The sequence below is a fragment of the Myodes glareolus genome, chromosome 24 (assembly GCF_982192425.1).
Source record: "Myodes glareolus chromosome 24, mMyoGla1.1, whole genome shotgun sequence".
Lineage (NCBI taxonomy): Eukaryota > Metazoa > Chordata > Mammalia > Rodentia > Cricetidae > Myodes > Myodes glareolus.
This window is the reverse complement of record NC_142049.1, coordinates 32130808-32274523: the sequence shown is the minus strand read 5'-3', so window position 1 is coordinate 32274523 and position 143716 is coordinate 32130808. Positions and strand designations below refer to the sequence as shown.

The following is a 143716-nucleotide window of genomic DNA, read 5'->3' as shown; positions in this document are numbered from 1 at the left end:
ACAGAAGACCTGTTTCCTCTCCCGGCTTACAACTGTTCCACTGTGGATTATAGAAGGGAGCACTGTTAAGATTCCGCACTCCTCCCTGTGGGCTCCTGGCAGGATTCCTCTTATTGTTTAATCAGGTGTATAAAAAATGTAGGGTATGGGGGTCGATTTGCCTTGGCAAGCTGGTTCTCCCACCTGCCTGCTGCATTACTGGAGACTCAATTTTCTTCTAACGCTTCAAGGTTCCCAAGTATTGTATTTTATATATGTATATATGCGGCGCGCATCCTGACCAGCAGGAATGAACGCCACTAAAAACGAGAATTCCTTCCCTGGTCACGTCTTTATTCGGAGCATTCCGTTGAGGAAAATTGGGGGAAGGGAAGATAGAGCAGGGACGAGAGAAAGCTTAGAGAGAGCGGAAGTAGAGTCCAGAGGCAGCTGCTTTTAAACGGTGGAGAGGCTTGAACGCTGTCCTGATTGGTTAATGCCATTCTGCTGGTCTGAGCACGTGCAAGCAAGGGTGCAGGCAAGGGTGCTCAGCCCCACGCGGCCAAGCCAGGTATACCTCCAAACTGCAGGACCACCTGTGCCTCCAGGTGGCTCCCAACATCTCCCTCTTCTCTTGTTAATAAGAGCAATAAGGCAAAACTATTTTCCAATCTGGTCCCCACCTCATGATGTGTGGACAGATTGAAGAAAAGAAAAACAAGACACACCCTCCGCCAATGCATACCTTCCTCCGTGCTTTGTGGGACTATCTGGTCCCTAGAGGGTACAAAGGCTATGCATGGCTAATTGCCTATGAGCTCTTTTGAGGCTGAGAGCCAAACTTGGGGTGAGGATACACATTCCAAGGCTGCCAAGGCCAGTGTCATAAAGACCTTGTTCCTCCTCACTTGGGCTAGCAGGTAGCACACCAATCAAAGACATACAGCACTTCCACCTAGACACAGCATGCCAAGAATATCTCTGCTCCCACCCATTCCTAAGGAAGGAAAAGGCAAAATAGAGTCAGTCAGAAAATTGTTAAGAGATAAGAGGTTGCACAGGGTGTTGCTCAAGGCGATAGTGTGAAACAGTTGCTCTTGACACTGCCCAGAGGGTCATCTCTGCTGCCTCCACACGAATCATCCACAGCAGGACACTCAGCATCCACTGGGTCATCTTTCTTCTTTATTTCTCTTGTCAGTCTCGCTGGCATCCAGATGTATGTCAGCATTCCTAGAAAAACATAAACAAAACTCTCCTCCCAAATTAACATTTAAGAGTACTAAAAACTCTCAGTGTAAAAATTCAGCACAATCAGTACTGGAAGTAGGCTGGTTTTGAACTTAGAGACTTGCAGGTCTCTGCTTCAAAAAGCAAATCTTGTTTGCCTGTACCAGCAAAATTTTGAATTAAAAATTAAATGTAAAGAATGCAAGAGAAATCCTTTCTCTGGGGGAAGCTGTCACTGGTAGTCCCCCTCTATTGTCTAACACCAAAGCAGTTGTCACTGGGAATTGAACTCATGACCTTTGGAAGAGCAGGCAGTGCTCTTAACCTCTGAGCCATCTCTCCAGCCCTGCATTCAAATGAAAAAACCTCTAGGTAGCATTGTTTTATTCCACCCGTTGCCTCAGGCAAAAGGTCTGCCTTTGTTACCTAGGATACGGTAACCAGGTAGACACGCCTTTATTATGATAATTACGACCAGTTCTTTGAGGGAGAATGGGCGTAGACCATCAATCTGACTACTTCCTGCTGACAAAGGGACGATGTGAATTTTTGGGGGGATAAATGTTTTTATCTGACTGAATTTTTGGCGACAAATGTTTTTATCTGACTAAATTTTTGGCGACCGTGGCTGTGAGCGGCGGCAGCAGCAGCGGACGGTGGCGGCTGCCACAGCTCCGCCTCTGAGGCCCATTATGGCGCGCTCCGCATGGCCCCGCTCCGGGCCGTGCGTGTTTCCGCGGCGATCTGTGCACCCTGCCTCACCTCAGGCAATGAACTCGCACCGCCGGCCATGAGTCTCCGGCGAGGGGGGGCCTCTCCTGCCTGGTCTGCCCACGCGGGGGAGGGCCCGGTTAGGGCCGCGGGGGCCCCAGTCTCAGACCTTCCCAGGGGCCGGGGAGTGACGAGCACTCAGCATGTGGCCCCGCCGATGAGCTTCCTCCGCCCGCCCATGTTGCTATGGAAACGCGGTTCAGAGTTTGGCCCCTCTCCGTCTTTAGGTCTTTAGCGGCGCTGCTGCTCACCACGCAGCTTCCGCCTCTGCCTCCCGAGTGCTGGGATTAAAGGCGTGAGCCACCACCGCCGGCTACTTCCTCAATCAAAATTAAAGTTTTCTGTACGTGAGAGCCAGAGACTGAGCTCTCTTAACAAAATTAGGCGAAAATCACCTCCAAAACTGTGTGGCTCTTTAAGAACAGGAAAGGCAGTCTTCACGCATGATCAAACCCGCCTCTAACAGCGAGTACGGACGGAGGAAGCCGCGGATCTCCCAACCGTAAACCTCGCTTTTTCTCAGCTCCACCTGCACTGAACTTGGGATTTTTCTTCCCTGTTACTTCTGGTACCTTCTTTCAGATACCTTAACTTTGATTCTTTCTATTTTCTTTTCTTTTTAGGCCTATACTTTTTCCATTCTTTTTCCTCCCCTTTCTGGAGGATTTAACTGACGTCACTCACCGCTCCACGTGTTCAGAGTTCTGAAATTCACGGCTCTCTGTGTCCTGGTGTCTGATTTCGGCTTTTTCTCCCGGGCTTTCAGCACGTTGCTGGGCACTTCCTTCTCAGGGTCCCCCAGCGTAGTTGTCAGGGTCCCTCGGCGTCCCGGGGTTTCGAGCACCAGTTGCGGCGCGCATCCTGACCAGCCGGGTTTCGGCACCAGTTGCGGCGCGCATCCTGACCAGCAGGAATGAACGCCACTAAAAACGAGAATTCCTTCCCTGGTCACATCTTTATTCGGAGCATTCCGTTGAGGAAAATTGGGGGAAGGGAAGATAGAGCAGGGACGAGAGAAAGCTTAGAGAGAGCGGAAGTAGAGTCCAGAGGCAGCTGCTTTTAAACGGTGGAGAGGCTTGAACGCTGTCCTGATTGGTTAATGCCATTCTGCTGGTCTGAGCACATGCAAGCAAGGGTGCAGGCAAGGGTGCTCAGCCCCACGCGGCCAAGCCAGGTATACCTCCAAACTGCAGGACCACCTGTGCCTCCAGGTGGCTCCCAACATATATATATATATGTATATATATATATATGTATATGTATATATTACATACACATGTATTATATTTTGATCTGTGCATACAGGCCATTCTTTCTAGTCTCACACTTTCCATAGCTTTTCCATGATCTGATTGCTTCAAAAAAAAAACTAAAAATGAATGAGTGGGTGGCAAAAGGAAAAGGAGTACTTATGTGTGTAGGGACAGTCACCATCTTCTGTGCTCTTAGTTCAAGCTTTCAAAGGTGTTTTTGGCATCTGCACTGGTTAGGGGGTCTCTGAAGGAAGAGAGCTGGTAGAATGGATAGACAGGCAGCTAGACGGACAAATGGACAGGCAGATGAGATGCAGATGTAGATACAGATGAAAGATGCAACAGTGGAGTAGGTTGGGGAGGAGGTGGTGTGAGGACGGAAGCAGGAGTCACAGGAGATTTGGAGATCACCTTAAATCCAGAAAAGTGGCCACCGGTCAAAGACTGAAGGTGTCCTCTCTAAGTCTGGCAGAAGAAGGCGTCGTCTATAGCTTCCATAAGTCCTGCCAGCTCCTTTATTTTGAGACTTCCGACCTCTGTAGCTAGACAACATAACACATTCGAGTTGTTTCAAGCCTCCAGTTCCAGAAAGATCTGTCCCAACAATGGTAGGAGTCGGGACACCTCCCTTCGAATTCTCTCCAAACTCCTGCTCAGCACATTTGGATTTCTTGCTTGATGGCGTCCAGATGTTCAGCTGCTCCCTCCGCTCATCTGTCTGTTCGCCTTTTCCCCTGAACACCTGGGGCGTTGGCTTGCCTACCTTTCCCATTTTCGTCCCAGTGCTTTAATTCTGACGACGGTAACTCCCATCACTCAGCCTTCTCTGCCGCTTCCTTTCCCCAGCTTCTGCTCTGGTTGGGGGCTATGATATCTTCGCCAATGTCTCTGAGATGGTAGTTGTGACTCACTGACCGTTTCCTGCAGGAGCAGCATTTGCTTTGCTTGGCCCTTCCATCGTGCGGCTGTCATCCTGGGCTAACCTGTCCTCTCACACAAAAAAATAAAGGCAGAGGTGTACTCCCAGTGCTGGCAGCGCTCCCTGCTGCCTCCAGCGGCTTACTCAGCCGGCCACTCCTCTTCCTGGGAAGGGTGGCGTGTGTGCCCTTGTCGGTGAGTCACACTAACCAGCAGCCCTCACTAGAGGGTGCCAGGGCACCTCTTCCCACACAGGACCATGGCAAGGGCTTCTCTCTGGTGGACATTGAGTCTCCTTCTTAGTGAGACCCCTTTCTCATCTGGGGTCAGATTTCACACACTGGACACCATGCCAGCAAGAGCATTGATTCCTGGCCATTCTGGAAGCCAAGAAGCCCAGTAATCGAGGAGGCAATAGATCTCTAGAGGTGTGTGTGCCTCCTGGTAGAGAAGCCCTCTGCCTGCTGTGCCCTCACATGCTGGGAAGCAGTGGGTGCTCCTTGGCCTTTCTTTTCGAAACTAATCCCCTTGATGAGGACTCCACCCTGGAGTAATCACCTACCACAGTTTCCTATACCACTGTCTTCAGGATTAGGTTTCACTGGAGACATTCAGTCTGTGCTCAGTGGCTCTGCCCTGGTACCCTGACCTGTGAGCTCCTTTGTTGCACACCTGGTGGGGCTGGGGTTAGAGACAAGTGGAGCCTCATGCCACTGTTCTCTTTCATGTCCATACCCCTAAATGAAGCCGCTGCTCCACCAGGGTTCTCACCACGACCCAGGGCTTCCAGTCCCTCCTGGTGCTTTTCTGAGTTGTTACGACCACTCCCCCACCCTGCAACCACCACCACCTGTAGATGGAAGTTTTTGTCCTACCCAGTCCCATTAGTCCCAAAGAAACACACAGAGGCTTATAGTAATTATAAACTGTTTGTTCTAATAGTTCAGGCTTATTATTAGCTAGCTCTTACAACTTAAACTAATCCCTAATTCTTGTCTGTGTTTAGCCACGCGGTTTGGTACCTTTTATCAGTGTAGCATTCTCATCTTGCTTGCTCTGTGACTGGGTGACAACTCCGTCTGGCCTTTCCTCCTCCCAGAATTCTCTTAGTCTGGTTGCCCTGACTATATTTTCTGCCTGGCTACTGGCCAATCAGCATTTTATTAAATCAATACAAGTGACAAATCTTTACAGGGTACAAGAACCACAGCAACCACCATGACCCAACCTCCTCCTCCTCCACCACCACCACCACCAAACCGTCCCTGCAAGCATACAGGCTGCACCATCCCTGTTTAGGGTGGGACAGCTAGAGTCTCATGTTTTCTTTCTGGAAGCCTGTGAAAGTCAGGGCGCCCACCTGTGCCTGCCTCCTCCTCCACTCTGCCTGTGGTTTTGCTTTTGTTTAACTCTGTGAGCTGTGGCGACAAAGAGGGGTATCACCCTTCCCTCTGAGCGCTGGAGCTGAGGCAGCTCGCTCTCTCTCCTAAATATTCAACCTGGTAATTGCCATGCCCTAGTGACAGGTCTGCATGTGGGAAGAGGTCCCTAACCAAGGCAAGACAGCCCACAAGCTATCCTCCTTGTCTCAGCCCTGGAGCCCCGTTGGCCAGCTTCCACATGAGAAATATTGAAAGGAAAAGTATTGACTCCTAAAACCAAATTCTTAGCACAAAAGAGATTTATTTGCCCCCAGGGGGACAGATGGCAGGGACAAGGGACAAAGACAGGAGACCGAGGAAGAAAGAGAGGGGAAGGGAACTAGGGAGAAGGGAGAAAAGTGGCAGGGGAGAGTACAAGGGGTGTTTGCCCCAGGGCACAAAGGACTGCCTATGGATATAGGGAACACAGATATGGCCCATAAGAAGATGGCAGTCTATAATGTACAAGGGGAAATCCCATGTTAGAATTAGGTGCTTAATTTCAATTGGGTGTGTTAATTAGGTGAGCCAAAGTGGGCTTTTGATTGCTGGACTTCAATACTTTGACAGCTGGACCTTAATAGTCAGCCTCAGGAGAAGGAAGTGGCCAAATAAGGGGATAAACCTTGGGGGCTAGCTTCCGGGATGCAATCTAATGGTTTGAGCAAGTTAAAGGGAATAGGGAGAAGGGTATGGCCTGCCACAGCCATGCCTGCCACACTTGAGCTGGCCTGAGTCCCTTCATTGACTGTCGATTTACTAAGAGTGGCAAATTAATAATAACTTTGGCTATGGGATTAAAAAATTAGGAGCCTAGCCTTTCATGGCAGAGCCACCTCTAGTCCAAGAAACTCTAACTCAATAGTAGCTTACAGAAGCCACACATGTAAAGACACAGAAGCAAGAGCTGTCTACACACCAGGTGGTAGGTACAGAGGCTACATCCCATTGACTAGTTAGGGCCAATTTATCAGGGCTGGGTCATGTGTGGCTTCCATTCCCAACAAGGCCTCATGGTCCAAGATGACTAGTGTAGCTCCAACCGTCACATCTGGACACCAGCCAGGAGTGGAGCACAGTTTTATTACAGTTGTGGCTCCTGCTGTATCATTCCATGTTACTCTGCTCTGAGTACAAAATTTCCTTCAGGGTTAAAAAGATGCTAAAGAACTAGGGGAAGCTGGGCACAGCTGCACAAGTCTATCCTTCTGGTACTCAGGAGGTAGAGACGAGGAGGGTACAAGTTCAAGATCATAGCTTCCAACTTTTGCTACCTAAAGGGTATGAGGCCATCCTGGGCTACATGAGACCCTGTCAAACAAACAAACCAGAAGTGCTGGCTGGCTGGCTCACGGGGTAAAGGGGCTTGCCACCAAAGCTGGCCACTTAATGTCCATCTTGGAAAGGTGCATGATAAAATGAAAACAGACTCCCAAAAGTTGTCTTCTGACCTCCATATGTGTACTGGGCATGCCCCTCCCCTCGAAAAAGTTAACAAACATAATTTTAAAAAATAATGTAAGTTTCTTTTTTAGATTTTATTTTATGTGTATGAATTGTTTGCATGCATGTCTGCATACATTCAGGCATACATGTATGCATACATGTAGACACAGGTATATCTGTGTACCACGTGTGTGCCGGGTGCCCCAAAGGCCATAAGCAGAAGAGGGTGTCTTCTTCAGGAAGAAGAGCTCTTAACCCCTGAGCCATCCATCCCTCCAGCCTCTAGAAATACTGCTTTAAAGGCAGAATTGGAGGGCCATAGCAACGAGGGGACATGTGTGTCCCCAGCACCAAAGCCTCTGCCATGCCACCCAGTCTTGCCTCCAGTCTTCCCATGATCCCCCAGGATCTGGGCTGAGCTTCAGCTGGACAGAAGTGAATGAGGCCAGTGAGGACCCCCACCCACCCCCAGCCCTGCTCATGGAGGGTGCTAGGAGGCAGTGTTATTACCTTTGGTCTTTGGGGCAGTGTGAGTGTCCTGTACGGCTCGTAGCCTGGGGGAGGTGGCCCTGCTACATATGGTGGCTCTCAGGCTGGCGTAGTTCCTGACAGTTTGCATGTAAGCCATCGCTGTCTTCTGATGGGAACTGTGTATCCAGGCCACCCTAAGGCACCCCCTCCAATCTGAGGCTGGCAAGCATGACTTTCCCCAGGATAAGCTCCCCCAGGAAAGCCAGAGACCAGGAGCAACAGAAATGGGAGCTGGCAAGCCAGTGCCCATAGCTTCAGGTCAGGTTCTCTATAGAGCCTCTTAGGCCCAACAGGCAGAGGTCAGAAGTCATGTTCACACACACCACCCTCCCTCCAGGCAGACGGAATTTCCCAAAGCCCAAGCAAGCCTTGGAGTCCTCTGCCAACCCACTCCTCCACGTGGAGGCTCTGAGCGTTCTGTTGAGAGTGAGCCAGGCCATTGCTTATGGAATCAGGCAGCTGCCATTCTGATTTCTGACTCCAGCTGCCTATCAGTGAGACTGCTTCTCCCTGGAGTTACTGGGACATCATCCCCTTTGAATCATCTCCTTGTGAGGAGGCACAAACTGACCAAGTGGAAGAGTAGGCGGACCGGCCCCCGAGCAAAGCACTGAATTCTCGGGCCTTGTTGGTATGATGGGCAAATCCTCCGTCTCTGTGTCTCCATTTTTTCCCCTGTAAAACAGGCATAACACAGTCACTCCCTTAGGATGTCACTTAGAGAACCACGTCAAGAAACACCTGCCCAGCTATAGATGGAGGCTGACTGTTGTTTCCTGGCTGCGCAGACCCGAAATAATCACCCAAAAACTGTCTTAATTAAAACACTGCTCGGCCTATTAGCTCGGGCTTCTTATTAACTAACTTCTACATCTTGAATTAACCCATTTCTATTATTTTGTATTGAAAGGCCCGGATAAATCCAGACCCCACTAGCAGAAAAAATAGAGCCAAAAATCTAAGCGGGGAGAGAAGAATCAAAAATCTAGATTAGCCGGTTCAGTGACTCTGTTTCAGGAACTAGCTGAAGATAAAGTTAGATTATAATCTTGAGAATAATCTTGAGAAAGAACGAGTTACCCTCTTGTGATTATCACTGGTATTTTGGAATTTTCCAATGACGCCCTCCCTACCCCCTTTGGATTATTGGGTTATGGTTTCTTCCCTTAAATACCCCTTCTCCCAGCTACTTGGGGTCAAACTCTCTACCCCTGGGTAGGAACTCTCTACCCCTACGTGGGAAATGAGTTTCGGCCCCAGTGCACTAGTTCCTGTCCTGTCAATAAACCTCATGTGACTGCAGTAAGGACGATCTCTTGTGAGTTCCTGGGGGGTCATGTTATCCCAAGACTTGAGTGAGAGTCTCCCCGCTCTGGAGGTCTTTCAGTATTTTTCCAGGAGGCTCATGGTTATCAGCACAGAGACATCTTTCTCCTCCAGCAGTTACATGACGTCTCTCTGACTCTGCCTTCTTTCCTCCTCTATCTGCTTGGAATTCCTGCCTAGCTCTATTCTGCTAAGCCACTGGCCAAAACACATATACAGAAGGAGTTCCCACACCACCCAGCAGGGAACCTTTAATCCCATCGCTCAAGAAACAGAGGCAGGCAGTTCTCTGTGAGTTCAAGGCCAACCTGGTCTACAAAGCGAGTTCTAGGACAGCCAGGATTGTAACACAGAAATTCTGTCTCAAAAAAACCCAAAATAAAATAAAATAAATCAAGGAAGTACCAGCCTAGTCTTCTTGCAGGTAGCCCCTGCAAAGCTACCACGAGTTTTTGTTTTTGTTTTGTGTTGTGGGAGGATTTTTGAGCTGAATGCACCAAGTGGCTTGAAGGTTTGCTCACACCAGCATGAACATGCCACCCAGCAGGGGGCAGCAGACAGACCAAAAGGCCCACAATGAAAGAGCAGACTCTGCTGGTCAGAAGAGGTGAGATCCACATACCATGCAGAGTTGGGAAGGTATCTCCTTCAGAGAAGTCACCTAGTGGTGTCACTGAGCTGATGACCGTGTCACACTGCCTGGTTGGTGACGGACAGAGAATCTGGTTCATCACTCATTCTCCCAGAAAATGATGAGAATCATCTTCAGTGCCATCTACCATGGTTCTATCTGACTTGAAAGTTTAGGGGCAAGCATCCCCTAATCAGGAAACCCCAGATCCACAATGCACTAAGATCAAAGGTAGCCATGGGGGTGCACACTTGCGTGATTCCATACTCCAGAATTGGCTGAGGCAGGAGGATCCAGAGTTTCAGGCCAACTTGCCTTTATTTTTTTATATATTTTTTTTAAGATTTATTTATTAAGCATACAATGTACTGCTGGCAATGTACTGTGAGCCACCATGTGGTTGCTGGGAATTGAACTCAGGACCTCTGGAAGGGCAGCCAGTGCTCTTACCCGCTGAGCCACCTCTCCAGCCCCCCAACTTGCCTTTAAAAAAGGTAGAGGGGAAAGAGCTGGAAGATGGCTCTGTGGGTAAAATGTTCCCACACATGCATGAGGACCTGTGTTCTGATCCCTGACCTCATCTGTAATCCCAGAGCTCCAACAGAGACAGACATCCAGGGCAGACTAGCCTGGTGTGCTGTATGGGTAGCAAATAAGAAAAAGGTCCTACCTCCAACAGGGTGGAAGGCAATGCCATCTGTCCTACATACACACATGAACACACACACATACATGCACACACACCCTCCACATACATGTAGACACACACACACACACCAAGTAAGTAACTTTAAACAACAACAACAGAAACCCCAAACGATTCTAATCAGAACTGGTTTGCGTGCTGAGAAGATGTGGCAAGCAGAAAATTCTGCACCATGAAACTGCGACACACACAAAATTATCAAGAATACTATTCTACATTACTTTTAGGCCATGTGTGTTAAGGGGTACAGGCCACAGAGGTACATTTCTCCTTAGACTTGCATCTCACTATTTGCATGCAAATACACTAAAATCTGGGGGAGAGGGAGGGAGAGAGAATCACAAACACTTCTAGTTCTGGGCATTTCAGATGTTCCATGCTCTTCTCAACCCTCCCTGGTGGAAATCCAGGCATGGAAGTGAAGGTGGGGCTTCTTCCCCTCCCCTTCCCCAACTTGCACCCTGTATTCCTGAAATGCTAGGAAGGAGCCAAGCCCTCAGCCTAATGAAGGCCCAGCAGAGAGGAGGAGGATGGAATGGAAGGAGAGGATACATGCCTGGCAGGCTCTAAGGTTAGGGATGTCGGGCCCCCTCTTGGTCCTGGACTTCTTGATTTCTGGCTCCGTGATTGCCAGCATCAAGGATAACAAGCTGGGGATTTGAATCCCCCTCCTCTAGGGCAGCTCATTGAGGAGCTCCTGAATGAAGGACCTAGTTTGAGTACAAAGGCGGCTCCAGAAACTTCGCAGGGACATTCCGGGGAGGCGCTCATGGAAGAGGGTAATGCAGGTAGGTGTGAGGCCCAGGGTAGCAGGCTTTCAACCCTTACCTGTGGCCCACTTAGACACAAAGCCCCTGAGTTACAGAACCCTGCTTCCCCACGGCTAGAGCTCCTGTGACCCTCCGGAACAGCATTTTGGTACATCTACCAGTCCAGCGTGTGCCAGCTCTGACTCAGGGCACACCCACTGTCCCACCCAGCGCTGGAAGGCAGCACAGGTTCCAGCGCCCCCGGATCTCCTCTGGGAATAGAGGGAACAGGCCTGGGCCTGGAGCAGTGGGTGTCAAGGTATCACTGGGCCCCTGCGTGGGCCGGATGGCTGTGGGAATCGGAGGGGATTATGCCGTGGTTTGGCAATGCTGTAAGGCAGACGCCACGCCCACTAGAACCTTTGGAGCAGAGGGGCCCTTGTCTTTAGGCGAGTTCGGTTCTAAAGCGCCAAGTCAGGACTCTCCGTGGTTGCATCTGTTCCTGACCCTCCGGGGTGACCAGTGGCATCCTCCAAAGAAAATTCAGTGAGGACTTCTATAGTCAGGGATGCCCACTCAGGCAAGGCTGAGCTGCTGGTGCCATCTGCAAGAAAAAGCCACCTAGTGACACGACCGGCCCTTGGAGCAGATCAAAGAAAGCCATGGGGCAGCACCCCGCTGCCTGTTCTTCCAGCCCAGGACTGCCTGGGGCTGCCTGGGGAAAAGAGCTGGAGACAGTGCTCTATTGCTCCTCTTGCTTGCAGGCCACAGCATCCTTGACCTCCTGCTTAGACCCTCCAGGGCCAACAATTCTGTTCTAACATCAGTACCCAGGCTTTGCAGGCTGGGTATGTATGTATGTTTGCAGGCTCAAATACCAAAGGACTTGGAGAGGTCTGGAAGCCAAAAGGGCCTCCAAGCCCTGGAAAGCGTTCCTTCCCTGTGGGTCCCAGGAGCTAATGCATATCTACGGCAGACGGAATTGGGGTAGGGGCACCTGTGGGGTCCCTAAAACAGGCGCTGTAAGTGAATAAGAGTGAACACGGAGGGACAGACTCACAGAGCATCTCCTGGACACCCACTACTCCCTTTGAAGGCTAGGTTTGCCTATCTCTTCTTCCACGCCTTCTAATGGCCGGCATTGCAGTCTGTTTGGTCTGCCCTGTCCCCTGCACGGCACGTTCCTCGGCTTCGTGGGTTTCCCTGATGTGAAGGCAGGCCTCTGCGGACTCCGAAGTCCACGGGCAGATGGGAAAACAGAGCGTGTGCAGAGCTGCGGCAATTACACGCTCCACCCTGAGATGGGGGTGCTTTGTGGTAGGAACCTGTCCAGGCAAAGGCCTTATCCGAAAGATCAGGCAAATTACTAGGTAGCCATCAGAACGGAGTCTAGGCACAGCCGTGTGCGCAACAGACACCTTATTAGGCTAATTATGGGCTCTTGGGCCTACTGGTACCAAGTGGATGGAGACAAGCTCAAGGTCAGCCAAAAGAGCAGCACCAAGACTTTCCTCAGGAGGCTACCTTGCCACCGGTCCTCAGGATTGAGACCCACAGCAAAAAGACGGAAGAAATGGGGGGATTAGACTCTACCACTTTAGAAGTCTGTAGATGCTCTCGCCCCCGGGGGAGGGGAGGGGGAGTGGTATCTCTGGTTCTCTTCTTTCTTCCAATTCATCTGTAGCCTTCATCTTCTGATATCTTGGATGGTCAGGACCTGCTGGCCACTGGACATAGTCCATAAAAATGATGATAGGGCTGGAGAGCAGTTAAGAACATTCACGGGTCTAGATTCCCAGAACCGGTGGCTCGCAAACCCTCTGTAACTCCAGTTTCAAAGGAACAAGTGCTCCTAGTGGGCAACAGACACACGTGCGGTGTGCAGACATACAAGCAGGCAAAACACGGGCCATACTGTCATTTGAAATATTAACGTGACGGCCAAGGCGATGGTGCATGCACAAAGATCGGCCTTGTATGGAACATACATTAGCTCACTGAGAGCTGTAAACAGATACTCCTATTTCACAAACTGTGAAATAAGAGAGAACGGTGGCTCGCGGGTGTTAGGCGACTTGCTGGCAGCTGTCGGAGCTAGGAGAACAAGAGGCAGCCTTGGCCCTAAAAGGGAGGCAGGCCCAAGAACCACCCGCCCCCCACAGAAGAGCTGCGTGGGAAGTGGCTTCAGGGAAACGCTGAGAAGGTAAAATTGCAGGGCCACAGCTGATGTCTCAGGTTGTCACCAGCAGCAGAAGGGTCCGTTCCACGGGGTGTGGCCACGGACTCCAGGGCTTTTGAGATCTGGTTTCCAGGCTCAGAAGGGGCTGCACACCATCATGGGCTTGAGTATCTGTCCCTAGCGGCTCTCTGGGACTTGATGTCATGGGGACACGACCTGCCAGAATACCACAGAGCCTAGAGTGCATCTACTGTACTTGTGGGGATCAGAAAGACCCCGTGTCACTCTGCCCTCCCACGGCGGCCTGACGCCTCTACCAGAAACCCCTCCACCATGCTTACCTCTCCTCCTGCCCTGTAGTTCCTAATCTGGCTGGCACAGAGGCCTACTGCACCATCTGTCACCTGGCATACCTTCTCCCCTAGCAAGCATGTCATCCTGCCCTCCCCTAAGCCAGCACTCTCCAGGACAGGGTCACCTGGAAGACAGGACTAAGAACCCAGACTGTGACAAGGCCAAAGGCCAAAGTCGGAGCCAAACTAAAGGACCTTGTCAGAGTTCCATAAGCCTTTTTTTTTTTTTAAAGGAAGACACATATCAAGGTCCCTCCAAATGACCTAGCAGGCTCAACTGGCCTTGCCATTGCTCCTTTCTGTCTTCATAAAACAAAATGAAGAGGCATGGATTTATTTTACGGTGTTAAAAGTCAGTAGCCATCCCTGGCACCTGGGGAAATAGCCTAGCTCCTTCCTGGGTTTGTGGAATCAAAACCTGTGTTCAGCAATCCCTCCAAAGGTTGCTGATACAGTCCTTAGGGAACCCCTGCTCAGGAGGACTCCTTTTCCCTCCCCTGGGGCCTGTCCCTGCCATTGATGCCTCCTTCTCTTCCTCCCGAGCCCTGAAGCCCCAGGACTTACTGCGAAGCTCCCCAATAGCTCCTTTTGTCTGACACATACCAGTTAACCATGGCTGTCCTCTCTTTCAGTGTCTCCCTCCAGAACTGAGACCTAGGTGTGCAGGTGAACAGGCTCAGAACTCATCCTGGGCTCATAGCTAGGCTGCACTCCAGACTAGTCCCCCTGTCTCTGTTCCTTATTTTCCCGATGTAGCAGAAGCTCTGAGATGGAGCAGAAAAGGGCACTGTGCAAGCCAGGACGCTACACAGAGCTGGGGAGACTTCTACTGTATAGACTCAGATCTTCTTTCCAGACGATACTGCCTGGGAGCCCTGAGCCTCTTCCCCGCTTCACCTAACACCTGTGTGAATGGGACACCCAGGCCAGCTCCCACCAACTAAGCATGCTTCAAGATGAGCCAAGTCGCTCCAGGTGCAAAGGCTCCAAGAGCTGCCCACTCCCCTGGAAGTCCCTCATCCTCCCCACAACCTCCCCCTCTCTGTGTGTCCTGTGTCCCCCATTAGGCTTCTCCTTTGCTTCTGAAGCCCACAGACCTTGGTCCTTCCCCTCTGCGTAGTGCCAACTCTATGCCTCTCCTGGCTCTTAGTGAATTGTCCCTGGATCTCCACGGCAAAGCCTGAGGTCTGTCCTATTCTATTTTTGCCACTATAACAAAAATAACTGGAAATGGATCATTGATAAAGAATTGAGGGTTATCCAATTTTCAGTTCTTGAGTATGGGCACATGGCATTGGCATCTGGTGAAGGCTAGCTTGCTGCACCAGGACATGGTAGGGCATACTGATGAGACAGATGAGGAACTAGGTTGGTTGTCTCTTCCTCTCTCTGTAAGGGCACTCACGGGGGCCCCACCCTCATGACTTCATCTAGTCCTCATTACCTTCCAGAGAGCCCACTTCCAAACAACACCGACAGAAATTTTTCCAATAGATCTATTCTAGAGACAGTCTTTTGGAACATGCAGAGGGCTGATCCTGCACTCGCTGACAGTGCACTTTCTTTACCCACCTTCATAGTCATGGCCACAGGTCTAGGCTGTGGTTCATGAGTCACGGTCCCAGCTCTCCTCCTAATGAGTTGCAGCTGGCCAGGCACATCAGGGAGCCTGGATTTTCTCACCTGGAGACCAGTGCTTCCCACATGACCAGTGTGTTCCTGAACCCCATGGGTATGTCCCAACCATCTATGAGGGTAGCAGAAGGCTTCCACATTGGAGACATGACTGTGCACAGATGTAGGCAGCCATACTCAGCGCAACAAGAAGATAAATGCAGAACCTATCATTCCAGCACCCAGGACTCAGAGGCAGGAGGATCAGGAATAGAATTGTCACTCTCTGCTTCTTGATTGCAGATGCATTGTAACCAGCCACCTCCCGTTGTTGCACTAAGACTCTTCCCCATGATGAAGAGGCCCTGAAACTGTGAACAAAAACAGAGTATTGGGGCTAGTATTAGGACACTGAGAACCTCCCCGGAATCCACAAGGATGACCCCAGCTAAGACCCTAAGCAACAGAAGAGAGGGTGCCCGAGCAGGCCTTGCCCTGTAGTCAGGTTGATGACTATCTTAAATGCCACCATAGACTCTTCATCCAGGAACTGATGAGAACAGAGGCAGAGACCCACAGTGGAGCACTGAGCTGAGCTCCCAAAGTCCAGTTGAAGAGTGGGAGGAGTGAGAATATGAGCAAAGAGCTCAAGACCATGATGGGGACACCCACTGAGACAGTCTACCTGAGCTAATGGGAGCTCACCAACTCTAGCTGGACAGGGAAGGAAGCAGCATAGGACTAAACTTGGTGTAGGAGGGTCTTCTTTCCATGTGTTGCTTTCATTGGTTGAATAAAGGAAACTGTCTTGGCCTTTTGATAGGGAAAACTTAGATAGGCAGAGTAGACAGAACAGAATGCTGGGAGAAAGGAGGCAGAGACAGAAAGCAGCCCGCCATGAAGCTGCCAGATCAGACATGCTGAATCTTTCCCGGTAAGCCACGAGCTCGTGATAACATACAGATTATTAGAAATGGGTTGAATCAAGATGTGAGAGTTAGCCAATAAGAGGCTAGAACTAATGGGCCAGGCAGTGTTTAAATGAATACAATTTGTGTGTTGTTATTTCAGGGTATAAGCTAGCCAGGCGGCCGGGAGCCAGGTGCCGGGAAGCAACCTGCCACTCCTTTTACTACATAAACTAGTCCCTCTGAATGTGGGTGACAGTTGGATGGCTGGGGCAGACTGTGGGGCCAGTGGCAGTGGCACCAGAATTTATCCCTATTGTTGGTACTGGCCTTTTGGGAACCCATTCTCTTTGGATGGATACCTTGCTCAGCCCACATATAGTAAGGAGGGTCTTGGACATTCCCCAAAGCAATGTGCCTTACCCTGTCTGAGGAGTGGATGGGGGAGGGGGGGAGGGGGGGTGGTAGGTGGAAGAAATGGGAGGAGGGGAAGGAGTGGGAACTGGGATTGGTATGTAAAATGAAAAAAGATAGTTCTTGTTCGTTTTTAAAAAAATAAAATAATTTTTTAAAAAAAGGCAATTCAAGGAAAAAAAAAACAGATTCTTCCTTAAGTTACTTGAGGGCTTGGCCCTGAAACATAACTAGTTAAACAAACAGCCACAGAAAGCTGCTGGCTGGTAGTGAGGGAAGCGTAAAGAACTTCAGGCTTGCCTATGGGGTCAGGTCCTTCCAGGGTAGGGCAAAGGAAAAGAGCAGCCAGCAAGGCTGGAGAGTGTCCCTAGGGAGCAAGCTTCCTGTGCAGCCTATACCACAAGCTGGGAGGCTGGGTGAGGTAAGGAAGGGAAGATGGGACAAGCCTGTCCTCAGAGGGCAGAGGGTCCCTGTGTGGGGGTGCTGAGAACTGCTGTGTCAGATGGATGTCAGTCCGAGCCGTGGCAACGGTTATGGGTGACATTTTGATTCCTTCGGCTGTGCTACAAACAGACCTAAGACACAGCTAGGCCAGGTGTGGGGACACGGACCCGTAATCCCAGCAGTCGGAAAGTAGAGGCCAGCCAGAGCTATCTTCGACTCTGTTTCAAAAGGCCCAAAACAAAACAGACACAGGGAGACTGCTGTGACCAAGTGCCCATGTTAGGACAACCCCAACCAAACAGCCTGGGGTGTCCCTAGCTCAGGAGCCAGACTCTGAACCCAACTCCCAGACACCCGACTCCAACCACTTTCCTCCACTTTGATGTCTTCAAAGGGATTGGTGCACAAATCCTGAGCTGGCTGCAGGTAGCATTAAAGAGTTTGTAAATTAATATTTAATCATTAAAGTTACAACCGCAAAGGCCCAGTCTTCCTTGAGCTTTTAAACTCAACCTGCCCAGAGCTTTGTAGAGCTGTCATTTGCTAGGGGCAAGGGAGATACTTGGCTGTGTTTGGTCTATTTACATATTTGCTGATGAAATTCAAGATATTAAACTGTATTTGTGCATCTGATTTTTAGCAGCTTTGTATGCCTCCCAGTATTCTCGGTGACAAAAAGAAATAAAACAAACCTCATAAATATTAAAATACAGTGTTCCAGCTGAGTGGTGGTATCACACATCTTTAATTCCGGCCCTTCGGAGGCAGAGGCAGGTGGATCTCTGGAAGTTTGACATCAGCCTGGTCTACAGAGTAAATGAGTTCCTGAACCGCCAGAGAAACCCTGTCTTGGGGGTCAAAGAAACACAGTGACCCATGTTCTCTAAAGTTCTACTAATTTATATGAATTTCGATTTTGAGTGAAAAAAATCTTAGCTCTAATTGTTCAATCATTACTTTAAAGTTTGGTTCTAAGGCTGGCCTTTGACTCTACTGAACCAGGCTGTCTTAAGCAAGAAAGCAAGACACGCATGCCATGTTTAGCAAGATTAAATGGAGGCTCCTCTGCTCATTGCTGGAGAACCGTCCGGTGACTTTTACACTAACTTTCCAAGGATTCTCCGCTGATACTATTGAAAATCCGAGCAGCCCCACCCAGCCCCCAGTCAGAGGCTAAGACCGTCTCACGATTTCTCTGCCGTTCTCCCATGGGGCATGAGAGGGCTTACAAGTCACCCTGCTCGTCCATTGCACAAGTGTGCAACTTCATATGCTTGCAAGTTCCTTCATTCCTGGACCACTTCCCAGCCTTCCTCTTTGTCAGCAGAACCAAGAGGTGACCAAAGTCCTCTGGACGACTCCAGGGGACACCTGCCTGCAGCTGCTTCACAGTACTAGTCTGAGCCCTCGTCATTTGTCCCTGGCAGGCTATCTTGACAAGTCAACTATGACACCTGAGTCCCCGCTCACCCAGGACAGATGTGTAGCACCAGGGTCAGGATGGCAGGGACAGGATGGGAGGATGCTGACCCCAGACAGAGTCTCTGTGGGTCCTGAATACACATCTATGGGAGAAGGTTCCGTTCAAAATTCCTCCATGGGCAGCCTCCTGAAGCCAGAGTTTAGCAAAAATATAGGATCTAGTGCTTTGAGAAGTACCCTATGAACCACCTCACAATACACCCCTGCATGTTTCTCTGGAGGCCAGAATTGGTGTCTCTTTCACTTCAGCCTCTGTGACTCTTAGAGAGCAGTGGAACATTCTGCACACCCAGGCCAGTGGGGCATGGAGAAGGACACCCATGAACACTGATCACAAGTTTTGGGGTAGAAGAGCAGAGGCCTTCCTTCAAGGCTGGACACAGGAAGAACAGCCAGGAGGTGACTGATTCCTAATACAGATGCCAGGGCCCAGGATCACGGCATTCCTATTAAAACCTCTGAGAAGACAACAGCTAAAGCCGGTAAGTTCCAGAAGGTAGAGGGTTCCCCTGGACCAAGACCCTGAGACCAGAACACTGGCTCTCTAGAAGCATAACTTGGGGGACTTTCTTCTCCTCCTCTTCACTTAATTTTCTCAAATTATTTTTTCTATTATTAAGTGCAACTTGATATTAAAACTGGAGATAAAATGTACACCCTCACCCCCAGGGGAAAAATAAAGCAAAAGCACAATAAGGATCATTTTGTATCCATTAGGATGATGTCTCAGAAGAATGGACCACAGCAAGTGCGGGGAGCGTGAGGGGGCAAGACCTCACAGACATTGTTCATGGCTTGGGTACTGGCCATCTGGAAAATGTCTGGGAACTCCTCAAATGGTTAACTCCGAGCTATCACGTGACCCACTAAGTCCATGCCCACGTATGTACATAAGAAGTCAAATGTGTCTACCCAAATGTGTGCCAGGAATTTTCTCATAATTCCATTCATAACAGCCCCAGAGGAGGAATGACCCATCATTCACCAGGTATTCTGTGGATCTTGTTAAAGGTATGTCCTTTAAAACCACAAAGATGAGCACTCAGCTGTAAAGGGGGATGGGTTCTGACATGCTACAACTGGCTGAGCCCTGGAAACATCTTACGTAGGAGAAGCCAGACACTCAAGGCCATATTCTGGAATTCTGCTGCAATCCTCAGAGAGGAAAATCCAGGGAGCTAGACAGAGTGGTGACAGAAACATGTATGGCTTCTTTTTGAGCATGTTCTGTAGTGATGGTTGTGTCTAGGACATGCTGAAATGCACAGAAACACATGCATAAAATGGTTGAATTATTATGATATTCTTGTAGTTTTCTATTACTGTGATAGAAGATTCTAATCAAAAGTAATTTGGGGAGGAAAGGGTTTATTTGACTTACAGTTTCTTGTCACAGCCCATCACTGAGGAAAGCCAAGGTAAGAACTCAAGCAGGAACCTGGAGGTAGGAACTCAAGCAGAGACCCTAAAGGAAAGGAACACTGCCTGCTGGCTTGCTTTCCACTGGCTTGCTTAACTATCTCTATTAAATAGCCCAAGTCCACCTGCCTATAGCGAGCACCACCATAATGGGCTAGGCCTGCTTACATCAATTAGCAGTTAAGAAAATGGTCCTCAGACATGCCTACAGATCAATCTGATGGAGGTGATTCTTCAGGTGAGTTTCCCTCTTCCTGTGTGGCTCAATCTGTGCCAAATTAACAAAGACAATATACATTATACCACCAGTCCCTCCCCCTATCTACATCCAGGGACTTCCTTTTTACAAAAGCAAGCAGAGGACAGAGACAGACAGGCAGGCAGAGACAGAGACAGAGACAGCTGGATGGATAATTTAGCTGGGTATTGAAGTCAGGGCTTTCCACACTTGCTAGGCAAATACTTTACCTCTGTAATATATAGTCCTAGCCCAGTGTGTACGTGTGTGTGTGTGTGTGTGTGTGTGTGTGTGTGTGTGTTGCTTTGTTATTCTCCCATGGGGCAGTGGAGGCAGGGATAGAGCATCCTTTATGCATAGGTCATGCCGGTTAAATGTTCTGGGCTGTATAAGGCCCTGAAGATGGGATCTGGCCCTCCCATTTGAGACTCAATCATGTTTATCTCAAAAATGTCCTTCAAATCCCTGTGTTAGCCAAGCTAGACATTGATTCTGTGACAAGAAAGAGAGGGCAACGAAACAACCCATGATTGGCGTTGCTCTCTCAAGGACAGCTTCTGTATGCTTTCAGCACAGGTTACTAACTGTCTCAAGATATAGAGGCAGCGGTAGTAAAAGCAGCCAATGGGTGCTCATCCATGGAGAAGCCAGGAAGGCCCTTCTTTCTAGAAGTGTCTCAATAATAACTCCAATGTGGAAGTTTTGACAGGGCTTCCTTAGTTGATTTCTCGGGGATTTGTACGTGGGTAGCTATTTATCTCATGCTTTGTATCTGCTATATATTCTCATTCGAAACAGAAGTGTGGTTATGAGAGATGGTTTCACGTGCCTTGTATTTTCCGTAAGGCCTAACTGCGTATTTACAAAACCTCATACTTAAACGGCGTGCACACAGGTTATGCTGACATTACATTACCCTATGTGTATAGTTTGGAGTCGCCTTTCTTAAGGTGGTATTACACAACAATGCCGTGTAGGTCAAGTGGCTGTCTTTCCAAGACCGCCTGTGCCTGCTTATTAAAAAAAAAAAGACCATGGCAAGTGGTTTCTTCGAGTGCCAGTGTTCCTTCAGCAAAGGAGGGAGTAAGGAGGTCACTGGCCTCTCATCTGAGTGCCCAGCCTCTCCTCCCAGCCAGCCATTTGTCCTCATCACACACACACACCCTTATGCTTTTCGAAAGGATATAAGCTGAAAAATACAAGGGGCGGGAAATTCATCCATATAGCTATGGGGACGCCCTCATGCATGCTGGGTAAAGATTTTCCAGTGTAATTGTTCTTGGGTCATCCAGGCTCCTCAGTGACCCCTCAATAAACTCATTGGTTCCCCAGTGTGAACTTTGAAAAAACGAAGGGAGTGGCTGTCTGAATTGAATCTGGGAGATGTGGGGGTGGTCTCTTTTACCATGAAGCTGAGCTCACCGTGAGCAGAAAGCAACGGTGAAGTTTGCCACCATTTTGGCTGATGACCTCATTATGATGGAAGTAACCACGTGACTTGACACTGTTTTGGCTAATGGTATCAAAGAGATGGCCATTTACAAAGGTTTTCAACTGCTAAATCATCGATCCAGCCCATGTTTTATTTTAACTTTGACACAGACAGTTTTGTTTTTTGTTGTTGTTGTTTGTCTGTTTGTTTTGAGACAGAGTTTCTCTGAGTAACAGTCCTGGCTGTCCTGAAACTCGAACTGTAGACCATGCTGGCCTCGAACCCACAGAAATCTGCCTGCCTCTGCCTCCCAAGAGCTGGGATTAAAGGTGTGCCCCACCGTCCTGCTGTTGACGCAGATTTTGTATGATATATTTACTGGCTCCTCTTGGGAGTTTTTCCAGCCCTGTGGCTAGAACACACGCTGACTAACAAAGGGAGCAAATGCTTGAGATCTGGTGGCCTAGGGCTGGATATCAATAAGACACAGACCCTAAAAGGGACTCAAGAGATCAACTTGTCAGGTGCCTCACAAGCTGCTGTCAGTGGGCATCTGCTGCAGCCAAGGTAGGACCAGCCTGCCGGGCAGGAGGCTGGAGGAGACCCTGCTGAATCTTAATCCCTGCTCTTTCTGCCTGATGTCTCCACACTTATTTTTTGTTTCGTTTTATTTTTCGAGACAGGGTTTCTCTATGCAACAGCTCTGGCCATCCTGGAACTCAAATCATAGATGAGGCTGGCCTCGAACTCATGGAGTTCTGCCTGTCGCTGCCTCCCAAGTGCTGGGATTAAAGGCATGTGCAACCACTGCCCAGCATCGCCAAGCCCATTCCTCCTTCAGTCTACACTAGTTTGCTCTCGTTCTTGCCTCATGGCACTCTGGGTACCCTGACTTTTGCTTTTCCCTTTCAGTGACAACAGAAAGAGGTGGAAGAGAATAGCCCAATGCTACCACCCTCTGAGCCTTTTTGTTGCTTGTTTGGTGTTCTCTAGATTACTGGGTCTTAAGTTTAATGGACACGTGGTGAATTCCAAATAAGTCACTCAGCATCATCTATATCTAAGTATACAAGCCATATGCATATGTTATCATGTACAATACGAACATACATGAGATCAGGGAGGGACTACCCTTTCTAGATCACCTGGAGCAACACGTACCCGGAGCAACACGTACCCTCCTCTGCCAGAAATTTTCAAAGTTTCTATCTGACTAGGGACCTGCTACTTTCTCAGTAGCTGAGATGCACCAGGGTCCCTCCCACTGCCCTCTACAGGACAGGAGAGCTACCTGTAGTTTACGTCACCACATATGGCATGACCATAAAGCCATCATTTAGGTTTGGGGAAAAGAAAAAAGGTATTTCTCCTTCACACAGGCACCTCTCACCTGGATCTGCCCATAGACCAGCACTGGGTCCATCTCTTCAAAGGCAGAGATTCTCACCTTGATCCATCCTACGTATGAGGTTAAAAGGAAACTAGTAGATTTCTCATGGTCCCCCTTGGCTGGGCTCCTGGAAAACTGGAGCCAATAAAACCCCCAAACACTTAGGGAGAACATTAGTCTTTTTCTCTACCTACAAAGCTTTTCTGTAGATAAGAGAGGAATTCCACCTCACTCACACAGCAGGTTCCTAGGATGGCATTGCAGGACTGTTTTCATTCTAAAGCCTTATCATCTGGAAAGTTTTTAATCGTGGTCCTTACTTACATCAACCCTCCTCTGGTGGCTCTAACTGATGCCCCTTTTACAACAACCCTTTCTCCAGCTTGGAAGCAGTTAGAATGGTCTGCATCTCCAAGACCCTTAGCAGCAGTTAGGATGACCTCTGAGAAGGGGAATAAAGACACTAGTAGTTAGACGATCCTTAATGAACGACAGCTGGGAGAGGTAATTAAAAAAGGCAAATTTCCAAGATGCCTGGCTTCTTCCTCATCTGAGACAAAAGTCTAGCAACTTAAAACGAAAGCCAGGCAGGTCCCTCCCTGTTCCCTTGCCCCTTCTTCTGGTCAATAGGTCCCCCTGCTAGTGCCAATACGTTCAAGGCCAAATCAGAACACCATAGTTATGGTCCAATCAGCTGTCTTGTCCTTGTTCAAACTGACCAATCCAAAATTAGGAGGACAAAGACCATTCTTCTCTTTGGACCCGTGGTAAGAAAATTTACAATGTTCCCATTGGACTAGCCACCATAGCTCCCCAGGTTTGGAGTCTGGCCCAGCTGTAGCAAGGAAACTCTAGAACAGATCTACACAATTCAAGATCAGCTTGACTCTTTAGCTGTCAAACAGAACCAGACCTCCTGACCATTGCCAGCTGACTTGTGCTCAACTCTAGGAACAATGTTTTTCCTATGAATTTGAATGCCTATGGTTCAAAACTGGTTTGAGATGGGATCCAAAGACTTAGGGCTGCAAAAGCTTCCTCCTCTGATGGGTTCTTGGTTCCCTCCCAGTCTGGCTCTTCCCCTTACCTACTTCCTCTTTAGTCTAGTCATACTTACTTTTGTTTGTTTTTGTTTTGGGGGACAGGGTTTCTTTGTGTAGCCCTTGGCTGTACTGGAACTAGCTTCGTAGAGCAGACTGGCCTCAAACTCATATAGATGCTTCTGTTTCTGCCTCTGGAGTGCTGGGATTAAAGGCATGGGCCACCATCATCGCCCGGCTCATACTTACATTGTTACCCTGTCTTTTAAACTACTTACACATCACATCCTGGATCACATCCTCACCATCACCCGGTACACACACAACACAAAGTATAAAACTCTTACAGTCACTCTACTCTGGTGAATCCCCAAAGGACATGTCCCCTGCCTGTAGAAAGTAGCCAGAAAGAAAACAGCACCCCACTGTTTATTTATTTTTTATTTTTTTCACTGTTTATTATTAAAGGGTATGAAATAAAGGTAAATGCTTTGGAATAATCCTTCTATACACTGTGATTGGTTTAATAAAAAAGTTGACTGGCCAATAGATGGACAGGATAAGGTTGGGCAGGAAAACCAGACTAAGGACACTGGGAAGAAGGACAGAGTCAGAGGAGTCGCCAGAGTCAGAGGAGTTGCTGGGCAGATACAGAGAAGAAACAGGAAGTACAAGATGAGAGAGAGGCACGCCACTTGGCAGAATGGAGACTAACAGAAATAGGTTAGTTTAAATAGTAAGAGCTAGATAGTAATAAGCTTGAGCTATTGACCAAGCTTTTATAATTCATTATTAAGTCTTCATGTTGGTTATTTGGGAACCGGTAGGCAGGAAAGAAAAGTCTGTCTATAGAAAAATTCCCTCCCCCAAAAAAACAAAACAGGATCCTAAAATGAGACCAAGGTTCCAGGAAACCTGCCACTCTCGGCACCCCTGGAAACAGCTGACCCAACCATATGCCCCAGAGCCCAGGAGTTGCAACACCATACAGCTCACTTAGAATCCCACCCCACAGTTTTGAAAAGCAGCTTGTCCAGAAGAAGTCCATGGACTTCTGGACTCCTGCTCCTGACTCTCAGTTACAAAAACTATGCTCAGATACCACCCCATGTTGTGGGGCAGGATCTTGGGGACCCACCTCCCAGAACAACTGGCTCTCTCCATAGAGGCAGATCTGAACTCTCCTTCTTCAGTTTCCCCTGGTGTTTATTTTATGCATTTTCTCAGAAACCTACTACCAGGAACAACCTTGTTTGCTTGCTGCCTCGTGTCTGTGAAGGTGAGCCCCTGGCAGAGGCACCTGGACCAAGGTTTAGTGCACACACACCCTGTGTGGGTTTTATACAGCCGCTGAAATTCCTCTCCGTGGGCAGGAGACACTAAGACAAGGTCTTCCATGGCTAGTTCTTGTTTCTTCGTGTATGGCTGTTTCCTCATCTGGAGGGTAGGTGGCTGAGGGGAGGAAATGAGTGCACAGACCCAGGACCTGGAGCTGTTCCTAGCACACCTTGAGCGTAATTTCGGTTGCTTATCGCTACCCTTAGGGCCGCCCCAGCTGGAGTCTGCCTGGTGCCTGCCTCTGCTTCCCGGGTTCCTCTTGTGTCGAGGAGGCATAAGCAATTGCTATGCAACCCCAAAGCACAACAGGGTTGGCTCTGGGGGACAAGGATCAGCAGAATACTGGTGGACAAAACCGAGAGTATGTTGGAAGGAGGCTGAATAGCCATGTTGCCCATCCTTAGGCCAAGAAACCCTAAAGAGACTGGGGATGAGAGCTTTCACTTTACAGTAGGGATTCAGACAAGACTTCCCTTGTGAGGAGCATGGGAGCTGAGCCTGCAAGAAGCGGGCACACCCCCCCACTACTACATTAGAAAGTGCTCATCAAGTTCCTAGTCCCCAACAGCTAGTGACCCTTCCTGTCACACATACTCCGGATTCTCACTAGAAGAGGACGGTTGAGCAGCATGGCTCAGGGGACAAGATCCTCGCTGCCAAGACTGACTTTCTGAGTTTGGTCCCTGAAACCCACAGAGTGGAGAAACAACTGAAAGCTCTTCCCTGAGCTCCACAGGAGCACACAAGAGGATGAGAGGGAGAGGAAGGACATTTTAAAAAGAAAGGGCCTGTGGGCCAGCATCCAGCTTGTTAAGGCTACCCAAGGCCCCAGGCAGAGACATGGGAATGCTGTTCTTGTTCCAGCCAGAGCTGAGCCCAGAGTGGCAACCATGAGGTGTGTGGCCTCCTCTCAGTGAAATGGAGGTGACAATTTACTCCTGTCCAACCCAGTGTGTAAGCCTCGCTGGATACACACACACCGCACACACTCCTAGCTATGAGGAACAGGATACCTCTGCTTCAGAAGCAGACCTTCTGGAAGTATCTAGTGGGGGGAAGACTGCACCTACATCCAGGGTCTGGAGTCCCTCACTTTGAAACAAGGACAGACTCCAGAGTTTCCACAATGTCCCCTACTGGGGGTCACTCCACTCGGAGGCCCTGAGATGGATCGTCCTCCTGAACCTGTCCTGCGAGAGAAGGCAGAGCTGCGGTAGCCTCGGGAGAGCCTGAAGCACAGGAAGGGACTCATCCCAGGGCCACCTGCAGACCTGGAGGACAGAAGGTGTGTGAGCAGGGAGCGGAGGACCCTGGAGGGAATGGTTCCGAGGACTGATGGGGTGAGACTCAGGGACAGAGTCAGGAGGGATGGGGCAGTTAAGGCAGGCCAGAAGGGGTGGAGCCTCAGTCTTCGATTGATAATGAGGGTGGTCTATGACAAAGCCTGAAACTTAAAGAGTGCAGAACTCCAGAAACATCTCAGAGGTAAAGGCTCCTGCTCCCAAAACGTCTGAGCTCCATCCTCCCTGAACCACAGCTGTCCTCTGACCAGCCCACGTCTCACACACACAGTAACGACAACAAAAAACACCCTGTAAACTTACAGACACCACCACCAATTAAGATTACCCAAACAACTTCCTGTTTCAATCCTGAGCAGCTCTTGAGCAGAGTGACGGTTACCTTGGTGGATCAAACAGGAAGGTGGGCACGGTGACATGCCCTTCTCTACTCCCGAGAGGCTACACTGTGTACTGTGGGAGCCAAACTGATGGGGGCAAGAGTGGGCCTGAAGGACTCAGTGCGGATGCTGGGAAGCAGGGTTCAGGATCTTCAAGAACTGCTTACTGTCTGCCCTAGGGAACCTACCACTGTGCTGGGGATGGGGATCGCCCATGAGGAAGCTAGTCTGAGGCCCTAGACAGTGTGCAGGCAGTTATGGGGAATGGCAGACCTTGAGGATCTCTCCCCCTCACCCCTGCCCAGGAGTCTCCAGCCCAGCAGACGTTGTCAGCCCAGACGTGAATCACGAGCCTTCCTTCCGGATTTCCACAGAAAACACCAGAGGGCAAGCAGTTCAGAATTCCAGGAATTTACAAGAGCATTGGGAAGCTCTGGAAGGGTTTCCTGGCCTGGTCCCTCTGCCCTTCCTCTCCCTCTCCCTCGGCTCTGACTGTCCCTGGGAGCCCCTGAAAGACTGAACAGGGAAGTACCCCCTCTGCCCACAAAGACAGACAGACAGACACCACACACACATACACACACACACACACACACACAGAGAGAGAGAGAGAGAGAGAGAGACAGAGACAGAGACAGACAGAGAGACAGAGACAGAGAGAGCACTCCCTGTCTCCCATGGCCCAAGAGCTGTTACCTACTCAGACTCTCCCCAATTCACCTCCATAGCTCCATTCAACCCTCTACAGTTCCCAAAATTTAGTTTACAGCCCTCTATGACTTCCCCCAGACCGTCACCCCACTAGTCCCCACAACCACTCACCCAACTACATCCCCTTAGCTTCCTTCTCACAGCCAACGCAGCCTCTTCAGGCTCCTGCTCCAGGGAAGGACTCTGCCCATGACAGGTGTCCTTGCCTATATCAGCAGCCCAGGAAGAACTGAATAGGGGCAAGGTACCACACAGAGGGGCCCGGGCACTTCCTGGGGCCACGAAAGGCCAGGAAAGGATGGAACGGTGGAGCAGGACCCGACAGACTGACGTGCCACAGGTGGCCCAGGTTCATAAATGTGAGATAAATATGACTAAAAGGCAAAAGGCCCTTTCAGCTTCGGGAAAGCAGGAAAAAGGAGAAAGCAAACACAGGCTCATCCTGAGAGAAGACAGAAAATCAATCGAGTAAGTTCACGGTCCACTAGGGAATTCCCGAGAGAGGAGATGAAGAGAGAGGAATTAACAAAAATGAGAGAAGGAAACACTTAGGGCTGGACCAAGTCCTCGGGTGGGATGCAGGTGAAGGAATGGCCTTAGAGAGAGGTGTGCGCGCCAGAGCACAAAGCAGCAGGGAGCGACGCTCAACAGCCTTCAAGGATGGTTAAGTGTAGCTTTGTTACCCAGGCTGAGGACCGGGGCATCTGACTTCCCGTCTGAAGCAACGGATGTGCAATAGCGAAGAAGCAATGTTGCACCTCATTTTCTATATAGTGGGCCCAACTGTCAGCTGAGTGTGCAACAGAATAAAGGTATTTTCAGATTTTTAAGGTCTCAAGCACAAATAAACTAAAAAGTAAACTAAAGCAAATCACACCTCCTATATGCCTTCTTGGGAGTGGTTACTGAAAGATGTATTTCAGTAAAGGGAGAAAGAAAGTTAAGAAAGGGAAAGAAAGACATGGGATTTGGACTACTTACTCAGTGACCCGCCCAAGCAGGTGGAGTCCCAGCCCAACAGGGAGCAGCCAGATGAGGGCGGAAGGCAGGGGAAGGGGAGGTAGCACAGAAAAGTTGTGGTGGGATACGCTGCTATACTAACAAGAAAGGGACAATTCAGAGTTAGAGAGACAAAAATGTGTGTAACAAAACCATGCTTCAGCTCAAAGTAGGCAAAATGTCACAGCTTTCGGCTCCTCGGTGGAAAGGGAATCATCTAATCTCATTTTTAAAACTTAAAGATATACATATACAAATATATATATATATACACACATATATATACACATACATACACACGTGTGTATACATACATACACATGCACACACATATATATTTGTGTATGTGCAGGAGGTCATGAGCTGCTCAAAGTGGGTGCTGAGAACCGAACTCTGGTCCTCTGGAAGAACAGTGAGTGCTCTTAATAGATGAGTCATCGATGTAACTGTTTTGTCCATTTATTCTTTAGAGACAGGTCTCCCTACATTGCCAAAGTCGGCAGAGAACTCCCGAGGAGCTTGAACTAGAGGTAGAAACTACCACACTTGGCTTCCAATTTGCTCTTCATGTTAGAAATATCTTCCTTACATGCTAGGAGGTGGTGACCACATTAAGTTCACAAAGAAGGTAATGTCCCTGGGACCTTTAGCTGCTCCAGCCTGTCGGTAATGTGTAACATGGTTGGGCTGAGTCCCTTCTGAACCACTGAAATCCACCTTTATGCCTGGAAGTGGTGGCATGCACCTTTAATCCCAGCACTCAGGAAGCAGAGGCAGAAGGATCTCTGTGAGTTTGAGATCCCTGGTCTACTAGAGCTAGTTCCAGGACAGGCACCAAAGCTACAGAGAAACCCTGTCTTGGAAAACAAATCAACCTTTATGGGAGCTGGAGAGGGGTGAGGGGTGGACATAGTGGTATGGTGGCTTGCCTGTAATGGTAGGGCTAGGGATGTGGGGTGGTAGAGACAGGCAGATAGATCCCTGGGGATCTGTGGCCAGACCCAGAGACCAGTGAAAGATCCTGTCTTAAAAAACAAGGTGTACAGCTTCCAAAGAAGAACACTGAAGTTCAACCTCCTGTCTACACACACACTGAGGCATGCCCACAAATCTGCCTTTAGTATAGACAAGTTTACCAAAGCAAATGGCTGAGTAGGGCTTGGAAGAAAGGTAGGAAGGACCATCAGCAGCCGTGGAGTGAAAAGAGGAAGAAGAGCTGGAACTTCAGAATGTCAGAGGTCAGAGATAACCCAGTGAATCCCAGGGGCAGGACTAGAAAGCTGGGTAAGGGGAGTAAATTACCACATTCCTATTTCGAATCAGGAAGGACAATGGGACTGGAAAGATGGTTCAGCAATTCAGAGTTCTTATTTTAGTGAAGACCCAGTGTCGGCTCCCACGTAGCAGCTCACTGTACCTCCAGCTGCAGGGCGATCCAGCCCCTCTGGTCTCTGAGGGCACGCGCACTCACATGTACACATGCATAATTAAAAATAATAAAAACAAGCCTTTATAAAAAGGAGAATGACAAATGAGACACTTGGCTGTTGTAAGAGACTTATCTTACTAGTGGGTGCGGAGGGGCGGTGTGGGGCAAGGAGAGATCTTTCACCGTGGGGGTTTGGGAAGGGCTCTTACTTTTGAAGGTTTTTGTTCCGATGTGTTGCTTTCACTAACTCTAAACACTGGAAGGCGTAATCAAATTACTTCAAAGTCTCTGGACGCCTTGACTTAGCACTCTAAAAGAAACATCTGCTGTTGGGCAGCTTAAAGCACTTCCACCAGCCACCAGCATTTCCTCAATCAGTTCTGCAACCATCACAAGATGTAGCCGGCGCATTTCTTTCTTCCTGAGGAAGAAAGCATACACAGAGGAAAACAAAGCATCTCCGATGGGTACCCAAGGGCCGGATGCCAGCAGGGAAGAGCAGTGAGCACCTAGCTCCCTCCTTCAGGTGTGACTCTACACACACACACACACACACACAAAGAGGGGGGGCATGTATCCTTCTTCTAGGCTCAGCTCAATGGAACTGCTCCTACTTAAGAAGTTTCCCAGCAAGCAGCAGGCCCCTTCTCCCTGCTGAAGCCAGATCATTCTATTTTTACTCTATGTCTCTGAATGGCTCAGTTCCAAGCTCGGCAGTGATCTGGGTGCCAGACTCCTTGGCAACAACCCTCCTTTGGAGCACCACTCTGCTCTGTGCAGGGAACAGCATGGTCACTGCCATCTGCATACCCGTGGTCCTCACATCGATGGCAGGGATAGCCTTCCAAGCATCTTGGGCATGCCCAGAATGCACGTAAGAACCTGTGTGTACCCTGTGTGTAAAACTCCAACATATGGAGCACAAGCAGAGGGAGAACACGGCTCTTTCTAATAACCCTGAAATGTAGTATGTGGCAATGATGAATCCCTGGGCCTTTGGAGCCACCTGACTTCATAGTTAAATCTTCACCATGTGGTTTCATATTCATGGTTTAGACTCAGTTTGGGCTACTAAAACAAACCATCATTTGCCAGTAACTGAACATTGATTGCTTACAAACCTGGTGGCCCAGAAGATCAAGATAAAGGTGGCTCAGATCTAGTGTCTAGAGAGGGGGATCTCCAGACTTACAGAGTGCCAACTTCCTCTCTGTGCCCTCAAAGGGCCAGGAGACATCGTCTCATAAGAATGTACCAATCTCATCGTGAGCATTGTATAATCACGAGTGCTTCCTGGTGACTTTAATTCGTTCTCTAGGGACTGAGAAGGGCGGGTGACATTCAGCCCACAGTGGGCAGAGCTGTTGGGGAGGCTGGCAAGGCTGGGTGGCTCCCACTGTTCTGGCTTGAGAATTGACTCGGAGGATGGGGTGTTCAGTTCCTTGTCCCTCTCTCAGGCTGCTGTGCTGGAGGACAGGGAGATGGGGCCTGAAGCACATCTGTCCTCCTGTGGACTTCTGTTGGGGGCATCTAGGGTGAGTCCCATCCTTCTCCCTAAGGGCAGGCCATGGCAGCTGGTCGATGGTCGTGGGTGGTGGGGTGGGGCACATGTCGCCAGCTGGCCTTGGACGAGCTTTTGCCTCAGACAAAAGAGTATTGTTGTTTTTCCTGACGTGAACTCTACCTGAACAGTTTTGAAGCTTTAGAGAATGAAAGCAAGTAGGTAATGTGTCTTTGGGTGCCTAACAATTACAAGCCCTGGAGTTTGTGACCCATGCATCTTTCTTCTATGAAATGTGTAATACAAACATCGAATACCTGTAGATAAAAAGTGTATTTGCGTAGAGCTGGTGGCACACACCTTTAATCCCAGCACTCAGCACTCAGGAGGCAGAGACAGGTAAATCTCTGTAAATTCAAGCCTGGTCTACAGGGCGAGTTCCAGGACAGGCTCCAAGGCTACAAAGAATCCCCCCCACACCTCAAAAAACAAAAACAAACAAAGAGGTGTGTTTGTTCAAGGCCAACCTGATCTACAGAGCATAGTCCAGGATAGTCAAGGCTACACAGAAAGATTGTCTTGAAAAACAAACAAACGTGTGTGTGTGTGTGTGTGTGTGTGTGTGTGTGTGTGTGTGTGTAAGCCAGTAAGCTGGATACCTGCTTTACTCTCCATTTTATGACTGGAGGCAGGGTCTCTCAATGAACCCAGCACTCACAGATTTGGCCAATCTGATTGGGCACTGCCCCCCTTTTACAGAGCTGCTGGGTATTCAAGCCCAGTCCGTGGGGTCACACAGCCAGCCCTCTACCCGTGGGGCCATTTCCGCAGTCCCAAGAATGTTTCTCACAGGAGGATGTGGTCCCCTTAGAAATAAGCTGGATACCGTGTGATGTGCTGAGTAACTACTCATCCTGGACATTTAGGTTTTAAATGTTTCATTTCTTTCTTTCTTTTTTTTTTAAGTATTTCATAATTTAGTATCTGCTACGTTGACAGACGTGTGTAAGGGAAAGATGAGGATGAGTTCAGACTGACTCCTCCCACTAGGACCAAACTGCTGGTGGTGGCTGTGTGTGCCTCTCCCGGTCCTTCATCCCCACTGCAGAGGTATTACTTGCCTGGATCTGATGTTTATGACTCCATGAACTGCCACCTGCTCCTGCCATGGTGGAGCTCATCGGGTAGGAAGCTTACTGGCCCAGGATGGGGAAGATGCTGTTGAGCTAGGGAACAAAGCCATTTTTCCCATTAAGACAGTGCTACACTCCGGGAACTGATCTTGGAGAACCCTCGGAGATACGTGTGGTTAAGAGAAAAGAGCAGGACACAGACAAAAGGCAGAGGCAGCTCTGTTTACTAGAGCGATCATGTATTGACCTGTTACCTAAGCATCAACAGCTTAATCCTGCTGATAGCAACACCATGAACAGAGACGACAGTGTATTCAGTGGAGTAAGTCAGACACAGGAAGACAAGTGTCACATGACCTCACTCACATAGGGGGGTTCTGATGCAGAAACTGGGAGCAGACAGTGGTCATCAGAGGCCAGGTCAAGGGTTCAGTTGCATGGTAGGGTGTCTAAGTTCAACAATAATGTAGGCCAGAAGAAAGGGCTTTGAATGTTCTCGTCATCCTGATCTGACCATCATGCAACATGATGCAGGACCACGGCACACTACGTATAGCGACCAATTATTAAACAGCTTCCTTAAAAATGAGGACCTGAAGCTTGCCAATGGGGACAAGTTTGCCAATATCAGTATTCTGCATCCTCTGCATCCTGATTACAGGAGGTCCGAGTGGATGAATACAGACTCCTGAGTGAGGAAGTCATTGTTGCTTGACGTCATGAAGGGTCCTAAAAGGAGAGCCTGAACCCCACTGTGTCTAGGCCTAGGACCCCAGAGACAGTAGTACTTCATCTTGGAGGACATGACAGGTATTGGTTGAAGGCCCACTATTGACTGGGGCTTAGACCCTGGAGAAAAGTAGCCAGAAAAGAGGTAAGTATTGAACTCTGTGTCATGGGGTGGGGGGGACTTCCTTATGTTATCAACAACGGGGCAGGAGCAACCCCACATAGGTTATAATAACTCTTTACTTAACCCAAAGCTCAAAGTAACAAATCTCTGGCCGGTCAGCGGGGTAACCTTGGGAAGGTCACTTTACCTCTCTGGACTTATCTTTTCTGCGATATGAATCACAACTACTCACACTTCACGCTTCCTGCTGGGGGTGCTCACAGGACAGCACCCAGCCCACGTGTGCAGATGTATCACACAGAAGTGGAAGTGTAGAAGCTGAGCTGGTTGCTGCCCCAGGCATCTAGGTAGGTGTGAGCCAGACAACCCCTCACCCTAGGTTAGTCTTGGTCTTCATCCACACTGAGACAACCGTGCAAGACTGCAAACTGTTTCTCAGAAGTGTCTGGGGATACAAGCCAGACCCTCAGGGGCCTGAAGGCTTGGCACATGCCCTGCTCTGCTGCCTTGGCTTCTGGCCTCTGCTGCCTCACTGTGAACTTCACCCTCTACAGACAACAGTCCAGAGCTGCTTCCCAGGAGGGAACAAAACCTGGAACGTGACTGGCTGGCTGCGCACATCATAGTCAGTGTGTTCAAGATGGGAAGCCCAGCCTGGTATCAGCACCGTCCAGGGCTGCACGGTCACTGCTGTGAGGAAAGCTGGGCATACTTGCAGGGAAGGAGGGAAGAGTGGTACCCATTTCCTTTACTTTTGATTCCAGGAGCAAACTGGAATCAAAGGTAAAGGAAAACCACGAAGGGCCACACAGGCTAAAGAAATATTCAGTTCTAGGGGCCATGTGGGAACTGGGGCCTTCCCACCCCTTCTGTGCCTCAAGTGTAGCCTGGCTACTGCCCTGCTGCAGACTCAGAGGGGTGCACGAAGGGCATGCAGGCTGAGATAGGTGGGGAGATGGGCCTGGATTACTTGGTAGGTCTGTTGCAGTCACAGGGACAGGCAATGCCAGAGGAGAGAAGGCGCTCCCCTGCTGTCTGATGGCTTGGAAGAGACAATGCGGTCACAAGTCAAGGGATGGAGTGCACCCTAAAAGCCTCCAGAAGGAGCTAGTCATGCTGACTTGACTACAACTCAGTTTGGACTTTGACCTTCAAAGGCTTTGTAAGAAAAAAAAAAGTGTGTTGCCTTAAGTCGCTGTCCGGGGAAGCTTGTTAAAGCAGTATTAGGAACAAGTCTAGGATGAGCCCTTCAGTACCGTCACCTGTCAAAACCTGCCTAGGCTTTATACCACTGGTGTGGAGTCAAAGTCCTTCACCCTTGGCGCAGGACAGTCAAACATGATGCGGCTGTCGGAAGTTGGGTCTTTACCCAATCACACCGCTTTGCATGCAGCAGACCTCCGGAGTGTTGCTCCCAGTCAGTGTTCTATCAATGGGTGTATGTGAGACCTGACTGGAGGGGTGGAGTCCTCCGTATCCTCAGAACAAATCACGTGCATAACCTGTGATTTAAGGTCCTCTGCAAGCGAACGGAGTGTTTCCAAGGGTCCGCATGATCGTGCCCTGGGAAACCCTAAAAGCAGAGCGACCCATCTCACACGTGATCAGCTACTCTTCTAGAATGCAGCTTTCTCCGCGGTGTTCCTGCCAAGCAGGGTCTTACCATCTGCTTGAATGCCTTGAGCAATGGGATGCGTCACTGTCTGTGGAACTGGTACCAAGGGCACTGCTGTGGTTTGGATATGGCTCGTTCCCAACAGAAGGTCATGCTGAAGTTTAACCATGGTGAGGGGTAAAAGGGTGGAAACTAAACCCAACTGTGATGTCTAGAGGTGCTTGGGAGGTGGTTAGGAGCAAGTCATTGGGGTGAAGCCCCTCCTGATGTGGGGTATTTCTCTGTATGCTGTGAATATGTTCTATTACCATTTGTTAATAAAGAATCTGCTTTGGGCCTATGGCAATGCAGAATAGAGCAAGGCGGGAATTCCAAGTAGAGCAAGAGAGGAGAAAAGAAGGTGGAGTCAGGGAGATGCCATGTAGCAGCCAAAGGAGACAGATGCCCCAAACATTGCCAATAAACTACAAGCCTCGTGGTAATACACAAAATAACAAAAATTGGTTAAGATGTAAGAGCTAGCTAAAAATACACTTAAGTTATTGTACAAACAGCATTGTAATTAATATAGTTTCTGTGTGATTATTTCTGGAATGGGCTGCCAAAAATTGAACAAGCAGCCTCCACCTACACCCTCCTATGGTTGATACATAAAAAAGAGAATCCCAAGGTATATATGCACATACGTACCTCTAGGTATGTGCCAGGAGGAGTGAATGCGATCAGATGTGGGCAGTAGCCCTTGTGTCTGCAGGAAGGACTGAGCTGAAACAAACCTCTCCTTTGTAGCTAACACTTACCAGGACACATTCCGCACAGCAGAGGACAGACAGACTAGCACACATGGTCAGTCCATCCTTAAAGAGGCCGACTTTCAACCCCTCGCCAGCTGCAGCACTTGGGAGAACGAGTCCCGCACCTCACCGGGGCAGAGTTGACCCTGCAGATAGGGGCCCCAGTGAGCCTGCCCTGAGGGCGTGAGAGGGGTATAGCTGTCACTCTTTCCCTCTGTTTGTGATGTGGTGGCGAGGGAAAGATGCCTTCCTCCCTTGCTCCTACTGCCTCCAGATGTTGAGGGAACTGACCTTCCCCATTATGAGCTGCAACACTCAGGAAATCAAGCCCTGCACCTTATCTGGGCATAAGAGATCTGGACCCACCCCTCATCTGTCATATCGGTGGGGAAGGGATGCTCTCCGCCCCACCCCCACCTCTCTATCCTTGAGGCAGGTGGAGAGCTGCTCTGCGCCCCACCATCTGCAATCCTCTAGGGAGAGCAGGCCCTGCACCTAACCTGGGCAGCAGGGTAGAGCCAACCCTGTTGGCAGAGGTGTGGCTGAGTCAGGCCCAAAGTTGTGAGCATGGGAGAGCAATCCACACTACTCAGCTGTTATGCGGCAGTGTGGTTGGGAAAGAAGTCTCCCTTACCCCTCAACCATTACCACCTGTGACCCCCCCTTACCAGCTGCAACCGTCAAGAAAGGGAGAGCTGTGCAGTAGAACTGTCCCTGTTGGCAGAGGCACAACTGAGCTGGCCCTGGGGATGAAAATGGGACATCTGGACACACTGCCCTCATCTGCCATGCGGTGGTGAGGGCCAGGGAAAGATGCCCTCCCCACCTTGCCCCTGTCACCTGTGCTTGGCCAGCAAACTGCCCATCCCCCTTACCGGAGGCAGCACTCAGGAAAGGGGACCCTGCACCTCGCCTAGGCAGCACAGCAGAGCTGACTGGAAGTACAGGTGGGACTTCTGGACAGAGAGCGCTCTGGGAAGGAGAAACGTGCCTCGCTAGCTGGACACAGAGAGAGGCAAAAAAAAAAAAAATTACGAGTCACGCGGCAACACACAGATAAACAGAAATGGGTTAATTTAAAATTATACGAGCTAGTGGGGCAAGCCCAAGCTAAAAGCTGAGCTTTCGTAAATAAGAAGTCTCCGTGTCATTTTTCTGTGAGCTGGAGGCCCAAAGAAAAATCCATCTAGACTTGACCCTATTGTCAGGGGTACGGGTGAATGGTCCAGCCATATGGTGGCGTAGGTGGGGAAGAAATGCACCTTCATCACCCCTTGCCACCTGTGCCTTTGAGAGGTGGGAGGGCTGGCCTTGACCCTCCAGTTATAGCACTCAGGACAGTGACCCCCTCTACCTCACCTGGGAACACAGTAGAGCCGGCCCGGATGGTCCAAGTGTATGAGAGCCAATCCTGAGGGCATGAAAGCAGGAGAACTAGCCTTGCCCCTTGCTCACTGTTGCAAGGGGTGAACCAGTCAGGGAAATGCAGAAGAGCTCAACAGGGGAGAGCTGGTGGGCTGACCAACCCTTCAACCACCCAGGCCCAAACCCAGGGTTATGAGTTGGCATTACCCCAATATCCACCCTATGACCTGCAGGAGCACATGAAGGGGCTGGTCTGCAGACCCAAAGCCACAGGACCTCCATGACACAGGGCAACAGCAGGATAGCTAATAAGAGTCCCAGTGAGGGCCCAGCATCGATGGTGTGGCAGGACCCGAGTCCCCAAAACAGACCAATGACTCTGCAATGAACACTTGCAAGTAAAGCTATCTAGACACAGGGGTATATGTGTGACCCACTATGCCACACTACAGCTTTCATGATAAGACTTTTCCTTTTTTCTTTTCTTTTTTTCTCTTAAATTTATTTTAACAGGGGTGGGGATGGAAGGGCAGAGGGCAGATACGAAGGGATAGAGGAAAATGTATGGGATGGAGATGTGTGATGTAAAAGATACAAAGAATAAAAAGAAGGAAAAAAAAAAAAGAGGCCAAATCTGCTCCCTGGGATGATGGTAGCCTGCCACATCCCTAATCAGACACACCCCTCCCCTGACCTGGACACAGGCAGATATGGTACGCCACCAAACTGTCAGAAACTGCAGAGGGGCCTTTCTTTGTCCCAAGGTGACAGAGAGGATGTCACATGTACTAATGAATTCTACTTTCACATATCAGTAAAAACCAACGCTTCTTAGAGGATGTGTTTTGTTTCCCTTCTACTATTGGGGGCTCCTCAAGGTCTCAGGAGATCTCTAGTTCCTGAGGTGGGTTGTCAACGCTGCTTCCCCCTTGGAAAGAGATCTCAGCAATGACATCATAGCTGACGGGCATTTCTTTTTCCTGTCGGTATTTTTAAAGCATCCAGGACCCTTTCCCCACACCACTGTTTATGGAAGCAGACCTACCCTGTAGTTACTGCTATCTGTGGAAGTTTCTACACAAGAAGGGAACATTGCAGAAGAGAGGAACCACGTCCGAGAATCGGCTGCAAAGTATCCTGTGCCAACACAGGCTTCAAGAGGAGTGCTTGCTGGGTGTAGGCCTTTAATCCCAGTACTTGGGAGGCAGAGGCAAACGGATCTCTGTGAGTTCGAGGCCAGCCTGGTCTACAGAGCAAATTGCAGGACAGGCTCCAAAGCTACAGAGAAACCCTGTCTCGAAAAACCTAACAGGGTGTTTGTATATGGCTGATAATGTGTTTGAGGTGCTTTCAGCACACCTGATCTGATCTCAGAAACCAGTGCCTACCAGGAAGTGACTACAGAGTCAGTATAGCTCCAAGAAAACCATCTTCAACTGAAATGCCTTCTTCGGTTAATAGTTAAGATTTCTTAGTGGGTTTCACTGACAAATGCAGATTGAAATGGCATACAGCATGGATGTTCACTCTGGATGAGGGTTGAAGATGTGAGCCTCAACTATATCCCCTCAACCCACATGCTGCTGTTGTTAGAGAGCAGGGGGCAGACCCAGTCACTGGTCTGACCCTGCTAGCTGCTCCTTTCCATTGCTGGCATCCAGGAGTCAACATGGACAGTTAAAGATCACAGGGCACTTGGCCTCTGGTGTCCCAGCAAATCTTTGTTCTCTTCCCCGGACAGTGAACTTTGGCTTGTGACCAACCACGTAACTTTTGTGGCTAGAAACAGACATTTTCTAGAATCTTAGACAAAGGGTGGCTGCAACCAGGGAAAGTGTGCATGCTTATGGGAGAATTATATAGTTTGAGTTGGAAGCATCCTCCGTTGTCTATGTGAAGAGTTGCTCCCCAGGGTGGTAATATTGGTAGATGGTAGAACCTGTGGTGATGTTGGTAGATGGTAGAACCTAAGTCTTCAGATCATGATGGTGTGCCCATCAGGAAGCAGGCTCCCTCTCCTCTTCCACCTCATGGAGTGGTGAATGGCTCTGTTTCACCACTCGTCCCTCTTTCTTTGATACACTGCCTTGCCACAGGCTTACAGCTAAGGAGCCAGATGGCTAAGGTAGAGCCCGTGAAACCATGAGCCAAAAGACTCCCTTCTTCTTGGGCTTGATTAGCCTATTTGCTTCAGTGACAAAGTGACAACAAAAAGGATGCCGCAGAAAGCATGGAACCCTCTGGGGACATGGGCGTCACATCCTCCTGTGTCCACAGTGAGGAAAAGGAGGTAATGCTAGTGAACTCAAACGTCTCCCACACCCAGAAGAGACCCTTCTGTCCCCAGAGATCTTGTGCAAAGTCCCAGCTAAGGTTCTGTCCCTCAACTCAGGGGCTGGACTTTCTCTCGATTTTAACTCCTGTAGCTCACCCAGAGTCTCTGTGGACCACACCCCTCAAGTGTGTCACCTAGGCAAATAAAATAATGAATCATAAATTTTATTTCAAAATGTAAACGTCACTAAACATGCATACATGTTAAAACAATAAAATTTACAATTTCATTAATTTTTTTTCTTTTGCATAGGACATTACAATATAGAATCTATGCCTTACAAAATACATAACAAAGTTTTATCCGAGCAAGCCAAGGCCAGATTGGGAACTATACAACTGTAATACTTCACTGTAGTGATCCAGGAAAAGACGGAACATGGCCTTTGGAAGCATGTTGGGAGCTAGGGTAGTCTTTTAAAAAAAAAAAAAAAGAAGTAGTTCCTATAGAAAAGAAAATCTGGAACTTGATGGAAATGGCCTTGGACTCTTGGATTTTGCCTTGGGGTTTGGCAAAGGATCCCACAGAAGTTCCACCGATGGCTTTGTATGAAAAGCAGTCACCTGGGTCTAGCCAACAAAACCACAACAGAGATTTCCAGTCACCAAGGATAGGAGCTCTGACGTCACAATGCACCAGGCACCCCGGGGCCTCTCCAGTATGCAAGGGAGAACAGAGAGGTCCTTCCGCTCACACACCAGGGTAGTCCTCCTAATTCAGGTCTGACACTGAAGAGATATCAGGCTGCGTCTGAGAAGTGGCCCCAACTGCTCCAGGGCAAGGGACACTCTGAAATCTAGGCTCTCAGTTCTGACTAGGGCAGCCTGGCCCACAGGTGACCAGCTCACAAGCTGACCTTGTTAATGCGAACGGGCAGCCCCGCAGGAGCTCTAGGGAAACAGCAGGGAGAAACCCCGCCCCCACGCCTGACCTACGTTTCCTGCCCAGTCCCAGGGATGTGGGTGAGGTGTCTTCTTTGCCATCCTGTTTGTTTCTAAACAAAGTAGTGAAGTTTTAAAGCTGTGTGAGATGGGGGATGGGGGTAGGGGAGCTGGGCTGGGCTAGAGAGTTCCAAGACAAGTCCACTAACCCTGTAAGGGGGGGGAGGGGTGTCAACAGAAACCAAGCAAGCCTCCTTTCCCTGGCGGACGGGGGCCTCCAGGCCAGTTCTGCTCCTTTCGCTGGAGGTCAGTTGGTCAGCAAGAGGAAGGGCCTCTCCCTCAGCAGTGCTCGGGCCTGTATCAGTAGTTAGCTCGATTGAGCATCCATGTTTGGGTACAAAATTCTCTGGAATGTGTCCAGGACAAACCTTCAAAGACTCTGAATCAGGAAAATTAGTCAGAGGACCTGGCTCTTCCTAGTGCCATCCTGATTTCAAAACAGTTGAGTCCACATCTGGGTTTTAGCTCTGAGAGACACGGCCACCAGGACTCACATAGGAAACTTTGGACAGCAAAAAAAAAAAATAAAAAAATAAAAAAAAATTAAAAAAAAATGTGGGCGACCTATAAAGCATTTCTTACTGATCGCAACATGGCTATACATAAACCTTCCAGCACTGTCTCTGGCAGAATGGCCTTTTGTAAGTGTGTGTGTGTGTGTGTGTGTGTGTGTGTTGGGGAGAGGGGCAGCAATCAGTAACACCTGTCAGAAGTCAAACTAGATAGCCTTGTAAACAAAGCCACAACCAGGAGTGAGAAAACGAGGCCAAGCTATTGCTCAGATGTGTCTTACATGGAAGGTGCCCCTGTTTGGTGGAGACCCCAGATGAAGCCTCTAGGAAATGCTGTGACCTTGTGCATGTCGTAGCACCTGCTTCTGGCTAGAAAAGGGCCAGCCTCTTGGACAGGAAGTCTTGAAAGGTAACCCCTCTGTCCTGCCACATTTCTCTTGGAGCTACAGAATGTCATCTTCCCTCTTTCCCACATGGAAACACCCTTCACCAGGGTGCATGTTTTTGCACCCGGGGAGGTTGCACGCTGGTGAATCCTGTGCCTGTCCCAGGGTTGGCCTCAGAACGAAGTTGAGATGGGATGGGCTGGAAGTGGGGACTTTGCACTTCAGGTCCTGTGGGTAGGGGGGCATGGCAGGATACAAGTAGGGCCACACTCCCATCGAGGGCATCATTGTCCATCCCTACATAGCACCCATCAAGAGAGAACCTAGGGCCCTCTTTGGAAAAGGGCTGTTTTCTGTATGGCTGTAGGATTCAGTAGGCATTTGGGGAACAGACAGTGACCCCCTAATATGGCTGATGCAAAGAGGGACGTTTTCATTTGGGACATGAGCTAAACTCCAGCCCCCTGGCTGAAGTCCAGACTTCCTTTTAGACACTGCTACAGGGAACTCTCCCGTCCTTCACTCAGGCACTTTCACTGTGGGATCTCTGCCTCCTGCCCCTAAAAAAAGGATTGGACTTTTCAGTATTATTTCTGGGCACCCTATAGGCTTCTCAGTCAAACTGAAACCAGAAAGTATGGCCGTAACCGCAAAAAACTCAAAGCCCCCGCACCAGACCCAGGCTGGGAAGACTCTGCTGTACCTTAGAAGGAATCCCTTGTTTATGACAAGATGGGAACCTAATGATAACCCACTGGAAATGAGTCTAATCATGTTCCTCCCCTCATCCCACCCGCTGATGAGATGAACTGAAGCCCCAGATGATATAGGGGGTTCCATGAGGGTTGCCTTAGCCCCATGCTGAAGGACCACACCCTGCCATTAAAGGAGAACCACTTTGGGAATGAAGACACGTTCATTTGCCAAAAATAGCCAACGCCTGCATATTTCTGTTTTAAGGCAACGTTACCCTTCCATCCATCAGATGGAACAGCCCTGGGTCATTCAGAGGAAAAAATTAAATTAAGTGCTCTTTGGAAACAGCCTACGCCCGCTTTCCCTCCCCCACCCCCCAACCCACTCTACAACAAACCAGCTCTTTCTTTTATTCCAAGATGATGGGGCTTAGAGTCCTTTTTTACCCTTCCTAAGTGCAGACAGTGGCTGAGTTGGAAAGCCGCCTTCTGTGTGACTCTGCAGGTCTATCACAAGGAGGCAGCTGGCTCTTCCCAAGGAGAGGCCTTGGCTGGCCTTTGGGGCACACTGCTGCATCGCTCTGTCTTCAGAACCATAGATGTAGGTGCACCAAAGGACTTTGGAATAAAATTCCTGAATCTGGAATGTGAATTCCTGAGACATGAAATGTGTTCAGAGTGTGGCTTCCTCTGCCTCACACAAATGACTTTGGGAGGGGACTACACTTTGGAACTCAGCACGAAGATCGCCACACCCCAAGCACCCAGGGTTCCCTTTAGTCAAGGTCCCAGCCACACATATTCCGTTCTCCTCCCCAGATGAAATGCAAGCAGAGCTGTCGCTAGCTTTAGCTTTGCACTGGACCAGGACAGGGACCATCCCCCCAACCACGATGCCTGCTTTTGGCAGCAAAAACGCCACAGCCCAACTCAGCACCCACTGTGCCACCAAAAGCCACCATATGCCATTAGCCTCTCAAAGCTGACACAGGTAGTCAGAAAGCGGTGCCCCAGGTCTACATGGTAGCCACATGACAACAGTCAGAAACTGCAGACCTGGCTGGGCATGGTCTCTGGGTTTTTCCTGTGCTGCCCCCGACACTGTGTAAGGGCTGGGGTGGAGGCAGAATGACCACAACCAAGGCACTCTGGGCCCAGGAAGCCCATCTACGGCCCTCTGAGTCACAGGGGCTGATCCTCCATATCAAAATGAAGAGAGGTCTCTGTAAGACACCCCAAATCCATCCCAAACCCACCCAACCGAAACATACGCGCGCACACGCACACACACACATACACATATATATCTGATCAGACCTGGGACCTTATGTTCTTAGGCCCCAGTTCTTGGGTGAAGGGGAGGAAATGCCTGGGCCTCTGCAGGGTGGGAGCAGATGGACCCTCCGTGGATCTGCAGAGGAGCAACCAGAACACGGTCTTGCCAACCAGGCCCAGCACCTGAATCCAACACAGCAGCCCAGGTCTGGGCTCCAGAAGAAACAGGTCAGGCCTGGCTTCTACTTCAGCTGTTTTCCCAGCAGTCCCCTCCCCATTCCTGCCGTGCAGATGGGTGTGGCTTGGGTCCTCCCAGGCAGGGCAGGCAGAAACTGGAGGGAAAGTGGGAAGTGCAACAAGGGTGGAACTGGGTGTTTGCTAAGTCTGCACTCAAGGTTCTGAGAAGGTGATTCCCACAACTGTCATGTGGTGTCCTCCCCCCAGAGAAGCAGAATCCTTGTTTCTCCAGCATCTGCGAGTTCCACCAGCAGTCTCTGTGGGATGTGTGAGTGCTGCCACAGGCAAGGCCACACACACAGACTGAAGAGGCAGAGGCCACATGATGGTCCTGCTTCAAACAGAGGCGCCTCCACAGTGGCCCAGGGCATGAGAGCTTGGGGGAACTGGATGAAACAACACCAATTTGGGGGGAAGCAGTTTCAGCACAACATGCCCAGGGCACTATTTCCCAGTCTGAGAACATGGTGTGATGGTGAAGGGTCCCAGGTGCCTTCTGTAGGGTAGGCAGGACCCAGGTCGCCTCCCTGGGCTATTGGCAGCAATAGGATGCCAATCCAGGCAGGGTTTGCATCTGGCCTCCATTTTTCTGAGGATTTCTGGAGGCAGAAAGCCAAGCAGGTAGGCAGGCAGGACCACCTCAGAAGGCAGATGTCCTTCTCCACGGTTCCACAGGCAATTGCTCCCACGGTCTGTCATGGCTTCCCGCATTCCTGTGAGGTGGCTAGTCCCTCAGAAGCCAGGCCAAGGGGCAGAGGTGCCACTGAGTGGTAGCAGGAAGGGGGCACAGGCCTTTCAGGGTCTGCTGCAAAATCACAATGTCGGTGGCCACATCTGCTCCCAGCTGGCCTGTTCTGCCCCAGTGTGATTCCCAACCTCACAGAAAACTCCAGAGTGCAAATCTATGTACAGAGTAAGGCAGCAGAAAGGCGTGCCCTCACTGACCTCGTGGACCGCGTCCATCCCTGAGAAAGGGGGGGTTTCGACACCGTTGAATCTCAACTTCGTGGATAGCTCTATTGTGCAATTTGTGGGTCGTGTATATATTTTTTTGAAAAAACGATTTTTTTTTTGTTAAAAATTGACACCTGAGGTGAAGAAAAGTGTTTTGCTGTGGACTTCTCAAGTTCACTCAGCTTTCCTATTATCAAGGGGGCGGGGCGCGGTCGGGGCGCGGTCCGGGCGCGGCGGGCGCTCAGGGCGAGCTGGCCGGGCTGATGGTGGGGCTGCTGGCATCGGAGCGGCTGTAGTCGCTGAGCGAGCCGGTCCGCGAGCCCCCACCGCGCCGCTGCAGCATGCCCGGGTGGAAGTTGGCATGGCGACGCGCGTGTTTCGTCAGGTGGTCGCTCCGCATGAAGCGCTTCTCGCAGATGGGGCAGCTGAACTTCTTCTCGCCTGTGTGCGTGCGGTAGTGCCGCGCCAGCTCGTCCGAGCGTGCGAATTTCTTGTTACACTCCTGCCAGCTGCAGGCGAAGGGCCTCTCACCTGTGGGAGACAGGGGCAGAGGTTTTAAGTCTCGGTCACGCCCCACCATCTAGTCAAGCCACTGCCTCTCACCACCCTCGAGGCCCATTTTCCCATCCTGTGGACAAGCTCTCAGCCCACACCTGAGATGCAAGCAGACGACAGCGCTGAGGAAGAAACACAACATGGCCGACTCTGGCAGTGGAGCTCAGACAAGGGGAAGCATTCCATCAACACTCCCAGGCAGGAAGTAGGAAGGGGGTGCATCTTGTCTAGCAAGAGGGGGTCGGAGAGACCATTACCCAGAATCTGCCAGCCCACTGTACCTGCTCTGACAGGGGTCCTAATGCAGGCCTGGCACGCAGCAGACTTCAAAAGGCTCCTGCAGACTCAGGCAGGATGACACACAAAGGTGATGGCTCAGAAGGGGGAGGGGGGCGGAGCTAGGCAAGTGTGAAGGCAGAGCACAGTGCAACTCGGGGTAGGTAGTGTGGATTTACTCACTTTGGACTCCAATCTACTTTTTGCTCAGATCAAGAACACACTAGCATTTACCCAAACTCTAGAGATGGGGGAGAGGGGGAGACGGAGGGGAGGGACACGGGGGGGGGGGGGGGGGGGGGGGAGGGTGTGACGGACCAGCTACTTGGGGAGAAGCATTTGGTGGCACCCCAGGATGAACCCTGTCTATATTGGGGGAGCCATACAGCTGCCTTTCCTGCTTCCTTGTCCTACAGAGCCTCTAAGGAAGATTTCCAGCCTTTGAAGTTGCCCCCACCAAGTCTAACAAAGGAAATCTACAGGGCCCATCCATCCACCTTAAATACAAACAGATACTTGGAGCCACCTGACAGCCAATGAAAATCACCAGCATGAAAGGGAGACAGCAACCAAGCTACCAGCTCCAGAGGAAAATGAGAGAAGACAGGAAATGGAAGAACATTAACCTAAAATTTCTGATTAGTAGTCAATACAATCTGAGATACGACGGGATGCCCAGAGCCAACAATATCATAGGAAGCAAGTTCAGAAAACAGGACAAAAAAAGCACTGAGAAATTAGAAATATTCTTGATTAAATAGTAATTCCAAAAAGCTAGAAATATACTCAAGGAACTAGCCTAAAAAACAAAACAAAAACCCCAATTCTAGAAAATCTGCGAATGCAGCAGTGTTCCCTCCCCTAGCACTATGGAGGCAAGGCCTGGCTTTCCTCAACCATTTTCACAGCGTGGAGAAAGACACTGAGAGGCGACTCAAAACCAAGCAGCCTGGGGCATGGCCACAATGGCTGCCCTTACGTTCTGGTTCGGTTTTCCAGGACTGTTCTGTGAGTAGACCGCTAGCTTTGCATGGAATTTTTGTTTCTGACAGACAGTGGAGGACAAAAAGTTGAGAGCTCCAGTCATCAGTACAGGGGCTTTTATCTAAAAAGAGGAACAGACGAGAGGAAAGAAGGACAAACTGTGGCCAGTGTGTGAGGTAGGGGTAGGGGCAGGAAGAACAACAGGAGAGCATGCTGGGAAGATCAGGAGGTGGTGTGAGGGAAGTGCTAGGAGAAGTTCTGCATAATTACAACAGTGAGTAGAAAAAGTGAGATCTCAATACTTAATAAGTGGTATGTGAGGAACAGGCATCAGGCTTCCGGCCAGAACAAGGCACTATGTGTCGGTCATGCTGGACACACTGGAGGGCAGGGGATGGAGAGTTTACATCTCCAGTATTCCATCCAGCAAAGGGGGGGAGGGCACCAAGAAACCAGGGGTCCAGGGCAAGGGGGAGGCTTGGGGAGGCAGAGCCCCAAGGCCTTCAGGGGATACTACTGGGAAGAAAGCAATTCTATGCAGACAGCATGGCCAAGATACTAGATAAATCTAAGGACACAGGGAAGGCACGTTTCTTTCTTTTCGTTTTTTAGGATGATGATGATGAACTCCAGGAAATATAGGAGCAATCTGGACACAAGACAGCAACGTTCAAATTCAAAACACACTAAAATGCCAGATGATCCGGTGCAACCGGTGCACAGCTCAAAGGCCCTAGCTGCTTTTCGTAGGCAAAATGACTTCTCTTTCCCAAGGACCCATGGGAAGGCAGAAGGAAATGGAACTCCAGCACAGGTCTCAGTGGGTCAGCCCAACAGGACCAGTCACATGAAGCCAGTGCTGGACCTCAGCACAGCGCACAGACAGGTGCCACAGACAAAACGTGGCTTTCGAGGAAAGGTACAAAGATACACAGTGGGATTTAAATAATGGAATAATTAAAATTATCTATTTATCAGTTCAGGAGGAGGTGGGTGTAAGGGTAGGAGTGAGGTGAATTCTTAAATAGCATGAAAACAGATTAATTTGAGAAATTAAGAAATATATATTATATATACATTATATAACACAGACATACAGGATATATATTCTTTTTTTTTTTTTTTTTAACAGTACCCATCAGGACAACTAAAATCAGATCAGGGAACAGTGCTGAACTGAACACAGTTCAATTCCGTGTTGCAGACTGCCAGAGATGACTCTAAAGGTGAAGGTGTTTGATCAAACATAATGACCTATGTTCTATCCCCAGGACCCACACACTGGAGGGAGAGAACCAGTTCCCAAAAGTTATCTTCTGATCTTTACACACGCCATGCTATTCACATGTGCTACACGACACCCCAAATTTAAAAAAAAATGTCTAAATACAATTTTAAAAATATCTAACCCAACCATAGTCAAAGAGAAGATAATGCTGAATATACTAACCGGTTCCGGGAAGAGAGGCTTGTCAACAAAAAAGTGAGAAGTGTGTCACATGCTAACTCTATTCTTGGCTATTCACAGGGCCTGTTATTCAGCAGCAGCACCTTGGGAAGGTCTGGGGTCACCTGTACCAGTTCAGACCCAGTCCCTGGCACCAGACAAGCTCCAAACTGCTTGCAATGAAAAGATACAGCCAACCCCTAGTCCCCAGAATCTGTGGAGCAGCCTAATTTGGAAGGGGAAAAAGGTCTTTGTAGATATAATTAGGGCAAAAATCGTGAGATGAAGCCACAAGTTTCAAGAGGGAAGTAAAGGGGAAATGGTGCTGAGGGACCAGGACCATCCATCTACAAGCTCCCAGTTGCCAGCTCCAGCACTGGGAGAGGAGAGAAGCAAGAAAGTGGGTGCTGTCTTGGAGCCTCCAGGAAGACCCACCCCGCCAGCATCTTGCTCTGGGATGTCTGGTTTCGACATTGAGAAGTAAATTTCAGCTGCTTTTAGCTATCCACTCGATGGATACAGGAAGCAAATTTGCTGTCCTGTTCTCACAGTCGGGCCCACGTGGTGATGCCATAGGCTATGTACCACCAGCGCTGGTACCAAGCCTGGCGTGTTCCAAAGTGCCTGTTCTGTCCCCACCCACAGGGTCTTCTTAGACTGGAGCAGAGGTGGAAGCTGGGGTCAGGGTGGAGACAGAATCCACTGAACTCGGCTTCACTTGGTTTCCTAAGAGGCCCCGATCTTTGTCTTTTTCAGGATCTTTCTGCTTGTGTTCCTGGAAGCATCCAAGATGGGTACAATTACGGATGGGCCAGGTAATGTAATGGCAGGGCTGCAGAGAAGGGCAGTGAGTGTCTCACTGGGGAGGAAAGTGGGAAGGGTTCCCACACTTTCACTGGTACATGCTCAAGGCAGGACCTGAATTCAGGGCGTAATCCTCACCCCAAGAGACGCCAGCCTCCCACCTGCTCTCTATGCCTCTATCAGCCTATTAAAAAAAAAAAAGTCTATGGGCAGAAGCTCAAGCTTCATGCCCACCTCCAGTGGTGATGTCCAAGGCTGCCAAAGATACATGTAGGTACTAGTATGTATAATGGAGGATGAGTGAATAGGGGTAGGGGTCACATGACACTTCATACTGCAGGACACATCCCTTGCACTATCCCTGTGAGCTCTCTGAAGAGCTTCTGCGTGTGTGTGTGTGTGTGTGTGTGTGTGTGTGTGTCCCTGATACTCATTGCATGAGGAAAAACACAACACAAACAAAACCCAAGCACACGTTCCAGCAGCTGCCCAGAGGAGGCCATCAATTATCACACAGCCTCTGGAATTTTCCATGGCATTCTAGGAAGAGCTAAGGTGGGTGATGTCACTGCAGCCAACAGTTTTAGCTCATGGTGCCATGAGAGGGTCTCGGGTGCCTACAGGTACCCTCCAGCATCACTCTGAAAGTGCTGTTCTGGACGCTGTACTCGGGGTAGAGTGGCTGGCCTAAAATATCACAGGACACACCATTCAGACAATCCCAGCACACAGCTGGTGACCCCGCCTCCCATCACAGCAAAGGGAGTAGGAGAGGCTAAACAACAGCCCCAACAACCCCCACTGTCCTGTATCTGCCCTCCTGTGTACAACCAGCCCCCAAGGATAAGGTGTGGTCTAACTCTGAAAGGCACCGGCCCTCTCAAGAAGGTAGCGGGAATAGAGAAAGCTGGTCCCTATAGAAAGCTAGTCTTTTTGAGGAATCCCAAAGCCCTCAAAGGGACCCCATTCTCAGAAGCTAAAAGGGACCAGAGGACAGAATGTTGGATGATCAGTAAAGGTGCATGGGGAGGTGACTGGAGCCACAGGTCAAGATGGGGGATCACGCTTGGTGAAGGAAAACCCGGTGGGAGAAAGGGGGCTGGCTGCTGAATCTGAGGCACTGTGACTGGGTGGTCAGGGAAGTAAGGGACAGAAAAGTCTAAGAAGACCAACCACTGAAGGGGACTGGGTCAGGGCTAGGCTGTGTTGGTGTCACAGGGTTGGGGAAGTGCCTGGGAAGGCACAGGAGCCAAAAGCTATAGGCCAAGTGAAAGTCCTAGGAGGGGGGGCTATGGAATAGGGATCCTGCATAGAGGGTGTGGAGGCTTAAGCCTAATGGGGGGGGGCTTCAGAACAAAGCTAGGGGTGTGGGGGTGCAGTGTCTTGGGGATTTAGCCGGAGGTGAGACTGGCCAGGGGTACTTGGCTCGCCAGGACCACGGTTACATAAATGTTCCCTGGCGCCGCCGCGAGGCCGCTACTAGCAGCAAGCAGCACAGGGCACAGGCTGAGCGTGATTGCCTCATCTTATCAGGGAACACAACGTCCCACACGCTCTTGCCCAAGCCGCAGGCCTGGGCGGGAACAGCGTGTTCTCTGTGAGGCTGGCCGGAGGAGGGGAAGCAAGACAGCCCAGTCGAGGCTCTCCTCCCGCCAAAGCCCTTACTGCGTTTGGGCGCGCGCTGTCCCGCAGTAGAGGCGCACAAGTGCTGCTGGTTTCTGAAAGTGCTCCTCCAGCTCAGTCTGAGCTCAGCCCTGCTGGATCCTCCGGTCCAATGGGCATGCTCCAACCTAGCACCAATCAGACAGCTAAGTCTCACTGCCACTCACTCCTCCCCACCAACTGAGTGGGCGAATCTAGGTTCCAGCAGCACCTGCACAAACCACAGTGCCTTTCTGCTCTGCGTGGGCCTCTCAGGAGTAGCAGCATGTGTTTTTAAGAGACTTTTCTGTTGCCCTCCCTAGCCCCATCCTACGTGTGCAGAGGACGGGACAGAACAACCTACTGCTTCATCTTCGTTTACGTTTACTGCTCAAGCCACCATCCAACTCTTATTGCAGAGGGAGAAGGGAGGGCCTGGGAGTGATGCCCCCCTGACCAGGACACCCTGCAAAAGCAGATCATCAATATTATTCAGTATCCTAGATTACATGAAGAGCCCTCTGCAGGCTTAAGGAATCTATGTGGGGGTTAGAGGGAGGCAGAGCAGAACCATCAGAAGTCTTTAAGGAGATTTACACCTCCACCTCACAGACTCTCAGTCTTGGCTACTCCATACCAGAGTGGACTGTCATTCCTCAGGAAATAGCTTTGATCTGTGGTCACTGGCTTGGGGCCACTTCTAGCTTTCAACCTCAAAAATGCCTTGAGATAGTCCTCACTCCAAGAAGGCCTGCTTGTTCTCCGAGCAAAGCTCAACACACAGATAAAGAAATATTTGGGATGATCAACTGGAGAACTCAAAGAAAAATTCTGGTACACAGCCTCACTGGGTATGAAGGATTGACTCTGACTAGTGGACTTCCCTAATCCCTTAAGGGTACGCTTTGGTTCCTGGACAGCTAATCTGCAAATGACTTGCCTCCTTCACCCACAGAACAGGTGAGATAGATACACCTCGGGATGAGAGCTGGTTAGTGGCAGAGCCAGTCACAGCCAGGACCCAGGACTCAGTCTGCATCGGTAGAGATGCAGGAAGCAAGGAAACTGTCTTCCCTGCCCACGTACTGCCGCTGGTGCCCTGAGTTGCCATCTTACGTCTTTCTCAGTCACTGTGAGGGGTAGAGAAAGACTGGAGGACACACGCCTGCTTGTGAGAGATACGTTTTTATACGTTTTTATATGGTGGACTCAGGGACCCAGGGAGGTGTATGCCTGGGCAAATGGGTGGCACGCAACCGTGGGAGGAACCACTGGCTACAGATGCTGCTCTTGCCCCTGACCCTACTTCGGGGCACTCTGGCCTGCTGCTACTGTTGTGGGAACCAATGCCACGGATTCCATCACATCCCTACACCTGATCTTAGCCAAGAGGCTGAAAAGCAGCAAGTGCAGGCTCACACGGCATCCGGATGCTGAAGGGAGACTGCTACTCAGCCTCAGACTCCACTTTCGACCAGTATGTGTCTTGGACGATTTCTGCAGTGGAGGCAGGGATATTTCTTAAAGTAGGTGTTTCAGTTGTTGTAATTTGGTGTGGGATAATTTGTCACTGAAAGGTGTATGGCTGCAGCAGCTAATAACTAGCTGCTAGAGTGAGGCAGGAGGGCAGAGCCAGACTCCAACAAAGTGGAACTCCAGACATAGCAAGTGAGAGGGGGAGTGTCACAAAAAGTATTAAACAACTAGTGTCTGTAAGGGTTAGCCCCATACTTCATCCATTATGCTGGATTCAGTTCTATGTGGCGTCAATCCATCACACAACCCTCCATATTTATTAGTTTACTATTAATTTACATATTAGTTCAAATGTCACAAGTTAAAAGAAAGCCTAACTTGTCAAAGATTTGACTGTGAAAGATGAAACCATGAATGTTCTAGGAGCAAACTGTTTTACAATACTTGGGCAGAAGTTCTTTATAGAAGTCAAAGTCCAGAAGCTATGAAAGTAAAGACTGCTAACTGGCCTACACAGAACTTGGCGGATGAAGTCATTCTAAGTAAAAGGAAAATGACAAGCAGGAAAAGATACACATGAAGCTCACCATCAACATTGCGTTCATGAAAACTGGAATGAAGAAATGGAAAACCATGCAGAAGCAGTTTATGGGGAGATTACAGTGGCTCTCTCCCAACAACCCCAAGCATCCCTCCATCAGGACTTCAAGGCAGAAAGAGTCCACTGAAATAGACCTTTTATTCACCCGATGGTCAGGCTACAGGGACACAGCAACACTGTCCCTCTGCTTACAGAAGGGCAATTGAGAAAAGTGCTTCTCAGGGTGACTTGGGAGACTCCGCAACATTAGTGGTGGCTGAGACTGCAGCTCTGTATCAACCATCACGCTCAAGGTGCTGGGCCAGCCCCTAGGGTCACATTTTCAAACACTCCAGATCCTCCAGTCCTCTGAACCTTCTGGTGCCTGGCCTACACAAGGCCTGCACACTCAGAAAATGGCATTCACACCTGACTGATCAGCATAGCTGAAGCCCGGAAACAAAGAGGGTTTAACAGATGTTTAAGTAAACTGTGGAACACATGTACTGAAGAATAACACGAATAAGCCGGTGTTCTTTGTGGAACGTAAGAGTCAGGCTACCAGGTATTACAGCCTCACGAGGAAGGCAAGGCCCAGAACAAAAGCATGAAGCATTTGAACAAACAGTATGAGGGTGCGCATGCACCTGCCTGTCTGCCTGTCTGTGCAGAAGTGAGGACAGGTTCTCCTGTCCAGACAGGAAAGGCTGCAAAACTACTTAAGCCAAGCCAAGCACCGCCCCCCCCCCAAATTCCATATGGTCAACTAGAAAATGATACTAGTCATGGGGCTGGCAAGATCGTACAGCGGGTAAAACGCACTTGCCATGCCAGCCTGACAAAATGATTCTTGGAGCACACAGTGGAAGGAGACCAGGCTTGTGGTGTTTTTGAAAGAAAATGGCCCCAAAGGGAATGCCAGTATAGGGGGCAATGTTGGAGTAAGCGTAGTCTTCTTGGAGGAAGTGTGTGGAGGCAGGCTTTGAGGTCTCATCTAGGATCAAGATACTGCTCAGTATTTTCGGAACTCCCTTCCTGTTGCCTTCTGATTAAGATGTAGCTAGTACCATGTCTGCCTGCAGGACACCAGGCCCCCACCGTGATGATAATGGACTGAACTTCAGAAACTGTAAGCTGCCGCCTCAGTTCAATGTTCTCCTTTATAAGAGTTGCCCTGGTCGTGGTGTCTCTTCACAGCAATAGAAACCCTAAGACAAGGCTCCCAAAAGCTGTCCTCTAACTTCCACAAGTGACTGGTGGCGTGCACACACTAGCGCGCATACATACTACACAATAATAAATAAAAACTTAAAACCAGACAATGCCGCTCGTGGTCCCTGTCTATTTAAAAACTAGCCATGAGTGCTAGGCGCACAGCTCAGCGGTGGAACACTTGCCCAGCACACACGGGGCCCTGAGGTGCATTTCCAACACAACCAAAAATCAGCATCAGAATTACACGTTAAATAGCTTTCAGTTGGACACAGTGCCTCATGTCTGTGATTCCAGCACTCTGGAGATGGAGACTGAGATTGCCCTAGCTGGAGGCCTGACTAGGCTAGCCCCTGAATACCTACCTGCTTGTAAGGGCAGGTGCTGGCATCCTGGAGGCCAAGTCCCACCTGCAGCCACAACACACACCCCAATGTCAAGGCAGGAGAGTGGGTCTCTCGGTAGGGGTTAGAGTGGTGGGCACCAGGGATACAGCAGACTTCTGGGAAAGAGTTTACTCACAGACCACGATGGAAAGGGTGAAGACAGAGAGCAACAGGCACAATGTGGAGAAGCTCAGGCACTTCCCCCGGTGGAGTGGGCCACGCTGCGATGTTCTAGCGATCAGCAGCCTGTGCAGACTCCCAGATCATCACTGCTGCTCAATACTGACAAGCCCTCTGTCCACCTCGGGGTGGGGCTAGAGGACACAGCCCCTCTGCAAAAGGAACTCCTCAGTGGCACCAAGGCCCCAGAGGGGTGGCATCACCTTGTGAACAGTTGAGAAGGCTACCTCTCTGCCCTTTCAGTAATTACTGCGCCCCCTTCCTCCGTCCTCTCCCTGTGGACCCCCACCCCCAGCCTCGGTGCCTCCTAGATGTATCTAGCCAGGGCATACACCTTGCTTTGCAGATATTACATTCTCCTGGGAGGAGCCAGCCACGGTGAGTCAGCTTCACCGTTACATTATGCCAGCTTACCTGCCTCTACCAACCCTGAGACCCGCAAGTGTGGAACCCATGTCAGAGGAGGAGTCAATGTCCCATCAGAGCTGGGCCTCAAAGCCTAGACTTTTGCCTAGAAAGGAATTTGCATGTCCGTCCTCACCACAACAGTGCTTACAGTCGGGAACTGCTGCGGCCTGCTGCCTGCACACTCAAATCGCAGGTGAAAGGAGAGAAACATAGGAAATCAGTGCCCCATCTGACCCACAAACGGGGCTGAACACTGGTCACACTGCGAGGCACCTGTTCCTTAGACTCACCAGATCCCGTCCTCAACACCCTGGCCCCTCAGGCTCTGCAGAGGAAGGCTAGCCACCACCTCAGAATCAGGCTACAGCAGTTGTCCAGTTCCTGGTCAGTCAGTCTACAAACTAGGGGCAGCATCCCTGCAGGACAATCCCAAGAGACGGCTGGCAATCACTAATGCTCTTGCTGCAGCAGACAGCACCTAACCTGCAGAAGGGGTCAGCTTCCCCAGCACCAAGGCCTTATCTGTGAGAGGAGAGCTGAATACTGCCAACCAGTTGCCCATTCCAAGCAGAGGAGTGTCTGGGGGAGCGTGAGAGTGACTACCTCGAGCTCCTGAACCTCCTACCTGGCCTGCCCCCAGTGACACAGAAGGTTCTAACTAATTGGGGGATTGTTCCATGAAGCTGCCAGCAGAACATAACTAAAACAGTTTATCCAGAGCTGACTTCATGGAGCAAACACAGCAGAATTCACGGTGGATCTTGGCTATTTAGTTTTTTCACTTAAAAAAAGTGGGGGCACCGACGTGTCTTTTCTAAGGACAGCTGCAAAGTGGCCAGGATTCCTGCCTCACACCCTCAAGGCCCACCAGGAAATCTCCTCTACGGGATCACCAGCCCATTTGACCACACGCCTCCAGTTACTGGCAACTTACACCCAGCATTTTCTGGGAAATCCATTGTGTTTCTAGTTTGAGATTGGGCTTTCCTGCAAAATTCCCTTCACCATAGGTATAACTAACCCCTCAGTTCTGCCTGCAGCCGCTCAGAAGTTTGGGAACTCTGCTCAGGAAGCCATCTAGGAGATAGAGCCAGCTCATTCCTGTCCCAGCCCTGCCCCTGGCTTCCATAGAGCCCCTTCCTCCTTAGACCCTGTTTTGCCCTCCACCCTATTTCCTATGACCTTTGATATCCTGGCCCGGATCAGGACCCCAAGGGAGTTGATCCAAGAGGCCCCAACCAAGGAGGAAGGTAAGTGCTACACTCTGTAACACCCAGGATTAGCAAGATCTTTCCCACTGTCACTTTCAAAGGGATTCCACGATCCAGGTCCACCTGGGTCTGTTGGTGCCAAGGCAGGTGTGATGATGGCAGGATGATTCCCAGAGCAGGAACCCTGCCCTGAGTCCAAACCCCTCTCCAGCAAGGCTCTGGCTGCGGAGGGGAGCTCAGTGGCACCCATATTCATCTGGAGGAGGGTGAGATGAGGGTGTGGGGGCGGAAGCACATGGAACCATCCAATGCTCTCACAAGCCACGGGCAGGGAGGTTTTACACACGGCAGACTACATGTTTGGATGCAGGCAAACAGCAAACTCTCCAGAGCCATGGGCACAGGAAAGAAACGTGGATTGTTCTGGGGAAGGGAAGGTATGTGATTGTCCTTTCTGAATTTCTTATATTTTCAAATGAACTGGTGGTTCAGGCAATCGTAAAGAATACAACAATATTCTACACAAAGCCATGCGCGCGCGCGCGCGCGCGCACGCACACACACACACACACACACACACACACACACACACACACCTCCTAACCAGGACTGCTTCCACCAAACCAGCACCCCCAACCTGACAAGGAAGCAGCACTAATTTACACACACTGGTATACATGCCTGGAGAGGTCAAAAGGACCACATGCCAGACATTTCATGATGGTGTTTTCTCTCCTTTTACTAAGGGTTACAAACACATTTGAAAATTTCCGTTTCTCAGGTCCCCTATAAAACAGCAATCGCCACAGACAGGCCCTCCCCACACAGGCACCCTTCCCTTGTTTCTGCTGGAGGTACAATCGAGGAGGTAAATTTCCACTCTAGACACTTTCAGATATGGAAACGCTACATCAAAGGTCTCCTGCAGGTGATGGAGGTCAGGAGGGAGTGAGCTGAACCCAAAGAACTGGCATTTCTATGTCTTTCCTCTCAATTCCCAGATCTCAGTACTGCTTTCCAAAGGGACATAGTGTGTCTTACGGTTCATCTTCCCCTGCATTCCTTCGCCATCCTGAACTGAAGGACCCTATAGCATTTCAGAAGCCAGGATCAACAGTCTCTCTCCGGGTATCCCACAGGGACACAGTACACTGACACTGTACTCAGACAGTGGCTGACAGCCTAGGAAGGATGTGCTTCCCATTTCTGAGTTTCTGAGCTATCAAAGAAAGACAGAACCTAGGTTTAATTATCTGGTGAAAATATTCTTTATTTGAGGAAGAGCTAAAGAAAAGGGAACTTGGCAATTTAGCAACTTAGTTGGGTGTGGTGGACCACGCCTTTAATCCAGTACTCAGAAGGCAAGGCAGGAGGATCTCTGTGAGTTCGAAGCCAGCCTGGTCTACAAATTGTGTTCCAGGACAGCCAGGACTGTTACACAGAGCAACCATGTCTTGGGGGAGGGGGGGAGAGGAGGAAAATCGTAGCCATCCAGCATATATAAAGAACTCTGAAATCTCAACAATAAGTACCCAACTTCAACACTGAATGAAGAATCTGAGCATTACACCGAAGAGGAAGATGGACAGCTAGGAGGTACTCAGCTCTTCCCATCTTATGGAATCCAGAGGAGAAAAAGGACAACACAGCACTGCAATTCACTCACTCACTGGGAGGGAGGGAGGGAGGGAGGGAGGGAGGGAGGGAGGGGAGGCCACTGTGGAAGGTCACTCACAGATTCTTTCAAATTTACACAGCCTTATATGCAACATCTAAATCCTACTCACAGATCTTAAGCAAGGTGAACTGAAGAGATTCTAAGGTAAGACCTGTGTGCAGACCTTACAACAGCTGTTCGCCACCAAAGCTGGAAACAATCACTTTCTACAGACAGAGAAACAAATTTTGGTGCACCCACAATGGAATATTATTCGATGGTTAACAAAGAAGCTACTGACTTGCAACAAAATGAATACATTATGAATGCATTTTGCTAAGTTGAAGAAGGTAGACTGCACTTCACAGGGCTCTATTTATATTTCAATCTGCAAAACACAATCTATAGGCAGAAAACCCATCGGGGATGGGAGGGAGTTCGGGGACTGGTTAACTACAACAAAGGGACACACAAGGTGGTTTCTTTCTTTTTTCTTTTTTTTCAAGACAGGGTTTCTCTGTAGCTTTGGAGCCTGTCCTGGAACTAGCTCTTGTACACCAGGCTGGCCTCGAACTCACAGAGGTCCGCCTGTCTTTGTCTCCCGAGTGCTGGGATTAAAGGCGTGCACCATCACCGCCCAGATTACAAGGTGGTTTCTACAGAGGTACTAGGATAGCAGAGACTGCATTTGTCTGTTCTCATAGAACTTCGGGGAGGGGGACCTGAGTGGAGTCTGGGTTTCCACCCAGCACTGTAGCAAAAAAAAAAAACAAAAAAAAAACAACAACAACAAAAACCCCAGCACTTGGAACTGTACTCACAAACAAGGACCTTCAGTCTACACAAACAAACACTGACCAGGAAGTTGGGGAATCCCAGGCTGGAACTCACACTGAGTCACATGCCTTTGTGGAGGGTGGGGATGGCAGCTGACCTGAGTTACTGGGAACACAGTGCCGCCTGGAAACGCTGAAGAGTAGGCAAAAGGACCTTCACTGTGGTGGGCAAACCACCTCAACTAAGCACTGTCCAACAATCACAGGTACACTGAGGAGGGGGTACACAGGGGAGGGCACCCCTTGGGGGCAGAGGGTCAGCAAGGGGTAGTCCACAGGGAGTTCAGTCCCATGAGCTGGCCCTAAGTAAGACCTGGATGTGGACTCATGCTAGATCACTGTGCAAATGCAGGGACAGGAGAAATGGTGTATTTCACTGATGTATAAAAGGCGAACACTCTCTCTCTCTCTCTCTCTCTCTCTCTCTCTCTCTCTCTCTCTCTCTCTCTCCTCCCCTCCACCAGCTCTTCTCACTGAGTTGCAAGGCAGCAGCCACAACCCAGTCACAAGGAACACACCCAGATTCTGGATTCTGATACCATTTTGCAAGGGGAGAGGAAACAGGGTCCTTTGGATTTGATCTGAGAGCTGGGACGGGAAAAGTACATGAGCCTGGGCATCATAAAAACGCCACAAAGTCAGGAAACAGACAAAATCTCCCAACCAAGGGCTATGTCAAAAGGACACAGGAACTGAAAGAGTCCCTTGGCCAGGGCTGGGACATCTGAGTAACAACATAAATAGCGCTGAATTCACATGAACTGCATCCCCCATGGGCATGAAGCCGAGAGAAACTCTTTCCTTTCTGTTGTATTTACCTCCAAAAGCCACACACCCAATCCAGAGATCAGACGGCTACAGGCTGGGAACAGACTACAGAACACTTAGCCAACACAGCGTCACTATCTTTGTTTCTGTGTCAAAGTACCTGAGCAAAGCAATGTAAGGAAGTGTTTATTTTAGGCTCACAGTTCGACGGGATGACGCCCATCACGGCCAGCACATGAGGCAACAGGTCACACCGCATTCTCAGGCAGCAGAGAGAGAGAGAGGAATGAGGGAGCTTGTCTGCTTTTTATACATCTGGGAACCCAGACAATCAGACTGTGTCATCTAGACTCAGGGTGGGGATCCCCTCCTCACAACCAGAATGTGTCTCCTGGGCGATTCAAAAATCTAGATGGGTTGACCATGAAAACTGAACACCTCAGTCAGTATTCCTCAAAACTTCACTGTCTACTGTGAAAATCTGTCTGTTCGACCTGACATGGCTGCTGCACTCATGAACTAACAGCGGCTAAGGTCACCTGCACATGATCAAGCAGTCAGCATCCCAACATGGACTGGGGAGAGGCTCATGACAAGCTACTGGCACATGACGGCTTCTCATAGGGAGGGGGAGGTCATACGCATATGCAAGAGGGCAGCACTAACTGGACTCATTGAGTTCTTTTTAAAAGGAACGTTAAGAGTGGGAGAGAAATATGGGGAAATAAGAGAAATGAGCTGGGGCAGACAATCAAGATACATACACACATATGAAACTGTCAAAGAATAAATCAAAATATTTATTTTCTTAAAATGCCAAAACTGGGCGTGATGGTGGTGCCCATCTCCGCATCTGGGAGGCAGAGGCAGGTGGATCTTTGTGAGTTCATTTCTGTGCGTTTACGAGTGCATGACAAGCTATAGTGTTGAGGGTGCAAATGGCTAAATCAGATTCAACTGACGAGAAACTAAGTTCCCACGCTCCCCAACTATGTTGGAAGCAATCCATTGTGGTCACTTTTGTCAAGTGGACACTTCCCTTGCCATTTCCCACCTGGGAAGTAAGTGCATAGGATCTACCAGGCAACGGATACCTACTGGCCCAGCAACTGCCTTGGAAGGGCGGACCAGTTTAAGAGGCAATGCCCGAGGAAGCCTGTTCCTTTCAGGCTCCCATAGACCTAGTGGCTCTGTAACCTGCTCTGACCAACCAACTGGTACATTTCCTCAAGAAAATGAGGAGCATCTTCCCTCTCTTCACTCCTGGGTTATGTTCCAACGCTACAAAATATCATAGGAGTGGTGTCACCATGTGCCACGGAGTGACGGTGGCCCAATCTGAATCCTAAAAATTTACTCCAGAGGAAAGAGGGAATGAGCCAGGCCCTCTGGTAACCTCCTGTGACTGCTATGCCAAGCCTGGCTTGTCACAGGATCTGGAACTAAAGGAAACTGGGACCTCAGGCCCGATAGAAGAGAACCAATTCATGCAAGTCCTCTGACTGACTACCAATTACTAGCTTGCTCATCACCTCTTTTCTAGTTCTCAGCTCTCCCTACACCTCCCATGCTAGTGCTAAGTCCAAGTAAGTAAAGATAGAAGCAGGCATCAGTCACCTTCTGATTTCCACTGATATAAAATAAATTAAGAGAGAAAACAAAACATAAAAGGCAAGGGTTACACTTAGAAGCTGAACTCTAGAACACAGAGGCAGAGAAAGGGGGGGTCTCCTTACTCTGCACAATGTACCCCACCTAGGGGCTCAGGAACCTCTGGCAGGTACGGGAGGAAGAACAATATTAGAGGCAGGGCAAACACAGGGTGGCCTCCCATACCTGCTAGGGCAGAGACTACCTAATGGAAGGCTCAGAGTGGGGCAGATTCCTCAACAGCAGCTCACAGGCTAGATAAGGCCGCCCTAGTGAAGTAATCCCAGCTGATTCTGAATCCCCAGGCAGGGCAGAGGACTGCTCCCTGAGAAGCCCTGAAGGGAAATGGCCTAACAGACCACCACCCTCGGAGTAGCAGCACCAGATACCAGAGGTGTCTGAAAAGGCAGCCCCTGGCCCTGTAGGCCAAAGGTCAGCTGATAGCAGGGAAAGGCATGTCAGAAGAGAGAGGACCGGATAGAGAAGCACACTTCCCATGTTAACATTACAATCCTCTGAGGCATTAATACACATAATTAAAAATATGGAAAGAGAGTAGAAGGATGATGCAAATATCGTACTCATATGTGGAATTCTCAAAACATAAATTAAAAAATAATAAAAATCTTTTTTGAAAAGGTATTTGAGCTGGAGAGATGGCTCAGGGTTAAGAGCCTTTTCAGAGGACCTGGATTCAGTTCCCAGCACCCACATATGGCTCAGTTCCAGGAGATCAAACACCTTCTTCCGGCCTCCACAGGCACCAGGCACACATGTGGTGCACAAGTACACATATGCAGGCAAACATCCATAGATACAAAATAAAAATAATAAATCTTAGGAAGAAAGGGAGGGAGGGAGGGAGGGAGGGAGGGAGGGAGGGAGGGAGGGAGTTAGTTCCAGAGTGGAGCAGAGCATGACAAGACATTTGAAAATGGTCAGCAAAAGAAGGGCTCCAGCTTTAGCAATGTGGATTTTCATAACTAGTCCCTATAGTTTTGATCTAATCTGGGAAGATGGAGACATCTCCCATCCTCTGTGTCTATTCCATACCCTCTTCTGGAAACAGTGGGGGTATGTATCACCAAGATGCAGAGCAAGCAAGCACCACCCTCCAGGAGCCACACTGTGCAGGCATACCCAGCAGGAACACAGGCCCAGGATGGCATCTGGAAAACCATAGCCTAGAGGAAACCATGCCAAAGAGTCATTTTAAGGGAGGAGAAAGCGGGCATGTGGGGCATGGGTCCCCTTGCATTCAGTCACCTACCAAAGGATCCCATTACCATATGAGAGGGGCAAAGCTGCCATGGGTAGGCGGCAGGGGAACAACATGCTCGTCTGCCATCATGGTAAGACAAGAAGAATTAAAGCCTCCGAGGCAGACTCCTCCTGGAAGGCAAACTCTGAAGGAAATGGCCAGGAAACTGGCAGTGCTGCCTTGAGGGAAGGAACAGTGAGGAGGGGCAAAGAGAGACCCCTTCCCCCTTTTTTAAAATAATAAGATGTGCACACATGCCGATTTTTTTTTTAATAATAGTGTTTTAATTCCCATTGCAAAATGGGATGGGTGTGACATTCTCGGCAACCCAGCTGTTCCTTCGAGAACGCTCTTCTTTGCAGAAAGCCCTGGGAGAGGCGAGGGACCATCCTGAAGCAATGGGCCTCTCCCTGATGCATGTGACCGCTTCCCAGTAATCGTGGTTCCAGAAGTATCGAGCAGCACAGTGCTGCTGCCCTTTCTTACTTGCAGCTGCTCAGAACATGAACCTGACAGTCAGGACATTTTTTTTTAAAAAAAACTCCTTCTTTTCCAGTGCTGGGGCCCCATGTATAAAAACAAAGCACATATTCAACCACGGGCTGCACCCCAACTTTACAGTTCTCCAGGGGGCTCCGACTTCGAGGTTAGGGGATCAGGTTTTGGGTCTCTTTCGGCACCACATAGTACTATCCTGCATCGATATTAGACATCCTGGACTGGCGTGTAAAAAATAGCTTGCATTTAAGCACTGAGGGTAACGTGATGGGATGTCCCAGATTTCTTTCACAACAACTGGGAGGGAGGTGCCTGTGGGGTGTTCTTCAACATATGAGTTTAGCAATCCCAAGTAGCAGGCCCAACATACCGCCACACTTCCTTCCTGCCTGGATGTTTCTCTCCCCCAAGGCCTACTCCGGAGCTTTGGGTAGGGTCAGTTGCTCTACTGACTGCCCCCACTCCACCCCCTGGGGAGGTGCCGTCCTGTGGCCTGAAACTTTGGACCATCTCATCACTGTCTCTCCACTACAGTCTAGTGTGCTTTCCACGGCCCGGAAGGCAGAGCTGTACAAGGTCTAATGCTGCACTTGGTAAACACAGGACATGCTTGGGTCCTCTCGTCTGAGCCATCTTTGGGGCCTGGCTGCAGTCAAGTGTAACATCTGACCCCAGACTATAACTTGGGTGCTGTAGTCAGTAATTCTCCGGGGAGGGGGTAAGGCAGGGTTGTGGGGGTGTACTGTTTTCCTGGCTTCAGCCTGGTTTTGATTTAAAAGGAGAGCGGAATGGAAACAGGCACCCCCTTGTACTTAAGGCCTGGGAGCACCTTGGTTTAGCGGGGCCTGGGGCTTAGCGCAAGGCCTGGGGGGGGGGGTGACTGGGGCCCTGCGCTTCTGCCTACAGACAACCCCTTCTGAAAAGCCAGGCTGAAGGAGTTGCCTCCCACAGGCTGATAGCTCACTGTGGGAACTGGCCACAACCCCTGCAGCCCCCCTTCCCAGCAGCTATTCTTGGTCTGTGTCTCCCTTTGGGGGGAGGATAGGGTGGAAATGATCAGAAGCTAAAGTTAGCAAACTGCAAACAATCGAGGCCAGGAATCCGAGGTCAGCTGAGGACAACAGTTTGTTCTCTGCGGCCCTGAGGTGGTTCAGCAATAAAGGGAATTGAAAATGAAAACAGATCTGGAAGCAGCCCAAACCCTGCTGGGACCAGGCATGCTGAGGTCGGCCCCAGGTGGGTCAGGCCAGATGGCGAGCAAAGGTTCAGGCAAAGGCCCTGCCCATGGTACCCCATTTCGCAAGGAGATCTTCTATATCCCCGGCAGACACACTCAAGGGTGCCTAAAATGCTGGCTACAGCACCTTCCCGGAGGCCCTGAGCTAGCGAAGACTTTCTTGTTGGGTGGCCAGCAGTGTAGCTGGTAAAGCCCACAGTAACTGCACCCTACAACCAGGGCAGCAAGTCAGTGTTCTGACCTGATGGCCATTTTCCTTTTAATACGACCCACTGAAACTGCCTTGGTGACAGACAAAGAAACCAAGCCAAAGGGGAAGCTGAGGGGGTGCCAAGAGACTCACCACCAGCAAATGTTAGGACAGCTTTGAGCCCAGCTCCCTGGCAGGAAACTCTCCCTGTCGCCACCCTCTGCAGCCCCCCCTTCTTGAAGGCCCACCCAGGGTCTGAGCAGGCCACAGGCTCAGAGGAGGTGCCAGTGGAGCCCACAGCCCAGACCAGCTGTGTCGTGGCTGCAGGCAGGCGGGAAGGACAGTCTGGTTTTGTCCTGCGTGCTGGAAAGCGTCCCTTCCCGACTCCCTAGTGACTCCCCAGGAGGAGCGACTGTTCGGTCTGGTGATACCTACCACCAGTCACCGAGACATGATGTCCTCCCTGTTCTTTAGGAAATTTAGCTTGGCCGTGTGATACAAGAGTTTGAATACATTTTATTTAAGTTTCTTTCAGTCTGTTTACAAATGTTGGAAGAAATCACCCAGAAGGCGTTAAGAACTGTGGTCCACCGGAGCTATGGTCCACCCCCAGAAGCCTCTAAAGCCTAAATAAAGATTCCAGCCCCAGGACAATGCCCCAGCTGGGTATGAGGAAGGCCCACAGGTGCACTATTTTCCTAGCAACAGCTTCATTTCCAGTTAAAAGAAGAAACACACTCAAGAGGGGTTCTTCCCTGCAAGAAATAGTGTCATGAGGGTGCATAATGGGGGACAGGGGGATTCCACCTGCAGAATCAGACCAACACCAAGTGATGCTGCTTTCAGGCGCTCATCTCAGTAGTTACTGAGGCCAGGTGGGGCAATACTTTCTTACTGTGGCTACTAAGTCCGCACAGCAAGCAGAAGCCAGAATGTTAACAGCCTGCAGAGTACCCTAGCAGAACCCATTCCAAGGTATTTTATCAGTCCCTGGAGCAAGTGGAGGCCCCTCCCGCAAACAGATAAGAAGAGGGATGGAGTGACGCATCCGTGGGCACTGTGGGCTGGCCCTGGTCAGGCCTCTGCTGGGGAAACACCCTCCTTAAACTGCAAGATCTGAGCATCCAGTCTTTCCAGGCGGGATTGCAAAGCTTTCAGGGTGGGAGGCGGGGCCACAGGGCACACTGTTTTCCTGGAAACAGCCTCATTTCCCTTTCAAAGGAGAGGGTGAGCCTGGGCCCCTCTTGACACAGCCTACTTAAACAGTGGCTCCTGTTCGCTGGAAACCCCTCTCAATATCTAACAAAAACAGACTTCTCTCTTTGCCGAGGTATGGACCACCGGGGTCCTCATGCCTTCCTTAAAAAAAAACGCTACTGACCCCTGCCTGAGAGGCACATTCCTGGGCCGGCTCCTAGGAATTCACACTGGAATTACTGAGGATGGCTGCCGCCGGAGAACGCCTCAGTACAGCTGCCAGGCTTATCTGCCCCAGGGCTTGAGTGAGGAGGCAGAGGGTTGGGCACGAGAGCAGAGCCTGGGGGTGTGTGATGTAAACAGGAGGCTCTGAGCGTCACCTCTAGCAGAGCACACAGATCCAGGTCAGGCTGAAAGAAGTCACTTAGTGCCTTCTGAATGCTACCACGATCAAAGAACGGCAGAGCGCTTGCCCTGTAGGCAAAGGCTCTGGGTTCAGCTTCTACCATCAACAACAACAGCAATATCAGCAGTGGTGACCGTGGAAAAAGGGCTCGGGCTCGATTCCTCCTCTAGTCGTTCCCTGACAGCTTCCGGTTTCCTAAATAGTTTGTAATGAACATGTCCAACTTTTGCCGTCAGAAATATCAGTGGATACAAGGCAGTCAAGTCAGTGTTTCAGCAAGGCAACTTCTTCTGTGCAGCAGCAGCAGCAGCAGCAGCAGCAGCAGCAGCAGCACACACCTCAACCTGCCCAGGAGCACCAACAAAGAGCCTCAAATGCCAACTCAGGCTTTTCAGGCCTTGATGGGGACGGGGGACTGCGGTGTTCTTGCAAAGGAAGTTGTTCTGCAGACAGAAGACTTTCCCACCTTCTAGTGTCTCAAACTGTCAGCACCGTGTTCTCACAGGAGGGCCACGGAAACTACTGGATCCCACAAGGACCCAGAGCAGTGGTTGCTAGGCCTGGGCTTTCGCTCAAGCTCTGGAGGAGTCTCAGGGCTCGGTGGGCGTGCTTCACCTGGGGCCCTTCTAGAGCGCAGACTCCAGCCCTGAGCTGCCTGGTATCCCTTGAGGTCTACAGGCCGGACAGAGCCCGTGCAGATCATAAGCTCTACCTACACCCGGTCCAGAAAGCTGAACCCTAGACCTAGATCACATTATGCGCCACACAATTCTGTCTAAACACTAGGTAAGTGGACCCCTGGTTCATGTCTTTACCATGGTAAAGGCCACTGTGGGGAAACTCGTAATTTCTCCTAAAAGCATCTGAGGGAGATGAAACCTCAGAAAAGCATCCTCAGGAGAGACAGACGCCCCTCCTTCTGAGGTCCACAATGAGATCTACTCACAAAAGTCCACCTGCCTGGCAACAGACGGCTACTCTCATCCTACTTGAGCACAGAATATGGACCTACTATATCCTGAGTGGGCATCTAGGGGTCCTGTGTCTTAAGGGGCCTGTTCTATTATTCTCCTACTTTCTCTAGCCTCTAAGGCCTCAGGGATCTGTCCAGGATCCCAGGGTCACAGGTGCTTGATGTCCTCAGACCTCGTTCCCTTCCCAGACGATTATGTTTCTATCGTAAGTAGCTTTAAAGCAGACGCTGCATGTCTTAGGATGGCTGGAGGTCAGAGCACCTGTCTTTAGGGCACCCCTGGGTAAAGAGAGCATCATTCCAGAGATGGTCACAGCTCTGTGAAGGCTGCTGGTACAATCCAGCAGCTTCGAGAACACGATTCATTCAGTGATACGTGGGCACCACATTCTACCACCTAACCTGATGTATTCCAGGGACTATCAAATTAACCTGCTTTTTATGAATTCATACCCAAGTCCACATTGGCAGGGGAGGTACTGGTAGCTGCGACCTGCCCCCGCCCCACCACCAATAGACCATGTCTGCCCAGGAGAAACAGGCTTCAAGCAGCCCTAAGGACTTGGGTCACAGGCATAAAGGTATAGGCCTGGCCACACCCCCTGCAGAGCCCCAGAGGCCCTTCCTTCTGTAGCTATCAGCATGTTTCCTCTCTAGTGCTGTGGGGTCCAGAAGAGACACAACCCACACACTTAAGTAGCAGATACTCTAGGACTGTGAGGGGTGATAAAGCAGAGGCCAGAGTCTGGATGAGGCCCAGGGCCAGCAGAGCACGAGACACTCTCCAGTTTCCCAGTACCCACTGCTGACCTACAGGACATGGACTTCCACATGGGCGGAGGTGACTGCGGGTCCATCTGGAGTTCCGGGGGGGGGGGATCACAGACCAGGCAGGCAATATATTACAAATCCAGTTCCTTTCCCTAAATGGGTGGCAGCAGGTAGTACCATTCCCAAGGGGTCTGGTATTCCCCAAGATGAAGATGTCTGTGGTCCTGTAGAGACAGGGTGCAGAAAGAAGTCCCATGGAAAAGAGCAACAGACCTGCAGAAGACCAAGAATCTAACTGCACCCCATCGTAGGTGCTATCTGAGTCCACAAACTGCACGCACTGTAGTCTAACATCTAACTCCAAAACGCTTGCTGGAATCTTCACACGGAATCGGAAGACATCTCTGACATCAGACAGATGATTAGGGAGTGAATTAGTATTTATGGATGGGTTAGGGAGCCCAGACAGAAGAGTGTGCCTCAGGAAACCCTCAGACACTGATCCTGACCTTAGCCTTCTAGTCTCTAGAACTATGACAAATTCCTTCTGTTTTCAAGACTTCTGGTTCACGGTATATGACAGCAGCCTCAAATGAGGAAGACATCAGCCCTCCAGAAATAGTACTTGCTAAAACTAACTCTGGCACAACTGAGGCTCCTGGATGTAAGGCTGAAGGTCAGAGATGTGGACTGTAGTGGTTTGAATAAGTATGGCTCCCACAGCTCATGTACTTTTTTGTTTTTTAAATATTTATTTATTTATTCATTCATTCATTTATTTATTTATTATGTATACAATATTCTTTCTGTGTGTATGCGTGAAGGCCAGAAGAGGGCACCAGACCTCATTACAGATGGTTGTGAGTTGCTGGGAATTGAACTCAGGACCTTCGGAAGAGTAGGCAATGCTCTTAACTGCTGAGCCATCTCTCCAGCCCCAAAAGCACAATTTTAAAAGGATTAGGAGGTGTGGCCTTTTTAGGAGGAAGTATGTCAATGGGGGTGGGCTCTGAGGTTTTAGAAGTCCATGTCAGGCCCAGAGTCCATCTCTGTTTACAGATCAGGATGTAGAATTCTCAGCTACTTCTCTGGGACTATGTCTACAGGCATGCAGGCATGCTCCTCACCAAGAGATCATGAACTAACCTCTGAAACTGTAAGTAAGACTCCAGTTAAATGCTTCCTTTAAAAAGAGTTGCCTTGGTCACGGTGTCTCTTCACAGCAATAGCACAGTGACCAAGACACAGACTGAGTCCCAGACTCCTAAAGCATGCAGTTCTCTGGGGCCAGAGCAGGCAGCTTGCATCTTGGCTGGCAGCAAAGCCTCCCTGGGCCATTTATGTCTAAGTCTTCAGTGAGAACAAAGTCAAGCAGCTACCTCTCTGGGGAGCATCTTCGGGTGCTGCTGAATTTCTTCTTTGAGCACTTCTGTATCAGCAAAATGGTCTGCAGCAATGCATCACTTTCTGTAGGAACATGTGTACACACGTGTACCCACACATGTGCTTGTCATGCATGTTGCTACTCCTGTCCAGAACACACAAATGAGCTACCAGCACTGCCCTCTGTGTTCTGTGTCAAGCCAGTGTACAATTAGGTAAAGAGGGTGTCACAAGGCACCTGCTGCCGCCATGTGCTTCTGCTGTGAACTTTTTTTTTCTTAACTTTATCCTTTCCAGGTTATTCTGGCAAAAGGAGTAAGTGTCCATTCCAGCTTCAGACTGACTTGAAGAGAGAAGCAGGGATCACCCTTCCCTGACCCCTTCTTCAACAGTGAGAAAGCTTTGAGCTGAGTCTTGTTCCCAGCTTTCAGACACGCAACAGCAGGTGAGGGGGGCCAAGCCCAGGCTGGAGTACCCAGGACACTATTGAGAAGCATGCTTTTGCTGCTTGCATTGGGGTCTGATGCTCTCCTTGGGGGCTGGTAACCAGAAGCATGCACACTGCTACTAAAACTGTATTGTAACATGGAGGGAACCCCATTCCACAGCAACCATGCTGCACAGGGTCTCAGACGCCAGGAGGGAGCAGAGAGACTGGGTCCTTCAAGATACCCTTGGGCCCAATTATCACAATCGCCTGAGCCACTGCTTCCTTGGTGGGAGTCTCCTGCGGAGCTCTCTCATTTCTCAGAAGTATCGTCTAACCCACACACCAGTGTGTACAGCCAGTCTCCTGAGGGTCCCCGCAGACTTACCACCCTCTGCACACTGTCACCCCCAACTCAAAACGCCAAGGCAGCTCCTCTGACCCTGAACCCTCAGGCTACCTCTGGGGCTGAACCTTGCTTCTAATTCTAGCAAGACTGTCTTCTCTCATTCCCTACTGGAAGATGATGATGACAGCAATTCCCATAGGGCACTAGTCCAGTGGATCTTACAGAAGAAGTGGGTGGCCCTGGTATACCCAGGTAGTTCCCAGCGTGCGTAGAGAAGCCCTTTTCTCATAAGGCTAGTTCTGCTGACAGAGCTCTCTGAGGACACTTGCTGATCCCTAGAGTGTCCAAATATCACATGACCCTCGAGTTTCTCAAGGCTTTCTATCCTCTCACCTGCTGAGCTTGCTGTCTAGGGCCCAGGGACAGGGACCAAGGTACCACCCAGGCCTGCCTGGTGGCCCAGCCTGTCCCTGCTGCAGCCTCCCTACTCCCTGGGACCTACATGGTTCTACACGCACCTCCCCAGACACTTTCTAAGCTGCCGGCGCACAGAGATGGAGTGAAAGTGGCCACCAGGATGCCCGCTGGGATGTTCTGGCCAAACAACACAGAACCCTACATATGGCCCCAGAGTACCCAGGACCCTCTATGTCAAGGACAGATAGCATATTCATTTCTCCATCCTCAAGAAGGTGATAGCCTTGAGAGGGCTTGTGTCATAGCAAGCTTGCACCAAGAGTGCCCTGAACCTAGCATACAGGCCAGAACCATAGGTAGGCGGCAGGGGGCTTTGAAAGGCGAGAACAGCAGAGATGGGCAGGAGAGAATGGAAAGCTGGGGCCTGGGGCTTCCCACTGCACTGGAAACCAGGGTCTAAGCAGACTCCTTAGGGATGGGAAAGGAGCCAAGCTAAGTAAATCCAGGATGGGCAAGGATAAAGTGTCCACAGTAGAAGGTAACCTTCTGGACTATTCCCCCCCCCCCCCCGCTTGGTTTCTCGAGACAAGAGTTTCTTTATAACTTTGGAGCCTGTCCTGAAATGAGCTCTTGTAGACCAGGCTGACCTTGAACTCACAGAGACCCACCTGCCTCTGCCTCCAGAGTGCTGGGATTAAAGGTGTGTACCGCCACCATCCAACTACCTTCTGGACTCTTGGAGACAGGACTGGACAGGAAAGGCCTGTTTATTTCAGAGTGAGCTTTGCTGATCAGCATGGAGGCACATCCCAGTGTCTGTAGAACCATCCTGGGGTCTGGCTAGTATTGAGCATGCAGGCCCACAGGAGGTGCTCGGCTGAACCCCCACTCTCCTCCGTTAGAGTAAGAACAGGGTGGACATGACCAACCAGCAGATGTTCACTATGCCCACAAAGCACCTGCTGGTGGGCAGGAGTACGACTGGAGTCCTCGCCTATGGATTACCCTCTGCCTTCTGTGCAGCCTGGGGAAAATATAATGTCATGTGACTGAGAGTGTATGGGGCTCACATGCCATGGCAGGTGCACATGCAGCAAAGGCACACTGCCGAGCAGGCAGTCCTGTGACAGTGAGCACGGTAGGCACAGCTGCCCTGGGCTACTGCCTCGCAACAGTGACGGCTCTCAGGCAGAGAGCACAGCACTATCAGATGGCGCCTGCCCATTTGGGGACATCAGAACCCAGGGGAAAGGAACGAGCCATGGTGTGGGGCCAGGAGACCCCAGAGCAGCTCATACCCTTATTTTCTCCACTATGTCCACACCACGCACTTACTGAAGGACTTTCAGTCTCAGGATATGATCTGGGGACACACTTCCCTTGCCCGCCCCCCCACCTGCTGCTTGCCTCCAAGCACAGCACAGTCATTTGCTGTGCACATTTGCCTAGACCTGCCCCACCCCAACACTCCAACTAGGCATGTCCCTCCAGGAGGAGGGAGGCTCTAGGAGGCTGTCCAAGAAGGCTGGGGCAGGAACACAAGCTTCCCCAAACTACGAGATCTCAGGGACTCCAGTTTTCAAGAGACAGGGAAACCAGACAAACCAGAACTCTCACAACATTTGGGGAATAAGGAGAGGAACCCCACACGTCACCTACCCAGCACTTCCCACAACACATGGACAAAGTGAGGTTCAGCGCCCCTTCTTTCTGCCCTTCACCCTTGACCCTGTCCCATCATCTCTCTCCCTAAAACCAGGCTTCTCCCAGGCTGCAGGCAGGTCAAACTCAGAAGGAACAGGAGGTGGCAAGCTCCTGCCTCATGCCTCCACAGCTCACACTGAGCAGAGCCTAGCCCTGAACTTCCCAGAAGCATCATGGGCAGAACACCTGGGAATGCTGAGCGGTTCCAGACTGGGGTCTCAGCCTCTACTTTTATCAAGAGTTTCTTGTCTCCACTCCACCTAGCTAGCTGCCTTCCCCAATCCTGCACCGGCCTCACACGGTCATTTGGCCATGGACTGTGCTTAGTGTGTAAGGAGGAGAGAACCAGACAGGACAATACACATACATACATACATACATACATACATCAAAACAAAACAAAAAACAGGACCAAAACCGAAAAATTCATGGAGTCAATTTTGTGTTAGTCAACTACTCCCGAGTATGGGGCCTGCCCCGCAGTGTGGCTGATATATCCACTGGAGAAAATTTATCATTTCCTTTGCCAGTGGGCATCAACTGCAACAGTTTCGTCATTAGTGGGTGGGATTTTGTATCTACTTTCCCATCTCCATGCTGGATTTCCTCTGATTTGAACCTATGAATGCTAACAGACTTTGTGAGTTCATTGTTTTGATTCTTTCTTGAGACATAAAGACAGAGGGAGAGAGAAAGAGAGAGAGAGAAACATGAAGTTGGGTGGGCAGGGAGGTGGGGAGGATTTGGAAGAAGTTGGGTAGGAGAAAGATTATCAAAATAAATAATAAAAAATAAATTAAAAACTGATTAACATAAATAATTAAAAAGAGCCAGGCAGAGAACTGAGCCTCAGACCCTAAGTGAATGAGGCCTCCTGCCCATGGGCAATAGGGCAAAGGCAAGGCCACTATTTGAGAAACAGAGAAACTAAAGCTCACAGGTACCAAGTGCTCATGAGGAGCTGGAAAGTGTTATTAGGTGTGTCTCAAGGCTGAAGGCTGATTTCCCGGGCCAAAGGCATCCTTGAAAGCTAGACCTTTCATACAAAAGTAACACTGACCAGTCATAGTGGCACGTGGCTCACAGGCCTCTGTGGGCAATGATGATACACCTCACAGAGGAGAGGGGAACCAGGCTGAATTGCTGGACAAGAGACCACTTCCAAGCTGGACACTGCTCAGAGTGGTAGCCTCAAGATGCAGAAGTCTTAGCACCTCCCAAATCTATTAAGGCAACTGGGTTGGCTAATTCTATGTATTGGAGTCCAGGGTGCCTGCAAGTCACCCACTCAGGCCTCTCTAGGAGACCTCCTAGAGGCACCTCCAGCGGGAGGTACAGGGTCACCCTGCTGTGCAGGGTTTGATGGTGGCAGAGCCTGAATCCAGCTCTTTTCTCGGCCCTTCTTCTGTAGTTGTACCTGTCACCTACCAGTGAAACCTAGGCTGAGATTCTACAAACCAGGGTGGACCTCACGGGCAGACACCCGGTCCTTGCGGGGATGTGTCAGTACCAGACTCCAGCGGTCTTCACAGCAGTCCCTACTGGTCTTCATGTCTTACCATTCTCCTTATTGCTACAGACAAACGACTGGAAGCAAAACCCAGGTTAGCACATGGCCTAGGCATCCACGGTACGTGGGTGGGTCTAGGATATTTCCTGGAAGATGGAGTCTATCCTGTATACCTCTGCCCTGACAGCCCCCAAGCTTTGCTTTCCTACTTACTCCCCATGGTCTTCGAGACATCCAAAAGTGGTCAGTAAATGGCCTTGCCATTGCTTTGCCCAGGGTGGTGCTGAGCAGACAGATATCTAAGCAGCAGGCCCTGTGCAGGGTACAGCAGGCACAGAGCAAGAGGGAAGAGACCATCCCAAAGACCACAGGGACAGGATATGGAGTCGCAAGGCAGCATCGCCCACTGTCCGAGCAAAGGGTCCTGGACAGTGTAGAAGGCCAAGGTCACCTCATGTCCCAGGAAGCGTCCCATTCCCTCCTCTACCCAGCGAGCAGGCTCCACACAGTGGTGCATTCTTAGGCATCCTCTGGAGCAATCAGATGGAGGGAGAAAGGCAAGCCATGTTCTTATTTATAGCCATTCAACACGTTTACCTCAGACCACACAGGAAGCGTTTTCATGCCAAATACACTAACACGAAGGTGCCAAGGAGACAGGAAAGAGGTAAGAAAGGGCGGTTCACAGTCGAAGAGCCAACCTCAAAAACACTTCCGGGCTTCCCTTTAGGAAACAATTCTTGCATTTGCAAACAGAATTGCTGCCCTCACAACTACACACACACACACACACACACACACACACACACACACACACACACTGGGGCTGGGGGTGTGGCTCAAGCTCCCCTAAGCAATCTCTCTGGGAAAATGAGAAGAATGTCTGCTGAAACCAGAGCATCCCAGGAAGGCCCCAGACACAGCTCACATCCACACACCACTGCAGAGGTGAGTCTGCTCAAGGGTTCTACAGAAATACTGGGTATGTTTCTACAAACGGAATTTCTGCATTCTTCAGACCGTGAAGGACTCTCAGGGACAAAACTTGATATGGTACCTGGAGGGTGCTAGTCTCCCCTGAATAACAGACTAATATCCTTGCCCGAGACTCTGCAGAGTCTAGCCCACAGTTCTCCTGGACTAGGGACTGTTTCTCTTTTTTGGTGGAGTCACTTAGCAAGGCTGGCATTGCTGCCTCCTGCTGGGAAACTGTCCAAAACTACAGACATGGGGAGGGGCACTAGCCCTCAGACCACAGAGCCTTATCTGAGTCTTTCTCCTTGAGGTTTCCAGCTTACCTGCTTCTGAATACCAATTGAATACAATCTGCTGGGCCCTGGGAGGTCTTGGTTACCTAGTAACAAAGGAGACTCACCTGAGGAGGGGCTGTCACTCTCTAGAAGGAGCACAGCTCAGCACCCAGCAACAAGGTCTCCACAGCAATACAAAGATGGATGCTCATGGAAGCTTGCAGTTCTCCCCACTATTGCTAAATCCTTCAGAGAAGGCCATGAGTATCCAAGGGCATGAAAAGAAGCAGAAAGATCTAGCTAGGTACCCAAGAGCAAAGCTGCAGGACATGGGGCTAGAGAGGTGGCTCAATGGTTAAGAGCACTTGCTACTCTTACAGATGACCAGGTTCAGTTCCCAACACTCACACGGTGGTTCACAACTGTTCATAACTCCAGCACTATGGGAGCCGGAGCCCTCTTTTGGCCTTTGCAGGTACTGCATTCACGTGGTAAACAAACTTACAGGCAAAATATTTACACATTAAAAACTGCAGAACATGGAATTCCGTTTTTCCAGGCTAAACTAACTCTCTCTCTCTCTCTCTCTGTCTCTGTCTCTGTCTCTCTCACCTGGGTACAAACCCCTCTTGGATGCCTGGGTCATTTTCTCTTCTGCTCTTAGAGGTCCTCATGACCAGACAGATGGGAATTAAGGATGAAAACTCAGGATGGTGTTCAGCCCACTCATACCTCGAGATCAAGCCTCCTTATTAATAAGACGTATCTTTGTTTACCCAATGGGGCACCACTGCATTCCTCAAAGCAAAGTAGCACAGCAGGTAAGGGCAACTGTTGCCAAGCCTGAAGACCTGAGTTTGGTTTCGGGAACCCACATGATGGGGGGGGGGGGGTAGAGAGGATGAGAGAGGAAGAGAGGGAGAGAAGGGGAAAGGGGGAGAGGGAGAGAGAGAGAGAGAGAGAGACCACTCCCCCAGGCTGCCTCTGATTTTCATGTTTATGCCACTGAATGTATGTGTGTGCATGCACACACATAAACAAAATATACCAACGTAAGAGATGAAACACAGAAGCTTTTGAAAAAAAGGTGTTAAGACACGCCACCTATGAAGCCTAAGCTCACACGGTTGGTCAGGGATGGAGGCAGCAACACCACCGAACCTTACACATAGCACATGAAAGTCTCAAATGTCCATGCTTTGGGTTCCCTTAACACCCCTTGCCACAATGCTAACAACTCTACTCGTTTTTCTAACAGTATGAAGTAAATCCTAAAAATAAATAAATAAATAAAAACTAACAAAGAACAATTCTGCAAACATGCTTGAAAGGATCCTATTAGGAGGGTCATGCCTAACTTACAAAGAGTTGGGGGGGGGCATTCTCAATGGAGGGAACACCATGCAGCCCAGGAGCTGGGCTGGGTCCCTTGCTGGGGGTCAGCTGCTGCTCCCTAGTGAAAGCAGGCAGAGCTGGGCCGTTTGGACTGTGCAAAGCAATGCCAGCATTGATTCTGAAATTGGCACAGCAAGACTGGACAGTCCTTTGGTGCTGGGTTGGGGCCCTGCCACACACGGCAACTCTTAAGGGGCTACTGTGGAAGTGCTTTCCCGACAGGTTCACACTCAAGGCGGGCCCTTGAGGACAGGGGATAAAGGGTCCATAAAACAGCCCAGCCCCCTTGGAATAGGACTCACGGCGCTCTGCATGACCATGATGACCAAAGCCTCACTGAATAAACTATCCATCAGGTGACCTAGAGCAGCCATTAGGGGCCAGAAAATGAATGAATCCGCTTCCCTGCACACTCACCTGGCTCCTTGTTGGGCAGGGAACTCTGTATAAGGTGGCCGACAGTGAGGCAGAGCAAAGACCCTGGCAAAACAGGAGGCCTGGGAACCTGCTGCTGAATCCACTCACGGGCTGGCCATTCCCACAGGGACGTTCCCACCAACAGCATGTGGGCAGGACAGCCTGGCCAGGTGCAGATGGCCCAGGCTGCCAAGCTGCCTACAAGAGCAGTTAGAGTTTAACAGTGAACATAATCTTTACTGGCATGGCTAAGGTGTAAAATGAGTTCACACCCTAGCCTCCTCCAGGAGGATTGGCCCTGATCTGGAAGGTAGGTGGCCCCTGGGCTCTGGAAGCTCCACTTATGGGCATCTGAACACTCCAGGAGAAGAGAACCAGCTCCCCAAAATTTTCCATGGAACTTAATCAGCCTCAAAGCCAATAAATCCTGGTGTGGTGTTTACGTAAGCGCTCCCCGTCTCTGGCTCTCAGCCAGTACTCTGAAGCCTACGCTGTGCCAGCTGTCAACAGTGGGGTGCCCTCTGTGCTGCCCCCACCCTGCCTTACCAACCTAAAAGAAAAAGTCAATGAATCACAGAAATGTTCCTCCTATAAAAAGAGTATAAATGTTTATTAAGAAATTACAGGAACCAGGTCAGGCATTTTGCAATCTTAGTCATACTAGCTAATTAAAAAAAAATCAAAATAGAAACCCATCTTAGAAACTTGAGACAATGAAAGCTTCTCAAGCCAGGAGCACTTGGAGCCCAGACTCAGCTTGGTTGTCAAGGCAACTCAGTATTTACCTCCAGTTCTGCTGTGTAGGAGGACCCTGACTGGGACAAGGAACAGCCAACCAAGTCACCTCCTCCCCAACAACACACAGGATGGGTGCCTGGGTGTCTCCAGAGAGTGGAAAGAGGAAGCCACAGCTTCCCTTATGGATGTGCAGATCTCCCCAGCAGAGACACCTCATAGCACCAAGAAGAGGTGCCTACATTCTCCTTCCGGTTATGCCCCGTGTCCCTGTTCCTTGGGGATTGGAAACCACTGAAGGCAGGTTAGAACCAGCTCAGGTCCGAAGTACAAGGAGGAAATTAAGGGTTGATGTGCCCAGACTATGCCCTCAGCTGGACAGCTCATGCCCACGCTCAGATCGTATCCAGGCCCCTAGTCCGTGCGGACGCCCGGAGTAATGAAGAGTAAGTTCCCTCCTGTTCAGCTACAGGTCCCTCTCCATACATGGAGGCCGGCTCTGTCTGCACAGCCACTGCCAGGCACACTGCTCTTGCAGGGCATCAAGCTTGAAGGGCTTCTGGTGCCACAGCAACAGACATTCCTGCTACAGCCTGCACAACCGCCAGACATCTTAGGCAGGCTTTTATCCAAGGGAGCAATCGTCCTGTGCGCTGGCTGAATGGCTCACACATGTGTACACATGTCCTGTGTGCTGGCTGAATGGCTCACACATGTGTACACATGTCCTGTGCACTGGCTGAATGGCTCACACATGTGTACACATGTCCTGTGCGCTGGCTGAATGGCTCACACATGTGTACACATGTCCTGTGCACTGGCTGAATGGCTCACACATGTGTACACATAAACACAAAGGCACGCATGTACATATAAGCACACATCCATACACACCCACATAAACTCTTTCTTCCAAGCTGAGCTCCACAGGTAACTAGACAAATGAGTTCAAAACATTAGGTCATAACGCAGGCCAAAGTCAGACGTGGGAGTGAAGACCTGTAATTTTAGCTCCTTAGAGGCTTAGGCAGAAGAAACCCCAAGTTCAAGGACAGCCTAGGTAGCTTCACGAGATCACTGAGCGAAGAAAGTGACTGGAGCTCAGCGGACAAGGTACTTGCCTAGAATATACAAAAACTGGGGTAGAGTCTCCAGAAGTGGAAGAGTGGGATGCGGAAAATAAAGGCTGATGTTTTTCAAAAGCTAGAATGTGAACTTAGAGCAATACAATCATCCAAAGCAAAATGCCTGTCACCAGCACAGGCCACATCGGAACCCGGGAGTTCAGGAAACCCAGCTTTCTGAGTGGTAACATGGCAGAAACACGCCAGTACAGGGAACACTCTGACTGTTCTCTCTGAGAGAGCCACACCCCTCCACAAAGCCTGCCAGGCACAGCCTTGACCTGTGGGCATTCTGTACAGCCCAGGACTCACACAGAAGATATAGCATATCTCAAGTTAAGTAGCAAAAGGGAGTGCCCTGGGAAAGATGAAGGCCCAAAATCTCTGTGTCCTCGGTGCCGCCATGGGCACCTCTGCCCCACTGCAACCCCACTTGGGCTGGTGGTCAAAAACAGATTAGAGAAAACTACCTGAGAAGGACACCTCTATGATCTGAAGAACTCAAAGGTCACCTATCTCTTGCAGATGGAAGAGGACCATGGGAGAAACATGTAGGTACCATCACCAATAAGCAAACCAAGGCTGTGGGGTTAGGGTGCTGAGTACCAGGAGAGAGATGCAGACTGGAGAGGCACAGAAGACAATGGAGAGCCTGCTAAGGGCCAGGCAGCAGAGAGCCTGCTAAGGGCCAGGCTGCAGTCAACTTTATATATTTTCATGTGACTGGCACTATGTAATTAATTCACGCTCACCATTCTTGCTCAAACAACATGTCCTGGTACTCACCTGTTCTACAACTCCTGGCCAGTCTTCTAACCATACACTTCTGTGCCCTGCCGACAGCACCCAGAAGTTTGGTCTATATGAGCAGAAGTCACCTCTGGCCCCTTCTTCCCAGTGTTTCTTTGCACAACCCTCTTTAGCCAAGCCCTTTTGGTTCTTTCTCTTCCCCATCCCTCATGTGTTTGCATGAGCATGTGCGTGTATGTGTAGCAGGTACTGGTTAGTGTGAACGTGCATGCATGGGTGGGGTGCAAGCGGACATGGGCACCTGTCAAGACCCAAGGTTAACTTTGGTCTTTCCACTTTTATTTTTTGAGACAGAATCTCTCACTGAACCTAGAGCTCACTAATTAAGTTAGACTGGCCAGCCAAAGAGGTTGGGGGAATCCTTCAGAATTCACTCCCACCCCCCAGATAGGAAGTGTTGGGGTTACAGAACCTGGTACCTCCACAGCTTTTCACACAGGTTCTGGGGATCTGAACTCAGGACCTTTTGCTTACTTGAAAGGCGCTTTATCAAGTGATCCATTTTCCCAGTCCTATTCTCTTTAGAGTTAAGAACAAGTAGGGCTCAGAGAAGGAATTTACAGGAGTAGGACATTCTTCCTTTACCAAAGGCCTTACCCATACTCAGGTGTGGCTGGAAAACTACTCTAAAACTACCTGCACACCGGAAGAACTTCCCAGAAGACTTGTTCTTTGCCAAGGCTGAACCCTCTCCCCGCTGGGAACTCAGTCCCCAAGAAGAAAGGCTCATTTGCCCTGGAATCCCACAGAGGAAACCTGAAGGGCCGCTCAGTTCCATATAACTGGGGGCTGGGTCTCCTTGCTGTAGGAGCCCGGCCAAGGAAGCACCTCGTTCCCACAAAGTTTAACTGCTACCTCTCCAAAAAGCAAAAAGGAGGTGATGCCTGCCTTGGGCCCCAGTTGATCTGTGCCAGCAACTTGGCTGGGGGCAAGGTGAGCCTGTGCTAAGTCTCTGGCACTTCCAACTTCCATCCACAGGTGACCAACCAGTGCCAAAGCTAACCCTTAAAGGTCCCCTCAAGAAAGGAGCCCAGTGAAGGCACTGAGCCACTGACTCTTTGCCAAGTGGCTTTTTTACTTAGGGATCCAACAGAGCCTCACTCAAGCCATGCAAATATTCTACACTGAGCCCCACCCCCAAGCCCTGGTGCGTATCTGTTAATTTGGGTGCCCACATCTTGTAGAGCTCTTCCATAATGCACCCTGGGTCTGCCTCCAAGAAGATAAACATGCCCTGTCCCCCACACCCCAGTGGCAGCAGTACAAGGACATTTAATCTAGGGCTTCAAGCTTCAGGGCTTTTCTAAACAGGTCACCTTGGGACAGACTGGCCAATGGCCACGGAGTGTGGCCAAGTTCCTGGTTAGCAAGTGTTTTTGTGTGATGAAGTTCAAAAAATGAGAACAATAAACAGATGCCCACCCCCACCCACGAGGGAAAAAATTCTCTGGAAGCATGCTCTGGGTTTGGTTTGTTTAAAACAATGCTGGAAAGGAGGGGCTTGCCAAAGATGCATTTCCGACCCATGGTACCATGCTGTGTTCCACCAAATGAGTATGTGTATCGCACACGCGCACACACAGTGACTACAGACAGTAGTGACGAGAACATTAGAATAAACACACGCGCATGTACACGTGCATCACTCAGGAGAAGCTTGAGTTCAAGACAAGCCTGGGCTAAATAGTAAGGCTCTATCTCCCCCCGAAAAAAACCTGGGGAGGCTAACTGACTGGTCAGATGAACACTTCTTTACCACAGGCCCTACTTCCAAGTAAGGGAACCCTGTACCTCCCCCAGGAGCAAGACTCATAAAAAGCTCATCCACAGTTGTTGGGGGTGTGATGGGCCCTAAATTATAGTGGAAAAGAAGAAAGCAGAGTGTCTGTATAGCCACCATATTCCAGCCCTCGATGTCTGGCTCAGACACAACATTTACATGTCTCGGGTTTTCTACTGCTGTGATAAAATGCAAAACCAAGGCAACTTTCGGAACAATGAGTTTATCTTGGGTTTACAGTTCCAGAGGACCAGGTTCCATAATGGTGGGGACAGAAGGTGGCAGACACGGTGGCTGAATCTGGAAATTGAGAGCCGAGGGCCCACACCTCAAATCTCAAGCAGAGAGCCAGAAGAGAAGACTCAAAATGGTGCCAGTTTTTAAACTCTCAAGGCCTGCCCCTGGTAACAAGCTTCCCTAGCAAGGCCACACCTGCTAAGACTCCCCAAACAACACTAACTAGGAACCAAGTATTCAAATGCTAGAGAATATGGGGGACCTTTATGATTCAAACCTTCACAACACGTGTATATGTATGTATGTTTACATGTACACACACAAACACTCAAGAGATAAAGGCAGGGCTTTTGCTTGAGTGATCATTGTTCTGGCTTCCAACAAGAACCTCACACCCAACCCATTCCTGCCACCGAGAGTCAACAGCTGAGTGTCAGGTCCCCGTTACACCGGCCTATGACAATGGCTGGAGTACACTCTGTGCCGAGGGACTGGGTGGCAGCTGCTTTATTGCCCCAATCCTGCTTATAGGGCACAGCTAACTTCTGAACTGCCAAGGTGGAGCGGTATTTTTTCCCATTAGATGGGAAGCTGATTTCTTGAGAAAAGCCCCATTTAGAGCTGTAAAATAAACAGAAGCTAACAATCCTACAGACTTGGACATGTGAGCACAAGAGGGTTCTGTTTTCTTGAAAGCAGGTAGTCTTCACCAGGACCTTACAGGGGCGGGTGACAGCAACCATCCAGACACAAGAGCAAGCCAAGTGAGGACACAGGAGGTCTGGCCAAAACTGATACCAACTCCCCTCTGAGGCGGCTATAAACATACCAGGAGGGGCCTTCATCATGAATAATGATCTGTTGTATTTATCTGGGGAGGGTTCAGCCTAACATTCCCTCGGGATTCTCTTTGACTTGACTTTTACTCATATTTATTTATTTATTTTGTTTGTTTGTTTTTGAGACAGGGTTTCTCTGTGTAGTCCTGGCCAGCTTGGAACTCACTCTGTTGACCAGCCTGGCCTCCAACTCAGAGATCCACCTGTCTCTGCCACCCAAGTGCTAGGATTAAAGGCATGTGCCACCACTGCCTGCTACCCTTTGACTTTAAAAGGCATCAAAAGCAGTGCCCCCAAACCTCTGACACTTGTTCAGTCAAGGATGTGAGAACGCTAGATAAAGAAACCAACCAGGGGTACGCCAGGGGATGAGCACAAGGCATGTGGCCAGTACTGGAGCATCCGCCCACAGGTTGATTAGTATAAAGAAAAACCTGTCCCTGTACACAGTGAGGATTCAACAAGCACCATCTTAACATGTGATCCAACAAGGGAACTAGCTGACATACTTTTTCCTGCCCTTTCTGGTGATAGAAATGCCCAACTTCACCGGTTCTATGTTGATCAAATTGTTTTTTCTTCAAGACATGGTTTCTCTGTGTAGTCCTAGAATTCACTCCAAACTCCCAGAGATCTGCCTGCCTCTGACTCCTGAGTGCTGGGATTACAGGCGTGTGCCACCACCACAAGGCTTGATCAAACTTCTTAAAGCTATGCTTGTAAGTAAGTGTGAGGTATCAATTAAGTTCAGGCTATGGAATGCTCTCCAGAACAAATGGGCTCCATTCTTAAAATGTCAGTGAAATGGCTCAGTGGTTAAGAGCACTTGTTGCTCTTGTAGAAGACCTGGGTTCAGTTCCCAAAACATACATGATGGCTCACAACCTGTAAGACCTGATGCCCTCTTCTGACCTCCTTGGGCACCAGGAATGCACATGGGACTCAACATACATGCACACAAAATACTCATATACTTAAATAAATCCAAAAAAAATATTTTAAATGTCAGTTTCTCAAATGGTCAAGAGATACACTGTTCTAGACTCCAGGCAGCAAGGACAAAAGCCTGTGTGGGAATTTTGGGAACCCTTACAGAAAAATACAGACAGTACATACAACAGTTAAAGAGTCTAGGAAAGACAGAGATGGGGTAAGGGAACAGAGCATGACACAGTATCAACCGCTCAGTCTGGGGAGACCCCACAGTGCCTACTACCCCACTGCCTAAGCACTTGAGCAGTCATACAAATGAGAGTGGGGTGACCACAGCTCTGCAATACTAGAGCGCCTTGCTTACCTGTGTCATCCAGAATGCCCGCCCGAGAAGAGTAGCAAAGGGGCATGGGGAGGTATGTTCAAACTCAGAAGCACACAGTCCATGGCAAACCCTTGATATACCTGCTTACCTGCTGTGCAGGCATTTCTTAACCCATCTGAATCTTAATTTCCTTATTTGAAATGAATCCTACATGTGGTTGCACACTTCTCAACTCCCAGCTAAGCCCAGGAGGTTGATCAAAAGTTCAATGTGGTTACTGGCTACCTGGGAAGATCCTGCTTTGATATAAAGTAAAAAATTGCTAGGGAAGCAATTCAGTGATGATAAAATGCTTGCCTAGCATGTCGACGTTTGGCCCCCAGTACCACGAACACAAAGAAACCATAGGGTCCTACTGAAGAAATACAAAGAAGCCTTACATCTAGCATGTAGTTTGGGAGTCTTAGAGACGTGGCTGAGAGCTGACCATGTCACTGGAGATCCATGGTTCCCAACCTGTGGGTCACGATATTTACATTACCCTTCACAGCAGATATTTGTGTTATTTACCAGATATTTCCATTACTATTCATAAGAGTAGCAAAATCACAGTTATGAAGTAGCAGTGAAGATAATTTGATGGTTTTAAGGTTGATGACCACTAGCTCTAGATGCTTTCGAGGACCATTTAAACTGCCTTTTAAAAGCAGAAACTGGATACACTTTAACACACTGGTATCTGAAAAATCTCTGTGAGAACACTGGCTTGTGCAGGCCCCAGGACTGCTAGCAGCAGGGACAGTGTGCCCCCCCTTCAGACAGCACCAGACACCCCAGCCCTGCGCTCCCTGGGTTTCTTCAGGTATGTATTTAAATGCACACACATCCACAAGTGTGTACGTGAGTAACTTTCTGTTTGCTTCCTCCCTCACCTTTAGCAGCTTACAGTTAGAATTTACCTTGGTTCTTTTGCTTTGCCACATCTGAGAAGCAAGAAACCACAGGATATAGGTAGCAGGAGCAAGCAGTACCCGGGGGGGGGGGGGGCCAGAAAGGCTGTCACAAGTTCATTTTGATGCCTGCACAGCAAAGCCCCTCTCTGGAGGACTGAAGGACTGTGTATCCAGCACTGTGTATCCCAGATCCAAGGCCTCTTCTGCAGTGAGCTCTAGCCTATGACTTGCTTTTGCTGGTCAGCACACCCCAGTCCTCTGTCAGGCAAGCAGCCTCGGTGCAAGGCGGCTCGCGTCACTGCCATAGGAAATGAACACTGGTGAGCACTTCCACAGGACTGGAAAAGCCAGAGCTGAGGAAGCCGGGAGAGCAGGCTCAGAGCATGTGGGAGGGAGCCTGGTCGCAAGAGTTTAATGTCGGTCTGCACTCTAAAGCTTTACCTGGGAAAAGAAGAACTAGAAATAAAAAACTCTTCTGAAAGACGGTGGTGGCACAGCCAGTCTCTCCCTCTGCCCAGGGGAGACCAAAGTGCAACAAAGACCTTCTCTTTCAGGCTAACTAACAGGCCCCACATGTGCTATAATCAGCTCGTAGACACTGTGAGTAATGTCACCAGGTCTCTACAGAATCCCCCGCTCCTCGGCATCAGATCTGTCCCCTACGCTAGAGACAGCAGAACCCAATCCTGTGCTTTCGATGGGTCACACAAGTCCCCTAACTCATGGCCTGGCCATACCATCAAACACTCACACCATAAAGAACGATACTGTCTCCTGAAGTAATAGACACGTGGAACAAACCCTGCCCAGCATCCCACTCATGCCCTTCTTAAATGTTACTGTGGCGTGCATACATGCAAATCCACAGAGGACGCCTGGAGAGACGCACAGCGCAGGATGCAATAGGCAGCTGGGAGACCGTTCTCTGTGCGACTTGTAAAGGTTCCTAAGAGGCAACTGGCAGTCTGGGGATTAGGGAAGAACCACTGGTATAGGCATGTTCCTGGACAAAGGGCCGCCCACCAAGGGGCTTAGCTCTACCCTGGGTAAAAGTCCTGCTCAGACAAACTGACTTCTGGGCAGTTATGTCAGAGAGTTCCAGTGGGAAGAGGGGCCAGCAGCATCTTGGAAAGGAGGCTCTGAGGTCAGAGTGCACTTTGCAGGGAGGAGGCTGAAATACACTATCCAAGAACCCCATGCAGGATCAAATCCCCACTTCAGTGGGGAAGGATACTTTTGCAGGCTAACCCCTACCGGTGAATTAATTCAGGAAACAGGTGAGCCGGATCTTATTCTACTTTTCCATCCCCACTCCAACCACAAATCTTACTCCTGCCTCCAGGGAAGGACTATGCCCAGCACTGTGCTTACCTTCTTCTGGGTGCCCTGGGGGGGCACTAAATAGCCCTGCCAGCTCAGGGAGCATACAAAAAGGTTCTATCACTACAAGGATAAAAACGTGAAATAATTCTGAAAACAATTCTTAATGGGAACAAAGAAGAGTAGGGAACTATTCAGGGTATCTCTGAAGACCGAGTGACCCACCATTCCACTGTAGGCCGAGGGCCATGCAGGAGTCTCCAGATGCAGGAGCCTTGCTGCTCAATGGAGTAGGTTTTCTGCCGTCCTCCATTTCCACCTCAAATCCCTCGGCCTCCAAAACCACCTGCTCCTGGCCTTGCTGCTCCTCCAAAAGTAAGATTAGCAAATCTCCCAAGTACGGGCTGAGCGGTTCCAATTACATAAACAAGTGGCTTGGATTGTGGCATTTGCTGTAACAACTCCTGAGATGGGAGAGGCAGGGGTCCACAGAACTTAGGGAGCTAAGCAAGAGGGGCAGGCAGCTCTTTGCAAACAACTGTACAGGCGCCCACATCAAAGGAAAGCCTTGGCTAGGGACCCTTGCCCTTCCCAAAGGCACTAAACATACAGCCCCCACACCCTGCTGCCCCACCCCACCTTTCCGGGTGATCATGGCACATGTCACCAAACCACAGCGAGGTTTGGGAACAGCTACACACCACAGACTGGCTACCTGTTAACTAAGGTGGCTATAACAATCACCCCTGCCAAAAACTATTATTGAGTATTGGGGCGGAGTTAATGTGGCATGGCCTCAGTCAGCCGCTGCCTGCGGGACCCAAACCAAACCACAACCACCCAAGAACCAAAGCCTACGTGGAAGGCCCTGGGACCACCTTGCTGGATTCTCCCTTCTGTACCCAACACACTCCGCATTTAAGTGCTGTAAGGTTGGCAATGGCTTCCCAGAGGTTGAACCAGACTCCACCCAGAGGCAAGCATTTGAGAGATGCAACTATCCTCATCGCACTCACCTGGGTACCAAATAAAAAGCAGCCTAGACTTCCAAACCCCTGCTCTCTTGAGGGCCTAGAACCCTACGGTCACCCGAAGGTGGCGCCTCCCTCTTATCTCAGCACCCAAGGAGGGCGGCCCCGGTTGCCTACCCTTGGTCGTATAGCACACTATTGGCACTCAAAAGAAGGCCGGTTCTAGCCTCTTCTACCTGCTCTGAGCTTCCTGGCGCTCCGGAGAGAAGGGTTCCCTCCCACTACGGAAGATGCGGTCCTCAGCGCCCCCAAACGTTTTCTAAACGCCAAATGAGACTGAAAGGATAAGCGAGGCAACAAGGAAAACATCTTGGACCCAACCCACCCACAACAGCCAGCCCCTCCCTTCAGAAAAGCCCGCTGCATTTCACCAGATCTGCAAGTGGGAAGTCACGGTGAAATATTCTGCACCAAGATTTCTCAACCCGATAGTTGGTGGCCGAACACCCCAAACCCCACCCAGCACTCTTGGTTCATCAGGTTCTGAACCCCGCTCTGCTCCTCCCCCACGGCCACACCCACCCCGGCGGCCGCTTTTCCAAGCACAACTGGGAGCCCTACACAAACCCCACCCACCTCCTGGGCTCGCACACCATTAATTTTGACTCTGAATGCCTGGAAATGGCCCGGCCTTCATTCAATCCCGTCACCTGCCACGCGGTTTGAGCAGTCACAGCGTAGAGCGGGGACTAACCATCCCACCCCCGCCTCTGCGGTAAAAGTTCGCCTGGGAACCCGTAGCCTAAAAGTAGGCAGATCTCGGGCACGCCCCGTTACGACTATTCGGGCAGAAAGACCTTGAGTCTTTCCACCACAGCTTCAGTGTCTTCCCGTGATTTTTGGTCAGCCACTTAACTGTTTTGACAACAAAAAAAGTACAGCCTCTGGTAACAAAGCAACGGAACTAAGTGCTTTTGCAGTGAACTTGCCTCAAGGCTGTACAAATAAAAGCTGTAGAAAGAGTTAAGTGTTACAGAAGAGTTTCTGTGAGCTTAAATTAGGAAATGCAAAGGTTTGTACCGCTGTGTTAAAGCCAAACACGAGGGGGGAAGGGCTTCCATATATACGAATCAACTACCAAGAGTCGGGCCCGAGCGCGGCGAAGCGATGCCCGGGAATCACAGAAGCGAGTGACCCTACGTCACCCCAGGTTGCAGGCTCTGATCGGCGGCACTGGTACAGGTGCCACAGTCAGCCCAGGAGCAGGTGAAAGATGGACCAGAAAGGGCAGTGAAGAGATCGCGCCTTCGTCGAGAAAGCGCAGCCCCCTGCGACCAGGCGCGCCCCCGCCGGCCGGATGGGCTGGGGCTCCTACAAAGAGCCGCGGGTGGGGAGCGAGGACTGGGACCGCCCCCCGCGTCGGCCAGAGCCGCCGCTGGGTCGGGTTGCGACAAATTAAACCTTAGAGCTCTGGAAAAATTACAGGAAGAAGAGAGCGAAGAATGTGCCGAGTGGCTGAAGGGATCCCTGTCCCCGGGTGAACTTCGCCCGCGCGGGCCGGCCCCTCCCTAGCCAGAGAGTACCGGGAGGCTTGGGGAGGGGATGGCGAGGCTCCAGCCCCGGGAGCACCCACGCCCCAATCGTGGCGCGCCGTCCCCCAAACCCCCCACCCCCCGCAACCTCGAGCGCACCTGCCCGCGCAGCCCGCAGCCCGGGATGACGACATACACCCCGCGGCCCCGCCCCAAGAACCCGGGAGGGGGCGTGCCCGATGGGGGCGCGGTCGCCGAGAGGGCGCCGGCTCCGAGCGCCCCAGCCGGCCAGCGTCACGCGAGGCCGGAGCACCAGGGCAGGGGCGCGGCCGCGATCGCCCTCAGCTCACGGCTCCCCGCCCCCGGCCCCTCTTGCGCGGGGCCGAGAGCTCTGGGGGCGTGGCTGTCCCCGAGCAGTCCCTAGTCCGCTCGTTGGCGGCGTTCGTGCTGCCCCACTGACCTGTGTGAGTTCTCAGGTGCGCCTTGAGGTGCGAAGATTTCCCGTAAACTTTCTCGCAGCCCGCGTAGTGGCACTTGTGCTTCCTCTGCGGGGACTCGAGGTCCGCGCGACTCCGGCCCCGCCGACCCCTTTGTCTGAGGCCGGGCTCGCCGCTCCCCGCGGGGCCGGGCTCCGGCTCCAGAGCCGCCTCGGGCTCGCTCCACGCGGGGCTGGGGGGCGCGGCCGGCGCGCCTGCTTGTCCGGGGGAGGCGGGCTCTGGGGCGGGCGGTGGCGCAGGGGGCGCGGGCGGCAGGCGGCAGGGGGTCCTCGCCTTGCGCGCAGCGGCCCCTTCTCGGCGTTCCGCGGGGGCGGGCGCCGGTGCCTGCTGGTTGAGGTCCGCTAGGATCCGCGCCACCACGAAAAGCGAGGCGCTGTCCTTGCCGTCGCACCGCTCGTCAACGCGGGGCAGTGTGGGGGCGGCGGCGGCCGCGCCCTCGGGCCGGGGCTCAGGCCCTTCCCGCGGCTCGTGCACGACTGCGCGGCTGGACATAGACACGAGGCACTCGGCGGCAAAGTGATCCACATAGGCGGCGGCTGCCATGCTGTGGGCTCGGGCGCGCGGTGCTCTCGCAGGAGTCGTCAGCGGCGCATCCGCACCCACGGCCTCCGGAGAGCGGCGGGGGGCGGGGGCGCGGCGCGCCCTCTTCTCCGGCTGGGCTGGGCTAGGCTGGGCGCGCAGCCGCTTCTGCCGTCACCCGCGCGGCTCCGCGTCCGCCTGGCCGGGTACTGGAGGGTAAGCGCATGGGGGGCTCCGACGAAGAGGGTCCGCGTGCGGCGTCAGGGCCGGCTTGTCTCATGGATGTCGAGCGGCGATGTTAGGCGCGACCCCTGCAAGTTGCGGTCGTAGTTCCACCGTGCATTGTGGCAGGCGGGACAGCCTCCGTGCGCGCCGCGGCTCGGTGTGGGCGGACCGGCCCCGGGGGTGGGCGGGGCCGGGGCCACATCTGGACCCGACGTCAGCCCCCAGCCACATCCTGGCGGCGCAGGTTACAGGCGGCAGCGGCCGCAGGGAGCAGCGCGCACGAAGGGGGCGGGGAGCCTGGAGCGCGCGCCAGAGGGACGGTGCGGTCGCGCGCCCGCGCCTTGGGAGGGGCGTGGCCGGCGGCATCCGCGAACACCATTGGCTGCTGAGTACTCTATCTCGCCAATCCGGGCCTCCAGAGGGCCCTACTGGCCGCGGGACCTGCGCGCGCCAGTGGGCGTGCCTCTGAACCGGCAGGAGGAGGGGCGGAAATCGGAGCCCAGCGCGGGGCACGGTGACGCACGACGTTCGAGGGTGGCGGGCCACGGTGTAGCGGCGCAGGGCTGGGGCGCGTGCCTCCCGCAGCGGGAACCCCGCCGGGCCTTTGCATGCCATAGTTTTTGTGCACTGGCAGCCGTGGGTGGCGCGAGGATGGCAAGGCTGTGGAGGACACCCTGTGGTCGCTCCGCCCGCTAGGAGCGCGAGGGAGGTGGTGTATCGGTCTCGCCGGGACCCAGGCGGCCGGCCTCGCCTATGGGCGGGACACTACCCCTCCTCACCCCACCGCAGCGTTCCTGGGTGGCTGGGCTTGTGTTAAAGCCTCCGGCCACCTCCACACTCTGCCCCTATTGAGCTCCAGTCCTCGGCGCAACCCCAGCGAGATCCAAGTCACCACCCGGGCCGCCCCGCCCCCGCGCGGCCGCGCTGCCCTTGAGCCTCTGTTAACCTGGCTGGTGCAGGGCCCACTACTGCCAGTGCTGAGAGAGTGAGCTACGTGCTGGGGCTGCGGTCGCGGCTGTTCAGGGAACGCGGGGCCCCTTCCTCCCCCTTCCTGCCCCAGGCCTGCTGCCAACTTCTCCAGGCCGCCCCTCTCCCACCGCGGTCGTGGAGGCTTCAAACACCACCAGCTGCGAGGACCCCGCCCAGGGCGCCCCACCCATCCACTGTCTGGGCCTCTAAAGGAAATGCTCAGCTGCGCCCCGCCGGGTCCTTCCAACCAGGCCACCTTGCTCTAAAGTCTAGACACACACATTCATATTCTTTCTCTCGGAATACGCTAGGCCGTCCTGAGAGAGACGGTAGCTTCCTACTGCCTTTGAACCGATCTTAATGCACTTTTCGGGAGCTGGTCACAGCTGGTCTCTGACCTGTGAAAACAGGGTCAGCAGCCTCTGCTTTTTCATTGTGGGTGGTGCCAAACACGTAAGTCCCCAGCAAGTCTGGGAGGCCGTCCGATGGTCCACCCTAGTGGACTAAAGCAGAGACAGTCACCTCACTGGCAAAATGAAGAACCATGGTTCCGACGTCAAGTTCTTTGACTTCTGTTAATCACGGGAAAGTGGGCAATCTGGGATTTTCGGTTGTGAAACTAATGTTAACATCTGAGCGCCCCCTGAGTGCTACCACATCGCATACCCTCAAATTCCTCACCATTGGGCTGCTGTCTCGTGGAGAGGCTGGACCAAGGCTCTGTAGGAGGGTCTCGACTTGGCAGAAAGTCGTCATCTTTGTTCCAGGCAGATTGTGTTGATGACATTTAAGAGACTGTGTCCTGACCAAGTGATGACTCAGAATGTTCCTCTGTTCCCACCACATGCCACAGGCAGTCATTTCGTTGGGAAAGAGCTGGCCCCTACACTGCCTTTCCGACCATGTGTTCCTTCCTGACCCTATGCAACCGGGGGAATTCTACAGGCTTTAGTGCTGTCCTTGTGGCTTCTACCTGCACTGGTGAACCTTCCTAGGAATGCACTATTATAGGCGCTGGACTCCTACTCATAGGCTTCTTTGGTAGCTTGAGTCAATGGACTGTTGCTCTGATGCGCCCCCATCCAAGCTTCCTTTTGATAATGGCCTCCCAAAGGGTTTCCCCTGTGCACATGGGGCATTTTAGGCACAGCAGTCAGCACCCCTAATTATTTTTGAAAAGTTCACTCATCGAGAACATAAAGATTGGAGTCTCAAGCCTGGTGTTTCTTGTCCCAAGCACAGATGGGAATATCCTAGAGGTACAGTTCTGCTCTCCAGTGAACAGCTCGTGGCTGTGAGTCCATGTTTTCTTACTAGTAAGATTTTGACAACAATGGCATAGGTAAGTGAGAGTAAGGGTAGCTCTTTTTAGATGGAAGCAAGAGGGGGGAACATACAACAGGTTGGACCAAGTGAGTCATGAAAACACTAAAGATGGGTGAGGTTATGGGGTGAAGGTGGTAGTTGTGTCGTCCTTAACTGCCATTCAGAGCCTCTGAAACAATCTCAACTATAAGACAAAAATCTCAACTATAAGACAAAGATGAACAAGGGCAGAAACAGGAGAGGAAGCAGCAGCAGCCAGTAGAGCTAAAAAGTCCCCGCAGACTCACAAAAATGAAAGCCTGAAATAGGAAGACAAGTTTCCTCAGAAGGTTGGCAAATGGTGGCACTAGGCACCTCTGGACGTGGAAGGGAAGGGGCTTTGAAATAAGAATGGCTGCATAAGAGTCTTTTCCCAGAGATGCTCAGATGCCCTGCCAGCCCTGTGCTGTCTTACAGTAGCCGCCTTCTTCCGAAGGAGAAGCTGCATCTATCTAAAGACAAGTCCTCAAACACAATGGCGGAGGCAGTAGCACAACACTGGGACCAGGATTAAGTGCACGTGTGTCTACTGACATCTGCAAGTCCCTTTCAGGGATTTAGTGGCACAGGGAGCCAGGAGCCTAGGAGAGGTTTTTGGGCTGAGCAAGCCAGGCCAATGGGAACCCTCAGCACATTTTCAAATCCATGGCTGCCCAAGTGTCCAATTAACATACTACAGAGAAGGCCACACTGAAAGATGCCACTTGGCACAGAACTTCTGATCGATCTCGGTCCTTCCTAGACAAATGGGAGAGGGCAGATAAGCTGACCAGACCTGACAAGAAAGCCTGCATCAGGAAATGCAAGCTTCAATATGTTTTTGGTTTGCTTTTTTATTTGTTTGTTTTTCAAGTAAGTTATAGGAAACAAGCCATGTAGAGAGAGAGAGGTAAACATCAACAAAACTACCAGTAATATCAATAGAGAAATGTAAAAGGATACCACAATCTGCAAAACGGAAATATGTGTGAGGACATAGTAGGGTGTAAAAGAAAGTGTTCTTGGAGAACACTTATATGGCAAACATATAAATGGCCAAATCTTCAGGGGAAAGACTGGGAGAGAGCATTAACCAGAAAGAATTCACAGCAACATAAAAAGGATAGAAGAGAAGAGAAACGATCTCTAAACCTGTGATCCAAAATAACTTTTCTGGGTGGGGCAGTAGTGGCATATGCCTTTGATCCTAGAATTCTGGAGACAGAAGCAGACAGATCTCTGTGAGTTCAAGGCCAGCCTGGTCTACAGAGTGAGTTCCAGGACAGTCAAGGCTACACAGAGAGTTCCTGTCTTGAAAAAAAACAAACCAAAACCAAAACTATTTCCTGTTTTACAATTCATCCCAGATATTGTTATGGCAACAAAGCTAACAGACTATTTTACATCAGTCTTTAAGTAGGAATATACACTGACTAGAGTAACAGATACAAGAGGTTTCTGTGCTATGCCTTTGGATGACCGACAGCATAGTAGGGTTTTTGTATCAACACCCCAGGTAAATAATTCATTACTCTGTGCTCATTGCCCTACTTGGCACGTTGGAAGTGATAGGACTCTATTAGGGATTCCTTTAGGGATCATGGTGGTGTATGTTGTCTATAACAGACAGAAACTCCGTTACACAGCCTGATGGCATCTTTAGATGCAAGTGGTTTCAAAAAAGTTTCCTTCCCTTTACGGGGAAATGGATCCTTTCTCATGATAGGAGCTACCTGAGGTCATGAGTCCCCAAAATGAAGAGAACAAGAAAAGGACATAGGATCTGGAAAGCAAGGCGTTAGACAGAGGCTGGAGCGGAGAGGAAGCTCCAGCCAGGAGCTGCCCTGGAGTGGCAGCAACCTCCATCAGCCAGAAGGGGCTGGCACATTGCACATCCATCAGGAGGTGCCTGTGATCAGCAGGTGGATGGAACAGCCTCTGTCTGCAGTGTGCTGGTTGCCATGGCAGAGGGAAGGGAGGAATGTTAACCTTACTGTGTCGCTTCCCTCCTCTCCCTGCAGAAGAACAGCTCCTCTCTGGGTGGCCTGACCCAATCTGAAGTGCCTTTTTAATCTGGAATGGAAGGAAATCACTGAGACACATTGTGCAGCATTTAACTTAAAGCCCAGAAACTCTGGAGGATGATCTGATTTCTTTATATAGCCCATGTGGTTCCTCATGGTCAAGAGGCCTGTAATTTAAAAGAATGTTGTCAGTACCCCAGCCCTCACTGTGTTATAGGTGGTATTAAGAAATGACAGAACCGCTGGGCGGCGGTGGTACACACCTTTAATCCCAGCACTCAGGAGGCAGGGACAGGCGGATCTCTGTGAGTTCGAGGCCAGCCTGTTCTATAAGAGCTAGTTCCAGGACAGCTAGTACTGTTACACAGAGAAACCCTGTCTCGAAAAACCAAAAACAAATAAACTAATAAAAAACAAAAAGAGTGTATTCATGACCTCTTTTACTGGGCAGTGGTAGCAGACGCCTTTAATCCCAGCACTCGGGAGGCAGAAGCAGGCGGATCTCTGTGAGTTCAAGGCCAGCCTGGTCTATAAGAGCTAGTTCCAGGACAGGCTCCAAAACTACAGAGAAACCCTGTCTGCAAAACAAAACAAATAAACAAACAAACAAAAAAGGCAAAACCTTTAATGGGTGGAACCTAAGTGTGGATAGGTAGTTCAGTGAGAGCGCCAATCTCAGAAGGGGTGAATGCTGTTTTCTGGGAATGTGTGAGCACCCACAAAAAAAGAAAAACGTGGGGCTATATGTGTCTCTTTCTTTTTTCCTTTTTTTTTTTTTTTTCAAGACTAGGTTTCTCTGTGTAACAGCCCTGGCTGTCCTGGAACTCACTCTGTAGACCAGGCTGGGATTAAAGGCGTGCGTCACTTGTGGCTCTTGCAGAAGACTCAGTTTCCCTCCTAACACCCATATGGTTGCTCAGAACCACCCATGATTCCAGTTCCATGGGATCTGACCCCTTCTTTTGACTTCAGAGGGCACTAGGCCTGCACTTACAACACAAACATACATACAGGGGAAACACATAAAAGAAATCTCTGAAAAAACAGTTGTTATAAGAAGAGTGAACGTAAATTTCAAATGGCTCCAACTTCTTGTCTTCTCCACTGTATTGAGACATAGCCATGAGTATCCTTACCAATGGCCAATCTCATGCGGTCACACAATCTTGGACTTCCAAAACTGTAAAGTAAACAATCCCCTTTTTTTTATGAAGTAGCAGTCTCTGGTGTTTTGTTATAGCAATAACAACAAAAGAACTCACAAACTTCCTCCTTATTTAACTGTCACTGTGCAGCAGTACATAGGGACAGAGTAACACCACAATACAGCCCAATTCAGGGGGGCATGGAACAGACAGCATCCATAACAACCCTGCAGTCTCGCTGGGCAGATAGTGCCCCCGCCATGAGGAAAAAACAAAATCTTCCTTCTGTAACTCTCAGGCCCGTTGCCCTACTCCTAGGGTTTCTCCTTTTCCACTATCTCATGAAGTAGATGTTGATGATTATGTCCTTCTCAAGGGCTGAGCAGTCCCCTCAAGCCACTCCTTTTGTGCATAAGATTGAAGCAAGGGTTATTTGAGTCCCAGCTGTGTGCCAACTTACAGATAGATGCCTTGGCCCTACTGTTTTCTCAAAATAGAGTTCAGGTCTTATCTGTGTTAGAAATCAGATTTGGGTCATGAAGCACAGACATACACACACACCGCTGCAATCAGAGTATCAACAAGGTAAACGTTTACTACAGATCCAGAGGGTGTGCCCAGAGGAGCAAGCACACTGAGACAGGTGCACTTGGCTTTAGTGACTGTGTCCTCCCTCCCATTCCATTGGCTGGGGTCTGACCTTAGCCTTTCCGGATTGTCTAGTTTCAAAAGAATTGGTGCTAGCCTGGCAATGGTGGCACTCGCCTTTAATCCCAGCACTTGGGAGTCAGAAGGAGTCGGATCTCTGTGAGTTCAAGGCTAACTGGGTCTACTGAGCAAGTTCCAACACAGCCAGGATTATACTGGAAATTCCTGCAGTTGGGGGGGTTGGGCGTTCTAGAGCTGAGCATGGTGGCACAGGTCATCTATAATCCCAGCCTTTGAAAGGCTAAGGCAGCAGGACAGTGAGTTTATATCCAACCTGGGCTGCAGAGCAAAGTCATGCATGTCTCAACCAACAACCAAGAGACTCCAGAGGAACCCACACATACACTAATGTGTGCCCAGTAGTCAGATCCCTTCCTGACATGGAACCCTTCCAGTACCCTGATCTTGGACTTCCCATACTACAAAGCTGTGAAAAATGGACTTCTATTGTCTGTGGAGGGTGCTGTCTATACACTCCACAGGCTATGCTTTTATATATATATATATATATATATATATATATATATATATATATAAATTATTATTTTATATATATATATATAAATTATTTTATATGTGTCATGTGCCTGGTGCCTGAGCAGACTAGAAGAGGGCATCTGATGCCCTGGAATTGGAGTTACAAACGATTGGAAGCCACCATATTGGTGCTGGGAACCGAACCCTGGTCCTCTGCAAGAGCAGCAGAGGCTCTTAACCTATAAACCACCTCCCCAGCTCAGGCTATTGTATTTTATAACCCCAATCTGGATAGACTGAGATATCATCCTCCTACAGGAAAAGGCCACTGTGGCTCTGAAGGCAGGAATCGACCAGAGCCGTAAAGCACCTATGGTTTCCAGGGCCACAGGCCTAACTGCAAACCCTGACAGGAAATGTGGAGTTGAAATAATTAGAAAATGAAACGGACGGAAAACTGCTTCGGCAGAAATATCTTCACTGTGGTGAAGTAATAATGGGCCCAGGATCATAATCTAATCAGTTTTGCAAAGGACACTGAGGTGTGGGTCTGGAACAGGCAGAAGGACAAAGAGCCACACCCACACGTGCCTAAGGAGAAAGCCACGGACAACACCCCAAACTGAAAACCCCAAGTAGCAACGCTGTAGCAGGCGGGATTCTAGAAGCCAACACCCCACCGCCCCTAATCCAGAGTTTTCCCAAGGGATTCTGAGATGCAATTGATGCCCCTAATCAGTTGGTGTTAGGTTAAGGAGATAATAGGAAAGAATGCGCGCCAGTCAGTCAACCTGAGCCTGTTCAATTTAGGTCCCGAGGTCAAAGGTCAGAGATGGAGTGGGTGTGTGGGTGTGTCAGAGACTCCACCAGTCCAAGGAGGTTAGAGATGGAGGGCTGGGGAGACTGAAGATTACAGGTTAGGGCTCAGAAACTGAAAGCCAGAATAGAGTTCAGTCGCAAGTTAGAGACTGGCGGTCAGAGAGATCACAGACTGGGCAAGGGAAAGACTGGAGGCCTGACAGGACTGAGACTGAGGAAGTTTCTGGCCTGTGGCTGAGACATTGAGTGGCTCCCCATGGGGAACAAGGAGGCCTCTGGTTGCTAAAAGTGACCCCTGGCTCACAGCTGACCAGAAAGGGATCCTTGGTCCACAGCTCCGAAGAGCAGATTTCTAAAGAACTACCTGGGGGTAGACCAGGAGCCCATTCCAGAAGGAAACTAGCCAGGCAGTTTGATTTCCATCTCTGTTGACCCTGAGGACAAAACAGTGACCCCCCCCCCCCCCAGTGAGAGGACAAAGGGTTTGTCTTAAACCCCTGAGCCATGCCTTATGCAGCAGTGAGAATACGTACCGCAGGCTGTGTGAGCTGTGAGGACGTTTTGGTAGAAGCAAACCCAGTCTGCCCTAGGTGTTGGCCATGGCCAGCTGCCAACTGAAAACAACTTTTTAAAATGACATTAGCTCTGAATGTGTCTCGGCCTTCCTTGTCCCTGTTCCCTAAATAATACGGCATACCAGCTCATTATTCGGCATCCCCTTGAATCCTAAAAGTCACCTGGAAGCAACTTAAAGGACACAGCATTGTGTCTTCCCAGGAAACTTGCAATGCCTCAGACTTGGACTTTTTATCTACCAAGTGTCCTGATGGAGACAGAGGGATGGTTTATAACTTTATGCAGGAAAAAAGTTAAAATCAGAAACCTCTTTCCACAGTAGCCATGACCACACTCTTGTACCTCTGCAATTAGGTGTGACCTGGGCCACTGAGCTCTGGAAATCTGCATATGAGAAGAGCTGCCCTACCTCTTCGCTGGGGCTGGGAGGGGATTACATCTTTGTGTTAATTGACTTTGTTTGCACACCACAGTACTGGGAATAGGCTTCCTTTTGGATCACAGTTTGGTCTCTTGGCTGCAGCTTTGGGCCTGTGGCAGGCAGCGCTTTGGGGCAGGAGCAGGTGGTGCGGTAACCGCTGAAATTCTTGGTTTGGCTCTGCAAATCTCCCCAGTAACTTTAACAACTCCCTTCAAGTCCCACCTCTTAAAGGTTCCCCCTTTCCTGTTACCACCATGCTACGGATGGAACCTTACACAAACACCCAGTGACTTTGGGGTGCATTCAATACACAAACTACAGCCCCCTCTATGCTTCACTTTCTTCCTGACCACCACTAAGAAGCTGCAATTATTGCAGCAAAGCTCTGGGGCTTGAAGGGACCCAAATAGGAGGAATCGGGGGCCGAGCATCCTCCTGGCCCTCCTGGACTGTCACTGTGTTTGATCTATAATTTGGGGTTCATCTTTAATTAGACTACCATGACACACATAAGGTAGAAGATGGGAGTGAGAAGAAAAACAACCAAAGTGTGAAATGAGGGGTTGGTGCAGGAGTAAGGGTTGTGCTTCATACTATGGAGTTGTCTTTGGTCGGGATGCAAGATGTCCACGCTTAGCATCATCCTCCCTCCGTTGCAGAGTACCCAAGGATTAGCCTCGGTCGGTCACACCTGTAACTGCTAGGGCTCAGAAATCCTGGACAAATGGCTGAAGTGCCTAGCACCTCATTTCACCTTTGATTTACATATCAAAGCGGACACTGGCCCTGTCTCCCAGCAGCACTCAATACCTGTGGCTCTTCCCAGCAATTCTCACCCCGCCCCCTACCCTAAACCACTCCCTCCTAGAGGCTGGGCTTTCACTTCCCTTCCTCCCGCCCCCCCCCCCCCCCCCCAGCCTGACCCTTCCATAACTCATCCATTTAGGCCTCTTAGCCTGGGCAGCTACTCTTGGTCAGCAGTTTCTCACCGGCTCTCCTTCCCGCTCTCGGCTCTCGTGGTCTGGTTTAGTATGTCGGCCATGTTCAGCCTGGACTCCTCTGTGCCTGGGTTCTTCCTTGTGTCTGTAATAAAATCTTCTCCATACTTTAGGTGCAGTCATCTTTTATTCCACTTTTTCCTTTTCTTTCTTTCCTTCCTTTCTCCCTCCCTCCCTCCCTTCCTTTCTTTCTTTCTGACTTTCTTCCCTTTCCTTTCTTTTCCTTTCTTCTTTTCTTTCTCTTTCTTTTTCTTTTTCTTTTCTTTTCTTTTTTTGTTTGTCTGTTGTGTTTTTTTGAGACAGAGTTTTTCTGAGTAGCCCTAGCTGTCCTGAAACCTACTCTGTAGACCAGGCTGGTCTTGAACTCACAGAGATCCACCTGTCTCTGCCTCCTGATTGCTGGGACTAAAGGCATGCGCCACCACTACCCAACTCTTTTTTTTTTCATTCAGTAATGAGGCAGAAGTAACTGAGTTAGCCAGGGCATTTCATAATGCCTGTGACAGACACCTCAGCAAACATGCTGTGCCTGGGGCTCACTCATTAGCTTTGAAGTGTTCCACAGGGTCTTTCCCCCTCTGCCTCTCTTCATTCAGAGTTACTCCCAATAGTACTAAAGGGTTGTCCACAGAGGGACCCAAAGGTGTTGCCACCCCCAAACCTGATCATTTCAGAATTAGATTGTCGGGAGAGGAACTTGGACTAGCCAATCGACTCTCAGTGGCTAACAGGTTAACGTGTAAAAAGGGGCCAAACTGAGCTGTTGTCCCCCCCACACACACACCCCAAGGGGAGTTCGTAGGAAGTTGTTCTTGTGTCCTGTCTCCCAGCCTGGCAGAGTGCAAAAGAACTCATCGAGTTTTCCTAATGAAAGCTGACTTCACATCTGGTGTGCATCGACATGGAGAACGATTAAAACCAGGAGTGCTCCTTAAATGGAGCCATCAAGAATCTGGGTGACACAGAGAGTGTCTGCTGGAGTGGGACAGGAGCTCCAAGGCCGAGGAGCAGATGGCCCCCACTTCCAAGCTTGGCACTGACACGGGCCTCCACCCCCACCCTTTAGTCACTATCCCAGAGAGCTTGGTCTCAGTGACAATGCTTCCTTCTTGTGTGTGTGTGTGTGTGTGTGTGTGTGTGTGTGTGTGTGTGTGTGTCCCCTCCTCTCCCACGCCTTGGTCATCTGACATTCATGACATGTAATTCTCTCCCTTGGGTCGGTGCCCAGGGTCAAATGCTGCATTTCATGCTTTTGACTCCAATTCTTACCCAGCTCAAGGTCAACCACAGTGAGCCCGGTACATGTGCCATTCCAACACACAAAGAAAGAACAGTTCCCTCCCAGCTCACGGGTGAGAAACCTTGACCTTAGCCCTGACTCCCAGTCTCAGAAAACTGGTTGACCACCGATGTGAACGTATGTCAAACAGGCACGGTGGATATCAAACTGCAGGGCGTATCAAGTAGAGGCCGTATCTAATGAGCAACCCTGTTCCTGAAGGACATTTGGATTACTGTAGCTCTGTCCCTGGGTGCTTGCTGTGACACCTAGGACTCTGCACCTAGCTTCAGCAGCCAGTTGAGCTGGGCAGACACAAAAGGAGCAGTTTTCTTGCCTGGGCAGAGGTGAGTAGCTGCTGTCTGACGTCACGAAGAGTCAGCACATGGAATGATTGAACTGCCGAACCCGTATAGCCTGGGCGAGCCGTCCTACCCGTCAGCGTGGTGACCAGACAACTCCACCCTTCAGGTCCTCCACACTGCGCATTGCCACGGGTGGAACGCTGGGGGAATTAGCAACCGTTAGGCCTGATTTTATCACTAAATCAGCTGTTTTAAAATATTCCCAAAGTACAGTACTACTTGAGGTTGGCTCTCTGTCTGGCAGCTGGTGACAGGCCTTCTGTTTGGTCTTTCCCAGGTAAAGCAGTGGGCCACACAGTCAAGGTCATTGATTAGGCTAAGAAGGAGAGTGCAGGCTTTCCCCCAAGGAAAAGAAGCGGGAAGCAATCCGGACCTGGAGTTAATTGAGTTTCAGGTAACTGGAGAGCAATGAGAAGCGACTTCCAGCTACTTCCTGTAAATCGTACGAGCCACTGGTCTGTGGAGGTGAAGAGGAACTGGACCCTGCACTTCCCCTCCCCAAGGCCAGGGAATAAAAAAGGATTTTAGCTTAATCCCGGTGCCGTGCGTGAGAGGCAGAGCCAGGCAGAGCTCAGTGAATTCAAGGCCAGCTTGGAAAGCCAGAAAACACAGAGAAACCAGATCTCCACAAAACAAAACAAAACAAACAAACAAACAAAAGACTCTCAGCTCCTGGAACTACAGCTCCTGGACCACACAGATAGAGCCGGCCATGCCTATTGCCGACCTGACTCCTCTGACACTCTGAAGCCACATCCTTCTCATAGCATCGCTTAACTTGAAATACAGAACTGCATCTTTAAAAAAAATCAAAAAGCCAAGAAGTGCCAACAATCTCCACTCTCTTCAGAAAGGAACTCGTGTCTCTCCCTGCTGCTTTTTCCTCCTCGGCCTTACACACGGTGACCGCTGCTGTTAATTGCAGGCTGGTACCACTGCATAGCAAAAGTCCCGGAAGCCAGTGGCTTGGAAATCACAGCGATCACTAGCCCTTTGCTTCCTGTGAATTCTGAGAGTGAATTCTGGAGAGTGAGTGGAAGGCCTCTCAGGTCTCTCAGGAACCTGTAGTTGTAACACCAGTTGGGACCATAGTGGCCTAAGGACTCTTTGGGCTGGGGAACCACCCTCCACAATGACTGGCCCAGTAGCACGCAGAGAAGTCACTCCTGATACCAAAGGATGAGAGACATTGCAGCACTTCCCAACAGAGGACAAAGAGGACTCAGGATGCTAACTAACATCATATGGTCAAGGTCAATTGGTCAATTGGGATCAGCTACACCCTGCACTGTAGTTCGGGTGCCCTTGGGCAGGTCAAGGTACAATTGTGTAATATTTTGATTGTATTCTGACAATAAAGTTTGTTTTAAATCAGAAGGCGGAGCTAGCTGACCAAAATTAACCAAAGCAGTTTTGGGGGACTGAGGAAGTAGTGATGCAGGACTTAGAAAAGATCTCAGCCCTTTTATATAGAGGAACTGAAGAGCAGGGAGGTTAACTGGTGGCTTCTTCACTTCTCTGATCATTCAGGTTCTCAACCTGATATATGATTCCTAACTTTTTTTTGTTTTTGTTTTTTTTTGGGTTTTTTTGGTTTTTCGAGACAGGGTTTCTCTGTAGCTTTTGGAGCCTGTCCTGGAACTCACTCTTGTAGACCAGGCTGGCCTTGAACTCACAGAGATCCACCTGCCTCTGCCTCCCGAGTGCTGGGATTAAAGGCGTGCGCCACCACCGCCTGGCTGATTTCTGACTTTTTATTGATAAGAATAATTAGACAAATGCATCAAGGTACCTGATTCTCTTCTTTCCCAGACTTCGTGCCAGTATCATTCCATTCTTTCAAGGCAGAAATAAATATCCTGAACTTGGGTGCAGCTGGGTGATAGAGTACACACCGGGCATGGGTTTGGAGGACATTGATGGTCTGTGTATTGATGACACTAAGCACTTGGCTTCTGGGGCTCATCTGGTCTGTACAGGGATCCCATGGATGGACTAGCGCCCTTGCAAATAGTTGCGGACTTGACTGAATCTCCCCGAAGCTTAAACGCTGAGACCCTACCACCTTGTTGTGTGGTTTTAGGAGAGGAGTCCTTTGACGGAGAAGGGTGGTCATGTCTGGAAGGTGAAGTCATCATGATGGGGTCTGGGCCTTTGTAAAGAGAGAGAGAGAGAAAGAACGGGAGGCAGGGATATGAATGGGTCTCTTCCGTGTAAGAATAAGCAAGGCAGCTATCAGCTGAGAAGCAGTCTGCAGAACTGACTGGTCGGGGTCTACTGGCACCTTGGCCTTGGATTTCTCAGTCTTCTAATGCTCCAGAACCGTGAGACATAAACAGTTGTTGTTTGAACCACACAGTCTGTCGCATTTTGTTACAGCAGCTCAGCCACCTAAACCCCTATGCTGCAGGAATATAGTACCACCGGGGAAGGAAGAAACCCCGTTTTGATGACAGAATGGGCACATGGGGCCATGCTAGGGCCCCTGCTGGAGCTCCACTCTGATTTCAAGTTGGTCTTAGCTTTGCCTCCTGCTGTCGTGATAACACACCCTAACTAAGCCACTTAGGGAAAAGTTTACTGCACTCAATTCCATGTTGTAGTCCCTCAATGCAGGGACATCGAGGTGGGAGGAACTTGAAGCAGTTAGTCACATCCACTGTACAAAACAGAAAACAGTGATTGTGTGTGTGTGTGTGTGTGTGTGTGTGTGTGTCTGTGTGCCAGCCACTCGGTGTGTTCAACCGCTCTCTGCTTTCATTTAGTGAGGGGCCTAGCACATGAAATGGTGCTGCCCTTGTGGAGGGTGAGTCTTCCTACCTCAGGCCAACCTAATCTAGACATTGAGATTCTGTTCTTCCTGGGCGATTCTAGATTGTGTCAAATTAATTGTCAAAACTAACTGTCACAAAGTTTATATGCCCAGTTTTTCCATTACAAACACTGTGGGGACTTTAGGTAGGGCTTGCCTGCTCTGCTCATGACTCTGGGTTCTCTCTCTCTCTCTCTCTCTCTCTCTCTCTCACACACACACACACACACACACACGCACAGTTGTTTTGGGCTGCAAGTAACAGGATATAGTCTACCATCTCTCAAAGAGCCAGGGTCTCCCATTGGACAGCAAGAACCCAGACACGGCCAGCTATCTAGTAAAGAACCAGTGTCTCCTGTGATCTAATTTCTGGAGGTGGCTCTCCTTGGGCTAGAAGCTCCTCATTGCTGCTCCACCAGCCAGAGTTTGGCTTTCTGCTCCTCAGGAGGTGCTTGCCATGGCCCAGGGCTTGCAGTGAAAGTCAGAAACCAGGCAGGTGGTCAAAGCAGATGAGCCGCCCCCACCTAAGCAATAGATTTCCCAAAGACCTCAGCTTCCCGTTGGCTGCGGTGAGTACTCGCCACACCAGAGTGCCAGGACCAGAGAGTGGAGAGTAAGGCTGGGAAGACACCCATGGCACCTACCACATCAGTCACCACGGGGCATTCTCTTAAACTCCTCACTTTCTGATCATGGCTGTGGGACAATGGCACTATTGAGAGAATGCCCTTAGGTAGCAGGTACTTTTGCAGGCTTGACTAGGCTCTCCTGCCAGCCTCTGAGATACCAAGGCTCTCCTGCGAGGGCTGCGAGCCCAATTGTCCTTCACTGTGAACCTGAACGAAGGGGCTAGACTGCACAGGTCCCCTCACAGGGGTAGAAGGAAGGTGTCATCTGGTCTGGAAGGGACTGGCTCTGACCTTCCTCCTCCAACATCAAGAGTTCATCTTTTGCTGTTTACACCGAGTTTCCTCCAGGCATATCCAGGCCAGCAAGCCTGTTTGACTGTGGCCCCGAGGCCCATGGTGAGGCCCGTGGTGACTTGGCCTTCTCTGTCCTGTACTGCCACAGCTCATCCACCCCCAGCTTCTCCTTTGGTCTCCCCACATTTCTTGCTCCTGGTCCCCTCTGGGAGAGGCTAAGGACTGATTCTCTGGAGGCCTGGGCTCCACCTGGTTCCCTGTCTGCACGGTGGAGGTATTCCAGTGTTGGGTCCTGCTTGGTGTCACCCCGGCTTGATACACACTCTCCCTCAGGGGCTTTGTCTGTGCTCTGCCAGAATCCCCTCTGTTCCACTGTGAGATTGTTATAATCGACTTCTCAATTTCCTTGCTAGGTTTGGAGGTAAAGAGGTTCCAGGAGGAACCTATGGAACGAGGAAGAGGGTCCTCTCCTAGGACTCAGAAGGCTGACTGTACCTTGTAAGAGCAGGCCTCTGCTCTGAGGAGAAACCACCCCACCCAGCTCTTTCCAGGTTTAAGGCATAATTCCCCATCCCTCATCTTTATCATCTCCTGGCAAGGGTCCCTCTGCACAATTCACGTCTTTGTCAAGGCCTCAAGAGGGGCCCGTGAGTATACAATGTGCTGTGACTGGCACAGCCCTGGGCCCCTCCAGTGGTCTGAAGCCCCAGCATGGTTAACTATGTCTCCCACAAGGCAGAGTGATTCAAGGTTCTCTTGTGGAATACATAGTCTAAAGCAATTTAGGTCCATGGGTGTTGGCTGATTGTAGGCACTAAAGCATGGCTTCCGGGCTGTAACAGCGCCAACATGCACAGTGCCAGGCCAGGGGAGTGTGCACAGAGAGGTGGCACTCAGCAAGGACTTCTGAGAAAGGTGAGGTGTGAGCAAAGGCCTCACAGGTGATGAGAGCGCTTGTGTTTTCAAAGGACAAGGGAATTTGGGTGTGTTGGAGGTGGTGGCCGGAGTAGCCTAGAACCAATAAGATCCGCCCAGGGGTGGGAAGTTCAGCCAGAGGGGAAGCACCCAAGGGGGAGGTAATGTCTCTCCAAGGGCCTTGGCAAAGGCGGCGGGTTCCTGTGCTTTCCCCAGGAGGAAGAGAACTGGGAAAGATGAGAAGAGCAGATTGAGATGCTTAGGGAAGGGGCAATTGGCTTTGGCAGCATGCCTAGGGTGTGAGCCCCTGGAACTTTGGTTTGCTGGCTGATGCCCGTTAGGGAGCCACTCTGAACCCATTTCCCCAAGCGAAAAGCCTGGAAGCATTCACTAGGAGAAAGTGCTGCCTTGGCATGGCCTAGCATACCTGGAATGTGCGGTGTTCTTCGCTCTCCTAAGCCGAGGATCATGGTTCACCACTGGTGACCTCAGCATTACTTAGCCAGGGCCAACTCTCAAGATTGCTCTGTCATCACCGTGTTCTGGGTGACACCATGATCCCATGATCATGGAGTTTGAGCCTTAGTTAGGGCATTGGGTATACCGCGGGAGCCCTGGACAACAGCGGGCTGGGAGCAGGTGCTGGCAGCTGCTGCAGGCCTTACAATGTGGCTTTGTCACTGGGGTGGCTTTGGAGCCAGGGAACGACCTGTGCTGGGAAACAATTCTCATGGCTGGGCTGGTGCAGGCTGCCAGATCACAACAAAGCCCTGGAGAGCCGTTGGGCAATCACTTTTGTCATGCAAATGAGGGCGGAGCATAGCAGCCCCCTCTGCCGGCTCGCTAACCTTTTTGTGATTCAGATGAAGGCAGTCGGCTTTCCTGGGTCCCAGAGCTGGTTTTGCCTCTTCCATTGTCCTCTCCAGGGCTTACTGCCACACCGCTCTGCTCTGACTTTGCTGAACCCACGGTTTTACTGAAAGGTAACAGGACCCAAGAAAGAAAGTCAGGACCAAAAGATGGCACCCAAAATAGTGCAGGTGACTAGGTCAAAGGACAGTGTGGGGAGGCCAGGGCCAGGATGCAGGGAGCCTGGGTTCTGAGGAGGGCTAGTCTGGGGCTCCTGGACAGGCTAAGCTTGAATGGGGTTTGAGTAATGAGTAAAGAGCTGGGTCTGTAACTAGTGCCTACTGGCCTGGGCAGGACCATGTGTCCATAGGGGAGCTGTAGGCTCTCTCCTTGTCCAGTGACCCTGGCCTAGCCAGTAAATTGCAAGTTCCCAAATTTCTTTGGGCCTGCATTTACTTGTCTGTGTAAGAGGGTAGGAGCAGCCCCTGCTTAGTGCCACTGTGAACTGAAATAAAATAATCCGGACAAAACGTTACGTTTGTTGCTTGCTCATACTCATCACATGGCCCACACACGCATTTCCCAGTAATTTACTTCTAGGAATTTATTCTACAAATACTCTCACATGTGCAAAATGACATATGTTTGAGGTTATTCTCTGCAGATTTGTTTGTAACAGCCAGAGATTGGAAAGGGCCCAACTCCACATCTACAGGGCCGGGTTAAATGGATGCTGGTTGCGTACCCGTCTAACAGATTGCTCTGCAGTTGAACGGGAGCCAACCACTCTGTCCTGCTACAAGGAACTGGCCTCCTGTGGAGCTGGGAGGTGAACACAGGTCAATTATCTGTGAAAAGCCAGAAGTCAACACTCAAGGGTCTTGGCAGCCTGCTCTTTTGCAGCTGAGGGGCCAGTGGCCTAGGAAGAGATAGGATATGGTATGATCCCTCCCCTGAACAGAGACAAGCCCTCCCCTCAACAGAGACGCGCTCTCTCCTGCAGAAATAGGCTGCTTTGGGTGCCATGGGTACACACAGCATTGCAGGATGGAATCGCAGGACCAGTCACCATGACAACAGCAGGCAGTTGTAATTTTCAGCCAGAGGAGTGCCCAGAGTACAGGACGAGGCTGCCGACCACCCTCAACAGGACTGCCTTTGTGGGCACCTCTGTATCTGAGTCATGGGGACTTCCTGGCCTCGGCCTCCCACCTGCAGAACGAGAACATGGCAAGTCTGCCCCGTGCGACTTGGGAAGACAAACAGAGAAAGGCCAGGAACAGCTCCGAAGTGACCGCAGGAATCTGCAAACACAAGGCTGCCAGTCTCTTGTGCCGGACCCAAGTGGGTGCCGCGGTCCTCGTTTCTTCTACTTCTCCTCATCGGAGCTGCCTGCCTATAGCCCTGAATTTCTCTCATCAGAGCACCGGGCAGGAGGTGAGGGAGAGGCGGGTGGATTTCATTTGGGCCGGAGGGCGGCTAATATGGGCAGCTTGGTTACGTTATCCACAGGTGTGCGAACACAGGTGAGGCCCAGCTGGTGCTGCCCAGCTGGTGTTGCCCACCTGCTTTCCAGCCCCCTGCCCCTCCTTGCTCCTTCCCCACCACACCTTTTGGACTTGCAAACCGCTGGCTTTCGAACTCAGTAGCCTCCCTGTTTGTACAAGGGAGAAAGGGTCTCTAGGCAGCAAACAGGAAACGACAACCTTCACCCCCAACACTGAATGGGTATCGCTTTGAGCATCAAACAGTTATGATGTGTAGACACAGGCACCAACAAGGCCCTGTGAAGGAAGGCAAGCGAGCTGTTACTCCCAGTGTAGCTATCCCAGCCCAGTGGGTATCTTCCCCCACCCCAATGGGATGAGGATGGAATCCAATTCCCCCTGTTGAGACTGGCCTTGTAGATCCACATAGACCTGGGAAATAGGACAGGCTATCCAACCCTCAAGAAACACAAGAGCCCTGGGAAGGAGCTGTCTACGTTTCTGCTCTCCCCCACAGATATGCCTCATGGCCTTCCTCTGCAGGTTCTCGGGTGCAGCTTAGAGGAGAGAGGGGCAAGAGAGCAAGAAGGGTGAGCAGACCAGGCTGGATCAGGCAGTATCTTTCCTGTCCAGAACTGCTTCATGGACCTCCGGCCTGTTCATCAGTTCCTAGCGCACGCGACCCCTACCCCCACCCTCCCTCTCCCCCCAGCACTATGAAGCTAAAAGCTAAGTATTTGTAGAGACTGGACTTGGAACCCAGTCACTGATTTATCTGGGGCTCAGCCATCAAGTCATGTAACAGGTAACGCAGAAGGGCAGACCACACTGTGTGATTAGCCATGACTTCTTTCAAGACTTTCAGAAACCTAAAAGATCAGTACCGCAAACGCAGGTGGTCGGATGTGGTGCATACAAAATCCTCAAGCACTCTCAGGGGGCAGGGTCTCTGACAGTGGCACAACAAGCCTTTGTTCTCACTGGTGACTGGTGGCTGGCTACGTCTGGGACCTTCTGGTGCCCCTGCCCGTTAGCTCTCATCGTGGGCATTCCTTTGTGCTTGCCTGTGGACTGGCCACAACTCCCGTGCAGGAGCTGGGCCCAGGGGAGCTGCAAGGCTTCTGCAGAGCCTGAGACCATCTCCGCACACAGGTGGAACGAGCCCCTCTTCCTATCACTTTCCTGTGGCTTTGGGTTTTGGACTTGTGGGCATCATCCTCCCTCTGTGGTGTGAGAAGGCAAGGACTGCCCACATCTTGCCTGGGGATAATCTCCTTTTTATCACACAGCAATTAGCGACCCCCCAGACCCGCACTATTCTCAAGCAAGACAGAACCTCTCCCCAGCAAAATAACAGAAATACGGTGAGAATTGCATGCAGGCTGTTTGAAAGCAAATGCTATTCAATGAAACCAGTTTAAAGGTGATGTTTCTGGGACCAAAGAGAAGCTCAGAGGTTCAGAGCACTTTTGCAGAGGACCTGGGTTCAATTCCCAGCACTCATATGACTGCTAACAACTATAGCTGCAGTTCCAGGGATCTGACGTTTTCTTCTAACCCTTACGTGCCCCAGTTATGCTCATGATACACAGACATACGTGCAGGCAAAATGCTCATATACATAAAAAAATAATAATAAATAATAAGATTAAGTTTCTTTTTTGTTCAGATAAGAACAAATCTTTATTACTCATATATCCAAGTGCAATCACAAAACAAAATAAAAAAAACATAAATTGCTACAAAATCCACAAATAAAACTCCCAGTATAAAAAGTCTTCAGACAAGTGGCATCATAGCAATAAAGTCCAGAAATAGGCACGTTGCTTCTTGCTTTTCGGCCTCCCTGAGCAGGGACATCCTGGAAGGAGATGCAGGACTTCTAGACACCTGGATCACAGTAGTGTAGTGATACGGTGGCTGGTCTAGGGCCTGTCCTGCTGCTTGTCCCTCTGTCTCCTGGGTGCCAGGCATTAACTGAGGCAACAGGCTCTGACCTACCAGCTTCACGTTACCTCTCTTGGCCTTTACACAGTCTCCTAGCTACACCAGCCAAGGCCATGCTGTGTGATGGGTACCAGGGAATCCTGATCTGTAGGTTTAGCCAAGTGTGCCTGGGTGATTTGAACTCACAGGTGGGCAGAGAGCGAGTGACCCAGGAGGTAGGCGGCATACACTTGCAGAGGCATGCATGTTCTACCTTGTCTGCCTGGATACTTCCTCAGATAGATACTTGGGCATCCTTTTTCTATTCTGGGAGACTCTCCATCCCTCCCAGCCACCATTGACTATTGCTTGCTCTGTGAACTCCTGGGAGGCTTCTGGGAGTCACCTGCTAGAATAAGAACCTCTGGGGACCCTAGCACAAGGATCCTAACAGCCAGTCCATGTGTACTGTGGTTCCCCTACCCTCCCAAACCTAACAGACAGGAAAGGGGTGCATGCCCTGCCCAGGGCATCCCCAGTAGGGATGTCAGCACTGGCTCTTCAGAAGTGGAGAGTCAGTCATTCAGGGTTGGGTCTGTCTCCCTTGGTCTGGACATAGACATATCCTATCCACAGAAGTGAAGGGGTTAAAAACCTGGAGACCCACGTAGGGAGGTCTTTTGCATTGAACAAACAAAGCAAAACAAATAACAAACTTCTGTACAATTCAAGGCCAAAGGAAATACAATATATGAGAGCCTTTCTAAATCGAATTTGACCCGCTGCTGTGCCCTCACATAGAAAAACCTAAACAGCTCCCCCTCTAGTTTCCCTCCTTAAACATAGCCATGAAGAACAACTTTCCGTGAGCCCCCTGGAGGCCTTGGTGCTCTGAATTCAGTTTCTAGCCTGGTGAGACCTCCCGGGAGTGCCTATGCTTAAAACCCTGTGAGGTGAAGTTGCCCCTGATAGATCTTCCCGCTAGGCAGCCAGGCAGATAACAGCTACCGCTACAAGGCAGGGAGTAGCGGGGGCGGGGAAGACACGGCTGTCCGTACCGGCCAGGGGAGGGCTGTTGTTTTCAGATCCAGGAGTGGCCAGAGTTAACTCGGGCAAGCAGGCTGCTCCTTTACACCCCCTGATCTCTTTGAAGACAACACCCAGATCGCTGAAGCCGGGAGGATTCCGCGTACCTCCATCTGCTGAGGAAAACGTGAACAGGTGCTTCTTGCCCTGGGTGGCCTGGCTGCTTACCAGCCTCTCTGCTCCCCACAGGCTGGACTGTGTTCAGGAAGCCCAGGTCTTTTGGGTTTCTCCCTGCCAGGGCCTCTGGACACCCTTTGACCTACCTGACCACATAGCTGCACTACAGTACTGGTGTATGTATGGGGTCTTCATGATTTTTTTTTTTTTCTGTTTCGAGACAGGGACTCACTATGTGACTCATGTGACTCTGGCTGACCTTAGACGAGGCTGGCCTCGAATTCAGAGATTCAGAGATCCTTCTGCCTCTGCCTCCCTTGTACTGAGATTAAAGGCATGTGCCACTGTGCCCAGTGAATTAAAAATTTTTTAGTGGATAAAGACAGAATCACCAATGTAGTCCCCCACAAGCCCCCCACAAAGGTCTTTCACAAATACTCTGTCTAGCCATTGCCATTTCATTTACAATGGGTGTGTTAACGTTTTTAGAAAGACTCATAAAAATGGAAATATTCATCACAATGAAAAAAAATCACTAAAACTGTGTTCTTTATTTCTTATCCCTTCCCTGGGCTGGGGGACTCTGATAAAACCCCAAGATGGCTCCTTCCTGGACCGAGTGATCTGTGAGGTGGTCCTAGGGTGCTGTGCAGCCCCTGCTAGCTAGTTGATGGGCCCAATGCCAAGCTCTTCCCATATATAGGCCCTGGTGGTGCTGGGTGTTCCCTGAAGGATCCTGGATGCCACCCCATGGGCTTCCTGGAGAGCGCCTGACCCAGGCCCTGGAGGAGTTGGCAGGGTGCACTTTCCCTCTCTAGCCTGGCATCTCTGGCTTCCAGGACTGGCACCGCCGGCCAGCCAGGACTATCCCAGACACTGACGTGTGTTTGAAGCCAGCTGCCACACAAAGCCACATTGTGGACCTCTGGCTGGCAGGCAAGGCACGTGATCACAGAGGGTGGGTGGCAGCCAGATGGGTGTGCCTCACTGCCTTCCTCTGGGCTGGAATCCGCATCCTTCTGTCTGGCCCACACAGTAGAAGCTAGGCCAGTTCAGGGACTATGGGGAATGAGAAAGAACAACTCCGATACCCCGTGAGGAGGCCTCCCTTCCTCTGTGTTCCTCTGTGTTCCAGCATCTTTATCCAGACCTTATCCCTTTGTCTCTGTCACAGGCTTCCTACACCCCAGGGTCTTGACTGTCACATCTTTTCTGTGAGAAGGAGCCTGAACCATAGGCACAGAGCAGTACTTTGAGGACCTGAAGACAGAAACAGACCCAGTAGCGGTCCCAGCCAGGTCCTGGGTGCTGGAGCCCCATTTCCCTCACTTTCCCTCTCTCTTCCTCTTGAGTGGTTCTGACTTCCTGGCCCAGTTTGGGCCATCTTGGCTGGAAGAGAAGCCCCTAAAGTCAGGACTTCAAATTACCGAAAGTGCAGCTTTCACATATGAGTAAAATAGCAAAGATGTCCTGCCCACATCACCGACTCCTTCCTTGAAATCCAGGCATGCATGAGCCTCATGAAGAGACATGCTAACACAAGGACACCCTCCATCCCCCCCCATCACCAAGCAAAGAAACAGGAGCTTCTTCTTAAGCAGAGTCTGTGTATGACTCCCAGACACCAGACAGCACACACCACACGCGGGAGAGATCCAAGTGTTATAGTTTCCACGTTGAGTATGCCCCAAAGGTCTGGTTCCCAGCTGGAGACTTCTGCTTGGTAGTAGGACCTTTAAGAAATGGGACGCAGTAGGAGGAAGTTGGTTCACTGGGGGTGTATCCCCGAGGCCCCAGGCCCCTTCCTGTCCCTGCTTCGCCAGCCACCGTGAAGTCAGCAGCTTCGTTCTGTGCATACTTTCCTGTCCCATGTTCTGTGTGCCACCTGCCCAGAAGCAGCAAGGCCAAATAACCATGGGCCGAAACCTCAGAAAATGTGAGCTCAGATCCATTCTTCCTCCTTGGGAGTAGGTTGTCTCAGATGTTCTGCTATAGGAACAGGAAGCCGGCTGGCAGCTTCATGGCTGGCCCTTCGTTTCTTGTCACATGGTGCCTCCTCACTGAAGAAGGTACAAAGGGAAGCGTCTTTTCTGTGTACTCTGAGGACTGCTGGCCAAGTTTCCCAGGCAGCCTCAGGATGGAGACTGATTGCCAGTGTGGATCACACGCTAGTGAGCCGGAAGTTCTTAGCCCCACCTTTGACGTTGGGGGCTGGGTAGAAAGGCAGAGCTTCTCACCTTCACACAGATGGCCAGCAATGTATTTAACCATGCTTCTACAAGGAGACCTGAAATAGGCCACAGGGACAGAGTTTGGAGGCTCCTGGAAGGTGGGTGGAATGGGGAAGAGGCGGAGAATTCCTGTCCCTTTCATGTGTGGTGCCTTTTGCCTCCCTCCTGTCCAGTCCTTCACCTATAGGTTTCCCAGCATCCATCGGGGCTGAGGAAAGAACTCTATCATGGAGCACATTCCCAGCTGGTATAAGGCTCTGGGGTCAATGAAACAAAGTACAGTACAATAACGCAAGATTCAAATACAAGTAAACAAATGAAACTAGTAAGTGCAAAATGCAAATGAAGTATTTTTTTTTTTCTAAATTCTGTGAACTTTTCAACAAACATTTGAGCCCCAAAGCAGTCTTAGGAACTCAGTGATTGGGTCCAAGGCACAGATAACAAGCAGGTCTCTTGCAGTAAGTTTATGAGATGGGGCTGCCTGTGGGACTGGATGCTCTCTGCCTGTGTATCCTCAGTATCATCAGGGTGGAACTGGGTAGTTTACACGTGTGGAGATGGAGACCAATGCTGTGTGTGTGTAGAGCCAGATAGTGGGCTCTCCCTTTATCCTCTGCCTGGGAACCTTGTAGGAGTCCTAGGTCTGCTTTCTGAAGTACTACCTGAGCTGGACCAACCTGCTCAGCTCTCCACACATTCATGCTCACCAGACTTGCTACTCCTCAAGGTTCCCCCTGCTGAAGAGATAGCTCCAATGTGAGCCTTGATGGCTAGTTTCCCATTCTTCAGCCCCAATCCAGGCCTTTGTCCCACACATCACAGGCATACTATCTTCTCAAAGGTAGTTACCCCCCATGCCTTGGCCCACCCCCAGGGTCTCAGGATTGACCTCCCTTATTTCTGTCCCATAGTCTCCTGGTGTAGAACAATTGTCTGTATTCTGTCAATCATATATTAAATAAATGCTGATTGGCCAGTAACCAGGCAGGAAGTATAGGCGGGACAACCAGATAGGAAGTAGAGGTGTGTCAATGAGAACAGGAGAATTCTGGGAAGAGGAAAACCCATTCCTCTGCAGTCTTGGCCCTGCCACAGAAGAAGCAAGATGTGACTGCCTTGCTGAAAAAGGTACCGAGCCATGTGGCTAACATAGATAAGAATAATGGGTTAATATAAGTTATAAGAATTAATAAGAAGCCTGAGATAATGGGCCAATCAGTTTATGATTAATGTAGACCTCTGTGTGATTTCTTTGGGACTTAACGACTGCGGGAACCAGCCAGGAAAGAAACCTCAGTCAATACCCTCCTCCCTCAGTCTGATGCTGGCCCATCAGACATTCTGCCCAGGTTCATTCTTATTGTCAACTTGCCACAGTCAAGCATCACCTGGGAAGAGGAAGTCTCAACTGAGGGTGTGCCCGGAACAAATTTACCTACAGTCATCCATATCTGTGAGAAATTATCTTGATTATATAGGAGGGCCTAGCCCACAGTGGGCAGAACTATTCCTTGGGTCCTGGTTGTAGAAAGTAACTAGCTAAAAGCCAGCCAGAGAGCAAGCCAGTAAGCAGCATTCCTCCATGGCTTCTTTCTGTTTGAAGACCTGCCCTGACTTCCCATATTGCTGGACGGTTACCTGGAAGTAGAAGATGAAATAAGCCCTTGCCTCCCCAACTTGATATTATTCACAGTTTACCAAAGCAACAGAAAACTAACCAGGACACATTCCTCTTTTTCTCACAGTGTGGGACCCAGTCCAGTTGCTCCTGGCTGTAGATCAGCTCTAGCTGGCCCCTGCCAGCTCTTCTACTCACATCTCTGTTGCTGGGAGCCTGGGAACCCCAATCCCATCAATGAGCATAGTGTGCTGGGAGTCTCCAAGTGATATTACCTTTCTGATAAAGCAGATCTTCAGCGAGCAATGGTCTAAAGCGTTCCCTTTGATTTTTGCATGCCAGGGTATCATATCTTTTACCAGTCTATGATGAGACTGACTCCTGAGGACATGCAGGACCAGAAAGGTGCAGCAGAGCCCGGGACACACACACTGCACTTCCTCTGATGAGAATGTAGGTCTGTGCTTACCGGGCCTGGCTGAAGACAGAATCTCTGTATTTGTAGTCTAATAGATCCTACCCATCCCATCCCCTGCATAGCCTACTCTGACCCTCTGTGCTCTGGCCCTTAGTTGGAGGCCTGAAGGGCGGAGGTCATCCCTCCTAAATGGCTGTGCCCTGCCCTCTCTTGTCTGACCCTGTGTCTGGTGGACAGGCCAGATGCCCATTTAGTAGCATTCAGTAGAATTGGTTGACACAATGCCCTTTTTGTGAAACTCCTGTTGGTGAGCCGACTTATATTGTTTATGCAATAGCTTCAAGTCCACATGGTATTAGATATCTGAACTAGGAAAACATTTCTCCCTCCCCCGAGATTAATTAACAGCTTCTATTATTACAGCCCTGTAACCTCTATACCCAATTCTAAAATCTAGATATTTCTGAAAACCAAGACATATTGCCTAAGTCAGTAGCAAACTCATTCGGTGACAAACCCTGGCTTGGCCAGACATTGTGTAAAGGCTGAACTGATATTTGCATATTTCATCACAGAAATGTGAATATTCTTAGCGCTGTCTTTAGTCCTGCTGAAGGGTCACTCAATCCATAGGATGTGCACATACTCAGTGCCTAGACCCCAACTGTTCTGAATTCAGAAATCCGCTGCCTGCCGCTTTACTCCCCTGTACCCCACTCTCCTCAAGGCTTCCACTAAGGAAAAAAGAATTAGACAGCAAGAACCCACAGTGCTTTTCTCTTTGTTTGTTTTGCTCTGGCTGTCAAGGAGAAAGAATTTAAATAATCAACTTTATTCACAACAAATAGCTTTTGTCCAAAGTTTCTTACTACAGTTGTTTATCCTGCCTTTTCGTAACTTGTCTTTAAGAATTTTGTTGGATACAGTTTTCTTTCCTGGGTCTCTTGGATTTGAACCTGCTTTGTAGCATTTTTTTTTTTAAATGAAAGGAGTCATTCAAATGACTCACTGCAAATGAGTGAGTCCAGAAGGATTCTAGGGACAACTGGGACAGATGGTCCCCAACATCCCTTCTGCCAACCTGCCTCATAGGAGCGGGGGAGGGAGGGGCCCATGTAACCAGCGATTGATTCTCTGTCTGTCCCCTGTGTGCCCAGGGGAAATGACAACCAGTCACCAGAGACTGCAACACTCAGCGGCTTCTCAGTCAACTCAGCCCCAGCCACCATCCAGATGCAGCCAGAGCCCATTTCTGGTCAGCCCCAGCCACCATCCAGATGCAGCCAGAGCAGCCCACTTCTGGTCAGCCCCAGCCACCATCCAGATGTAGCCAGAGCAGCCCACTTCTGGTCAGCCCCAGCCACCATCCAGATGCAGCCAGAGCCCACTTCTGGTCAGTCCAAGAAATAGTTTACTTATCCATTTGCTGTGTTGACAAACGTCTCTGATTCTCTCAGCAGACCTGCTCTGCTAGGGAGACCCCAAAGTAACATTTGGCACACCACAAGTTAATTTTCTCAAACAGAGCTATATGAACAATAGAATACATGCTTGATTATATAACAAAAAGAGTACAAACTTGAAACATAGATACTGTGGCTGATCTTCTCTTTTTTTTAGTTAAGAAAAAATATTATAATTTTAATTATTTTGTGTAGGAGTGTATGCATGTGTGTGTGTGTGTGTACTATATGTTTTCTGGTACCCACAGGAGGGTGTTGTAACTAGATTCACAGATGCTCGTGAACCACTAGAGTCTAAGTAGGTGTTGGGAATAAAACTCAGGTCCCTTGGAAAAGCAACTAATGCTCTTAACCAGTGAACCATCTCCAGCCCCATGTAGCTGACTCTTTTCATTGGGGACAATTCACCAGGCACTATAGACTACATATTCCGAGATGAGTAAGTATAGCTTTCAATACTTTGATGCACTGAAATTTGAAAATGTAACCAAAGTTTGTAAAACTTAATTTCTGAAGCTGTCTTCTTGATCAGGTAACATTTTGAAAAAGCAACTTGGCAAATAATTCCATTTTCAATTAAAATAAGCTGAATTTCGCGTCTCCTCACAACAGCTCACCAGGCAAAGGCCCTATTGTTGCAGTTTCAAAATGGAAGACATTGCTGTAACAATTTGCAGATGCTGGGCCACAGGTAGTACAGTACTCTCACCCCTTTGATATGCTGAAAAGCCTGAACCCTCCAATCCTGCTGCAGGCACACCCTGGGCCCTTGCAGAAAATGCACTAGCCAAGAACACCTCAGGGAAGCTTGAGGAAGAATCAAGGCAGAAAAAAGCTCATGAATGAATCTGCATAGAATTCTCTTGAGTCTTTGGATGAGCTCTGGGTCCCTGTATCAAGTGCATCTCCTCGGGGCTGAGCAAAGAGCAGGGAACCTGAGGGCAGCAGCCAGTGCCCTTAGCAGCACTCACAAAGGGTTTGAGAAAAGCTCTTGTTTCAACTAGCCAGGACCCTCATTTGTTGTGGTTTCTACCTGAAATGTCTCCCAATACTCCATGTGTTGAAGGCCGTGGTCCCAACGCAGCAACATTCAGAGGAAGGTTTCTGCGAAGTGATTGGTTCCTGAGGGCTCTGCTCTCAAGGTGGCTTCATCATTTGATGGGTGAAGAGGGTTTCCAAGCTGGGAGAAGTAGGTACTTTGAAAAATGTGCTGGGAGACTATGACATCTAGGGATGGTCCTTTCCTTCTCTGGTTCCTGGTGAGCATGAGGTGGACAGCTTTATCTAGCATATCTACCTACCTTAGATGCCTGGCCTTCTCTTGGGCTCAAAGAGATGGGGTCAGTGACCATGCACTGAAAACCTGGACACTGAGAGCCTAAAGGAAATCTTCCCTTTAGAAAGATTATTTTTATTGCGCGAAAGATTTAGTTCAGTGGTTAAGGGCACTTAACCACAGTGGTTAAGGGTTCAATTCCTAGCACTCACATGGTGATTCACAACTGTTTGTTAATTCTAGCTCCAAATTATCTAGATCCATTTTCCTGGCCTCTGCTGGCCTCAGGCATGTATGTGGCACAAACACACACACACACAGCGCACACATGCACACACACACACACACACACACACACACACACACAAACACACACACGCTCGCGTGCGCGCACACGCACACAGGTAAACACTTATACGTATAAAATAATAAATAAATCTAAAAAAATTGAAAAGACAAATTATTTCATTATTGGCCTGTGTGGTGGGGGATGGGCTCAGATGTGGGAGATGGGCCTCGGGAGGTTGGGCTTGCATGATCAGGCACCTTGCTAATTCATCCTTCTTTTTTTTTAATATTTATTTATTTGTTATGTATACAATATTCTGTCTGTGTGTATGACTGCTGGCCAGAAGAGGGCACCAGACCTCATTACAGATGGTTGTGAGCCACCATGTGGTTGCTGGGAATTGAACTCAGGACCTTTGGAAGAACAGGCAATGCTCTTAACCTCTGAACCATCTCTCCAGCCCTAATTCATCCTTCTTTTAGTTCCATCACTGAACCCCAGATTGGCTCAGCAGAGACTGCAGAAGTAAACAGCCTTCAGGGTTCAATGAAATTTGAAGGCAGACCTAAAAAGGTTTGTGCAATGTACAAAAAAAGTACTACCAGAAAACACAAGACCGAGAGGAGAGAGGAAGATTCCAGAGCCTCAGCCATGTGAGACTCTCAAGTCAGCATTTGGTAGGAATCTTTGGACATTCAAAGAGGTGTGGAAATGAGCCCAAACCTGAAAGCAATGAATTAATAGTGTCAGATTAAGAAATGACAGATATGATAGTATAGTGTTTCTGACTTTAAAAACTGACCATTGCTGGATGGTAGTGGACGCATTCCTTTACAGAGACGGGGCAGTCTCTGTGAATCTGAAGAGAGCCTGTTCTGCAGATCGAGTTCCAGGACAGGCAGGACTACAGAGAGAAACCGGTCTTTAAAAACAAACAAACAAAAACCACAAAAACCTTAAAAAAAACCTACTATTAATATTCAGGAATTTAAACAAGCACACGCATAATGGAGGAGAGACATCAAAACCGTAAAAGGAAAGAAACAAATGGAGATTCCAAAGCTGGGGAAACACAACATCTGAAGTGAAAATCTTCTGGGCTGGAGGCTTCTGATCTGAGCTAGGTGCCAGGTGCCTGCCCCATCCTCTCTCTCTGCTGAAGGGCACGTGGCTCCTGCCAGAGGTAAGAGTGGTAGCCGAAGATTCTTATAAAAGGGAATGTCAGGTGCATGGGGGATGAGGCCAGAGTGGGGCGGTCCTGTGCTGTAGATTGGATGTGTGGTTTGTCCCCCAACACTGGGTCACAGAGAGTGTTGGGAGTTTGGGGGTTCACGTGGTAATGTGTGGTAAGAGGTAAATGGGACCTTTAAAGAGGTGGTACCTAGCAGACGTCTTTAGGTCGTTGGGGAACAGTCTTAGAATTCTAGTTAGTCTCCTAGAGAGTGGGGTGGTCATAAGAGTGGAAGACCAGCCCTTCCCAGCTCTCTGGTTTTCTGTCTCAAATGTGATCTTTCTGTGGGCTCGTCCATCTGCTATGTGGTAGCATTAAGAGGGCTAGCCCTCCTCAGAGGCTGAACTGATCAAGCTACCCAACCTTGAGATTTCAGTCTCTAAAACCGTGGACCACAGGTCAGTGACAGCTCAGTGGGTAAAGTCACCTGTGGACCAGCTTAACAACCTGAGTTCATTTTCTGGGACTCCTGGTAGAAGGAGAAAACAGACAACAGAAATTGTCTTCTGATCTCCACTCACGCACCACGGCATACTCATGTCTACACACACGTGCATATACACAGACACATACAAACAAAATAAATAATAATTTATTATTATTAGTTTGTCATTGAGAAACTAATAAATAAAACTGTGGGTTAAGTAAGCTTCCTTTCTCTATACTCCTCAGTCCCAGGTATTCCACTGTAGCAACAGTGGATAAATACAAACAGAAAGTTATTTAACTGGGGTACCTTTCCTACTTAGTTTTCCTTTGGTATTTGTATTAGTTACTTTTCTGTAAACCAAGAGTTTATTTTGTCTCCCTGTAGCCCAGTCCCGAATAATCACACAGAAACTATATTAATTACAACACTGTTTGGTCAACTACTCTGGTGTATTCCTAGCTAGCTCTTGTAGTGAGGAGTTGCGGGCAGGCCTGCTTTTTGTCCCGCCCGGCTCCTGCATGGCTAGCTTAGTCCCAGAAATAACAACACACAAATTGTATTCATTTAAACACTGCCTGGCCCATTATCTCTAGAGAGTTAGTTACTGGCTAACTCTCACATCTTGATTAACCCATTTCTAATAATCTGTGTAGCACCACAAGGTGGTGGCTTACCAGGAAAGATTCAGCATGTCTAACCTGGTGGCTGGCTCCCTGGCGTCTGCCTCATTGCCCTCTTCCCAGCATTCCTTCTGTTTACTCCGCCTACCTAATTTTCTGTCCTATCAAAGGGCCAAGGCAGTTTCTTTATTAACCAATGAAAATAACACGTAGACAGAAGGCCCACCTACATCAAGCTCTTACATCTAAATTAATCCATTTCTATTAATCTGTGTGTTGCCACAAGGCTGTGACTTTCTGGTAAGGTTCTGGCATCTTTCTCCTTTGACAGCTACATGGCATCTCCCTGACTCCACCTTTCCTCCTCTACCTCTGCTTGGATTTCCCGCCTTTCTATATTCTGCCCTGCCATAGGCCAATACAGTTTTTTTTTATTAACCAATGGTAATAAAGCATATTCATAGCATCCAGAAGAGAATCCCACATCACTTTTCTATTTCTGTAATAAAATGCCATAAACTATAAAACTATAAAACAACTTACAGAAGGAAGGACTAACTCGGGTTTACAGTTGCAGAGGGGTAAGAGTCCAAATGACCCTGAGGCGTGGTGGCAGGAGCCTGAAGTGGAGAGCACACATCTCAATCACAAGCCCAAAGTGGTGAGAGAAAACTGGAAGTGGAAAGAGACTTTTAACTCTCAAAATCTGCCCCCAAGTGACTGCTTCCTCCAGCAATGCTGTGCTGCCTAACCTCCCCAAACAGCGCCATCAACTGGAGATCAAGCATTAAAATATCCGAGCCTATGGAGACAGTCTCCTTCAAACCACTTCACTACTGCACAGCCTGGACACACAGGCTTCTCCTCCCTAGACAGGCGTAATGCAGGCAGAAAGAGCCCAAGAGACACCACATTCTTCTTGTGGAGCAGGGAGGAGTCACAGGTAATGAGTGGGCTACTTTCCTGACATCCCTTGCCCAGCCATGGTGGTAGTGGGCAATACAATGACAGTAGGTGAAACTAGTGAACAGGAATCTTGTGGGATGGATCGTCACTGCTGAATCTTCCCCTGTGCCTGCCCACAAACTAGCGCTAGAGATGGGAACAGTATAGCAGTCACAGTCACGGGAAGTAGAGTGGAGCAGGACCGTGACACCCTGGCTGTATTCAGGGGCAGTCAGGACAGGGAGGAGGGGAAAGTTCCCAATTGCTGTAAGGTTGTGTGGAAATTTTTTTACTATTATTATAGTTATTATTATTGTTATTATTATTTTGGTATAGAGTATCACGTATCCCAGTTTGGCCTTGAATTCACCCTGTAACTGAGGATGACCTTGAACTTCTGATAACTCTCTAAGTCCTGGACTCACAGCTTCATCCACCAGCATCATCCCCCACATCTGGTATGCTGTGTGCACATCCCCGAGATGTCTGTACGCAGATGTGTCTCCAACAGACTCATTAGGCTAACGTCAGGAACCCAGACGCACTCAGGGAGGAAGCTAAGTTACCATAGACCCGAATAGTCTTGTAAAGACTTTGGTACTAAATTCATATTAGAACCACAGCCTGCAGATTAGTGGGTTCAAACTTCTAGCCTGAGCCTAATGGGTCGGTCGCCTGTAAGTAGAAGTATGGGGCCTGGCAGGATGGTTCATCAGGTAGAGGCACCTACAGCAAGCCTGACGACCTAGGCTTGATTCCTACATAGCGGAACGAGAGAACCAACTCCTGAAAGCTGTCTTTTGGTTTACATACACACACACACAACACACATGCGCATGCGCGCACACACACACACACACACATACACACACACATACACACTTTGAATATGACGAATAAATAAAATGTAATGAAAAATTTAAAATCATTCTCTTCAGATCTGAATGAGACAGATGGCTTTAGTATTCACAGTGTCTATACCAGAACCTCAAGCCCCCTGTGTTTGACCAACCAGAAAAAAACCTAAGCCGAAATAAGCCTGGAAGGACACAGATGGCAGTCTTAAAGACTCAGAAAGTAAGATGATGGGAAGACATTGTAATAAGGACACTGGAGGAGTCACTGTTGATAAACGTGGTCTTAAAAAATGTCTAATGGCATATTTTAGATGGGGGGGGGGAAACAGTAACAGAGGCATCTGCAAACACTAAGAGTGAGACAGGTAAATGTTTGGGTCAGTGTAACACACACTCATTTTTTTTTTTGAAAGTAATTTTATTAAATTATAAAAGTTTCCATTTACGCCCCTCTTCCCAACACCCTCCCACTCCTCCTCCCCTCTCCTCCTCCCTCTTTGTCCCTAAGGGCAGTCAGGGTTTCCTGCCCTGTGGGAAGTTCAAGTTCCTCCCCCCTCCCTCCAGGTCCAGGAAGGTGAGTATCCAAACAGACTGGATCCCAAAAATCCAGTATATGCAGAGGAAACTAGTCCCAGTGTCATTGTCAATGGCTTCTCAGAAAGACTCCGGGCCAGCCACATTCAGAGAATCTGGTTGGATCACGTGCTCGTTCAGTCGCAGACCAACTGCCCTTGGTAAACTCTCATTAGAACACTCATTTTTGTTTCTTTGTTTGAGGCAGGGTCTTAGCAGGCCACTCAGGTCATTGTCACCTAGGCCGACCTCTCACTTTGAACAACCCAACTGCCTCATCCTCCTGTGTGCTAGGATTACCAGCCTTCACACACCCGGTTTATTCTTTAACAGCTGTGTGACTATTTAGCGCACATAAACATAAACTTTGTAATCTCATTTTCAAAGTATGTAATATCATGCCTAATTGGGCAATTATGAAATAAAAGGGGGAGTGTAAAGACACATGTGGGGCTATAGGATCTTTTTAAAAACACAATTCTTTATTATTTTTTTGGGGAATTTCACATTATGCACCCCAATCTTGCTCACCTCCCAGGTCCTCCATATCCTTCCCTTACCCCTACAGCATTCCTCCCAAAGAAACTCTCCCCAGATCAATTTAAAACAAAACACACATATACACAAAAAATCCCCACCTAGCTCCTCTGTCTTTCCAACACCTCCTCATTCATCCCAGTGGCCCTGAGTGCTGTAGTGTGTCACACAGTGTACCCTTTTGTCTATCAGTCACATGGCCCTAGGTAGCAACCTGGGCCTAAAAGACACAATGGCCCCGGGTGGCCTTTAGTGTCACCATAGACCATGGGCATCAATACATATGCCAGTTGTGGTAGGACCACAGACCTGACACAGTCCTCAGCAGCAGTCTGGGCTCGGATTTCACCTAGGCAGCAGACTAGGCCACCCAGATTGGCACAGCCCCCACATATCAACATAGACCCTGGCCGTGGTAGGGCCACAAACCCCGATATGCCCCATGGAAGCAGTCCTGGTCTGGACGACAGCATAGCTCCCTGGGTGACTGCAGGCCACTCAGATCGGCATGGCCCTGGTGGCAGCACAGACCCTGGATGTCCACATGGTCATAGGATGCAGTCCAGACTCTGGGCTTCCATATGGCCTTTTGATGGAACGGCAGGCTATGGACATCAACAAAGACCCTGACTGTGGTAGGACGATGGAGCCTGACAGGGTCCTTATTAGCAACCTCGGCTCAGATGTCACCATGGCCCCATGTGGCAGCACAAGTCATCCAGATTGGCGTGGCCCCTTAGTAGCATGGCTCTCAGATACCAGCATGGTCCCAGGTAATGGCACAGACCCTTGAGATTGACATGGCCTTTGATGGTATCAGAAGCCACAGATAATAACATAGACCCTGACAGGGGTAGGGCCATGGACCTAGACCTGGCCTTTATTAGTGACCGTGGCTTGGATGACATTATAGCTCCAGGTGATAATGTAAGTTACCCAGATGACTGTGACCCTGGTGGCAGCATAGCCCTCAGGGTCAACTTGGCTTAGGTTATGGCCTAGACCCTTGGCATCGGTGTGGCCTTTGGTGGCACCATGGGTCATGGACATCAACATAAACCCTGGCTGTGGAAGAACCATGAACTCAGACATAGCCCTCAGCATAAGCATGGGTTCCCATGGCCCCAGATGCCAACACAGGCCACTCCAGTTGGCATCACCCCAGCTGCACAATGGCGCTTTGACCCCAACTAGACTCCAGGCTGGATTCCCCGATCCTAGGCATCTACACAACCTCTGTTGCTAACAGGCGTGTGAACATCAGTACAGACCCAGACACGGCCGCTGGCACCAGCTTGACTGGTCAACACTATGATCACTGGTGGTAGTGAAGTCCACTCAGATCATCACTGCCCCAGCCATAGCACAATCCTTAGCTGCCACCATGTCCGCAATTGGTGACCCAGAAACACTGCCATCGATTCAGTCCTTGGTGGCAACTTGGGCCATGGATTTCATCACAGACCTGGCCCAGCACCATGGACCCAGATGTGATGCTGGGAAGCAGCCCAGGCCCAGATGGCACCATGACACTGGGTGGCAGAGCAGGCCACTCAGGTCATTGTCACCTTGGCTGTAGGTCCCTAACACAGATGAATATGGGGGCCAAGATCCCGGGCATCCATTCATCCCCTGATGGTGGCAGGCACCATGGTCATCAACACGGGCCCTGGCTGCAGTAGAGGCATAGACCCACACATAGTCCCTGGCTGCAGATCAAGCCAGAAGTTTCCATGGCCTTGGGCAACAGCCCAGGCCAATCAGATCAGGAGAATCCCTGTTGTGGTGTGGCCCTCGGGCACCTAGTTAGCCACGTGCGTCAGCCCTGACCCCATGATTACTCACAACTTTTGGTGGTAACAGAGTCCGAAGACCTCTACACAACCACAGCTGTAGTAGCTCCCCCGATCCAGACGTGGTCCTAGGAACTGAAGATACCATGGGAGTATAGGATCTTAAAATGTTCCTTGATGTGGAACATGGCTTGTTCTGTACATATCAAAGGGTCAGGGAAGTATTTATGGCTTGTAGAGTACCACTTAAACAAACAAACAAACAAACAAAGGGTGTAGTTATATGTCGGATAAAATACTCAGCGGTTAAGTCAAGCTGGAGTGCTAAAAATATTCAGACAACTCAAACAATGGAGAGAAAACAAATAAAAATACGAACTGAGTAGAATATTTAAAAGTGTATTAAATGTAAGTGGTTTAAAATACAAATCAAAGCTTGGCAGTGGTGGCACATGCTTTTAATCTCAGCACCCAGGAGGCAGAGGCAGGCGGATCTCCAACTTTGAGGCCAGCCTGGTCTACAGAGTGAGTTCCAGGACAGCCAAGACTGCACAGAGAAACCTGTCTCAAAAAGACCAAAAAAAAAATAAATAAAATAAAATCACTGTCTCGAAAAATAAAAAAAAATAAAATCAATAAAACACAAATAAAAAAAAATGAAAATGGAATTTTAAAAAGAACCAGTTGCATGCTGTTTCTTAGAAACCCAAAGTAGCTAGAGAGATGATTTAGCAGTTAAGAGCACTGGTTGTTCTTCCAGAGGTGCTGAGTTCAGTTCCCAGGAACCACATGGTGACTCACAACCATCTATAATCATATCTGGTGCCCTCTTCTGGTGTGCAAGCAGGATACTGTATACATAATTAAATAAATTTTTTTAAAAAAAGAAGCCCAAAGTATATAGTTATAAAAACAGAATTATATAAACGGAAGGATAAAAATGATACATCTGTAAATAAGTCAGAGTATCTTCCCGCAAGAAAAATCAGAGCACATTGGTGGTTGGGACACGTAGTGCCAACACGGAGAATCCTTGTCTCAAAAAACCAAAAAGAAGGAGAGAAAAAGGAAAAAAGAAAGAAAGAAAAAAAAAAAGCACCTCCAAGGAATCCATCACTGTATATAATGGATATATGCTGACAGAAGAGAAAACCATGACCAATAGCACACTTAAAGTTCAAAAACTGAACAGACCCTGAGGCCAGGGACAAGGCAAAGAGGCCCAGTTTCACCATACAATACATGCCGATATACAAGGGTGCAGATTCTACAACCAAAAGTTAAGACATGCTCACGTAAAAGGAAGTGGAAATGCTACAAAAACATCTTATAATTTAAAAATGAGTTACCTAGGAAAGGGTCCGTGACTTCAAAGGCCATTTTCGCTGTGTAGTTCACTGAGGTGTGTGGAATTTGAAAATGGAACTGTGCTTGAGTGGCTTCTTTAACGCAACTGTATGATGTTTTCATTTGTGAGTTCATTAACCAAACAAGCAAATGCTTCATGGGGATAGAGGAACCAAAGTCACAAATATAAAAAACAACATCATATCTAATATGTTAGCAACAGGCATTTCGAAGACAAAATTTTAGAAATTGCCATGTACAAGAATTCCCCAAATGGAACATTTTCTATAAAGACGATATAAACGTGCCCAGGGTTTTCAGTATGTATGTACTGAAGATGACAAACAGCGATGAAGGAAATAAGGCCTAAAGAAACTAGAACACGGACGGTGCTCACAGACTGACAGGCACAATCCAGCTCGTGTGTCAGTTTTCCTCACGCTGCTCTCAAGACTCCACCACTGCTGTCTCAGCCTCGGGAAATCTCTGCCACCGTCTGGTTCTTGTAAAGAGAGACAAGAAAACCCCCAAATTCAAAAAAAAAATATGCAATAAAAAACAAGGTAGAGTCACCAAAATAATTTTTTGCCATCGGAAAAATGAAATCCTTGAGTTCACACTATCCATTTTATTTTCTTCTATAAAACATGTCTAGCTTCACACTCTCCATTTTAAAGGTGCACCTTAAAGGTTAAACATCAAAGTTGCAGTCACAGCCAGGCATGGTCATACAAACCTGTTATAACAGCACGCCAGATGTGAAGTCTAGCCTGGGCTACATACATATACTTCTGGGCCAGTCTAAGTATAATGAGATCATGTATTAAAATTCCGCAAAAACAAAACGAGACTCTTGTTTTGTACTCATTAGCAGTGACTCCACCTAGTCCCCGAAAACTCTTAATTTGCTGTCTGTCATGGAGTTGTCTATTCTGGACATTTCACACGAAGACGGCATGCAAGCACTTTTGACCCGACTTCCGCCGGCTGCCTTTCCTGAAGTCTGACCCACTTTTCACACATTCCAGTACTTCATTCCTCGTTTTTGATGGGACAGTACTTCATACGGCGTCCCACGACTTATTTATCCTGTCAGCTGTCAGACGTTTGGGTGATTTACACTTCAGCTATTTGATTGCTATGGTGGGGGCAGGGGACATCTGAGTGGAGTTTTTGTGGATACATTTTCCTTTATTTTGGTCTGAGTAGAGTTGGCCACAGTGATGTGTTGATACTTTGTTTGTGCTTTAACAAATAAAACTTGCCGGGTGATGGTGGGGCACGCCTTTAATTACAGCTCTCGGAAGGCAGAGGCAGCTGAATCTCTGTGAGTTCAAGGCCACCCTGGGCTACACAAGACCGAATCAGACAAAAAGAGAAATGGAGCCAAGGGATGGTGGCTCACACCTTTAATCCCAGCACTGGGGAGGTGGAGATAGGAGGGGATATGGCTGGGCTGAGAGAGGAATATAAGGTGGGAGGAAACAGGAGATCGGGTAACCCCATTCGGTCTGAGAAGTTCGTAGAGGTAAGAACTAGTGGCTGGCTGCTCTGCTCTGCTCTGCTCTTTCTGCTTTCACCCCTTACTATCTGACTCTGGGTTTTTATTATTAAGAACAATTAGAATTTGCCCTGCACAGTGATGCCATGTTTCTGTTGCTTGTGCTGCTTCATACCGGTCCTCACGGTACACAAGGGCTCTTCTCTCCGCATTCTTGCTACCACTTGCCCTCTTCCGCAGAGCTGTCTGGGTATGAGGTGATGAGGTGACGCCTCATTGCTGTGAGACAGCTTCCTTCTCTTTATCTGTGCATCTTCAGGGGAATGCCTGCAAAAGCCTCTCTCTGCAATATATTTTTCAACTGTGTGTCCTGAAAGATGCTTCGCGGTTGTTTTTGTTTTTCAAGACAGGATTTCCATCACATGAACCCTGGAGGTGAAACTCAGTTCCTCAAATTTGGCAGCCAGATCCTTTGGGTGCTGAACCCTTAGTCCTGCCCATAAGGTGGGGCTTAGATAAAAGCAGAGATGACCCTGTAGATGGATGTTGCTATTCCAAAAGCACCACGTCTCTAGTGAATGAATATGAAACATCCTTTCCTTTACTAAATCCTTCTTTGGTTTCTCACAGTTTAGTTCACAAGTATTGCCCTTTGATTGTTATGTTGTTTTTTTTTCCCAAACATTGTTACTTTTTTTTTGGTTTATTTGTTTCACCTGTGAGTTGGATTATTTCATCAATTTACTCTTAAGGTTGTTTACTGTCAGTGTGAGGGAGTCAGCTGATTTTTATATTTCAATCTCAGAGACAATAGTGTTGCTTCTTTGTTGGCTGAAATAGTTTCCTGGTGAGATTCCTCATGTTCCTATCCACACAGAGATCATGCCTCACACACCTTCTTCTTTTACAAGCTGGATGTTTTCTATTTTTTTTTTCCTGGCCAAATTTCCCTGACTAGAAGTTCCACTGCAATGCTGTGTTGAAGCAGTCGGAGCAGGCATCTCTTGTTCCTCATCTCTGGGGGAAACATCCGGCCTTCTTCCCTGGGGTCTGAACTTAGTGTTACATATTATGTTGTGCCTTTAATCAACTGGGGGATGCTCTTCATATTCCTAACTTGTTGAGCAGTTATCATTTCATCAATTAGAGGGTGTTGGATTTTATTTAGTGCTTTTACTTCACCCACGAGATGATCACGTGTTATTTATCCTTTATTTTATAGTATTATAAAATAGTTATAGTGTGCTACACTGGATTGAATTTCATAAGTTGAACTAATGAAATTTTATTTGGGCCATAAATATACTTTTTCAGGATGAAATATTTGATATAGTTCCATGTTTCATTTGTTAGTATTTTGTAAAGGTTTTCTTCTTTCTCTCTCTCTCTCTCTCTCTCCCTTCCTTCCTTCTTTCCTTTTTTTTTTTGTTTTTGGTTTATTCGAGATACAGTTTTTTCGTAGCTTTGGAACCTGTCCTGGAACTCACTCTAGACCAGGCTGGCCTGGAACTCAGAGATCCACCTGTCTCTGCTTCCCAAGTGCTAGGATTAAAGGTGAGCATCACTGCTGCCCGGCTTGTTAAGACTTTCTACATCTCTATTCATAAAGGATATTTAAAATTATGTTATTGTGATATATATATGGTGTGTGTGTGTGTGTGTGTGTGTGTGTGTGTGTGTCTGTCTGTCTGTGCAAGCAGTTGTGGAGGCCAGAAGAGGGCATCAGATACTCCTGAGCTAGAGTTACAGACAGTGAGCTATTTGACCAGGGTTCTGGGAACTGAACTCCAGTCCTCCGCAAGAGGACCAAGTGCTGTTAGCACTGAGCCATCCATTGCCCCGCGCTACCATCTCGCCAGCAAGAACGACGCGGGGCACTTAGGATACTTCTGCAGTAAAGCTTTAATGCCCCTTGGGAGAGCGAGCATCAGCCAACATGGTGGAGACCCAGAATGAGGGGAACCCAGCCCTTATAAAGGAAACAGTCCTCGCTTCTGACGTGTCACTCTTGGATTGGTCCGCTGCCCATTATCCCAGATGATGCCTCGGAAGTAGGCAGGGACGCAGCAGTAGAGAGTTACCAAGCACATGCACTGGGATTAAAGGCGTGTGCTACATCACCTTGAACTCACAGAGATCTGCCTCCCAGGCATTGGGACCAAAGGCGTGTACTACCACGCCTTGAGGTCACAGAGGTCAATCTGCCTCTGCCTCCCAGGCATCAGGACTAAAGGCGTGTACCGCCACACCTTGAGGTCACAGAGGTCAATCTCTACCTTTGTTCCTTGAAGCAATGGAGAATGTGGTTACGGCCCTCCACAATCCATAAAGGATCCTGATCTGCATTTGTCTTGTAATATCTTTAATTTTGGAATCAAACTACCAGCATCAAAGAATGAACCACTCGTGTCCCACTTTTACGTTTGCGTGGAAGCGTCTGTGCGGGACTTCACTGTTTCTGAACACTTGGAAAGCTCAGCCGCCAGACCTGTGCTTCTTCGTGAATAGTCTTGATTTTAACTTAGACTCTTGCTTTGTTATATGTAAGCTAATTTAGACTTCTCCATGTCTTCTTGGGCCAAACTTCAAAACATCGCCTCTTTCCCAAACTGGCCTGTTTCAACTGAACGATCCAGTCTGGTGGCATGCCATCATTTGTAGTGTTAGTTCATGATCCCCTCAATTACACCGGGGTGGAAATGAAGTCTATTATAGTACCTGGCTCCTTCTCCTCCTTTTCCTCCTCCTCCTCTTCTTATCTTGATAAGCCTTTAAAAATAGCTACCTTTTTCTTTCTTTCTTTCTTTCTTTCTTTCTTTCTTTCTTTCTTTCTTTTCTTTCTTTCTTCCTTTTTTTCGAGACAGGGTTTCTCTGTGTTGCTTTGGAGCCTGTCCTGGAACTAGCTCTTGTAGACCAGACTGGCCTCAAACTCACAGAGATTCACCTGCCTCTGCCTCCCGAGTGCTGGGATTAGAGGTGTGAGCCACCACCTCTTTTTCTTTTTTTTAAGGTACATTGTATACAGGTAACAAAACAATACTGCCCATCAGAAACTATGTGGGCAGGAAACAGTCAAATGTGTGTCTTTAAAGTACTGGGGGCAAAAGCAACCTTTTCTTGTTTAATTTTGTCCCCCAGCTGGTTGTGGCGGCATGTGCCTTTAACCCTGACACCCAGGAAGCAGGGACAGGTGGCTCTCTGTGTATTTGGTGGTGGTTTGGGGGAGGGTGTGCCATGGTGCACATGTGGAAGTCAGAAGATGAATTGCAAGAGTTGGTTCAGTTCCAGCTGGGTGAGCATTGCTTCTGAGCCACACCCTCCGCCCCTTCTAGCACTTTTTAAATGCTAACTGCAATTTACTGCCCACTTATCATATTTATAAATAAATTTTAAAGAGAAAAAGAGACGAACTGTCAAAGTATACAGAAATATGTATCATGGGAGCACTGACCTTGGCAGTCTGAATTGATTCATTAATATTGGATAAAGCATATCTCAGAAAGAGAAATGTTACTAGACACAAAGAGAGAAATTACATGAAATAAAAGTGCCTTTTTTGTTTGTTTGTTTTTGTTTTTTAGGCAGGGACTCTACATAGACCTGACTGTCCTGGAACTCACTATGTAGATCAAGCTGTCTTCAGACTCAGAGATATGCCCACCTCTGCCTCCTGAGTGCTGGGATTAAAGGTATGCACACACACATCTGGCTATAAGGGTCCTTTATTTTTTTATTTTTTTTTAAAAAAAGGCACAACCAGAGCAGGGATTGGCGTGCACCTGTATTCCTAGCATATGCTGAGGCAATGGCAGGAAAAACAAAGCATTCCAGATCACATATGCTCCCTAGTGAAACCCAGTCTTAAACAAACAAACAAACAACAACAACACAACCCAGAACTCTCTGATACAGACTAAAGTATACTCCCCCCAAATTCCTATGTTGTATTTCTGCCCCCAGTGTGACTGCATTTACATCTAGGGGCTTGAGCAAGTCACTGAGGTTGAATGAATCTGCAGAAGTAGAGCCTGAGATGGAAGGATTTGTGCCCTTCCAAACAGCAAAAGAAAGTAGTCCTGTGTCCCACCATCCCCACCTTCCGCCATGTGTGTGTGCATCACCTCAAGGAAAGGCTGTGCAGGCACACAAGGAGCAGACAGCCCCCCAGAATGAGGAAATAGAGCTTCACCATTATCCAACCATGCCAGCCCCCTTCCCGGCCTCTAGATGGATGAGAAATGTTCTTTAAACATTTTGCTATGGTGGCCTATGCGCATGCTTACAATAGCAGAACTTTAAGATACTCAGAGCAACCCCATTTCTCACTGCTCCTGGAGACCTGAGCACTGGCTATCCGCCTGAGCAGCAGACAAGGACATGGCGTTTCATCCCTCAGATGCAGAAGGTACCTGATTTTCATGGTCATTAAAACAGACATACGTGAGATCACCAAAGAAGTCTCCAGACTTTGAAGGGAGCTGGAAATCCAACAGAAAATGTGTCCGACCGCAAAGGAATTAAAAGAGAAATTGGTCACACTGAGACACGTGTAAAGCCCCCAGATCTGTGGAAATTAAAGGAATCCTTTCCGAAACTCCACGGGGATGTGAAGGGGGAGGGGGCAAACAGGAAACCTTGTAAATGGAGTGACAGTGAAGACATAGCCTGCCTAGACCACAGGGCAAGCCGAAGGGCTTCTGTTGGAGCACTTATTTTATTTCAAGAGAGAGGTGGGTGATAGGGTACATCATTGCCCAGCCACACCCTAATGATGCTTTGTGAGATACTGAGGGCTTGTGGGATAAACCAAGGATTAGACAGAAGCTCAGAGCAAATAGACAGAACAAGAGAGATAAATGCTACTGCTGCTGCTGCTGTGTGAGCGTGTGTGCATGTACGTGTGTGTGTGCGCGTGCACACATGCGTCTTGTGCGTATCTGTGTATGAGCATATGTGTATGTGTGTCTTGTGTATATTGGAGGCATCGAGTCAACAAACTCCTTGAGTCCCAGGGAGTTTTCCAGGCTGTCGTTTCTTACAGACAATGGATTTATGTTTTGGGCATGCTCCATGCAACCCAGGTGCCTGGAGAGGCAGTAGAAATGCTTTGGTTGGTACTGGTAGAGGAGGCTAACCTCATGGTTGCTGAACAGCTGAGACCTGAGGGCGTGGTGCTGAGGCCCCGCCCTGGAGCTTAGCTGAGTCTCCTCGGCCTCCTTGGACCCGACTCCCTCTGAGTAGGAGCAGGTCGGAGCTATGTTCTGACCTCACAGTGAAATCTGAATAATTGATGCCCCGGTCTAATGTTTCACCCAATTGTCATAATGCAGAAACACAAGCCCAGTGTATGGAGGCTGCAGACAAAGGGCTGTTTTCATCGCTTGCTTTCCCCCAGCCCCAGGTCTGCGTGGCTCTCTCTCTAGCACATGATCTGTGACAATTATCCTGTGTTCTCTCACCCTTCCCCAGGGAACCAGGGGAGGAATTATTAGGGAGGTGGCTCCCCAAGGGCACCGGGGGAGGTCTGGAGCCTCCTGCAGCGGGGCATGTGGACTGTGTGCCCAGCTGTTGCTTGACACCCACTTGGCACGGCCTTCCCTCTGCCAGGACTGCCTGCAGGGCCTCTGAACACAGGGCTCTCACCCAAACAAGCAGCCAGATGGGTCCCCAGTGGCTTGTGAGCCGGCTCCCTGTGTGTGCAGGAGGTAGGGCATGAGGGTGGGAGGGGCCATCTAGGAACTCCCTGAGGTGAGGGCAGATGGAAAGCCCAGCCCTGTTTCCATTGCTTACACTGGCATTGGGGGGCAGGGCTCGTTTCTAACACCCGGAGCAAAGCAAAACACAGGAAACGAACTTCAAACACTGTTCGGGGAGCTGGGGACAGGTGACAATCAAACCTCATTTGGCTCAGCAGGAAGAATTATGGCAACATATCTAAACCGCGGCAGGGCAGGTGTCAACCAGGCCACTATGGAGCTACAGAGACCAGGCTGAGGGCAGCTTGTGCTTGCCTGTCAGGTTCCCAAGTCAGTCCCATAGGCTGGATTTGGGAAATCACAGAACTCTTTGAGTTCAAGTTGAATACTCTCAAATTACCAACAGCACTGGGATCCCTTTTGTAGGCTTGGTTGGTTTGGCAGCAGTTCCCGCAGGCCGGGGAGTGGAAAGCAGCTGAGAGACTCTGGGCAGAACCCTGCTGCCGCTCTTTGGTTTGTTTCTAAGAAAGAGGGGTGTGAAAGAAGGGAAGCCAGGCATGAGGAGGGTGCAAGTGACCCGACTCACAGTATAGGAACATTGCTATTTGTTTGGTGAGCGTCTGGGTGTAGCTATGCAGTTCAGACTGGTCTCAAACTCTAAATCCTCTGTCTCAGATTCCTTAGTGCTGGGCTTATAGGGGAATGCTATCACGTGCAGCTTTTTGGTAGACTATTGAAAAGTCACACATTATTGGGCTCAAGAGTACCTATACTTGGACAAGTCCAAGTCTCATTAAGTGACCAGGTTTGGGCTTGTATAGGTGGGGTTCCATGTATCCAAACTTTGTGAACCAGATCTGAGCCCTGCCTAGTAAAGGACCCTAAACACTGGGATGGGAGGAATGGGTGGCCCACGACCCTTATTAGAAATAGGAGGACAGGAGCTCAGAAGGCCCTCTAGGGCTCTCCCCTGTACCATCAACTTCACTTATAAAATGCAAATGCAAGGGTTGAAGCGTGAAGAGTTCCAGGATACTAAGCCCTGGCCTGAGCCTAAGAGAACACATATCCACCTGGACTTCCACTGAACTGACCCTGTCTACAAGGGTGTTCCCCTCTCCTGTAGAAACTCCGCTCCCCGCTGTCAGGTGGTGGTGTGGAAGTAGTCGAGGAGGCTGCTTCAGAGTAGTCTGAGATGAGCCTTCCTCTCCCATGGCCCAGGATGCCTCACCATGAGAAGGCTTCATGGCATCAGCAGTAGATCGAGCCGGATGGAGTTGGGAGTGTAGAGAGGGCTCGCCTGTCCCCAGACGCCCACTCCTACCTCCGGGTACAGGCTGTCAATGAATTACCTTTTCTCCTTCCCCCTAAACCATATTCCACTCTCAGGGGAAGTCCTGGGGTAAGACTCAACCCACCTTGTCTGTGTCCAACACCCCATTGATATCCCCGGTGCAGATCTCAGATAGTCCTGGTGGTTCGTCTTCCCGAAGGATGCAGTGGTCCCCAGGTCCTCTCTCCCTGTGCACAATCCTATCTTCTTTCTTTCTTTACAGACACTCGACTTGGCATGGCATTGCTTTCCAGAAGCCAGCACCCAGGGCCAACCCCAGGTACCAGGTAGCTCACACTCTGGCATTACAGTCCCAATCGTGAGAGACTTTGAGGGAAGAGGGTCTGCTGACCAATGCAGCATCCGGCCTGTAAGAAGTCCCAGGGGCCTGGAGCTGGGAGAATAGTCTGCTTTGAATGCTTCATGCTTCCCTCATGAAGAAGAGAGAAGACCAGTTAAATCAAAATATGAAAAAGAGGGTCTCCCTGCAGCATCCAGGGAACTTCTAATTCTCGGCAGCTGGGGTAGGTGGGTAGAAAGAGTGAGAAAGGCTGGTGTGAAGGACTAGGCTCGCAAGTAGCTTATAGAAATTGTGGAACCCTTAGCTCCTGCCTGCTGTTGTCTGAAGATGGGGAAGTAGGGGAGCTGCAGGTTCCTGTGAACGTAACAGATCCACAGAAGGGACCGTTGTCCTCTGACTTGATGGCCGTGTAATGGTCTTAGGAGGGATAGGAGTCTAACAAGATGATGTAGATCTGTTGGAACCTGCCTCTATGGCCTCTCAGTATGGACATACTGATAGGCAGGGAGGACTGGATCCCAGTGCAGCCAACTTGGGAGGTGCAGGATCCTTTGCCAAAGGCATTACAGTTTGGATTTAAAGTGTCTCTAGATGGTTCAAGGACTGAAGATGGGGGTCCTCAGCTGGTGGAGCAAATCACTAAGGTGATTGGCTGGCTCCTGAGGGCTCTGACCAAATGGATTAGTCACTGATGGGTTCCCAGATGATGGCATTACTGGCGGGTGATGGAAACTTCCAGCCGTGAGGTCTCAGTGAAATAAGTGTGCCATTGGCAGTATGGTCTCAGAAGCTGAACCTTGGCTCAGGTGCCTCTTCTTCTCCTTCACACACTCCTGCAACTGTGAAATTCTGCCTCACTACAGGGCCTCGGGAATGGCGCCAGCTGGCCATGGACCGACACCTTTAAACCATGACAAGAGTCTCTCTTCCTTGAAAGTGTCTGTCTCGCCTCTTTGTAACAGCAGTAAGAACCCTCGTGCAGGAGGGAGGCTGCCTTTGTCTATTTTGTTGTGTGTTTAATGGTGAATTGTTAGAAAACACATATAAGTCTGGCGGTGGTGGCGCACGCCTTTAATACCAGCACCCGGGAGGCAGAGGCAGGAGGATCTCTGTGAGTTCGAGGGCAGCCTGGCCTACAGAGTGAGATCCCGGAAAACCAGGGCTACACAGAGAAATCCTGTTTCGAAAAACCAAAAAAACTAAAATAAATAAATAAATAGATTCATAATCTTAACCACTTTAAAGTATATAGGGCAGAGGTGTTAGGAACACTCACGGCGCTCTGGGACACTCACGGTGCTCTGGGACACTCACAGTGATGCGGGAGAATTGTCTGTACTCTGTCAATCATATTTTAATAAAACGCTGATTGGCCAGGCAGGCAGTATAGGTGGGAAAACCAGACAGGAAGTAGAGGTGATGCAATGAGAACAGGAGTATCCTGGAAAGCAGGAAGCCATTCCTTCATTCCTGCGCAGACCACCGAAGAGGCAAGATGTAAGCTGTCACACTGAGAAAGGTACCGAGCCATTATGGCTAACATAGATAATGATAATGGATTAATATAAGTTACAAGGACTAATAAGAAGCCTGACCTAATGGGCCAATCAGTTTATAACCTAATGTAGACTCTGTGTTATTTTCTTTGTTGTTTGCTGGCTGTTGGGGTACTGGGAGGGACAGAAACCCCAACAAGCCAGCCCTCCATCACTACACTCACGGCGCTCTGGAACACTCACGGCGCTTTGGAACACTCACGGCGCTCTGGAACACTCACGGCGCTCTGGGGACACTCACGGCGCTCTGGGGACACTCACGGCGCTCTGGGGACACTCACGGCGCTCTGGGACACTCACGGCGCTCTGGGACACTCACGGCGCTCTGGGACACTCACGGCGCTCTGGGGACACTCACGGCGCTCTGGGACACTCTACGGTGCTCTGGGTACACCATATCTGTCCTATTGTCACTATAGCTGTGACAAAACACCGTGACCAAACACAACTAAGGGAGGAAAGGGTTAATTTGGCTTACACACCCACATCAACAGTTCATCATCAGAGGAAGTCAGAACAGGAACTCAAACAGGGCCAGAATGTGCAGGCAGGAGGAGGGCTGCTTGTTAGATTGTTCTCCATGACTTGCTCAGCCTGCTTTTATAGCATCCCAGGGCCACCACCCAGGGATGGCACCACCCACAACGGGCTGGGCCCTTGCCTATCAATCACTAGTTAAGAAAATGCCCTACAAGCTTGCCTATAGCCCAATCTTACGGAGGGGTTTTTTTCAATTGAGGCTCCCTCCTCTCAGATGATTGTCCCTTGTGTCAGGGTGACATAAAGCTATCTAGCGCAACATCCAACCACAGAAGTCTTTTCATCTTGCAAAACTGAAACTCTGTCTGGTTAAGCATCAGCTCCCCAGCTTTCCTCCCCTGCCCTTGACAACAACCTTTTCCCACCTCTCCACGAAACTGAGGGCACTGGACACCTTGGATGGGCAGAGCAATCTAGGCGTGTCCTCTGTCACACGGTTGACTTCACTCCGCGTACCGTCTGCAGGTTCATCCATGTTGCAGCAGGTGTCACAGGAGAGGAAGAAGGGGTCTGTGCTGTAGCCCTTGCAGGCCCAGACAGGCCCTGGAAGAACAATAACCTGTGACTGGACCCAGGAAGAGTGGAAGAACATATGGGGTAGAGCCGTAAAGGCAGCCCCTCCCTGATGTGGCCTTTCCTGTCCAGGCAGGGACCTCAGGAGACATCGTGCCCATGTTCTGGGATGGCTCTCTGAACAGCTGGGAGGGGAGAGCCCAAACTGGATACAGAGAAATGCCAGAAGCACAGGGGAAAAAGCAAGGCTGTGTGAGGGCCCCACCCAGGCTGATGGCTGCCGCGTCTACTAAGGCGGCAGAGACAAAGTGTTGTAGGGAGCTCAGCGTGACTGCTTTTGGAGAGCCGGGGTGACAGTAAAGCTGCTCCGGGGACTTCCATAGCAACGGGGATGACAGCGTCGCCATAGACGAGTTGACAGGTGGTGACACTTTACTGTCAGAAGCAAGGTGGCTGCCATTATCTCAGCGAGTGGCCAGCTGGCTAACAGCTGGGGCCACCATCCAGAGAGGAGGGCTGGTGGGGAGGCAGTTTAGGCAGTGCCCAACTATAATAATTCATACTCTGAATGGCTAGCAAGGACACTGGGAGCACCCACACCCTAAGTCATGATCACTCGGCTAATTTCTGGCCCCATGCCAGTTCTTAGGCCAAGCATCCAGGCTGAAGGAGAGGTAGGCTCTAAGGGCAGATGAGCCACCTCATGGTGACTATATGAGTAGTGAAACTTGGCCTCCCTAAAGGGACTGCAATTATTTCTACTTCCTTGGGTGTCCATGCACAGAGGCATCAGGAACATCCAGAGACCTTCAGGACTGGGCCCATCTGAGCTGACTTGAGTAGGGAAGGCAGGGTCCCCATGGTCTCTATTAGAGGAGAGCGTGTGGAGCCAGGGCTGCCATCCCTGCACCCCTTGTACTCCATCCTGACTGCTCTTGAGTATCCCACTTACCATTTCTGTAAGACAAGACCTCTGGATTTCCAAGATGAGATTAAACTTCCCACCCTCCCCTTTGGTTTTGCGAGGAGAAGCAGACAACGAAGGCAAGCCTGTACCTGAACCGCAGCTGCTCAGGCCCCGGGACAACAGGGACCAAGCCAGGCAGTTGATGAAGCTGGAGTGGTTGGTCCCAGACAGGCTCCCTCAGAGCTGCAAGTGGCTTGAGTGTGAAGTGTGTTGGGGGTGTTTAGCCTACGCTGCAGGGCAGGTGGTTTTCCCCAGGCTCCGGGCAGAAGCTCTTTGTAGACAGCACCCACACAACCTGGATTTCAACCCAAAATAGCCTCTTTTCGTCATCCTGAACAGGGTGGCCAGCTCCTCCTGGGCAGCTTCCTGGCCAAGGTGCAGCTCCGCTTGGCCCGTGTGCAAGTGGAACCAGGCTCGTCCACCTGCAGAAACAGGCCACGTTGGATGCCTGGGGGCTTCTGTGGAAATCACTCTTGTGAGGTGGGAGTCAGGGCCATGGAGGGAGGAGTCTTGGAGAACAGAATGTGAGGGATTAACCTAGCCAAACCTGAAGTCCAGTGATATTCAATAGGCTTCAAGGGCTCTGGAACCAAGCCCACCCTTTCCTAAGCCACCATAGTTTAAGGTTCTCTCTCTCTCTTTTCTCTCTCTCTTTCTCTCTCTTCTCTCTCTCTCTCTCTCTGTTTTATTTATTCTTTAATTGCCAACAACAGGCTAGTCTTCTGCAGAGGCCCCCTGAACACTTCTCTTTCCCTCCAAGTTCATATTTAGCCTGTCACATGAAACAGGCCTATCACCATATGGTTCTGTCAGACCTCTGCCAAAAGGATCACCTGCCACCGAATGGAGAACCCACTGCCCTGCCTTCCATGTGATGCTCGCTGCTTCCTGCATTGGAAAGTCCACCTGTTCCCGCAAGCCCACGCTCAGTGGGTTCAGGAGCAGTGTCACTGATGCAGCCTTGAGGCTACACCTACTACTTCCCGAGTCTCTGCCAGGGCCATGTGCCATTTCACACTTCAGACTGGCCATATGGGGTGACAGTATCAGTTTTCCTTTGTACTTGAGGTCTCTGAAACCAAAGCCAAGAAGGCCAGAGCTGGGACGGGGAACTTGGGCCACCAAGAGCCTCCCTAATAGGCCAGGCCACCCAGGGAGTGCCCTCCTGTTCCTTTGTTTCCAGCCAACCTGGATTACATGTGGGCCTCCCAGTCGAGATTTTGCAACTCAGGGGGGTCACTGTATTGGTATTTGTGGCTCTGTGCCAGACACTAGCCTAGGGAAGCAGAGATGTGGTTTACTTCTCACAAGTGGCAAAGAGGAGGTCGGGCAGGGTGTCCAGAGGTTATTAGTTGTTTAGTTTAGCTTGTCTTTTGTCTCTTGGCTACTACAAATGCCAAATCTAGGTACATGGAATAGAGCATCTCAGGGTGGGTAGGTACGCATGTCCAGTCCTGTGGTGATGAAGTCTTCAGCCCTTCTTCTAGAGTCTTGCTTACTTTTCTCCTGTAGCCTTGCGGCTGGAGTGTAAACACTGATTTGATTCAGGCTCTGCCTTAGTCGGCTGGTCCACCATATGGTTTTAGGATCGTTTTCTACCCCCTCCCCGTAAACTATCAACATGACACTCAATCTTGACCAAGCGGTGAGTTTATTTTCTAAGGACTGTCTGATGCAAGATATATATAAAAAGAAAGGGGACTGTTTAGGTTCACGGTCTCTGAGGCTGGACAATTCAAGGTCACATGACCGTGGCTGGAGATAGCCTCCTGATGCTTTGTGAGTGGTAGAAGCTGAAAGATAGAGAAGGTTCGCATGGGCAAGACAAAGGGGCCTAACCTCTGCTGTAGCTAACACACTTCCGGGAGAGATCTGCTCAGTTACCCAGGGCATAGACAGGGAGCCTGGGGAGCCAAGAAATGGGCAGGGTTGTGGTAAAGGGTAAATGTGATATTTCTTCAACAGATGACCAAATCCGGAGTCAGGATCCGGGCTCCAGTGGTTGGGCAGCTGTCTGATATATTTGACTTGTGACTGAGTAATATTCTTTGCTCTTCCCTGACCACCATGGGCTCCTGTGCATGTGCAGCAAGGCTACATGGGGACAGTGGTGGCCAGAGGAGGAGTAGTAACCAGGCAGCTTGGAGGGGTGTGGTAGGAGCTTCTGATAGCAGCAGGCTGGCAGGGACTACTCCTTATCAACTCCTTTGAGATCCTCTCAGCCCTTCCCCCAACAAAGCTTCAGCCTTGACTTATAAAAACTTAGACTCTTAGCAGAAAAGAATTTATCTGCCTCTCCACCTTCGCATTCATTAAAAAAGTGCTAAAAAAAAAAAGTCATGCTTGTTGGTACACACCTTTAATTCTAGCACTCAGCAGGCAGAGGTAGGAGGATATCTGTGAGTTTGAGGCCAGCCAGATCTATAGAGTGAGTTCCAGGATAGCCAGGATTACACAGAGAAACCCTGTCTTAAAAAAAAAAAAAGTTGAAAAAAATTAGTATAACTATTAAAAGTTGAAGACTACATTCCTGGGATAACGGAGACTCTAAGTATTCAGCAGAGGACGCTTAACATTGCCAGAATTTACTGTGCCCCCCCTGTTAAAACTAGTCCTACTTAGGTCCTTTAGGAAAGACGGGGAAGGGTGAGTCCCTTGCTATAGCCTCCTGTGCACAGATGAAAGAGATATAGAATACCTGTTGTGTAGAGTGTAGCATCTGTCTTAGTTCCTTCTCCTGTCACTCTGATTGCATCGCCTGACAGAAGCCAGGTTTGTCCCAGCTCACAGTTCAAGCAAATAGTCTTAGACGGCCGGGAAACCAAGGTGGCAGGGACTTGAAGCAGTTGGTCACATGACATCCATGACCGAGAGCAGAAAACGACGAGGCCTGCATTCCTTCCTCCAATTGTGCAGTCCAGGATCTCAGCCAGGGAATGGGGCCGCTCACGGGGGGCCCATATCTCGATTAATGCCGTCAAGATAACCTCTCACAGGTAGGCCAAGAGGCCTACCCTTAAGATAACTTCAGATTATGTCAGGATGACAACACTAACTGTCACATCTTTCTATTGTGCCGCAGGACACCAGAGCTTATTCCTCCTGTTTGATAGTATTTTGTTACTCACCTTCCCTTCCCAGTTTCTGATAGCCATGGCTCTGTTCTCTGTGTCTTTAAGATTGCTTTTTTAAATATTCTATATCTGAATGAGTGTTTGTAGCCGTTACCTCTCTCGGTATCTGGCTGATTTCATTTATCATAATGTCCTCCAGTTCTGTCCGTGTTAAAGAAGCAGCAGGACCTCATTCCTTGCTATGGCTGGAGAGTAGTCCACTGTGTGCACACACTACATTCTCTTTGCAGGGCCGTGGAGACCCAGGCTGGCTACTGCGAATGTGTGAGGTGGCGCTTGTACTACTTGCTATGTTTTGTTCACTGTACATTGTATCATGGAAAGAAATAATATCACGCTGTGCCACACAAGTGTGCCCAACTGATGTGTGACATCAGAGGTGAGAAGGACAGAGTCCATCCCAGGATCTCATCATGGGGCAATCCACCTGAGTGCTCCTCAGTCTGTTTCCCTGGCTTGTGAAGCATCGTCTTCCTTAGTTCTTGCTCAATTCACTCCCCGCCCCCGCTGTGCTTATTACGGTAGCGTCAAGAGGCAAGAGACCAATACTGGCCAACATCTTCCTCCTTGTTACCGGGCACCGTCTCAGTGAAGGTTGATCTCTATCTGTGCCCTTCTTCCATTTAGACTCTCCTGGTGAAGGCCACAGGTGTCCAGGTGTGCCTGCTTGCATCCAGGTGAGCCTTACTCAGGCCTCTACATACTGTGAAGGACTCCCGGGGAGACATCTTTACCCTGATACGCTAATCATCTGTCCTCCCACCCCCAGCCTTTACTTGCTATGAGAAAGCTTGTTCAGCAGTTGCTAAGCCCTCAGGAGCTCCTCGCCCTCAGGGCCCATCTGCCGCAGGGCAAGCATCTGTTGAGCTTCTTCCTGGCAGGGTATCACCTGCCTAGGCCTGTAATGGGGCTGGCAGCCAGGTCCTCAGAGCCTCCAGCTTTCCAGCAGGGAGCAAGGAGGACGGGAGGAGAGGAGCGATCAAGAGTCCTTCACTTCAGGCCTGGGCCAGGAATCTCGGGGCCACCACTCTCGAGGGCGTGTCAGAGACTGAAAAGGTTCCATGTCTGTGGCATAAGTGACAGAACACGCAGAGTGAGAGCTTGTGAAAGGAGGCCTGGACAGAACTCTGGGGAGACAGGTGTGTGTGTGTGTGTGTGTGTGTGCGCACACGCGCGCGCACACACACATACACACACACGCATGTGTCCATGGGTCTGTTTATCTGTGTGGTTGTGCTTGTGTATGTATATCCGTTTGTACCTGTGTGCCTGGGCCTTTGGCTAGTAACTTAATGTTTGGGGTGTCCCCAGGTAAGACCTGTGCACCCAGGATAAAGGACGACACACCCCATGCCAGTCTAGAACCATCCCCTCTGTCTGTCTTGACCCCCAAACACCTGGCTTAAAACATACCCTTCTATAGCAAAGTCGAGAGCTCTTTCTAGACCCCTGGAGCCTAGAGTGCCACTTTCACGGTAACAGCCCCACCGACCTGCCCTGGCACGTCTGCTGTGGCACTGGGAGCCTGGGCCCTCACGTAGGGAGCCCCTCAGAGACGCACAGTGAAGGGGAGCAGCGTTCATCTGTGCCCAGCTCCGGGTGAGGTAGGGCCCCAGAAAGTGCGCAGCTCAGCCCGGCTAAGTTTTGCTCAGGGACCGGGACAGAATGTCAAACAGCCCAGATCCCATAGCCCTAAAGTAAATGCCACAGTTCATGACAGAGGCGGGTCTTCAGGGACCTTGAAACAGATGCCCCTGCAGTAAAGTTTTTCTTGTGCGTAGCACAAACCTGCCTGGCTCCCCTTCCTGACAACAGCAGGGAGGAGGAGCCCCAGGGCCCAGCTGCATGCAGTGGCCTTGCGTGTTTTTCTCTTGCGGTTTCACAGGGTTATGCAAGGTTTCATTTCTCGGCACAGCAACTGAAGAAGGCACCTCTTGGGATCGGTGTGCTGTCATCTGTGGAGGGACCAGGAGACCCAGGCCGGGTACTACTGTTCCTTACTAGCCCACGCACTCCATGGGCTATGACTGAGCCCATGAACCCACACAGCTGTGAGGAGCTCCCCTTGTTTCCCAGGAACATCTGGAGAAGGAGCCGCCTGGCCAAGGAGTGTTCTAAGAAGATTAGGACGCCACTGAGAGTTAATGTTGGCCCTACAGAGCCAACGACAACTTTATCGTCTGCTGCACACACAAGTATTTCAAGTGGGGAGGTCCCCGGGCCAACGCCTGCTCTCCAGTGACATGGTTGAAGTGTCACAATGCCCCAGCTTCCTGGAAGTCAGCCTGTCCTAGTTTCACTTCCTGGATCTCTTACTTCTACCCCAATGCCAGAGTTGACTCTCTGTCTCTATCCCCAGGGTCTCCCAAGAAGTCCCTGGCAAGTGCCAGGTGATCACCTGGTGATTCTAGGAAGTC

At 49.9% G+C, this 143716-nt stretch overlaps 1 protein-coding gene, 2 long non-coding RNA genes and 1 pseudogene across 3 annotated transcripts; 1 reads left to right on the top strand and 3 right to left on the bottom strand.

The window, feature by feature from the left end:
- Positions 1–312: 312 nt before the first annotated feature.
- Positions 313–4540, bottom strand: LOC148117989 (uncharacterized). Its single transcript, XR_015736345.1, has 2 exons — positions 3997–4540; positions 313–3775 (listed from the first exon to the last, which is right to left on the bottom strand). It is a non-coding gene; the product is annotated as an uncharacterized LOC148117989 (long non-coding RNA).
- On the bottom strand, positions 1946–2152 carry LOC148117990 (Nuclear RNase P; annotated as a pseudogene).
- A 35236-nt stretch (positions 4541–39776) lies between the features above and the next one.
- Positions 39777–88683, bottom strand: Klf13 (KLF transcription factor 13). The gene is made up of 2 exons (XM_087901292.1): positions 88104–88683; positions 39777–45159 (listed from the first exon to the last, which is right to left on the bottom strand). The coding sequence occupies exons 1-2, from the start codon at positions 88681–88683 to the stop codon at positions 44870–44872; spliced, it is 870 nt and encodes a 289-aa protein (XP_087757418.1). The 3' UTR covers positions 39777–44869.
- A 133-nt stretch (positions 88684–88816) lies between these two features.
- On the top strand, positions 88817–101386 carry LOC148117988 (uncharacterized). Its single transcript, XR_015736288.1, has 2 exons — positions 88817–88875; positions 100287–101386. It is a non-coding gene; the product is annotated as an uncharacterized LOC148117988 (long non-coding RNA).
- The last annotated feature ends 42330 nt before the right edge of the window (positions 101387–143716 follow it).

Excerpts from the sequence above, each read along its gene's own strand:
- Klf13 (XM_087901292.1), bottom strand. The coding sequence starts at position 88,683 with ATGGCAGCCGCCGCCTATGTGGATCACTTTGCCGCCGAGTGCCTCGTG. Across the intron at positions 45,160-88,103 it reads GCACCTGAGAACTCACACAG|GTGAGAGGCCCTTCGCCTGC; the intron begins GTCAGTGGGGCA and ends TGTCTCCCACAG.